At 42.2% G+C, this 144,179-nt stretch overlaps 2 protein-coding genes across 2 annotated transcripts in view; both read right to left on the bottom strand.

The window, feature by feature from the left end:
* Positions 1–7,357, bottom strand: part of MTNR1A (melatonin receptor 1A) — a 21,700-nt gene extending 14,343 nt beyond the window's left edge. The window contains 1 exon segment of the mRNA XM_021078041.1: positions 7,129–7,357. Coding sequence (XP_020933700.1) covers positions 7,129–7,357 — 229 coding nt within the window.
* FAT1 (FAT tumor suppressor homolog 1 (Drosophila)) lies at positions 23,689–138,305 on the bottom strand. Its single transcript, NM_001190170.1, is given in 30 exon segments — positions 23,689–25,108; positions 32,276–32,413; positions 33,729–34,360; positions 35,833–35,943; positions 36,380–36,456; positions 36,459–36,497; positions 36,500–36,531; positions 37,250–37,712; positions 38,351–38,508; positions 41,016–41,041; positions 41,044–41,146; positions 41,292–41,885; positions 41,888–42,092; positions 42,770–42,967; positions 43,779–43,922; positions 46,625–46,762; positions 47,294–47,508; positions 48,909–49,298; positions 50,124–50,357; positions 51,444–51,597; positions 53,768–53,964; positions 54,508–58,575; positions 65,680–65,890; positions 66,015–66,290; positions 70,773–70,912; positions 73,769–73,979; positions 74,293–74,622; positions 76,756–76,817; positions 95,348–95,662; positions 135,038–138,305. Coding segments are annotated over 30 exon segments (13,758 nt in total). The 3' UTR covers positions 23,689–24,479.

The following is a 144,179-nucleotide window of genomic DNA, read 5'->3' as shown; positions in this document are numbered from 1 at the left end:
AAACCAGATGTCATTAAGGTATTTTTCTCCAGTGGATACAGGACAAATGGCACAGGTAGTTTAGGACAAGTGAGGCATGCTTTATTCTTCTTCTTTTTTATTTATTTATTTACTTATTTACTTATTTATTTGCTTTTTAGGGCCACAGTTGTGGCACATGGAAGTTCCCAGGCTAGGGGTTGAATGGGAGCTACAGCTGCCAGCCCATACCACAGCTCACAGCAGCACCAGATCCGAGCCGAATCTGCGATCTACACAGCAGCTCACAGCAATGCCAGATCCTTAACCCAATGAGCGAGGCCAGGGATCCAACCTGCATCCTCATGGATCCTAGTTGGGTTCATTCACCACTGAGCCATGAAGGGAACTCCGAGGCATGCTTTCTCAGGACGCACTTTCCTTGATCTATGATGCCTACTATATACACGTGTCACTATTGCCAATTTCATAGCGTTATAATTTCCAACTTTGTAGTGAGATAATCATGTAAATCAAATGATCCTAGAATCAGAAAGGACTCACAGATTCTGTCCAACCTCATCATTCTACTGATGTGCAAACAGTCCAAGGAGATGACGACTTATCTACAAACTCAGATCCATTCAGTAAAGAAGTCCCAGGGTCCAGGTCCTGGATCCATTCTCTTTACAAGCTCCTTCCATACCTCCCCATACATTGGTCCCCAACACAGGAGCACTCAACTTATAAGCAGCTACTACTCATTTCTGCCCTATCACTGACTCTAAATCCACCCTCTATTATTAGTTCTCGAACCTGAACCCTCTCTTGATTTTTCTGAATTAATAAGAGACACTCCAATACATACCACTCTTTCCCATTCTCACAGGATCCCAAGAGGCTCAGAACTCAGACAAAGCAGGTTGCTTTCAGGGGCCCATGAGTTTCAGATGACCCAGCCATTCAGCCACATTGTTGGTTTGAATGATTTTGTGGGCTACCTAGTGTAAGAGCCAAAATATCTGTAAAATATTCTTTTAAGAAATCCCACAGGAGTTCCCTGGTGGTCTAGTGGTTAGGACTCGGCACTGTCACTGCTGCAGTCCAAGTTCAATTCTGGGCTGGGAACCGAAATCTCATATTAAGCAGCTGCATGCTGCAGCCACACACACACACACACACACACACACACACACACACACACCCACAAGTGACCTTGTAGAATATAACATGCTTATAAGTTCAGGGCTGTCATTTTGCTGATGCACAACAGACACAGTTAGGAAAAAGAGATTCAAGTGTGACCTCTACTAAGCAATGAAATCTAATTATGTTGCTTAAAAAATACCAAAGCCCAAGGAGTAAGAAACAGACAACCGAGGAAAAGAGAAGGCAAAGGAAAGAAAAGAGGGGAAGGAATTTTTAAAAAGCCAGGATAGGAGTTCCCACCATGGCTCAGTGGTAACGCACCTGACTAGGATCCATGGGATGCAGGCTGGATCCCTGGTCTTGCTCAGTGGGTTAAGGATCTGGCGTTGCCATGAGCTGTGATGTAGGTCAACCCCTAGCCTGGGAACTTCCATATCCTGCAGAAGTGGCCCTAAAAAGCAAAAAGAAAAAATTTAAATATTAAAAAATACTAATTCTTAAAATGGGCATTCCTAAGACTTGAAAGCATCTTAAAACTGGCCCTGGTGCATCCGAGGTTAACTCAGATTGAGGCCCGGAGTCTTCCTCCCTCCATCGCTTATGCAGCCCCTCGTAGCAGTGACATGGGATGGAGACGGTCTAACTCGCAATACAGACCTGAGAGAAACGAGCACCAGCATGGAACGACATTGTTCCATCTCCCAGTCTTGGCATCATCTTGAGGAATATTTTTTTTTTTTTTTTTACTATACTGACAGTTTATCACTGTGCACCAGACTGAAAAACAGTAATCAATTCTTTAGCTATCGATCTTTCTAAACTATTGTTTTCCTGTCTCCTTCTTTTTTTTTTTTTTTTTTTTAGGGCTGCACGTGCAGCCTATGGAAGTTCCCGGGCTAGGGGTCGAATTGGAGCTGCTGCAGCTGCTGACCTACACCACAGCCATAGCAACATGGGATCCAAGCCACCTCTGCAACCTACACCACAGCTCATGGCAATGCTGGATCCTTACCCCACTGAGCGAGGCCAGGGATTGAACCCACATCCTCATGGATACAAGTTGGTTTCATTTCTGTTGTGCCACAGTGGGAACTCCCTCCTCCTCTTCTTAAGGAGAACCACCTGGATGTGACTGGATCTTTCCTTGATGGCTCAGATTTATTATCTATGAAATCGAGAATATATCTATTATAAATAGATAATAAATCCATCATTGTGCTGTGTTCTTCTCAGGAGCAGTGAATGTTGGGCTCAGTTATTTGCTTCTGTGCAATGTTCCCACAAAGGCTATGCTTATTTAGTCTTTCTGATCGGCTTTTAATGAATCTCCATCTACCCATGTAGTTTGTCCCATGTACTGGTCCTTTAAATGTATCAGTCTGCCTCCAGATTCACGGCTTGCAATTTATGGGTCCCAGATACTAGCCTCTGAGATTTCTGGAACTCTTAAGACAGAACAGATCAGCTGGTGGTAAGAGCCAGTTATTTTTGCTTATTTACATTTATTGGCTACGTTCTTCAGAGGTTAGATGGCTAGATAACTGAATTTTGAATAGGCAAGATATTATTGCACTCTTGCTTTATTTATTTGTTTAGCAAAAGTTTTAGTTAAGTGTAAGGTGCATATAGAAAAATGCAGGGAGTTCCTGTCGTGGCACAGTGGTAATGAACCCGACTAGTATTCATGAGGATGTGGGTTCAATCCCTGGCCTCGATCAATGTGTTAAGGATCCAGCGCTGCCATGAGCTGTGGTGTAAGCCGCAGACGTGGCTTGGATCCGGCACTGCTGTGGCTGTGGTATAGGCCGGCAGCTGCAGCTCTGATTTAACCTCTAGCCTGGGAACTTCCATATGCCTCGAGTCCGGCCTTAAAAAGCAAACAAACAAACAAAAAAACAAACACCTCCCAATTACGAAAATATGACAGTCCCAAAGCTTCAAAGATTAAAGCTCACCACAGGTCTCCCACTTAGCTATGGGAATGCCATGTTTTATACAATCCCTAACAAACAATTGCTTAGCAATTGAACAAAACACAAAGTAGTATAGAAGGGTACTTTTCCTAGGTTCTTTCCCATAAAGTTTAAGAAGCACAATTGCTCCAGGCATGTAAATATTTTTTTTAAGTGAAAGTTTCTGCAGGACTCAAACTTACCAAGTGCTGCAAATGTTGCTATCAACGAAGTGAGGTGTGCTCTGGGGGAAAGCACTGTCAATTAAATCCTGCTCCAGAACTTAGGGTTGGTGAGTAGAAACACTCTGTGCCCTCAGTTCCTCCTACGTAAAGAGGGTAACAGTGGCACCCCATTATAGGGCTGCCCCAAGGAGTCAGTTTACGTGGCTCTCAAAACTGTATCTGGCTCATAGAAGGATGCTTTTATTACCAAGAGAGAATGAATAGCCTTTTCCTCCCCCTCCCCTTCTTCTTCTCCTTCTTCTTTAAGGATAAAGGAATGAATACATTGGACAGGTCAAAGCAAAAGTCCTATTATAATAAGCTCTAGAAGTTCCCATTGTGGCGCAGTGGCAAACTAATCTGACTAGGACTATGAGGTTGTGGGTTCAATCCCTGGCCTCGCTTATTGGCTTAAGGATCTGGCGTTGCCATGAGCTGTGGTGTAGGCTGCAGACGCGGCTCAGATCTGGCGTTGCTGTGGCTGTGGTGTAGGCCAGTAGCTGCAGCTCCGATTCCGCTCCTAGCCTGGGAAACTCCATATGGCCGCAGGTGTGGCCCTAAAAAGGAAAAAAAAAAAAAAAAGAAAGAAAGAAAGAAAAAAGAAAGCTCTAATCCAAGGAATCAAATCAGTAATGCAATGAGAAAATTGTACGGATTAACACGTCCTAGTTGGAGCCAGCACTCCCAGAACCTAGAGGTACAGGGGACAGTGGTGACTGGTAGGAAATCAAGTCCTGGTAAGAAAGCAGGCTTCTCAGCTTCGCTGCTGGGGATAGGACAGAGAATTCTCACACCATGCTCACCGTGCTGGGTCCTCTCATGCCCTCTTTTTAAAAAATTCAGTTTGGAGTTCCCGTCGGGGCGCAGTGGTTAACAAATCCAACTAGGAACCATGAGGTTGTGGGTTCGATCCCTGGCCTCGCTCAGTGGGTTAAGGATCCAGCGTTGCCATGAGCTATGGTGTGGGTCGCAGACGCAGCTCAGATCTGGAGTTGCTGTGGCTCTGGCAGAGGCCGGCAGCTATAGCTCCGATTGGACCCCTAGCCTGGGAACCTCCATATGCTGCAGGAGCAGCTCAAGAAAAGGCAAAAAGACAAAAAATAAACAAATAAAATTTTTAAATAAATAAATAAAAAGCAGTTTCTTTAAAAAAAAATTCAATTTATTTTAACTGAAAAAAACAAAAACAGTTCATTCATTTCTCCCGCTCCCAACCCCCCACCTCTGGCAACCACTGATCTGTGTTCTGTATTGTAAACTTGGTTTTGTTTTATTTTTGGAGGCGGGAGGGATTCATATATGAGAGATAATACACTATTTGTCTTTCTCTGTCTGACTTATTTCACTAAACATAATTCCCTCGAGGTCTATCCTTGGTGTTGCAAATGGCAAGATTTCATTCTTTTTCGTGGCTGAGTAATATTTCATTGTGCACATACGCAATATCTTCTTTATCCATTAAGCTGGCAGTGGACACTTAGGTTGCTTCCATATCTTGGCTATTATAAACAGTGTTGCAATGAATAGAGCAGTGCAGGTATGTTTTCAAGTTAGTATTTTGCTTTCTTTAGGTAAATACCCAGAAGTGAGGTTGCTAAATCATACAGTAGTTCTAGTTTTGAATTTTTTTTTTTTTTTTGTCTTTTTGTCTTTTGTTGTTGTTGTTGCTATTTCTTGGGCCGCTCCCACGGCATATGGAGGTTCCCAGGCTAGGGGTCCAATCGGAGCTGTAGCCACCGGCCTACGCCAGAGCCACAGCAACTCGGGATCCGAGCCGCGTCTGCAACCTTCACCACAGCTCACGGCAACGCCGGATCGTTAACCCACTGAGCAAGGGCAGGGACCGAACCCGCAACCTCATGGTTCCTAGTCGGATTCGTTAACCACTGCGCCATGACGGGAACTCCCTAGTTTTGAATTTTTTAAGGAAATTCCACACTGTTTTCTATAGTGGCTGCACCAATTTACATTCTTGCCAACAGTGTAAGAGAGTTCCTCCTCTCCTCGCTAAACTTGCTATCTCCAATCTTTTTGATAAAAGTCATTCTGACAGGTGTGTGGTGATAGCTAATTGTGATTTTGATTTGCATTTTCCTGATGACTGATGATGTTGAGCATCTTTTCATGTACCTGTTGACCATCAGCATGTGTCTCCTTTGGAAACGCATCTATTTAAATCTTTTGGTCATTTTTTTGGGAGGGGAGGTAGGCCCAAGGCATATGGAGGTTCCCAGGCTAGGGATCTAATCAGAGCTGCAGCCTCCGGCCTATACCACAGCTCACAGCAACGCCAGATCCTTAACCCACTGAGCAAGGTCAGGGATCAAACCCGCAACCTAATGGTTCCTAGTCAGATTTGTTTCCGCTACGCCACGATGGGAACTCCTGCTCATTTTTTTTTTTTTTTTCCCAGTGGGATTATCTGTGTTTTTGCTATTGAGCTCTATGCATTCTTTATGTATTTTGAATATTAGCCCCTTATCAGATATACAATTTGCGAACACTTTCTCCCATTCCCTAGGAGGCCTTTTCATTTCCTAGATGACTTCCTTTGCTGTGTAGAAGCTTTTTAGCTTGATGTAGTCCCACATGTTAATTTTTGCTCTCGTTGTTCTTTTGCTTTTGGTGTCAGATTAAAAAAATCATCGCCAAGACCAGTGTCCAGAGTTTACTGCCTATGTTTTCCTCTTGGAGCCTCTTCTTGAAGGCAGAATGCCTTTCTGCACCTTCGTGTAAGCCAGTCAATGAAGTGAGTGATTCAGTGGACTAACTCAAGTTCAATTCATACTACCAGGTGTTTATTGACTAATTCTTAAACTATGGACTGTCCCAAGCATTATTTTAAAAAGGGAACCCTCTCAGAAAGGAGCTAAACAAAATTAAAGTGTTGATCAACTACTGGTCAGAAGAAAAATACTGCTTTTGACAAACATGTAAGTACATGGTTCCTTCACCTCCCACCCTCACTTCCAAAAAGTTTGCCTCCAAATAAAGAACTAGGCATCTAATCAGCATTCAGAGGTCTGAACATTCAGTGTCTTGTGGACAGACTGGTCCCCGGACCCCCAACCAGGACAAATCAATTTCAATTCATTGTTTGGAGAAAATAAAAAGCGAGCTCAACTCAAGCACAAAATTAGCTTTAGTAGTAGTATATTTTATGAAAATATACTCTTCACTACAACAATATCTATGTTTAAAATGTAAATTTGTTTACCTCGGAGGAATTAATATTTACTTACCCAAGCAGCTACAGGAGCCTATGGCTCTTTTAAAAGTGCACGCTAAAAACTGAAAACTACTCCTGACAACAAAACTAAAATACCCGCCCTATTATTCTAACACCTTATATATTTTCTCTTATTTTAACAAAGTTGGGGGAAAAAAATCAATGGCACGTAACAAAGCAATCGATGTGTTTGTTGATGTGATTTGAAAGGGCTTCTTGGGGAACTTTCTGCAACCTGTTTCTGGTTCTCTCTCAGTCTAATAAACCTCAGAAATTGAAAACGAAATAGTGGGGTTTTCGCCGAAAATAACGAGAACCTGACTCTGGCAAAGTTTTCTACCTTTTGGAGACTGAAAACTCCTTATTGTGTCATGAAAACACATCCTCGACCGGCAGGTTCAAGGAAATGTAAACCAAAGGGCTTTAATCTCTATTTTTAAAAATGACTCAAAGGACCCGGTGTTTAAGAAAAATAATTGAACTTTTCTTAGGAAAAGCCAGCCCACTGGCAGCTTGCTGGGGCTGCGTGCCGCAAAGGTGGCGGGAAAGGGAGAGGCTTCAGTCGGTGAAAGTTGGAGGCTGCCGGTCCAGGCTGCCAGGTGCCGGGAGCCCCTACCTGCGTTCCTCAGCTTCTTGTTCCGGTACACGGACAGGATGACCAGGAGATTGCCCAGGACGTCCACCACGATGGTGAAGATGAGGATGAGCGCGAGAGCCGAGACCAGCCACGAGGGGCGCGTCCGCGCCCCCTCCCCACCGCCCGGCGCCGGCTGCGAGGCGTTGAGCAGCGCGCTGCAGTTGCCCTTGGAGGTCCCGCCCGGCGCGCCCCACGGCCGCCCAGCCATGCTGCGGGCAGGGCCAGCGCCCCTCGGGTGCCCGGCGAGCCAGCTCCGCCGCCTTTTATGGCTCCTCCCGGCGCCCGCTCCCCGTACCGCGGCAAACTCGGCACCTGCAGCCCCAGCATGGTGACACCTGGCGGCCGCATGGGGCTCTGTTGACGGCGCGGACAGCGCCCCCGTGTGGAGAGCCCGGGGCAGCCGCCCGTTCCCAAAGCGGGCGGGGAGCCGACAGAAGCCTTCGCAGGCAACGTCGCACTTTGGTCCACGGAACATCCCACGGTCCATGAAACAGTCTGTCCTCTCTGGGACATTTCACCAAGCAGGGCCAGACTGCTTGGCTCGAATTCCGCCTCGAATTGAGGCAAATTAGATAACCACCTTGTGCCCCAGTCTCTTTCTCTGTAAAATGGAATCAGATAGTATCTCAGCTATCTCCTAAACGGTATGAGGTGAAAAAAGCCCAGGAACTTTCTGTCAGGTGTTGCACCATTCTTGAAAGAGAAAGTGTTTTCCCCAGCTCCCCTCACAGCCTGCTCACGTACTGCAAAGGCCATCCATTGTGATCATCTTTCCCTAAAAGCTACATTTCTTTTGAGATTTCTTTTTCTTTCTTTCTTTCCTTTTTTTTTTTTTTTTTTTTTTTTTTTGGTCTTTTTGCCTCTTCTAGGGCGCTCCTGCGGCATATGGAGGTTCCCAGGCTAGGGGCTGAATTGGATATTTTGAGATTTCTTGAACACTGTCCTTTAAATGACAAGTTCTTGCCCTCATCTTCTGTGCGAGCTTCTGCCTGCTTCCTCCATGTAAGGAGAATGAGAATGGAGGATGCTATGGGCCTGAAGTGACAGAAGACTCCACTGGGAACACTGATCCAGAGCAACTCATTTTTCTGCCAAATGTCAGGAATTAAATCGATTCAAAGTAGCCACAGCCTTGCTGCTATAGCTATTCAATTCAAGCAAATGTTCTCTAACACATTTCTTCCAGGTACAGTACAGAACCTGAAAGGCTTTAGCCACCAAAGCCATGTGCTCTCCTCGCAGACATGCACAAGGCATATAGTCAACCTGTAGCTTTTAAAAACAAACTTTCCTTGACCATTGGAAGTTGCCCACAAAATCTGCAACCTCAATATGTAACTACCAGCCACCAGGCTCTGGAAGTCACTCCAGAAAAGGTTGAGATGTAGCACAGCAACAGCAGTCTGGGACTTTTCAATAAATCAGCCAAAGATTGGTGCTTATCAAGGAAATAAATCAACCCATCTGTATCCCAGGTTTCCTTTTATATCTTTTCTATATCCAGGACTTAGGGATAAAGTCCTAGATTAAAATCAATTTCCTTTCGCTCGTTAATATATTTGTTCAGGAAAAACTTTACATATCACGTCTCTGTGTTTAAAATAAAGCCCCTAGGAGTTCCCTTGTAGCATAGCTGGTTAAGGACCTGCAGTGTCCCTGCAGCGGCTCCAGTCACGGCTGTGGCTCAGGTTCCATCCCTGGCCTGGGAACTTCCACATGCCACTGCAGCCCAAAATTAATTCGGGAGTTAATTAATTAATTAATTAAAATAAAGTCCTTACCCTCCAAATGACAATGAGTGCTATGGATGTTTTTATGAGATACAGAGGTGAAAGGGAAAAAGTGCACAAGAGAATGAGAGCATTAAGGAAGGATTTTGAAAACTAACAGAAACATTGAATGAGTTTAATAATAGGATTTTTAACTAATAAATCTAATTTGTAAGAGAAGTTTTAGGGTTATAGCAAAATTGAGGGTATGTACAGTAAGCCTAAGGCCAGAGTAGCTATACTGACAGCAGATAAAACAGATTTCAAAGCAAAATATATTGTCAGAGACAAAGAGGGAGAAATCATAAGAATACAAATTCAACAGGGATACATAATAATATACAATGCGTTTGTACCAAATAAAAAAGTTTTCAAATACATAAAGCAAAAATTGACATAGTAAAAGGGAGAAATAGACAATCCCACAGTAATAAATGGAAATTATAACTCCCCTGCCTTAGCAAGGAGAGAAACCTAGACAAACATTCAGCAGACATAGAAGATCTGACCAAAACTGTCAACAACTTTGGCGTTTCAAGTGCCCAGGGACATGTACTAGGAAAGACCATGTTCTAGGCTATAAAAAATACAAATATTAACAACTGAAATCACATAAAAGGCATTCTCTAACTACAATGGAATTAAGTTAGTAATCAGTAAAAATATGGTAGCTAGAAAAACCCAAACCAGGATTTCCTGTTATGGCTCAGCAGTAACAGGAAATCCGACTGCTGTCCGCGAAGACACGGATTTGATCCCTGGCTTTGCTCAGGGGGTTAAAGGATCTGACATTGCCGTGAGCTGTCGTGTAGGTCACAGCTGCAGCTCGGATCCCATGTTACTATGGCTGGGGCAGAGACCAGTGGCTACAGCTCCGATTTGGCCTCTAGCTTGGGAACTTCCATATGCCTCAGATCTGACCCTAAAAAGACAACAAAAGAAAAAGAAAAAAGGAAAAACCCAAATCATTTGGAAAGCAAAAAATACACATCCAAATAATCATTGGGCTAGAAAGTAACCATAACATAAATGTTAATATTTTGATCCCATTTTAATATTGAAGTAATAACGATCATGAAATGATGTGGGGTAAGACCTCCTGTGTGAAATGACCCAGGATCATTTCTGCAGTTATAGTGTCTCAATAGTAAGCAGCTGTTAAAACTTTGAATTATGTGGCTTGGGTCTCCAACCAGTTTGTTTGTTTTTTTAATATATAATTAAAAAATCATACTGAGTATATTTGATTGACAATACTGTGTTAGTTTCAAGGATACAGCAAAGTGATTCAGTTATACATACACATATATCCAGATATATCCATTCTTACTTTTTTTGAAACTCCAATCAAATCCATTGTTTAAATTGTAGAATGCTAATTAATGTTAAGTATTTATATGAAAAATAAAGGTTGCCTTGATATTTCTTCCATAGACTATGAATAATCATTAGGCAATGTAGCAAGGGAAGTGCATGGAGGGTTAGGCAACATTTTTGGGGTTACCCAAGGAGCCCCTTTAATGTGTGTGTGTGTGTGTCTCTGTGTTTGTAGGTGTGAGCCAAGAGTGTGTGGTAGGTCTTGAAAACTTCTCTGCTTCTTGTACCAAATAGACCAAACTTATGGCTCCTAACCAAGATGAATCCACATTATCTTTTTTTCTTCTTTTTTATTTTAGGGCCATACGTTTGGCATATGGAGGTTCCCAGGCTAGGGGTCCAATCAGAGCTACAGCTGCCAGCCTACACCACAGCCACAGCAACACAGGATCCGAGCTGCATCTGTGACCTACACCACAGCTCACAGCAATGCTGGATCCTTAACCCTCTGAGCAAGGCCAGGCATCGAACCTGCATCCTCATGGATACTAGTTGGATTCATTACCACTGAGCCACAACAGGAACTCTCAGAGTCCACCATTATCTTTTATAGGAATTACTGTCACAGCTTATTAACTAATCCCCTTGGCTCTCATCTAACTCCCCTTCAATATATTCGAAAGCCAAAGATTTTTCCTCAGGCATAAATTTAAGTATAACGCTCTCTTGTATTAAAAGCAAATACATACATTCATATATTCTGCCCTCCGATTGCTCCTTGGAATCAAGCCAAATTCCCCAGGTGTGTCCACACCTTCCATAACTTGGTCTTTCCAGCCTTCCCCTTCCTAACCATCCTTTCCCTCTGTCAGGGCACCTGTTCCCACCTCCAATCCCGTGAATTTTCTCTAGTTCCTCAAGCATATTATTACTGACTTCCTCCCGATTTTCCCACATGTTCCTTCTGCAAGAAACACTCCCTCCCAGGCTCTCTTCTGGAATCGCTCTGACCCTGCCGTGAGGTCATCCCAAAGTCTTAGTTATGCCTCCTCCTTTGTGCTTTTATAGTTTTCTGTCCTTTGCCCTAATATTCAGCACATGCCGATGGTACCTCTCTGTTTTTTACTGGAATCCTACCGCAAGACTGGGGCTTCTTTGCAGTTGCATCCCCAGCACTGAATACCTTATCTGGGGTTCAGCAGACATCAACAATTATTTGCTGAATAAAATGAGAAAATTAATGAATTCATTATTGTCTGGTAGCTCTAAGATAACAATTTATATGAAATTATATTTTTCATCATATTTAGAAACTTCTGATTTATCAGAAAAATGTCCTTTGTCAGACTAATGAATTTGTAATGCGTTTGCTACCCTCCAGTCGTGAGACATTTTCTCTATATTTGTTTCTCCAGTCAATAGCAAGGTGGAGAAAATATATTTTTCACTGAAAGAATTTTTACGTTGCATTATTAGGTTAGTTAATAGGGATTTTATATGCTTGCCAGCTGTGGGAAGAATGCTACATTAGGTACTCTGCAAGATGTAAAATAATATAATCCAAGAATTTAAGGCTTTTTTGTTTTGTTTTGTTTTGTTTTTTGTCTTTTTGCCTTTTCTAGGGCCGCTCCCGCAGCATATGGAAGTTCCCAGGCTAGGGATCGAATGGGAGCTATAGCTACCAGCCTACGCCAGAGCCACAGCAGTGCCAGACCCAAGCTGCGTCTGTGACCTACACCAAAGCTCATGGCAACGCCAGATCCTTAACCCACTGAGCAAGGCCAGGGATCGAACCCGCAACCTCATGGTTCCTGGTTGGATTCGTTAACAACTGCGCCATGACGGGAACTCCCCTAAGTTTTATTTAATGTATATATATTTCACTAAATATTTATGTAGTCTAATTACAAGAGCTAAATATACTATAAAATAATATTTTAGTATTCCTTAGTATTAGTCACAAAGTTTCATTTCATGTTAATCCAAGTAAAATATTGCTTACAGAAGAAAATGAGTAGTTCAAAGATTAAATCAAGTTTTTGGTGGATGTGTGTAAAAATATATGACAAAAGTAGTTTCATCATGTGCCTACGATATGCACTGCAGTGGGTGTTAGAAAATACTATACCCCTGATTCTGCTGGAACTCAGGGGAATAAAGGGAAAGGTTCTTGGATAAACACAGACCACCTGGAATTGGAGCTGGTGGGTGAGGGGCTAGTTTGGCCAAAAGGCCCTGAGACTTCCCTTCTGATTCAGAAATGACTCAATAGCTGACCCGCTAGGAAGAGCTAGTTTGGGGAGCTATACTCCATCTATGCCTCTTGGAGGTCTTTGGGAAGCAAGCTGAGAAGACAGAGGGAAAAAAAATGCCAGTGAACTCATGATTGGGTTCCAAAGGATGTATTATTATAATATATCCAGCAGCAAAGATGAAGTGAAAAGCTGCATAAAACTTAAAAAAATTGGGAGTTCCCATCATGGCTCAGCAATAACGAACCCAACTAGTATCCACGGGGACTTGGTTTTGATCCCCGGCCCCACTCAGTGGGTTAAGGCTCCTGCATTGCCATGACCTGTGGTATAGGTCACAGATGTGGCTCAGGCTCAGATCTCGCGTTGCTGTGACTGTGGTTCTGGTTTGACCCCTAGCCTGGGAACTTTCATACGCTGCAGTGCAGCTTTCAAAAGACAAAAACAAGAACTGAAAAAAACTGAGGAAACTTTCCCCACATTATAGGAATATAGGCCGAAGAGATGGGTGTGGTACCATTTCAAAAAGAGGGCAATGTCTTCACCAAATGTGCTGGGAAGGGAAGAGGGAAGAAGAAGATGAAGAAGAAGAAGAAGAGGAAGGGGAAGGGGGAAGAAGAGAAGAAAAAGGAGGAGGAAAAGAAGAAGGAGGAGAAGAAGAAGAAGGAGAAGATGGAGAAGGAGAAAGAGAAGGAGAAAGAGAAGAAGGAGAAAGAGAAGAAGGAGAAAGAGAAGGAGGAGGAGGAGAAGGAGAAGGAGGAGAAGGAGAAGAAGGAGGAGGAGAAGAAGAAGGAGAAGACAGAGAAGGAGAAAGAGAAGAAGGAGAAGGAGGAGGAGGAGAAGAAGGAGGATAAGGAGAAAGAGAAGAAGGAGAAGGAGGAGAAGAAGGTTCCATCAGTGCGGAAGGGTAGAGAGGGATCTATTTTACAAGCAAAGTGGGGAACGGCCTCATTAATTTCTTTATAAATGTCGCCCATGGAAAAAACGACTGAACACAAGACCTAAGTACATTAAGACTCCTCTAATTTTTCCCATCATCTAGGAAGAAAAGGCTACAGTCAAAGACATTAATTTAGGAGTTCCCGTTGTGGCACAGCAGAAATGAATCTGACTAGGAACCATGAGGTTTCGGGTTCCATCCTTGGTCTTGCTCAGTGGGTTAAGGATCTGGCATTGCCATGAGCTGTGGTGTAGGTTGCAGACGCGGCTCAGATCTGGCATTGCTGTGGCTCTGGTGTAAGCTGGCAGCAACCAGCTTCGATTAGACCCCTAGCCTGGGAATGTCCATATGCTGCAGGTGTGGCCCTAAAAAGACAAAACCCCCCAAAAACCAAAGATATCAATTTAAATATTGCCTGCTGTACTTGAACACTGTGATAAAGTGGAGTGCAAATGCACACAAATGCACAAGCAAAAATCCACATGGCCCATAGTCATTGAGAATTTTCTTACTGCTTAAAACAACAGACACTTGTCAGCTTGGTTCTTCCCTATTTTAACGCTGAATACAAGCCCTGAGTTCCTCTCTGGCTAAGATCTCACCATAAATCCCTAGTTGGAGATTTCATAAATAGGAATAAATAGGACTTATTTGATAAATAGGAATCACATTTCTCTTGGGGAGGCTCCACCCACTTGTATGAGGACCCAGGCATGCATTCCATGAGGGATTTCATGACAAATATTTACTAAGCACTTCTGAAAACTTGCAGGAAGTCAGAGCATGAATAACTCAGGAAGTATGATTCTGTAAATAAGAGGTTTCACCGCACACAGAGAGATGAATTTGGCTCTGTGTGTGTGTGTGTACTGGGAAAGAAGGCTCATTAAATGGGGCCCACTACATGCAAATGCTTCAACAGGTTACAAATGATGTCAGTGACACAGGCAGAGCTCCCCAAGTAAACCAGTTCCTTCCCACCTCCTCAGCTGCATGAACACTCCAAGCTGGGCTGCACCAGTCTTGTTTTTTACTCGGTTCATAGTTCCTTTTATGAAGGAACCTGAGCATCCGAGACCCATGAAGGGAGATGCTGTGTTTATTTTTATATCTTTCTCTGCAAATTACTTACAAATAATCCCCGTGCCCCCGTGGCTGTCACTGCTGAGGTTGTCCAGACACACAGGACCGAATCAGAATGGTGCTGCTTTAGTTTCAAGTTAATGTATAGAAAACTCAGGTATAATGCGAAAACCCTTTGATTGTGATTTACTTTCTGTTATTCCAAATAGTAACTATTACTTCAGGATTAATATTTACTAGAGCTTTTTAGGAGTAGGGAGAAAAGAGCTCTAAGCATCACAGTTCAGTTTTTTTTTTTTTTCCACTTTATTTGTTTGTTTTGGTTTTGCTTTTTTTAGGGCCACACCTGTAGCATATGGAAGTTCCCAGGTTAGGGATTGAATTGGAGCTATTGCTGCTGGCCACAGCCACAGCAACACCAGATCCGAGCCATGTCTGACACCTACACCACAGCTCATGGCAAGGCCAGGGATCGAACCCAAATCCTCATGGATTCTAGTTGGGTTGGTTACTGCTGAGCCATGAAGGGAGTTTCTTTTTAAAGTTGTGCTGAAGTATAGTTGATTTTGTAAGGTTGTGATAATTTCTGCTGCACAAAGTGATTCAGTTATACATGTGCACACATCTATTCTCTTTCAGACTCTTCGCCCATAGAGATTACCACAAAATACTGGATAGAATTCCCTGTGCTGAACATCAAATCCCCGTTGGCCAATCTTTCCATATACTTCAGTGTGCATATGCCAATCCCAAACCCCCAGTCCATCCCTCCCCACCTGTCCTCTTTAGTAACCCTAAGTTTTTCAAAGTCACAGTTCAGTTTTTATTAAATGTAGTGCTTCGTAGCACACAACCCTAGACCACCCTAAAGTATTTTTTTCTTTGTCAATAACCATGACTATGTGTAAGCGAGCTTTGCCCACCTTGATATGCAAAGGGTAGAGACTCATAGGTCCAACAGAGAACTACTATACAGCACGGGAAATGATACTCAGTATTTTGTAATCACCTATAAGGAAGGAGTTCCCATCATGGCTCAGCAGTTAACGAACCCCACTAGCATCCATGAGGACATAGGTTCGATCCCTGGCCTCACTCAGTGGGTTAAGGATCAGGCATTGTTATGAGCTGTGGTGTAGGTCCCAGACATGGCTACAATGCCACGTTGCTGTGGCTGTGGTGTAGGCCGGCAGCTGTAGCTCTGATTCGACCCCTAGCCTGGGAACTTCTATACGCCGCGGGTTCAGCCCTAAAAAGACACACACACACACACAAAATTGCACCTATAAGGGAAAAGGATCTGAAAAAGAATATATACATATATATATATATGAATTATTGTGCTGTATACCTGAAACTAACAAGATATTATAAATCAACTATACCTCAATAAAAAAAATTTTATTTCTGCATGCTAGCAGCATGCAGAAATACCTGGGCCAGGGCTTGAACACATGCCACGGTAGTGACAATGCTGGATCCTAAACGTACCCAGTCACTGGGGAAGTGCCCCCCTACCATTTTTTTAAATAATAAAAACAACCTATAATTTGCCACCCAGGAAAAACCCAAATATTTGTTAATGCCACCCACAAAGTAAGTTGAGCTGAGTGAATCCAAGAAAGAAAGAAAGAAAAAATGAATGAAGGTATGAAAGAACAGACCAGAGGCAGAGTGAGGTGGGGCATCGGAGCCTCAGGAGCATTGCTGTGCCCGTGGCGTAGGGTGGCAGCAACAGCTCCATGTGACACTGGTAAGGCCCTAAGACGACAAAAGACAAAAAAAAAAAAAAAATGTAAACAGTACATTTGTAAAACAATAAACTCTTAAAACGCCTATTTGAAAACTAGGATGGGGGAGTTCCCGTCGTGGCTCAGGGGTTGAGGAATCTGACTAGGAACCTGATCCCTGGCATTGCTCAGTGGGTTAAGGATCTGGGGTTGCCAAGAGCTGTGGTGTAGGTTGAAGATGTAGCTCAGATCCCGCGTTGCTGTGGCTCTGGTGTAGGCAGGTGGCTACAGCTCCGATTCAACCCCTAGCCTGGGAACCTCCATATGCCGTGGGAGCGGCCCTAGAAAAGGCAAAAAGACAAAAAACAAACAAACAAACAAACAAACAAAAAGAAAACTAGGATGGGTGTGAGGGGGAGAAACAGTCACAATCACAATAATAAAGCACCTTTTGAACATCTACTTTGTGCCCAAACTGCTGGCCTGAGGGGCTCTGCCCTTCTGCTGTTGGGTTCATTTCCAGGGACGCAATTCCAAAGGAGGTCTGTAGGAGCATGTTTTGCGGCCAGAGTAAGGGCTTTGAACTTCAGTCTTAACACTGACCTTCAGGAAGTTATCTTCTCTCTGCCCGGGGTTTCCTGATCTGAAAAATGAGGATGATAAGGAGGGTAGTTCGATGGACTCAGAGTTACTAAGGGCAGGATGCTTGGAATGGAAAAGCTCTGATTCAGGTTGTTCTCACTGAGTCCACACCACTCCTGTGCAGTAGCCACACCTCCTTTTCAGCTGAGGAAATGGTTTCACAGAAGTTAAGGTGTTGGTTCAACATCAACCCGCCTCAGGGACACAATGCTGAACTCAGGTCTGTGCCTCAGACACCCCTGATGCCGGAAGCTGTGGGAGTTTGACCAGAGCAGCCCTCCTTTACAAAGCACGTGAGAAGGGCTGAACTTTGACCTATGAAATTAACTACATTACATGAAAGACACTAGCGGACATTATATGGAAGAATCACACTTTCCACTGACTTGAGGGTACTTTTAAATTTTGCGATGCTCCCCAGTATGAACAAAAACTGCCCTGTAGAGTATTTATTAGTCTTTGAAACTATCTCAGTCCAATACATCTCTTCTAGTTGGAGAAACTTTTTGCATTTTGAACATACAGTTTAATTAAAGGAATTTGTGTTTTTAATAAGGTTTACAAATAAAATTTTATTTTCTCCATCCTAATTTCAAAACATTTATTTGAAACAGTGCTTATCTTTGGAAAGAAGAGAAAGACACTCATTTAAGGCGAACATTTATTTTTATTTTTTCCTGTTTTAGGGCCACACCTAAGTCCCCAGGCTAGAGGTCGAATCGGAGCTGCAGCTGCCGGCCTACACCACAGCCACAGCAATGACAGCAAGCCAGATTCCAGCTGCATCTGTGATCTATGCCACGCTGCAGCTTGTAGCAAAGCTAGATCCTTAACCCACTGAGTGAGGCCAGGGATCAAGCCCACAACCTCATGAATATTAGTCGGGTTCACAACCTGATGGGCCACAATGGGAACTCTGATATAAATTTAAATCACGAGATAAGAACATCATTTAAAAATGTCTGTTTGTAGGAGTTCCCATTGTGGTGCAGTGGAAACAAATCCAAATAGGAACCGTGAGGTTGTGGGTTTGACCCCTGACCTCTCTCAGTGAGTTAAGGATCTGGCATTGCCATGAGCTGTGGCATAGGTCGCAGACACAGCTTGGATCCTGCTTTGCTATCTATGGCTGTGGCTGGCAGCTGCAGCTCCGATTGGACCCCTAGCCTGGGAACCTTCATATGTGGCCCTAAAAAGCAAAAAAAAAAGTCTGTTTTTGATCCTAATTTTCAGGTGGGTTAACATTTCAAATTTGGCAAAGAACTAGAACTTGTTTCTAAGTCTGAATGGAAGCAACAGTCATTAGACATTGTGAGAATTTCATTTTATCCCTTAGGATAATTGACTATTGGCTCTGATTTCGAATCACCAAACTCACACTCAAAAAAAAAAAAAAAAGTTCCTACTCATCATGTCTTCCTTGCAGACTGTGCACTATAGCTCTTTCCAAGATATATTTGGCCCTGTGACATTTTCATTCAAATGTCACACGTTTTCTTTCTCCTCCATGTCCAGCCTCACCTGAAAATGGAGCGTCTTCTATGGTCATGCTTTCCAACAGCACAATGACAAGTGCACTAATTACCTCAGTGTCACAGAAGCAGAGCTTTTCTTGGGGGAAAAAAAAATTACTTGTTATTCTTTTCAAGTGGCTCATTCTGTTTGCAGTAGAGGCAGTAAACCACTGGTGAGGAAATTAAATTCTGACAAACTGCTCTCGCTCTCAGCTGGTGCACTAATTGAAATCGAACCTCATGCCTTAGATGAAGAGCAATCAGAAAGTTTGCAGAATGAATGCCAGTCTGTGAAAGAGAAAGAACAGCCCACATTGACCTTCAAAAAGTTACCAACCAGACTCAGCAGGCTGGAGAAAGTGGGCATGGGAGCTAAAGGGGCACCCATCCACTGAGAGAAGACTGGGGGTGCTGGGTCGGGTGTTGGGATAGTTTTCCAGGTCTGGTAGCGTATAAACCTCCATATGACATTATTAGGAAGTCTCTGGAGACTGACTGGAAATTAAGACTAATTTTGTGAAGATGATCGGTCTTGTCTAGACTTTTTTATAGAAATAAATTCCCAGGAAGAGAAAAAAGAGGATTATCCAGCATTCCCTAGACCAGGGCTTGCTTGCATCAGTCTGTTGACCCTCCAGCCCTCTGGGCAATTGGAAGGAGCCCGGAGCACAGCATATACAGCTGGAACCTCTGGTTTAGAGCAGCCTAGACCCTCATGCCACTGCGCCATAAAAATATTATCATCTTCATGTGCTGTGACGTGGAAAAGGCAGGGGCAAAGCACTGTCATAGCTACATCATGGCAGAGCATTAGATCAATGGTAAGGACATGTTATAACGCCCATAAAATTTCTAACTTTTTTGTTGTCTTAGGCCTAGACTTTTTTTTTCTTTTTTCTTTTTTTTCTTTCTCAGCTGCACCTGTGGCATGTGGACGTTCCTGGGCCAGGGTGAGATCTAAGCCACAGCTGCAGCAATGCTGGATCCTTAACGCACTGCCCTGGGCCGGGGATCAAATCCGCAACAGCACAGAGACAGATGATTAACCCACTGTGCCACAGTAGGAACTCCTGGAATTTTGAATAGTACATGCAATGCTTCGAAAATAAATAATCCACGTATCTCAAAATCTGTCCTGAAGAGGAAAAAAACAGGATATACAAAGACATTAATATTGGATTAAAAAAGACATGACTGTTGGGATTGCTGTGAAAAATTGAAAGCAACAGTAACAAAATAGATGTTATAAATTCATACATAACATAGTGTGTATCTCTTTAAAAAGGCATTTTCTAACAAAGATCGCTTATGGAGTTCCCATTACGGTGCAGTGGAAAGGAATCCGACTGGTAACAATGAGGTTGAAGGTTTGATTCCTGGCCTCGCTCAGTGGGTTAAGGACCCTGTGTTGCCGTGAGTTGTGGTGTAGGTCGCAGACGAGGCTCGCATCCCATGTTGCTGTGGCTGTGGTGTAGGCCACCAGCTATAGCTCTGATTCGACCCCTCGCCTGGGAACCTCCATATGCCCTGGGTGTGGCCCTAAAAAGCAAAAGAAGAAATCACTTACACTGTATGGTGGGAAATGCAAGGGGCAAAATTGGATACGGGGCACCAAATTTGTACTAAGAAAATAAAATCAGACTCTATATTTGTTTCTGGGTGATAGGATTATAATCTTGTACTTTCTTCAAAAATTTGTACTTTTTAAAGCCAAAAATGAAAATAAATAAAGTAAATAAATGATTTATAGAATGGCAATTCTTAAATGTTGGATTGATTATATTCTAGAAATCTAAAGAAAATGTGTCTGAAGGATCATTTTGTTTCTACACTATATGCCTGTGAGCTATGTTTGGGAACACAATATAGATATTTTTTAATCTTAATTTTAATTTTGCTTTTTTAGGGCTGCCCCTTCATCATATGGTGGTTTCCAGGCTAGGGGGGTGAATCAGAGCTGTAGCTGCTGGCCTACCCCTGAGCCACAGCAACGTCAGATCTGAGCTGCATCTGGGACCTACACCACAGCTCACAACACTGGATCCTCAACCCACTTAGTGAGGCCAGGGATCGAACCTGCGTCCTCATGGATGCTAGTCAGATTTATCTCCGCTGAGCCATGATGGGAACTCCTGTTTTATTTATTTTAGATACTTAAAATTGTTTAATTAAAATATATGAAACACTTGAAATGACTTTCATTTTCTGCAGGCGGATGACAAAATGAAGAGTCCAATTGCCCCTTCCAATGTCATCTGGTGATGATTTGAACAGACATAAACTGTGTAGGAGTTCCTGTTGTGGCTCAGCAGCTTAAGGACCAAGATTGTCTCTATGAGGACACAGGTTTGACCCTTGGCCTTGCTCAGGGGGTTAAGGATCTAGTGTTGCTGTGAGCTGTGGTGTAGGTCACACATGCGGCTCTGATCTGGCGTGGCTGTGGTGTAGGCCAGAGGCTGCAGCTCGGATTCACCCTCTAGCCTGGGAATCTCCATATGCCGCAGGTGCGGCTGTAAAACATAACAAAACAAAACAAGATCTGTATGATATTTTAGAAGGTCAAAGTACTGTAAAAATTAAAAACAACCAAAAAATAAAACTATAAAGCCAATTGTGGCAGGTAGCCTCCCAAGATGGCCCACAAGAGCCCCGCCCTGGGAAGGTCATAGTATAAATCCCCCCTGGAGTGTGGACAAGACTTGTGAATATGATGGGAATTCCAGGACTTCATTACTCACTACTTGACTTTTTATTTTGTTATTTTATTTGTGTGTATTTTAGAGTCATAGGTGCAGCATATGGAAGTTACCAGGCTAGGGGTTAAATTGGAGCTGCAGCTGCCATGTCTATGCCACAGCCACAGCAACTCGGGATCTGAGCTGAGTCTGCGACTTACACCATAGCTCACGGCAACGCCGGAGCCCTGACCCCTGGAACAAGGCCAGGGACTGAACCCACATCCTCATGGATACTAGTTCGTTTCCATTGAGCCACAACAGGAGCTCCATCAGTTGATTTTTAACTAATCAAATGGCAGATTATCATCAGTGGCCCTGAACCAATCGGGTGGGTCCTTAAAAGAGGGACTGGGCCCTTCCTGAGGTCAGAGATGGGAAGCACGAGGGAAGCTGGCTTTGAAGATGTAAGCTTCTAAGTGGTCAGAGGGTCACAGAGCTAGAACCTGAGTCAGAAGCCATCAAGAAAAGTGGGCACAGCCAGTGAGAAAACAGGAACCTCAGCTGTAGAGCAAGCAAGAAAACAGGGGCCCCAGGTCTACGACCCCAACAACCATGTGAGCCTGGATGAGGACCCCAGGCTGTGGATGAGAGACCACAACCCAGCTGAGAACTCGATTTTAGCCCAATGAGATCTGAGCTGAGAACCTGGCCATGCCAGGCTGGGCTTCTGACTTTTGGAACTAGAGATAACCAGTGAGGGTTATTTTAAGCCACTAAGTTTACGGTAATTTGGTAATTCGTGCTGGAGCAATGGAAAGCAGACAGACATAGCAATGTTCTTCCAGACCCTGGAATCAGTGGTTAAGGATCAGTGGTTAACACCGCATTCCAGACTTCCAGTTTAAGATGGCAGAGTGTATTTCCGCCCAATTTCTTCTCTTGAAAATTCCAAACAGGGAAGGGGGACAAATTTAAAAAGTAACCCTATTTCCAATGCAAATTATAAGTTTGTTTTTTTTTTTAAACATGGCTGCATATGGAAGTTCCCAGGCTAGGGGTCGAACTGGAGCTACAACCATCAGTGTACACCACAGCCACAGTAATGCCGGATTCCAGGATTCCAGCCGGATCTGCAGCCTACACCACGGCTCAGGGCAACACCATATCCTTAACTCATTGAGCGAGGCCAGAGGTCGAACCGCATCCCCATGGATCCTAGTCCAGTTCGTAACCACTGAGTCACAATGGGAACTCCTGCAGTGTATTCTATTGATCCGCCACCTCCTCTTGCCCCTGCCCCTACATCACGCAAAATCCAAGAAGACAGAGAACTTTTGTTCATGTAGAATAATACTTGGTAGGTGGCCAAAAACATTTTTCGAGTAAATAACATAGCCAAGTTTTTTTGTTTTTGTTTTAATAAAAGGAAAAGTAAGGCAGTTAAGAAAAAGAAACCTGTAAAGTAAATGGAAATAAACAACAACTACTTAGCTCAGTGTGAATATTTACATTATCCAAACAATGAAAATACTGTGTATGCATTAAGCCCAAAAGTATGCTGTAACAAATGCAGGAGAACAAGAGTGATGGAGGTTTGTTAGGTTACACAATCTTCCATAATTCCTAAAATTAGTGACTCAAGAAAAGGGGAGCTCCCGTCGTGGCTCAGTGGTTAACGAACCCGACTAGGAACCCTGAGGTTGTGGGTTCGATCCCTGGCCTTGCTCAGCAGGTTAAGGATCCAGCATTGCCGTGAGCTGTGATGCAGGTCAAAGACTCAGCTCGGATCTGGTGTTGCTGTGGCTCTGGCGTAGGCCAGTGGCTACAGCTCCGATTGGACCCCTAGCCTGGGAACCTCTATATGTCGTGAGTGCGGCCCTGAAAACACAAAAAGACAAAAAGAAAAGTTTGAAAGGAAAAGTGAGAAAAACAGCTTAAAAGGTGTAAGTAGTTACAGTGTGATGGGTGAGTTTGCTGTTTTTGGCTACACATTTTCTAGCTCCCTTTGATGTTTAAACTATGTATATGTATCATTTAATAGAATTATGAAGGGATTGACTTTAAGGAAAAATGTGTCTGCAAAGTTCTAAGAAGGCTTGACTTTATAATTCATATTGCAGTGGCTAGCACATATTCGGTACTGAACAAATGTTTGTGGGATGGAGAGACGGATTTCAATGTATAAATACATAGAGGAGAACTGCTGGATTTCACATTATGTCCTATAGAAGTATTAAGTGTTCTCTGACAACAGAAAGATAAAATGCTTCATAAAGACTTAGTTTTTGACAGAAATCACTGATGAAAACCTTAGAATCAATTAAGACTGAGAAATAGTAATAAAAATGTGAGAAAAATTTTCTTGAAGTTTCAGTTAGAAAACACAGATTATGTAAGAATGCTGTTTGCCTTTATACCTATAGTTCTGAAAATATCAAGTAGCCATATGTCACCACCTAGTGGCAACATTTGTAAGTACAGCCTGATTTGGGAATTGCAGATTTTACATCTACGCCAAAAGGGCTATAGCCATCCCATCCATCCATCCACCCATCTTTCTTTCTCAACTGACTAACTGAATCCTGAACAGGAGTATAAATACAGAGGAAAAACAGGCGGTGAAGCTATTTTATTAATAATTTATTGTCAGTAAGAAAGACTGGCTAATGGTAGTTTTTCAGTAAAAACCTTTACAAGACCATTGCATCACAAATATACAGACACTATAAAAACTGTGTCATGGTGGTTTTGGTTCTAAACAAGTATGCAGAAGGTCCCCATTACACTTTCCAATAATGAAAAATGTTTATAATTCTAAAGTACAGAATGACATGTCCATGTATCAGAACTGTTCTATGTACAGCTAGAATGATTATACTGAAATGTAGTAATGAAATGCCATAGTTCAGTTGAAAAGGACATGTCGTGAAACCCTGGTTATATTAAAAAATCAGGGTGCTGGGTAACGTTGCTAACACCATCAAAATTCGGTCAAAAACAGATGCACAAAATAGGTTGAAAAATCTAGTTAAAACTATGAAAAAAATCAAATCTGTACATAAAATTTACAAAGAAAAGACAAATTAAAATAATCAAATCTATATAAATACATGAGTCATGCTAACAAGAGAGTAGAGCTGATTTTCGTCTCATTATTTTAACAGACAAATGTAAATACAAAGAGATGCACAGAAGTGGCACAGCCGACATAAATCTCATCCCAGGACAGTAGGTTAGAACACAGGAAATGGCTAACAGGTCAAGAGGCGTGGGGCTCAGTGCAGCCATGCCCATTTCAGCTCACCGGAGAAAGCGCAAAAGCACTGCTGCAAAGAACGATGCAGGAGGAGATCACTGCTAGAATCTCTAGGTTCACGATTAGGCACTTTGGGGGGAGTCTGAGCGTTAGACCTCCGTATGCTGTCGCGAATCGAGCGGAGGGATGGTCACCTCTTCCAAGTGGCCGTCGTCCCCACTCTCATAGTCACTCATCATAACCTCAGACTCCACTTCACAGCACGCTGACACATCGGAGCAGGAAGCCGTGGAGGCGTACGTGGACATGGGCAGGTTCTCTACAGTGGGGGCTTCGAAGGTCCTTTGATACCCCGGAGGGTAGGCGGCGTAGGGTTCCCTTCGAGTACTGTTCTCACCAGGGCCTGCTTTGTGAGGTTCCGACATATCGACGGGATAGAAATTGGGTAGATACTGATTCAAGTTGAACCTCTGCCGGTTTCTCGAAGAAGAACCCAAGCTCCCTGCAGCGGGCATGTCTCTGGGAGGGTGTATGGATTCGAACTGGTCACTGAACTCTGGAGGTAAGGGCGGCAGCTCGTCAGGCGCAGGGAAGTCCTCCGGCGGTGGCGGAAAGTCACTCTCAATGTCGTAACCGCCAGGGTAATAGTCTGTGTCGATGGCGTTTGGGTCTGCTGAGTACAGGGGTGTCTGCTCATCAATAACCTCGTAATTGGGGAACTCTTGTATATCTGGCAGAGGAACACTTGGCATCCAATCCGATGTATCCCAATGATACCCTTTGGTAGAAAAGAAAACAGATTTCAGTGTGTTTTCCTCCCAAGCATCTGCGCCACGGAGAAAGGGCTCAGTGCACGCCACAGACACGGCGCAGAGGCGTGGGCGCGGAGGCATCCCTGAGCACGGAGGGTCACCGCTTTGGAAACCCTAGGTCTCTGCCTTGGAGACATGCCCCCGTCCCGAACCAGCTTTGAGAACCTCTAAGAACTAGGTTCTCCTCTGAAATGGGGACTTACAGTTTTATAGGTACCTAACATTCAAAGAAAGGGACGTTTCACCCGAAGCAGTACGCTAGCATCTCAATTACATGCATTTTTCTTCAAATGATTCCAATCATCCTTTCAGTCTTCCTTCTGTGGTTTAGAACTCACTGCTCTTTATGCAGAAGAGTATTAGTTCAGTCTCAGGACATCAGTAAAGAAGTTTTGTCCTTTGAGAAAGAAGTCTCTATTTAGTAAAAGATTAAATGTCGCTTGATCTGAACTACTTGTCATTTTTTTTAAAAGTACTAATTAATATGAGTCTTTGAAGATAATAAAAGCAATCTTTAGCATGCTAAAATTGAAAAAAATATAAATTTCCCTTATAATGCCATAAGCTTAATATTAAAAATGTACTATTTTTCATTAGCCCTAGGAAAAACAATGAATGTATTATATAGTGACATATCAAAGCATGCCTCCAAATCACGCAAAATGCAAACATTTGAAAAATATAAGTTTTTGATAAACTACATCCATTTCGGTGACAACTATATAAAAGTATAATTTTAATTAATTTTTGGGGGGCCACACCTGCAGCATATGGACGTTCTGAGCCAGGGACTGAATTCCAGCTGCAGCTGCTTCCATGTTGTATCCTTCACCCAGTGTGCTGGGCTGGGGTTTGAACCCACCCCACCTCGGCAGCTACCCGAGTCACCACAGAGACAATGCTGGATCCTTAACCTGCTGCACTACTGCAGGAATTCCAGTATAATTTTATTAAAAAAAAAAAACAAAAAAAAAAACTCCCAATTTGAGGCTAGTCCCCCCACCGCCCACTCAGGATTTTTGAAATCCTTTGGCAGATAGCAAAGGTGAGGCAGTCGGCATTTAGGATGCAGGGCACAAACAGCTGATGCACTAGTCACTGCACAAACATGTGAAGCAAGTCAGTACTGGGTCAGATCTTTGCCAATTTGTTTTAGTGAATATCAATGAACAACTGGCATGCATAAGTCACCTCTTGATTTGCTGAGGTCAGGAGCAGCCAAAGACTCTTTTGGTGCAGAGTAGAGAGAAAAGAAAACATATGTGATTAAACGAGAAGGACGGCTGAAAAGGCAATAAAGATTAAGTACATAACACAATAGAAACTGTTTATAAAGGCCCAGTCAGCCATGTACCATGCCTCTAGGCCATTATCCGTGAACATTCCAAATGGTGAGACGTTTGTGTAGTGCAAATAAAATGGGCCATGGGAGCGGAGGGAAAAGGTGAACTCGGGGCTCCACCAGGAAACTCAGACATGATTTTACTTTCTTTCCCTTGCTTCTGGAGCAAGCTGAGAACACAGAATTTTGAGAGGACTCCTTCAAGTCTATAAGCGCTTATAAAATGTAAATTGATAAGGCATTTAAATGACACCCTCGTTTTACTGAGAAATATGATGCGATCGTTTTTTCTAAGGCGTGGGAACATCGGGTCACGAGGTGACAATCCACGCCCAGGAGCCATGGCTCTGTAAGAGACACAGGCTATAGCTTCATACAGGCATTAGAATCAGAGAAATCCTGAACTCACTTAGATACTTCCAACAGCTGAAAGGAAATCTCTCCAAACCTTGCTCGTCTGGAATATGAATTCCTATTTACACTGTCCACCTTCCCTTGGAGACACCAATTAGCCGCACTGAATCCTTAGCCCACCCAAATCTGGAAGGACGCATGCTCTTTCCCAGGTCTTGTCTCGCACACCGGACCCCAGCAGCATGAAGCCAAGAGGTGACGTGAATGCCAGGACCTTGGGCTGCTTGCTCACCCCGGCTAAGCTTCAGGCGCTTATCTTCGAAATGGGGGTGGTAATCCCTTAGTTGTTATGAGGATTAATCAGGTCAAACACTGACTGTTGGTTCTTAATCATTGCGGAAGTGGGAATCATGGTGACTAAGTGACCTTCTAAGCAAGGGCAATGCTTTCTACACTTTCAGGGATGTTCTTGAAAACCCAGGTGATACAGTAATTTGGAACCAATAAGTCTTGTTTGTTTGTTTCTTAGCATGGGTACAGTGGAAGAGGCCCACTCTCATATACTGTTCTTTTATCATAGTTGATTTACAATGTTCTGTCAATTTCTGCTGTCCAGCAAAGCGACCGAGTTATATACATTATTTTTCTCATATTATCTTCCGTCCTGTTAGAACCAATAAGATCTGACTGATGGTTCTCTTCTGGAAATTTAAATCAAAAAGTGAAAAAACTGCACTGCTTCTAAAGGTGAATAAGCCAGTATTTAGCTACCATGTATCTATGGAATTATTCTAAAAAGTCTGCTAAAAACACGGTAGCTCCTTTTTAAAAGAGGATTGACAATTTCGTTGCTAAACAGGTACTCAATAATTCTTAAACTAGCTGTCAACTTTAAACTCAATTTGTATTTAATTTGACAAAAAATATTTTCAATGAAAGAGAGTGCAATGAAAGAACCATTTCAAATTCTGCTTCTTTAAACTCCTTCCATATTTAAATTATGAAAATCTCATTATGGGAATACTAAAATTCACTAGACAAAATGCAGATCACCTTCCGATTCACCAAGCAAAGACATGGTACTTCTTAGGAAAATAAGTGTTGAGTCTCCCCGGTAACAGTTAACTGGTAAATGCTAAATTCTCACCTGGTGCCCCCCTATCAAATTTGGCTTGAAACCATACTTTCTCTCACCTAAATCTTGAGAATCTGTATGTCCCAGGAAAAAGGATCTTCTAAGCTTTATGTACTCTTAGTGGTCTATGCCATTAGTTCTCAAAGTGTCATCCTTAGACCAGTAATAGCAGAATCATATGGGGGCCTGTCAGAAAGCAAATTCTCAGGGCCCCACCCAGACCCGGTCAATCAGAAAGCTTGGTGCTGGGGTCAAGCAATTAGGCTTTTCACAAGCCCTACCTTGTGTGACCTGACTCACAGTTTGAAAAGTTTGAAAATGCCTGTGCAGCGCGCATGTCATTACTTGAATTTCAGTGCACTAATAAAGGACTGAATTTTTTTTTTTTTTAAGGCCGCATCTGCAGCACATGCAAGTTCCCAGGCTAGGGGTTGAATTGGAGCTGCAGCTGCCGGCCTATACCACAGCCACAGCAATGTGGGATCCATGCCGTGTCTGTGACCTATACCACAGCAACACTGGATCCTTAACCCACTGAGCAAGGCCAGGGATCAAACCCACATCCTCATGGATACTAGTTGAGTTCCTTATTGCTGAGCCACAATGGGGAACTCCCATAAAGGGCTAATTTAATTTAAAATCATTTAAGGCAGGTATTTCTTATAATTTTGCACAGATAAAGCTTCATATTCAACCAAATATAAAAATATACCTTCTATCATGTTCTATGATTTTCCCTGATCATACTCAGGGAAAATCCAAGAGAGAAGAGTCAGGTACAGGTAATTATAAAAGCTGTGTGCTACTTAGTCTTATACCTCTTCACATAAAGATAATTTTTTATATTAAAAATATTTTAGGAGTTCCCGTCGTGGCGCAGTGGTTAACGAATCCGACTAGGAACCATGAGGTTGCGGGTTTGATCCCTGCCCTTGCTCAGCGGGTTGACGATCCGGCGTTGCCGTGAGCTGTGGTACAGGTTGCAGACGCGGCTCGGATCCCGCGTTGCTGTGGCTCTGGCGTAGGCCGGTGACTACAGCTCCGATTGGACCCCTAGCCCAGGAACCTCCATATGCCGTGGGAGTGGCCCAAAGAAATAGCAAAAACAAACAAACAAACAAAAAAATATTTTAGATAGTTAGAATTACTTCTAACTTTTTCATATTGTGCCTTGTCAAGGCAGCTGTCAAGACCCTATGGGTGACTTCTGGCATCTGTGTAAATTCACTGTGAATGGCAGAAAGTAACAAAGACCACAGACACATATAATATACAGATATCAAACTATTTTTGCAACATCTGGACTGTGGATAGATACACCTCCACAAAATGAAAGTACTCAACCTCCCCAGAACCAAAACACAGGGACTTTTCAACAGCACTACAACAGGCAACAGCACACAACTCCAGGGACAGTCATTGTGACCACAAACACAGAGACCACACACGACTATACCTTCATCAGTCACCGTGTCAACGACAGCATTGACAAGGTGTATTACAGTCACTAGGGAAGCTTGTGAAAAGGTATAAAAGGAGTAAATTAGGAAAATCTTCCGTTAGTTAGGAAACAGTGCATTAAACAGGATTTCTTTATATATGATTTCTACCTCAGAGTTTAAAAATGTGAATATATTAACTACATAATAAAATTATGCGTGACCCCACACTCTGTGCCTTACACGTCTCAGAGATTTTTCAAATCAATATTTACTATTCATCAAAGGAACAAAATAACCATATTATACTGTAATTTAGGAAAAAGTCTCTTTCGCTATTAATCTGTTTCACAATTACAATTAGGAGTCAGGTCATGAACAAACAATCCTTACATTATAACATGCCATGAGCAAAAGACTTCTCATTCAGAGCTTTAGGCTATTTGCTAAGGCAATTTTCTGGGTCCACTTTATAAACTCATACATTGTTCCCAGGGAGAAAAAAAAATTAAGAGCTACATAATAAGGTAAAATATGCACTATAAACACAAAAATGGCTTTGTCTCTGTTCTATGGACTCCCACCCCAATTTTCTCATCTTTTTGCAGACAAGTTAACAGCTGGTGAGCTAACATACCAGCAGAGAAATGCAGCCTGTCTGCCTAGCTGTTTCCTGTGTAAATTCCCTTTTCATGTGTATATCAAATTGTTTGAATGCATCCAGGCCAAGATAAATAATTATGTGTGGAAGAGGCAGAAGGACGGCCTCAGAGATGACCACATTCTAATTCTGGGAACCTGGGAGCACATTACCATCTTGGGTGAAAGAGGCTCTGCTGGTGTGACCAAGTTAAAGACCTTGGGATGGGGAGAATTTTTCTCAATTATTGTGCAGGCCCATGCAATCACAAGGATCCTTAAAGGGGGAGAAACTGTCCCCGGCTAAAGCTGGAGGAGAGGTGAATACAGAAGAGCGGCCAGGGAGATGCAGTGTTGATGACTCTGAGAGATGGAGGACTAAGCCATGAGCCAAGGAACAGCCTCTAGAAACTGGAAAAGGTACAGGAAAGGGAGTCTCCCTGGAGTCATCAGAAAGGAGAGAGCCCTGCTGACACCTTAATTTTAGTCTATTGAGACAAGCGTCAGATTTCTAAACTACAAAACTACAATAACCAATTCATCTTGTCTTAGTCCACTAGGTTTGCAGTAATCTACCACAACAACCTTAGGAAACTAAAAAACATAATTTAAATACACTCTTGATACAGATTTTGATTTTATGATTGATAATGATCAAAATTATGATAAAGAATAAAATACAGGCATTCTTGGATAATAAGTTTTTTTTTCCTTGTTGTATTATATGGTGATTATTTTTTTTCTTTTCTTTCTTTTTTTTTTTTTTTAAGGGCCACACCTGCAGCACATGGACGTTCCCAGGCTAGGGGTCGAATCAGAGCTACAGCTGCCAGCCTACACCACAGCCACAGCAATGCAGGATCTGAGCTGCATCTTTGACCTACATCACAGCTCATGGCAATGCAGGGTCCTTAACCCAATGACTGAGGCCAGGGATTGAACTTGTATCCTCATAGATACTAGTCGGGTTGTTTCCACTGTGCCACAATGGGAACTCCTAATTTCATAACTAATTTCACCATGTCTTATTAAAAGTGCTTAGGAGTAGTATTAAGAATGATATTCCAATGGGGAAAAAAAAACCCAGGAAAAAGAATGAAAATAATGACAAATTCTGAAATGTATTTATGAAGAGAATAAGGACCAAGATATAAATTAGTATCTAATTCAGCGACTCTGATGTTTTAGAATTAAACCTTAGGAAAGAACGAATTCTACTCTGTTGTTCGTTTAATAAGCAAAGCCAGGACCATATACTTCAGCACTAAATAATAAACACAGGTATACTCTGCTATCATATATAACATTCTTGAAATAATTCAGGAATGAATGGCACAGACTTATGGCCGTCCTTAGTTTGGAAAAGGGCTTAGCAGTATCTTATGGATGCACTCTTTTGGATTTAGAAACAACCAAAAACTTATTAGAGTTTATTTCCTTCTACCAATACAATATTTGAAATGTTTTCATATGGTATTTTATGAGGAAAAAAAAAAAAGTTACACTAATTCTGACATTCAAATTTTCCACCCCAAACTCCCTTTATGGTGTTTCTGAGTTTTCTCTACTGGTATGTGCTAAGGTGGCGAAGCTGGTTATCCATGCCCTTTACCCTAGGGAAATCAGATCAACAAAACTGGCATTCACGACCCAACTGTCAAACCTTCTTCATTAGAAATATAATCAAACTTACTAGCAATCTCTTAAACTGCTCTCAGTCAGTACGCTCTGATCCAAATGGGAGCTGAGGCCGCAGGGGAGTGGGGGGAAGAGACAAATAAGACCTTGTCATATACCACAGGTGCTGCTCAAGGTGAACATTTCAGACTCTCGTTATCTCAGGGCTGGGGGGCGGGTGCGTCTGTGCACGCACGCGGGGGGCCTGCCCAAGGGAGCTGTCACGGGGTTTTTAAAACATCCACAGAATGTCTCGAAGAGTCACCGTTGTGGAAAAAAGGTCAATGCAAAAGGAACCGACTGGACAGACTCTGTCTTTCAATTAATTATATCTTCTCCCTTATTCCTGACCAGTTGTTACGGTTCAAATACCTCAGCCTTTAGAACATCTTAAATATTTTCCCCAGCGGACGTTCATGCAAGGAGGTCCCCGGCCTTGTCTAACCGAAATGTGGAGACAATCTGAGCCGGGCCGGGGCACCGGTGCGTCTGCACGACCCTGTCACATCACGCGGGCAGGGGGGTGGACGTCGGGCTGTGTGCTCACCGTTGTCATCGCACGATTCGGACTGGAAGGAGCTCAGGGACTGCACCTCGGACAGGCTCTCCCGGGCGCTGCACGGGTGAGAAGGCTTTTCCTCCAGCGGTTTCTTGGAGAGACAGGGATCAAGATCCACTACTTTAGCTAAAAGGAGGAGAGGAGAGACAGAACAGTTTAGCTCCATGAAGGCAGAGGCGCTGCTGCGTTTCCTGCTGTATCCTGACACCAAGCCGGCAGGACCCACAGACTGCCTGGGACTTACTGAATAGAAAAAGTGCAAGGAAAAAAGAGAACCATTTAAAAAACAACCAAAACCCTAAAGATGTCCTTGCAGACTCACGGAACAGAAATGCTCGATAAATCTGCCTGCGGATATCATTGGATGATACGGGGAAATAAAATTTTGTTTGAGGACTTCCCTTGTGGTTCAGTGGATTAGGGATCTGGTGTTGCCCCGCTGTGTCGCGGGACCCTGTTGTGGTTCTGGTTTGATTCCTGGCCCGAGAACTTCCATATGCCACACAAAAAAATAAAGTAAAATAGAATTTTGTTTGAAAATGGTATACACACACACACACACCTTTTCAAAGCATCAAATATATATCAGGCCACTAATATAAATACTATCACAGAATTCCCGCCATGGCACAGTGGGTTAAGCATCCAACTGCAGCAGCTCAGGTCACTGCAGAGGTGCAAGTTTGATCCTCGGCCCAGTGTAGGAAGTTCAAGGATCCAGCATCACCAAAGCTGTAGTTTAGATTCAGTCCCTGGCTTAGGAACTGCCCTATGCCATGTGTGTGGCCTTAAAAACAAATAAACAAACAAAATGGTCACTTCTGGCCATGTTTGAAAAAAGCCCTATCTTGCAAATGTCCTCCCAATATTTTTGTCATTAAAAATCCCCCCATAGGAGTTCCCGTTGTGGCTCAGTGGTTAACGAATCTGACTAGGAACCATGAGGTTGCGGGTTCGATCCCTGGCCTAACTCAGTGGGTTAAGGATCCGGCATTGCCATGAGCTGTGGTGTAGGTTACAGACATGGTTCAGATCCCATGTCGTAGCTACAGCTCCGATGAGACCCCTAGCCTGGGAACCTCCATGTGCCATGGGAGCGGCCCAAGAAATGGCAAAAAGACAAAAAAAATAAAAAAAATAAAAAAAAATAAAAATCCCCCCATATTATAGTGGAGAATCCACATCAACTACAAAAATGAAAAGCTCTTTCCAGATTGAGTGGAACCTGACTAACTTCAATTCCTTCGTTAAGATACCATTGCAGCCACAGTGCTCAGCCAGTGCTGCAGGCTCCGGGCAGAGTTTTCCCATCGCACCCGAGCTACTGGTCACTCACAGAGATTCCCCCACTTTGACACGCACACCGGAAGGTCTGGCAGCCTGCAATGTCACTGCCCGACTCTCAGTGACACTTCATGGAGATGAGAAAAGGCGCTCTTACTGTCGTAGTCGAAGTCCCAATTAGGCTTCTGGATGGAGTCACTGTCCGAAGGAGAGTTGGAAGGCGGCGGGGGAGGCAGGTTGGGGGCCACGCTGCAGACGGCCACGGCCTTCCGGTGCCCGTGCACGGACTCGGGGTTAAAGGTGCTGAATTCGGGGTGCTCGGGGATGGCCGACCCTTCGAAGGAGTTTCGGTCCAGATTGTTTCTAGAGTCACTTGGGATGCTCGGGGTGTAGGAGATGGGACGGACAGGCACCTGGGGTGGTATGTCGGAGTAAATGTTCTTATTGAGCTTGGAATCAAAATATGGTCTCTGCAGGAAAGCGGTGCCGGGTCCCAAGTGTTTGTCCTCAGGCTCGGGCTGGTGTTTCTTCTTCCGACTAATCATCTTGCGGCAGAAGACAAACACCACCACCAGCAGAAATATCCCCGTTATGAAAACGACGATGCCTATTCCCTCGGCCAGGCCGATGTTCCACGGGGTCGAGACATACTGGTTGGGAGCCACGTCCTCACAGTGCCTCCCTCTGTACTCGTGGCTGCAGTTACAGTGATAGGAGCCGTGCGTATTCTCACAAAGCGCCCCGTTGTGGCAGGGGTTGCCGGCACATTCGTCAACGTCACTCTGACACCTGCCAAGAAAGCCCAGATCTGAGGAGAGGCCTTTGCAATAGGAGTCAGAACTGCCAGGTCTGTAACTCTTAGAGATGAAGGCTAATCCCTCTTCGTAAGGTCCACCCAGAACAAAACCGAATACTTAACAGCCAAAAAACAAACAAACAAACAAAAAAAAACAACTAAACAAAAAAACCTTTCATGGAGTAAAATGATCATTTGATCTTAGACTCTTTACACTCTGTACACCTGGGAGGTAAACATTATGTCAAGTCAATGTTTGCCATTTTTCTAAGGACGCAACAGATTACTAAACAAACTCCGAAGCTAAACATCACTTTGTCTTGATTTCTCATGCAGAAATTTAGACTGTGCATGTTGATAAGTGTATTGTAAGAGGCAAGATTAAATTTCTCAGAGAGTGTTCCTGTTTGGGAATATGACAGTTCCATAAAGTGTGTGAAGGGCTAGAAAACCCTCTGTTTTCCATTTTTAAATACTTCTTGCCATGGAGAACCTCCCTGAGCACCTCACCTTCACAGAATCCTTCACATGCAAGCCCCCAAGTCCCACCCCAACCCTCCCCTTTCCCAATAGGTGTTTGGCACCTGTGCAGACATGACACTTTTCCTCCTTTAAAAAAATGTATCCACTCACCATCCCCTATACTCACCTGCACTACAATTTTGGTTACTGAGACATTTTGGTCCAATGTATTGAGCATTAACTAGAATTAGGGAAGCAGACTTTCAAACAAAGACCACGTGACTCCTGGCGAAGTTCAAGACCACGACCACTGCTAGAGCAAACCTCATGCGAATCCCTGTAAGCAGGTCACGCTTACAGCCTGCTGATAAGACTGATACCGTGGTGAAGGCTCTTCTAGATGTACTGCACTGGGCGCTTACAAATAACATGCACTGAGTATGTTTTTAAACTGCACTGGTGACAAGTCTAAGGTGAAATGGCACCTGGAACTAAAAGCCACTTCTCTCAAGGTCACCAACAGGTACCTCAGTGCGTCATTTTCTTCACCTGGAAAATAATCATCGCCTCTCAGGACTACGGAAGGCTCACAAAAAGTGCCAGGGAGTTGAAAAAGGTTTTAGATGCTATGCGAATGGTGAAAAAAAATTGTCATCATCACTCTCAGACAGGTAGCAATCCCATGGCTTCTGAATTCAAAACCACAACAATCTTGCTCAACCTACAAACTTCCTACAAGTACCCACACATTCTTTGTTTATAAATAACAAAGTATAGACCTGTTATATGTCTAAGTATGTATTATTTCAACCACTGTAATATTCTATGCATCTGGTCAATATTTTTTTACTTTGAAAGAAGGAAAAGATATACAAGGAGCCAAAATGAGCTCTGAATACAAGTGTGAAGCAACAGAGTCCAAATAATGAAGTTTTGTTGCATCTGCTAATCACCGTGATACTACAGAGAGATGCAAATACACATCTTCAAAGAAGTGAGTTACCTTTCTCCCCTAAAACCGGAGTCACACTGACACACAGCACCATCCAAACTGTCAAAGCACGTTCCACCATTTTTACACGGTTCATCTTTGCAGTAGGGACTAAGCTGGCACCTGAAGAAGGAGGAAAAAAATAAGCACAAACCTGATACTTCTGTTGCAAATGAATGCAGCAAGTCAGAAAGCAGTAACAAACGAATGTCCACATTGCACACACACGAGTATCTTAAAAAATGTTAATGCGGAGTTCCCGTCTTGGTGCAGTGGTTAATGGATCTGACTAGGAACCGAGAGGTTGCAGGTTCGATCCCTGGCCCTGTTCAGTGGGTTAAGGACCTGGCGTTGCCGTGACGTTGGTGTGGGTCACAGATGCGGCTCAGATCCCGCGTTGCTGTGGCTCTGTGTAGGCCGGTGGCTGTGGCTCCGATTAGACCCCTAGCCTGGGAACCTCCATATGCCACAGGAGCAGCTTAAGAAAAGGCAAAAAGACAAAAAAAAAAAAAAAGTTAATGCTATAATTAACTGTGAAAGTTAAGAAAAATACACATACCTCTGACCAGTATATAAGCCTCTGCACTGACAGATGAAGTCCCCATTGTCCACAATGCAGGTGCCACCATACAGGCAGGGTTGGACGAACATGGATTGACGCTCACTTCACAATAGGGCCTATGTACAGGGCGCTGCATTTGCAGTAATAACCTAAAGCAGCCAAAGGGAACAAGAAGTCCTCTCACTCAATAACTCAAAAGATAAGTCTATGTGTATACTGGTTTTTACTTTTAAGTAAGGTTTAGGGGAAGGTTTGGCACTCCGAGACCTGTAAAGCGTAGTAAAATTCCCATTGCCGCTGGGTAAAAAGTTGTGTGTATCAACAGACCTTTCCAGGGCTGGTGTCACTAAAACACAGAGCACGGGAGCATGGAAGAGACGACTCCTAACTGGCTTTAGTTCATCATAATTACCAGAGATCCAAGGCCTTCTGGAAAAGCACAATCCTAGTACCATTTGGACCGTGCAAGGCTGGAAGGCCCCTCGCTGGGCTGCTGGGAAAAAGGAGGCCTTGAGAAGGACCACATGGAACCAGTTCTAAGCCCCAGGTCAGTGTTGCTCTGGCTGGGCAAAGAGTTAGGGTCAGCTGTGGCCTCCTGCAGCTCCTGGTGCAGAATGAAGCATGTCTGGAAACACGATGTAGTGCGGCTACAGTCCAGTGGGAGAGAAACCATTGCCTCCATCCCGGCGCTGGCATGAATTCTAAGCCCTGCTCTGCCTGAACATCACATATGCTCCTCACATCCCAGGCTGGCTGCAGGCTGACGGAACTGACTGAGTAAAAAGAGGAAAGCGGAAACACACAGGCAACTTCCCTTCCAGGACATACAGGGGTCATATTGTAAAAATGCTCAGGTATGAAGCTCACCTCCAGTAGGAGAGGGATTGCAAACGCCTCCATTCTGGCAAGGGCTACTCGAGCAGTCTTCCGTAGCTGTTAACAAACACCCAGGGGACACGTCCACTGATTCTTCGATGTGTGCATAGCTCCTTGGTTTGTTATTTAAAGGCAGCTCCTGCCCATTCAGATAAATGGAGTCCATGCAACCCCGGAAACCATTGCCAACTTGGGGGCTTCTTCCGTGCCTTGAGCCTTGCTGACGGATGTGGCCACCGAAAAACACATGGTTGTCCAAGTTGAGGGTTTTCAGCGTCCCTGGGGCTGTGCCTGATGCGGTGTGGACTTGGTCTAGAACCAGCCTGGCGTAGTTTCCATTCACTTCGAGGGACACCGCGTGCCACAGTCCGTCATTGACCTGGATGCTCTGAACAGAGACGATGCCGGGGCCACTCCCACAGTCGAATTTGTACTGCAGCCTTCCGCTGTGAATCTACAACAGAAACAAGCACTGTTCGTGGTTCTCTCTCTCACGGTCTTCAAGTTCAGTCTCTGAGCAAGCGTCTACAGGAGGGGAGGGGCCTGTCTGGCGACTGAAGGCAGAAAGCAAGGCCTTGAGTTTCAGTACTGCAGAACATGTGCCTGTCTGCACGTAGGACAAATTCTGAAAATGGGTCACGTGCCAACGGCCTATCCTAAAGGCACTGTGTAGGTGACTAATAATTAATGGTTAAGTGAACAACAACCCAAAATAGCATGGGGTATGATCAAAAGTCCAAAATGAATCATGCTGAAAAAAAAAATAGTGGGCAAGCGAATTTTAAGCATGCGAAAGATCTCTCTACAAACTCTGTGTAATATTAACAAGGTGTAACACCACGTAGCATTTGAATGTAACCATCACAGGTACCTCAGAGTGTGAGAAACAGAAGTAAATGTCTACATGATTGCAGAGCAAAAAGAGCCTTTCATCCCTAAAACTTATGTGTATCAGTGAACCAATTAAATGTAGAAATCAACTGTTTCATTTGGCTTATTTTATTTTTTTTCCAAAACGAACACGATGAACCTAAGAGGTGTTTTCAAAGTCTTCTACAATCTGAGGTACCAACATGGACAGACTGCACTCACCTCCAAGATGCTGTAGTCAGTCCCGCGAGCATACATGACAACCGCGTGCGAGGAGTATGTTCGCAGCCGCATGGTCAGTTTCATCTCCAACTTGTTCTCATTTTCCATTAGACGGTACTTCACAAAACTGTTTCCAGTAAATGTTACGGATGAACTGCCTGAGAGTCACAAGGAGGAAAAAAGAAATCACATCAAGTTTAAGCATACTGGAATTTCCATCGTGGCTCAGTGGTTAACGAATCTAACATCCATGAGGACGCAGGTTCAATCCCTGGCCTTGCTCAGTGGGTTAAGGATATGGCGTTGCCATGAGCTGTGGTGTAGGTCGCAGATGTGGCCTGGATCCTGAGTTGCTGTGGCTGTGGCACAGGCCGGCGGCTACAGCTCCGATTTGACTCCTAGCCTGGGAACCTCCATGTGCCATGGGTGAGGCCTTAAAAAGACAAAAAGACCGGAAAAAAAAAAAAAAAGAAAAAAAAAGTTTAAGCATATTTTTATAAGTGTGTCCCCCACGGCCGCCCCAACTCATCCAAGTTTTGGATCTAAGATTATAACATTATAAAATTCAGTGTAATGGGAAATGTCTACTTGCTTAATGAACAGCACACCATAACTGGCTCTCCATCTGGAGAGAATAAAATAGACTATTATATCACAGAAATGAATTCTAAGATAATGAAGATCTAAGTATAAAATATCCATTATAAAATTATTAGAAAACAATTTAGGAAAAAAAATATGTACATAGCCTCAAGGTGGTTTGTGAAACTTTCTCAAGCAAGACATAAAACAATGCCTAATCTACAAAAATGATGAAAACTATATCAATCCAGAGATGAAAACTTTTTTGTAATGTTATGCAGAGGTGACAAAATGAAAATTAAATCAAAAGATCAATAACATACAGGCAGCAGAATGCAGCTAATGTAATGCTCATAGTACACAAAGAGCTTCACACAAAATAAGAAATCAAATAAGAAATGGACAAAGAATCCAGACAATCAAGCAGATAATATGAATGGTCCAGTGACAGAAGAGGAAGTGGTAACAGGCAATGAAAAAAATGAAAAGACAACTTTCACAAGTTAGAGAAATGCCAATTAAAATAAGCAGCTATCATTTCATGCCCCTTAGGCAGGGAAACTTGTTTCTTAATTTGAAAACCTTCAACCCTGGCAAAAAAAAAAAAAAAAAAAAATGGGGAATGAGACCTTACCATCTGACTAGAAGAAACAGGAATTGGAACAACATTGGGGGAAACTAACATAATAGTATGTTTAAAAATTAAAAATGGGAGTTTCCATCGTGGTGCAGTGGTTAACGAATCCGACTAGGAACCATGAGGTTGCGGGTTCGGTCCCTGCACTTGCTCAGTGGGTTAACAATCCAGCGTTGCCGTGAGCTGTGGTGCAGGTTGCAGATGCGGCTCGGATCCCGTGTTGCTGTGGCTCTGGCATAGGCCAGCGGCTATAGCTCTAATTGGACCCCTAGCCTGGGAACCTCCATATGCCTCGGAAGCGGCCCAAAGAAATAGCAAAAATACAAAAAATAAATAAAATAAATAAACAACCTGCTGTACAGAAATGAAAGCACCAATATGTAAGGATACACGTGTAAGATTCTTCTCTTATAGAATTCCCTTTGTGGTGCAGTGGAAACGAATCCGAATAGGAACCATGAGGTTGTGGGTTCAATCCCTGGCCTCGCTCAGTGGGTTAAGGATGTGGCGTTGCCACAAGGTATGTATGGTGTAGGTCAAAGATGCGGCTCGGATCTGGTGTTGTTGTGGTTGTGGTGTAGGCCAGCAGCTGTAGCTCCAATTAGATCCTTAGCCTGGGAACCTCCATATGCCATGGGTGTGGCCCTAAAAAGCAAAAAAAAAGATTCTTCTTTTAACACCAGAAAACATAACCTGAATCTCCACCTATAGGGACCATGCTGAATAAATGATGGTATAGCCATGCTACAAAATGCCATCTAGCTATTAAAAAGTATTTGGGAGTTCCCGTCGTGGCGCAGTGGTTAACGAATCCGACTAGGAACCATGAGGTTGCGGGTTCGGTCCCTGCCCTTGCTCAGTGGGTTAACGATCCGGCGTTGCCGTGAGCTGTGGTGTAGGTTGCAGACGTGGCTCGGATCCCGCGTTGCTGTGGCTCTGGTGTAGGCCGGTGGCTACAGCTCCGATTCAACCCCTAGCCTGGGAACCTCCATATGCCGTGGGAACGGCCCAAGAAATAGCAACAACAACAACAACAAAAAAGACAAAAAGACAAAAAAAAAAAAAAAAAGTATTTGGACTTGAAAAGATGCTCACAGCATCCTATGAAGCAGAGGAAAGAGGACTAGGTTGGATATAATCCCTTCTCAGCTTCTTTAAAAAGAGAGAGAGAGAAGATGTGAGAGAAAAAGGACAATACATCTGTACGTATGGGACTATGCTTGTATGAGCTCTCATGACAGAGAAGAAAGAACATCCCATTATTAATGAGAGAGTGTGCTGAAGATGAAGGAGAAGTTACTAATTTATTCATTTCAGGGTCTTTCTGACTTGTTATAATAAGCATGCTTTCTAATACTTTTCAACTCCAACAAAGAGGAAAATCAGAAGAAACTCTGAGAGTGAATGTTTTTTAGGTAAGAGCATTCTCAGTCATTGAACTCTCACCTGGGCACTGACCAAACTTGCCGCCAGACAGACGCAGGTGTATTTCTCCTCCAGGGGATCAGAGACGCATTCAGATCCTTCAGGGCACGGACTGTCTTCACACCCATGGTGGACAACGGGGCATTTTCCCTCTTTGTTTAAATTAAAAAAAAAAAGGGGGATGGGGGAGCGCTAATTAATAGGAATTTCAAGAAAACAATGTTTAATGTGTAGCCTCCATTGGCTGTATGTGAAAAGAACCCACCCTGCCTTTTTCCCTATGTGTATGTGTGTTACCTTTGCAGAGACACATGGCGGTTCTTCGGTGGCGTGGAGTGACAAAACTCAGTCTGGCCGTGCTATGCGTGGACATCACGTTCTCGTCCACAGACACCTTCTCGTCACAGAACTTCCAAGGGCAATCCAGGCCTGCGCAGAGCTTCTGGAAAACGTCCAATATCCTCACGCCAATGATCTCCTCGAGGTCAGTCACGGAAGCGTTCATCTTATGCAGCAGCTGTCTGGTTGACACCTGGGAGCTCCCCGCTTTCTCCACGAAAAGCAGGACGTCCAGATGCGGGTGAGGGTCGGCCGGCTGCAAACTAACAATCTGGATGTCGTGCCTCCGCACGCCCAAGACGTTGCGCAGAGCCCGCTGGAAGTTGCGCCAGTAGTCCCCCACGAAGTCTTCTGGCGTGAGGTTGGCAAAGCGGACGGCCACAGTCTGGTTCAGCATCTCCTGCGTCACCTGGCGGACGTGCACCGTGATGTCGGCCGCTGTGGTAAACCTGCCGTCCGTCACGCTGACGTTGAGGAGGTACTGCCCTATATCCAGCTTCTTGTGGGCGATCAGCTTCCCCCCCGTGCTGGAAACAGAGAAGAGGGTGTCCATTGGGGATCGAGGCTGTAGGTTAACGTGTCATACACGTCTTGGTCTGTCGCGTGGATCTTCCCGATGACACCGCCCGCGTACTCCTCTCCGACGGCGGTGATGAAGACCTCCAGCGGCAGAATCGCAGGGGGGTAGACGCTCTCCTCGATGACCCTAATGTCGATATATGTGAGTGATGACAGCGGGGGCTTCCCATTATCCGCCACCTACGAGAAAAGGGGAATCAAATCACCGTTGTCTGTGTCGTGCTTTACAACTTCTTTTTTTAAAAGCATGTCATTTTATTTTTTTCTTTTTCAGGCTACACCTGCGGCATATGGAAGTTCCCAGACGGGGTCCAATCGGAGCTGCAGCTGCCAGACTACACCACGGTCACAACAACACAGATACAACCAGATACAACCTGCGACCTACACCACAGCTCATGGCAACGCCAGAGCTTTAACCCGCTTGAGTCAGGTCAGGGATCGAACCCACGTCCTCGTGGATACAAGTCGAGTCTGTTACCACTGAGCCACAACGGGAACTCCTACAACTTCTTATAATAAACATACATTTACGTTGTTCAAGGGCTAAAACATTACCAGTTGTTAGATACTGAATTCTCCACGTGAGAAGCAGTATAAAGGGACAGGATAAACCTCCTTCTAGCCCTTTCACTAATGTGCTGAAATTTATAAGTAACCAAATGAACTTATCAAGTCCCCACAAAGTGCTATGGGATAAAAATGAAGGTCTGACAAGGAAACAAAAAAAAGGACCATCATCTTCATTCAGTTTTGTCTTCTCATAAAATGTAACCTGTTGACACAGGAGAAGATAATCACGAAAGCAGCTCTTCTCCACGCATCCACAATAAAATCACTAAGAAAGACTTCCGTACCTTGACATGCAGTAAGTAATGATCTTTCACTTTCCTATTTATGGCGGCTGAGGTCAGGAGGGCTCCCTGCTGGTTAACTTCAAAGGTGCCCTCCTCGTTTCCGCTCACGATGCTGAAGAAGAAGGGCGGGCCGTTGTGAGAGGAGTCCCTGTCCGTCACGACCAGCTGCAGCACGCTGGACCCCACGGGCTTATTTTCCTGCACAGGGTAAGAGAACCGCACAACTTTCAACAAAACCCCACGTCACACACGCAAGTGTTCTATAACGTGAGACGTACAGAAAACAAAGACGTACTGATGCTCCATCGGAAAGGAGAAGGGGGAGAGGGGAGAGGTGGTGGTGATGGGAAGGAGAGGAAAGAGAAGGGGGTGGAGAAGGAGGGGGCGGAGGGGAGGGGAGGTGTCGGAGAAGGAAGGTGTGGGGGAGGAAGGGGAGGTGTTTGGACGAGGAGTAGGAGGGAGAAGCAAGGACAAGAGGGGCCAGAAGAAATGCAAGGACCACAGAAGGTAAGATTAAGAACCGAGCTACTCAAGGAGCTCCTGTTGTGGTTCAGGGATAACAAACCCAATTAGCATCCAGGAGGACTCGGGTTTGATGGATCCCTGCCCTTGCTCCGTGTGGGTTAAGGATCCGGTATTGCTATGAGCTGTGGTGTGTGGTCACAGATGCAGCTCGGGTCCTGTGTTGCTGTGGCTGTGACATAGGCTGGGGGCTGCAGCTCCAATCGGAACCCAGGCCTGGGAGCTTCCGTATGCTGCAGGAGGGGTCCTAAAAAAGACACAAAGAAAGAAAGAAAAGGAAAAGCATCAAGCTACTGACAGTAGCTCAAAGCATCTCAGAAACGCTCATCTTTTAGTATGGATGGAGCCCCTAGAATGGGTGTCACTCTTCTCCTTTTCCTCAGAAGTAGTCTTTGGACAGGGAAGATATTTCAAACAAGCAACTGAGGCCAAGGAAAGCGCTTATTTCAACAGGGATGCAGTCAGTGGCCCTCCGGCCCAAGGTCACCTGGATGATGACACTGTGGTTTCCCTTGGAGAAGACGGGAGCGTTGTCGTTGATGTCTGACACGTCAATGTTCACGGTGGTCGTGTTGACTCTGGGTGGGCTGCCGTTGTCAGAGGCCTGCACCGTGAGCGTGTAGCCTGAAACCTTTTCGGGGACAAGACAAAAAGAGTGTGTGTGCATCTGCACAAGGCCAAAGAACAGGGTTCAGGCTGAAGAGTGCTGCTGACCACTGGGAGGGGGGCTGAGGCACAGCGATTCCCTAACCTACCAACAAGCACACCACTGCTAAGCATCTTCAAAAAGCACGTCTGCTCAACAGAAAAAGTTACTGAGAGTGATGAGAACTCCCAGTGCTTCTCAAAAAAGTACTCATTCCATGAAGTATTCTCACTTCGAAAACTTAGAGATCTATTAATAGATATTAAGACAGAAAAGTAATACAAATGATGAGAAAAATGGTAAAGAGATGTCAAAGACTGTTGCTTTGGTAATGCAGAGAGAGCCACCTGAGACTCTGTCAGAAGCAGACAGACACATCAAGCTACCCCCAACCCTTAGGGCGCTCACTCAACACTTAGGACATGCCAGCTCCTCTGCCCATCAGCGTCACACTTGGTTTACAATCAACTATCTAAAATCTCCCAAGACTCTCTCTTCGTGACTTCCTCCAAAAGATGGTAAGTAAGTGAGGTGGCCTTTCTTCCAGAGTGAGCAGTGAAGAGGCTAGGAAGCTGGCTAAACCCCAGAATATCGGTCCTGCAAGATAGTCCAACAAAAAAAGGGCGACTTGGCTTAGCAAACTCTACGTGAACGCCACAGGACCTCTCTGTCCTACCTCCTAATGGATATCAATATATTAGAGGATCTCAGAAGTGTTTCAGTCAAAAATATTCAATCTTGTTCTGCCCAGCAGTACTGCAATACTAAGCGTACTAGTTATGCTTCCCAAAGTCTCTTAGAAAGTCCCTACTCAAGGAGTTTCCGTTGTGGCTCAGAGGAAACGAACCCGACTAGGAACCATGAGGTTGTGGGTTCAATCCCTGGCCTTGCTCAGTGGGTTAAGGATCTGGTTGCCATCAGCTGTGGTGTAGACAGCAGATGCGGCTCAGATCTGGCATTGCTGTGGCTGTGGTGTAGTCTGGCAGCTATAGCTCTCATTCGACCCCTAGCCTGGGAACCTCCGTATGCCGAGGGTCTGGCCCTAAAAAGCAAAAAAAAAAAAAAAAAAAAAAAAGTCCCTACTCAAAAATAATAGGTCAGAAAAGTAATTCAACAATTGAAACTTCAATGAGATATCTCATCACTACCTTCACAAATTCCTCTCATCTTGGATTTACCCACTATCTTCAGAAATTAGTCTTCTATCATCTTTGCCCATTTAATTCCCCAAACCAAGGCTTTTTCACTTCGCCTTCACATTGTTACCTCTGAGGCAGCTCCCCTCCTGGCTGTGTGGGCAGATGAGTACGTGGAAGGAAGGAGGGAAGTTCAGCCTGGCTTGCTTCTTTCTCATTTCCTCACACTGATCTCAACACCTCAGATCACTTCCAAACTCACCTCCAGAGGCATGTGCAGGATCTGTATTTTCCACTTTTAAGTCTCTTGTGTTTGACTAAAATCTCCAAATGCTGGCTGAATAGTTTTACTTGAACACGCCACTTTCTCCTAAAACTCAGCATATGGAAAACTGCATTCAACCATATCTCCCAGTGCTAATAAGCTCATGCCCCTGTGACTTCCCTGCTCTTCTTTAATGATACCCAGTCTCGGCAACACCAGCCAGTTGTCTGCCACCACTGCTCTCTGGGTAGGGCCACATCTAAGCTCTGTGGATCCTATTTTTTCCTCTACAAGTTCCTGCACTTGTCTTTTTTGTTTTGTTTTGTTTTGTTTTTTTGCTTTTTAGGGCTGTACCCACGGCATATGAAGTTCCCAGGCTAGGGGTCAATGAGAGCTATAGCTGCCAGATTATACACCACAGCCACAGCAGCTCAACACCAATCTAAGCTGCGTCTATGACCTATACTACAGCTCACAGCAACGCCGAATCCTTAACCCAGTGAGCGAGGCCAGGGATCAAACCCGCAACCTCACGGTTCCTAGTCAGGTTCGTACCACTGAGTCGCAACAGGAGCTCCTCTGCACTTGTCTTTTCACTCAATTGTCACTGCAATTTCCCAATTCGCATTTGTGGTGCCTCATGATGCTGTCAATGGACCTCCCACCTCGCTGGCCTCTCACTGCTCTGAACAACTCAAACCTGCTGTGTTGCGGGCACTCCCTGTGCCCTGTGCCCCAGCTCACAAACACCACTCACTCCCCCACGCCTGCAGCACCAGCCAGAACCCACCATCCTGGTGTAGTCTGGGACCTGTGATCTGTCCCTAAAACACTTCCTCTGTCTTATCTCCCTCACCGGTTTGCGTGATTATTCCACTCCGCCACAACCACCTAAATACACCCCCATCTTCCTTCTCTATCCTTTACTCCAGTTCCTCACAGGGAATTCTCTTCTCTCAACACTATGGTTTCCCAAATCTCTGCTATCATTTAAAACTCTGCTTCTAGCTCCATGAAGTGTCTCAAAACACTGGTGCCAACAGTAATTTCAACTAGAATATAAACTTTTATTGCCCAAACGTCTTATTAGTATGAAACATCACATATTCTGGAGCTTTGCATACAATTGCCTTTCAAGTTTTTCTATCTGGCTTGTCACTTCCTGAGAACAAGGCTGGTTCTACCCTTTAGACACTTCCCAAAATGTCAGTAGCGGTGAATATAAGGCACTTCCATCTATTGATCTGATAAGTTGTAAACAACTTAAGTCAGATTTTTCTACTTACTGCTTCCCGGTCTAGAAGTCTGGTCACTTTCACTTCTCCCCTTGCAGGGTCGATTGTAAACGGACTTCCCTGGTTGCCGTCTATAATTGAATAGTGGATGTGGCTGTTTGAAGGTCCATCAGCATCATCGGCCATAACCTAAAAAACATCACACTCTTGTTTAGGAGGCCTTTAAGGAAATGACAGAAGTCTAGTAAGCACATCTCTGATGTCAACAGCTAGTTTTTTTTTTTTTTTTTTTTGTCTTCTTGCCATTTCTTGGGCCGCTCCCTCGGCATATGGAGGTTCCCAGGCGAGGGGTCTAATTGGAGCTGTAGCTGCCGGCCTATGCCAGAGCCACAGCAACGCGGGATCCAAGCCGAGTCTGCGACCTACACCACAGCTTACGGCACCGCTGGATCCTTAACCCACTGAGCAAGGGCAGGGATCGAACCCTCAACCTCATGGTTCCTAGTCGGATGCGTTAACCACTGAGCCACGACGGGAATGTCCAACAGCTAGCTGTTTCAAGGCGACTGTTTTATAATAGAGTCAATAATTGAATGGGCTAACAAAAGACACTTCTCTAGCCTCCAATTATTTTCAAGTAAAGCCACTACAAAACCTGGATCGATCTCACTAAAAACTCTTACAGAGACACAGGAGAAAACCGTACGGGAAGGCACGCACCGTAATGACAGACTGTTCGAGGACAGCGTCTTCGCTGATCACTGCCGTGTAGGTGTCTTGGCTGAACACTGGGGTGTTGTCATTGATGTCTGTTACATTAATGTTCACAGTTGCGACATCGCTGAGTGAAGGCGTGCCTCCATCAGTGGCTTCCACAGTCAGGTAATACTCGTGAGAGCTTTCGTAGTCCAGGTTCTCAATGATAAAGATGGCCCCTGAAAAGAAAACCGAAATGACTGCCGGTGCTTTAAAATGCCACCACTTTCTCCTCCTTATAACTGAAGCAGACAACGCTTCTAGACAAATTTAATCTTCATTTATGTACGTTCTCTAACTTCTTGTTTCAACAATTAAAACATAAATGTGCACATCCTTGGAATCTTACTTGTTTTCCTTAATCACATTTGTGACAATGTGATATTTAAATTGCCTTCCTAGTCAGCCCTCCTTACATCCCTGTCTATAAAAAATGATCCCATTTCTTGCAACCTACAACACAGCTTACGGCAACGCCGGATCCTTAACCCACCGAGCAAGGCCAGGGAGCCAACCCGAAACTTCATGGTTCCTAGTTGGATTCGTTAACCACTGAGCCGAGATGGGAACTCCCTATAAAAATGATTCCATTTCTTATCTCTTCTAAATGATAGTTTATTACAGACTTTAATGAAACAGAAAACATAAAAATTCTATTCTTTGGCTTTTTGGTTCTTTTCCTTCGCACACTTTTTCTTTTACATAAATAGGTATCCTTCTTTAAAATCTTCAGAATAACTATTTACATCCTATCATTTTAATGAAATCCCATTCTGATTTAATAATTAACTCCTTTAACATCTTTTCACTTCGTTATAGTCAATCCTAAAGAGCCCTAAAAATAACAATTTGATGATATGTGCTAATAATAACATTTTAAAATAGCATCATCATACATCTACCCTTCATCTGAAATAGTCACAATTCAATATTCGAAGGGAGCAATTATTTTTACAGTGTTCTAAGACTCACAGATATTTTAAACAACAGATTAACAGACTACACAGGTATTTATGCAGCCGGAGTCAACAGCTCAATGACTTTTCACCTTGGTTGCAGTCACTCAGTAAGGAACTCAGTCTGTGGACTTTGTTGTCCACAACTAGTGTAATGAAAAAGTCAATTTAACGAATTATCAGATGCCCCTATTGAAACTAAGATCAAAGAGGTTGAGACCACTGTCGCATCTGAGAAGTTACTTCACATGCGCTCCACGTGGGGCGTAAAAAGGAGCCATTACGCAAAATCTTCTATCTTCCACTCTTTATCTTTACCGATTACCTCATCTTATATCTTGACTAAATTACTAGAGGGTAATGCTTTGATTTTCCATTTGACTTGCTGACAGTTATAATGGATATGCCAGAAATGTATTTTATTACATAGAACTTCTGTTTAAAGTCTTCTAAACCACTTCGAATCCCACTGAAAATTATGATACCAAGAAAACTTGAGATTCCTCTTTTTAGGGTCCCTGTGGATAGTTTAAGACCAGTCACTTGTGAGCAGGTAAAGTGCCAGGTGAATCTAGCCTTTCCCGCAGCAGAAAGGGCTTCCTCTGGTTTGCCTAGAGGGTTACCTGTTTTCGAATCAATGCTGAACTTCCCATGTTCGTTCCCACTTATTATCGAGTAGGTGATTTCTGCATTTGCTTCAATATCCCGACTCGCGGCGTACACCTGAAGGACTTCTGTTCCAATGAGAACGTCCTCGGACACTGTGGCACCATATTCACGGTATTCAAACACGGGTGGGTTGTCATTTATATCCAAAACGGACACAACAACGGTGCCGGTGGCTGTCAACCTCCTTGGCAAACCGTGATCTACGGCTTTCAAACTTAGAGTGTAAACTGCCTGTAGCTCTCTATCCAAAGGCTTTTCTAATTGAATGATTCCAGATACTTCATTAATGGAGAACTGCCCATCAGCAGAGTCAATCAGCGAGTAGGATATCTTCCGATTCAATCCTGTCAAGACATGACATCATGTCGGAACGTTTCAAGAGATGTAAACAAATTAATTTTTTTACAAAAACATGTAAAAGCCATATGAAAAGAGGGAAATGCTAATACATATTATTTAAAGTCTTGACTCTTAAAAATGTAAACTTTTAAGTCAGTAATTCTCTGAATTAAAACAATATAATTTCATAGCTATCCGGCTTTAAAAGACTATGTTACATAGGAAATTATCTAATACCTAGTAGATCTTTAAAAATTAAGCCTATTTATTATTTAGCCTCAGTAATAAAGATTTATTTGAAAAGCAACATTTTTACTATTCATCTAATTCTTCAGTATTAGAATGACTGAATAAGTTATTTTCGTTCATCAAAATGCCATGAATACATATCTTAGAGTCTTATTTTCTCCATAAAAAATTTGAAAAGCCTATAAAACTATATCACAGTATATCATTTGCTTCTGTTATGTCCCATGATATTAAATCTCTTTGTTACTAACGCTTTATTCTCAAAAAACAACACTTCGCTAATTAACTCAATGGGATATAAAGATCAGTTTATCTCATTACTATCCAGAATTTTAGGGGCACCAGAGATACTCTACAGCAGTAAGCACATTTAGCACAATTTTAAGACTTTAAGCAGTCATTAAAAATGAATCCATTATTCTGAAGATTTCATTCCATTTTTAAAATGCTAACACAACAATAAGTCATTCGACATGCACGACGTAGGGTACGTTAAATGGGCTGAATGTGGGACATGTTTTAAAACAGGCCCCTGAGGTCTCAGTGCATCTTTCGACGGCAAAAGCATCACATGCCGATACCTGCATCCGCGTCCGTGGCCTGTACTCTTGTCAACAGTGTGCCGGGCTCTGTGTTTTCAAACACGGTAATGGTGTAAGGATCAGCAGAGAACTCGGGGGCGTTGTCGTTCACATCCTCTAAGGTGAGCACAATGTTGGCCTGACAGAATCTTCCGCCTCCATCGGTGGCCTTGACCAGGAGATTATAAGTTGCTTGCTCCTCACGATCGAGGGGAGCAGATGTTTTTAATTCACCTAAATGTGAATGAAAATAAATGGACGCGCTGGAAACTTAAGACGTGAACTGCAACAGCGCCTTTTCTTTTTTTCCGCTTTTCTCTTACGTTTACAAAATCTGAATAACAGCCTTTCTTTGGAGAACAATTTTATCAGTGACAGAGTCAACAGCTGTGGGAACTATCTGAGTTGGAGGTTTTCAAACCCTGCCAGGTGCCAGCTCTGAGTCAAAAAATATTTCAAGCCAGGGCCTCTTGCATTATAGATAATGTTGAAAAGCAAAACAGCTACCAAATTACCAAATTCGAAATATTTAAAAACTGACTCAAAAGTTAGATTCATATGTTTATAATTTTCTTTTTTTCTTCGCTTTTTAGGGCCATACCCGCAGCATATGGAGCTCCCAGGCTAGAGAATCTAATCAAAGCTACAGCTGTCAGCCACAGCCATAGATAGCAATGCAGGATCCGAGCTATGCCTGTGACCTACACCACAGCTCACAGCAACACCGGATCCTTAACCCACTGAGCGAGGCCAGGGATTGAACCCGAAACCTCATGGTTCCAAGTCGGATTCGTTTCCACTGTGCCACGACGGGAACTCCCTTCGAATGTTTATAATTAATTTGGGAGGGGAGTTTAACTGTTACTTGACCCTCATTTTCACAAATTACAAATTTTAAGAGAAAAATAACCCTAGCGATTTTAAAATAAGAAATATACCATGAATCATTTAAATGAATATGTTAAATTATAAATTTAGGGTCATAAATTGAAGAAAACAAGCTATATATAAAATGGACAAAGCAGAAAGTTTGACATATACTTTAACTTCCGCCTTTTTTTAAAGACGGTGATATAAAAAACTTATACATTTTAAATCCTCAGTTCAAGCAGGTGATATTGTTGCTGATAATTTTTATCTCACCACAAATTTTACACATTGAATTGTTATTTACATTTCTAAAAGGTGCCATTTTTTGTAGCATTAAGAGTAAATCCGATAAGAACAAAATGTAATTTCAAGTTTTCTGTGTGATTAAAAGCTACCCGCATATGTGACCCATTGGAACACAATTAGTTTTGCCCCACACTCCACCTTTACCTGTGTCTGGATTTAGTTTGAATTTTTCTGCACCTGGACCAAATAATGTGTAAGTAATTTCAGCGTTGGAACGGATATCTGCATCTGTAGCGGAGACCTGCATGATCAATTTCCCAGGAAAGGCATCTTCTGGAATCATGTCAGAATATAAAGTCTACGAAGATTTTAAACGACAGTGTTAACATAAAACATTGAAACTTAACATGACCGTCAAGGGAATAAGAGAAATCATTTAGCTGTGGTCACACCACACATGGGAAATGACTAAAATTAAAATCCGAGGAGCTTGCAAAATTATTTTTCTTACCAAACACATTTAAAACAAAGAGGAGGCATGTAACAGTTAACGACTCCATACACTGGAAGAGTCTGGCCTGACATTTAAAACCTATGTAATTCTGAATTCTTTGTCTTTGACCTGGTTTCATATTTAAATTTAAATTCCTTTTTTTTTTTTTTTTTTTTTTTGCTTTTTAGGGCTGCACCCACGGCATATGGAGTTTCCCAGGCTAGGGGTCGAATCGGAGCTGTAGCTGCTGGCCTACGCCACAGCCACAGCGACGCGGGATCCGAGCCGCGTCTGCAACCTACACCACAGCTCATGGCGACGCCAGATCCTCAACCCACTGAATGATGCCAGGGAGCGAACCTGCAACCTCATGGTTCTTAGTCGGATTTGTTTCAGCTGCTCAATTGACGGGAACTCCTAAATTTAAATTCTTATAAGAAAATATACCTAGCACTTTGTATTTACCTAAAAATTGGAGAGAATAAATGCCTGATACATTCTGTCTACTTATTTCCAATACAGGAATTAATTGTTTGCCATCATTCTTAACACACAGCCAAGTAACTGCAGTTGAGAGAAGAGAACCTCGGGCAGTGGGAGAAAACAGATCACCTGAGGCCTAGGGGAAACCAGTGATGCTCAGGCCGGGGCTCTTCCATTACCCTGCTCCACCCTCCTCTCTCTTCAACCCTGACCTGGCTCTCAGACACAGTGCATGGCTGTTTCCAGTTGCAACTATTTAGAAATCCGTGTCATGAACCAAAACATAAGACAAACAGCCAAGACGTTGTTACACTTATTTTCTTAATGTGAGCTTGATTTTAACTGAACTACATTTCTGACCTGTAAAACGGGGTGTCTGGCAATACTGATGATTTATATGATCATTAATTCTATGTCTATTATTCTATTAATTTCTATTAAGTTCTAATTCTATTACTCTACTAAATTCTAAGTCCTAATTCTATTAATTCCAAAGGTAACAGAAGTGTTGAAAAATAAAACACACACTTAGTTTCTACAAGATACACACACATACCACAATCCTCCCTTCCAGAAAACATCCCCTCTTTGCTATCCTCTCAAATGACTCTAATTATCAGACTTATCTTTGGTCTCTCTCCCAATCCCTCCAGGAGTAATTTTATAATCCTGACTGAACGCTTGCTGCGCTGCCACGGCCAAGCGGGACCAAGTGCCAGCAGTTTCCCCTTTGTAGCATCATCTGCCTTTCGTTCCCTGCACCTCGACCCACTTCCTACATCCCCGCTTTCACTTTTCCTCAGCCAACTGGACATGAGACCACCAGATTCAGATTCTCTCTACTCCTGGTTCACACCAGCTCCACCTTTCACATCTGAAAGGCGTTGGGGATTCCCAACTCCCCGCAATGTCCTTTAAGCCTTGACAAGCCAGTGTAGCCTCCTGCCCCGCCGCCTCCCACACCTGCTCTTGGATATCTTATCACCACCTCCCAGGCTGAGCATTTTCTCATCCTGCAGCTCTGGGATCACTCCCGCCCTTTCTGAGCAACCTCAGATGGGGACAGCTCTTCCTTAGGATATAGTTTGTCCTCATACTAAATCATGGGCTCCAGAGGGGCAGAAGCCACACGGAGAATCTCTTAGTTTTCCTAGCAGAAGAGCAAGGGCCCAAAAAACACTCTGTTTAAAGCAACAGAGCTTTGCATCAGGAACTTCCGGCCTATTATTTCTCCATATGTAACCTGGCCCCAAATGATGGGAATACCTTTATGAAAACTTAACAGAGCATGTTTAGCATTAAGTACAACAGCAATCCTACCCATGATTTGTAATATTTTTGAATGAGGTTTTTCAGTGATTTAGCAGTCCCCAAAAGTAGTTCTGAAGCTAATCCAACTCTTGCCCCATTTCACTTTCATCTCGACTTAAAACCGTGAGAGAGAACAATGGAATACATCTGAATTACAGCACAGCACCACATGACAGTCCTACTGAAAAGCTAAGAAATTGGAACTAGTAATATATAATCTTAAAAAAAAAGAATAGCCTACCTTTTCACAAATAGGACTGTTGTCATTTGCATCAAGAACTTTCACTTCAACTATAGCTTTGGATGAGAAGGTCCCATCAGTTGCTGTGATAGTCAGAAGATAATTGTCCCTTTTTTCCCGATCTAGAGGTTTCTTGACATAGACCTTCCATTCATTCTGTATATTTTCAACAGCAAACTGCCCCAAAGGATCTCCTCCTATTAAATCAATGGAAGAAGATGACAGTCAAATTTGTTGAAAAAAGAGGAAGTAAAAAGGGAAATTGTATAAAACACTGTGATTTTAAAGATTTTTTTAAAATAATTAATTTAAATTTGTTATGTTAGCTTGCCCATTTAGTAAAAAAAAAAGAACCCAAAAAACCACACCCTCAAAAAAACAAAAAACAAAGAAAGCAGCACTAAAATGTTATTTAAACATAACACTAAGCCAAATAAAATAGACTATTAGCAACACTTTAGCCTTCACTGAAACTATAGTTTTTTCCCTTTTTAATTATATATTTTTTATACACTCTGTATAAAGTACAACAGAATGAATCACAAAAATCAAAATCAGTCTAATGAAACTATTGGCTTTGCTCAGGCAAAGAACTTGAAATGTAGTTTAATAGATGTTATTTCTACTTACTTTAGATACATACTAAAATCACTGGGAGTTAAATCCCAATTTCTATACATATCTCAGGATTTATACTTCCAATACAATTTAATTTTAAATTAAACCAGTAAATGTGTTACCTGTTATGTAATAGGTAACTTGTCTGTTAATCTCTTCAGAATCAGCATCTGTAGTACTCAGGATGGCAATTACGCCCCCTGGTGGATCATCTTCACTCACAGTCCCTTTATAAATCTCTGCCGTGAACCGTGGTGGGCTATCGTTGACATCGGTGACAGTGACATCCACGATGGCAGTGGAGGAGAGCTGAACCTTTTCCCCGAGATCTGATGCAACCACCTTTATCTGGTATCGGTCTCTCTTTTCATGGTCAAGTTCCTTTAGGGTTGTAATCCAGCCTGTTTCCATGTTAATGGCAAAAGATTCAATGACTTCGACACTTTGTGACTGATCTAGATTATACATCACTTGACCGTTAGTTCCTGAATCCAGGTCAGACGCCCTGATCTGGATGACTCTGCTCCCTGCTGGCAGGTTTTCAACAATAAATGCCTCATAGGGATTGGACTCTAAGACAGGGCTGTTATCGTTTGCATCTTTCACTTGGATACTCACATCTACCGAAGCCACCACCTCGTAGTCATCATGAGAGCACCTGGCAAGTACAGAAAACTGGTACCATTTAGTCGCCTCGTGGTCCAGGCTCTTTTCCAGTTTCAGCCTCCCACTCTGCTTGTCAATCACAAAGAACTCATCCCTGTTGCTCTCGGGCGTATTCCCTTTGACAAGGCTGTAAAGGACGGTCCCGCTGTGTTCTGCTCGGATGAGATCTATTTCTGTACCAATAGGCACGTCTTCCGAAACTGTATAGGTGTAAAATGGTTCTGAAAATCTCGGGAGTCGCAGTTCCGGTGGAAGTACTTTAACATAGACGGGGACGACAGATTCCTTGGGGGGAGACCCGTTATCCACAGCTCTGACAAAGAAAGTGAAGACCTCGTTTTCTAAGCCAACTAAGCTTTCCTTGGTAGTGATGATGCCAGACAGTCTGTTAATTTCCAAATTCTCTTTAACGTTTTCGGAATCTGCTTCGATGGCATAGGTGACATCGGCATTGGATCCCTCATCAGCGTCACTGGCGAGGACTTTGATGACTGACGTCCCTTTGGGAACATTGGAGCCGATGTTTACTTCAAACTTGGTTGCTCGAAACTGCGGCGCGTTATCATTGTCGTCTGTGAGGATGACGTTAATGGTGCAGAAAGCAACTTTTCCACCCGCATCCTTGGCCATGAAACGAATCGGGATTACTTTCTCTGCAGGGGTTTCTCGATCGAGTTTTTCTAAAGTAAAGATCTGTCCTCTCTCATTTGTGTAAAACCTGTCTTTGGCAAAGTCATTTATAATATGGTAGGTCACTTGGCCGTAAATACCCGAATCCCCGTCAGTCGCTTTAACCTCAGTCACCAGGGTGTGCAAGGGAGCGTTCTCGGCGAGCTCCACTTCATATTCGTTCTGGAGAAAAACAGGACTGTGCAAATTGCCTCCAATCACAGTTACACGAACCTGCGCTGAGCTTCTGAAAACCCCATCTGACACGGAAACCTGCAGGGTGTAGGAGGGCTTCAGGGCCTGCCGGCGCAGGTTTGCAAGCGTGATGATCCCCGTCCTGCCGTCAACGACAAAATTCTTATGATCATTGCCAGAGAGAATGGAATATTCCAACTTGTCTATGTCTGAACTGTCTGCATCATAGGCTTTTACACAGGTCACAAAATGCCCGTGGGCAGCGTGCTCACTAATTTTGGCCTCATAGACTGGTTGGTCAAACAGTGGCGAGTGATCATTGAGGTCAGTGACATCCACGGTGACAATCACCTCGCTGCTCAGAGGGGGCATGCCGCCATCCACAGCCCTGACGAAAATCTTGTGCTGCTGGAACTGCTCATAATCCAAAGTCCTGACCAGCGAGATGAGACCCGTGCTGCTGTCTATGTGAAAATGATCATGACTCTTGCTGTGATTCCCAAACATATGGTACGAAATCCCTCTGTTTGGCTCTGAGTCGGAATCTGTTGCTCTGACCTGGACCACGGATGTTCCAATTACAGTGGCCTCGGACAGGGTGGCGGCATAGGACTGCTGGACGAACACGGGAGGGTTGTCATTGATGTCTTCCACTACGATGTCCACAAAGACCTCGGCGTGAGCGCCGGTCAGGGAGTCAGTTGCTCGGATGCTCAGTTTGTACGCCGGGTGGGACTCAAAGTCCAGAGGCGCTATGACGTTGATCACTCCGGTGTTGAAGTTAATAGTGAACTGGCTGAAAGGATCGCCGTCCGTGATGCTGTAGAACACTTTCAGCCCCTCTGGACTGTTGGCTTGTACGTGGACGACAGGGCTGTGCACCTGTATGTTCTCTGGAATCTCGGCGCTGTAGAAAGGCTTTTCAAACACGGGCATGGCTTTATTCATGACGGTGATGGGAACTATGACTTCAGCCGAGAAAGCTGGGCTTCCTCCATCTTTTGCAACCACTGTGATGAGATACTCTTTATTTAAGGTGTCAGGTTCAAATGGCTTTTTCAGCGAAATCTCACCCGAAGATCCAATTTGGAAATGTTCATGGTGTTCCTTGAGGTAGTAATGCACTTCCCCATTCCGGCCGCTGTCTCTGTCAATGGCGGTTACGTAGCGAATGATCTGGCCCACGGCGGTGTCCACCTTGACAACGGCGTAGTAAGGAAGGTTGACAAACACCGGCGCGTTGTCGTTCTGGTCTTCAATGACGACCTTCACGACGACATGGGCCACTGCCGAAGGCTTCCGTTCCTGCGTCACTTCCACCACCACGTCAAAGGTCTCCAGCTGTTCCCGATCAAACGGTATCCCCGTGGTCGAGAGAACTCCGGAAGTGCGGCTGATTTTAAACCTGCGATCCGGGTTGAGGATATGATAAAACAGGGGCTCATTGATTGGATTCCCAATAGCAGTAATGACAGCTAACGTTTTGGCTTCGGTAGAATTCTCTTTCACTGTGGCAGAGTAGAAGTCTTGAGTAAACTTGAGCTGACTTTCTTTGCTTTCTCTCACATTAATTTTCACAGAGGTAAAGCTTGCAAATCTGCCATCAGAAGCTCTGACAGTTAACTCATAGCGGCTCCTTAAGTGAGTTGTGTTCTGTACAGTTACAGTCCCAGTCTTGGGGTCCATTGAGAACTTCTCCCCGATGTTGCCTTCGGTGATGGAATACATTAACTGTGAGAATGCGCTTGAATCAGCATCTGTAGCATTTACTGTGATGACCTTGACTCCTTTGTATGTGGGCAACAAAAGAGATGCTTCATATAAGGATTTGGAGAACACGGGAGGGCAGTCATTAATGTCGATTACGTGAATAGTCACATTGGCTGCATACTCAGCAAACAAACGTGGTATGCCCATGTCGTGCACTTGTACAGTAAAGTGAAAAGTACTCGTTTCTTCATAGTCCAAACTCAGTACTGTATGAATAGCACCAGTGCTAGAATCAATAGCAAAATATTTGTGTATAGATGGTTCAACAATGTGATAGACGAGCAAAGCATTTGATTCTTTATCCGCATCAGTGGCTCGAATAACTAATGGGACATTCCTGTCTGTCAGGACCACGCTGTTAATTGAAGCTGATTCGCTAACGAGCCCTGTGTATTCTGACTGCATAAAAACTGGGGAGTTGTCGTTTTCATCCTGTAGATGCACCAGAACAGTTGTATTTGTAGACAAACCAGCCATGTTAGTTCCTTGTATTGTCAATGTGTAAACGGGCAACGTTTCAAAATCTAAAGCCTTCTGAGTGATGATGCTTCCAGAATGTGGATTAATATCAAAGGCATCAGCTATATTCCCATCTTTTATTTCATAAATCACTGATGACTGACTATGAGCTGTAACCATTCCGACGAAACTCCCAATGCTGATTGTTTCACTAATTTCAAAAGAATATTCTTTTGATGTAAACTTGGGAGAGGCATTGTCAGCGATGGTGACAAAGATTCGCACAGAAGTCATTTCACTCATTGGTGGGTTGCCTTTATCTGTAGCTTTTACCATTAAGTCATATTCCACTTGTTTACTTCGATCTAATTCTTTGGCAGTTTTTATGGAGCCCAGGATGGGATCAATTGTAAAAGAATTTCCAATGTTGCCTGGGAAGAGAGAAAAAAACATGTTAGAGGAAAACAGAGGGACCCATCAATGTTTGAAAGGAACGTGTTCCATTCAACTTGTCTCATTTTTCAATGTGTTTCACTTTTATCCACCTAAAGGCAAACTTTTGTTTTGTCTATAAATTATGATAAGTAAGAAATATCACTCTATACCTGAAGCCAAAACTCACTCTCTGGTTGAACTGGGAATGTACGGTGGAAAGATATGGTTATCCTTCCCATAAAATAGTCAATAATTTCTTTTTTTTTTTTTTTTTTTTTTTGTCTTTTCTAGGGCCACACCTGCGGCATGTGGAGTTTCCCAGGCTAGGGTTCTCACTGGAGCTGTAGCCGCCGGCCTACACGAGAGCCACAGCAACGTGGGATCTGAGCCGTGTCTGCGACCTACACCACAGCTCATGACAACGCCGGATCCTTAACCCACTGAGCAAGGGCAGGGATCAAACCTGCAACCTCATGGTTCCTAGTCAGATTCGTTAACCACTGAGCCATGACGGGAACTCCCAGTTAATAATTTCTAAGAGTCAATATATCACCCTTTGGGATATATTTTTTTATCACTTGCAAATTCTACAGAATCTTATTCACCATGAAAAAGAAGACTTCAATTAAAGTTAATCAACTTCAAGAGTTTGTTCCCTACAAGTTAGGGAATTGATGAATAAGCTTGTGTATGATCTGCCCTACTTTGCAGGTTTTGAAGATTTTAAGAATACTCCCTGAAGTTTTCTCAGATCAATTTAATTTCTAGGCGAGTGGTTCTCAACTCCAGGCAACTTCACCCAGAAAGGGACATTAGACCAGGTCTGGACACATTTTTGGTGACTGCTACTTGTGGGGAGAGCATGCTCCTAACATCCGGTGGGTAGAGACCAGGGATACTGCTCAACATCCTAAAATACACAGGACGGTCCTCACAACCAGGAATCTTTTGGTCCAAAGTGTCAACAGTGCTGAGGCTGAAAACTCTAAGACTGTTCTACTTGCTTCTCTTTGGACCATGTCTAGCTATGCTGTCTACATGTATTTAGCTGTGCATGTATCTCCACAACAAGTCCATTGTTTTGCGCCACTGACTGAAATCTTTCTGACAAAACCAGCAGTTTCCTACAGTTTTGCAATTAGTAAAGCTATCTTTTTAGGGAAGATCAAGGCCATGTGAGGGTCCTCGGATTCTATCCATCTATGAACCCTTCTTCCCTTTCCTGTTTTATAAACAGAGTCCAGACTCATTCATACTTGTCACAGAACTGAACTTATTTTCCCCCAATGAACCATTACACCCCAAACAAAGCTGACGGGCCACTTCACTGCCTTCTCAAACTCAGCGTTCCTCCTGGTTTGCAATCGAGTGTGGTCTTTCATGGACCAGAATCACTCGCTGTGATGTGCCAACCAGGGGCTTAACCATGCACTCCCTCCTCCAACGTCATTACTAGTCAACTTTTCCTCCACCGCCTTTAACACATTTTCCCTTCCTTTAGCCCATTTCCCAAACCTCCAAGATTGTTCCTTCTGAGGCCAGACCCAGTCTGGTTTTCATTAAATCTGCCTGGCTCTGCATCCAGGCTCCAGGGCCAGGCCCTCGCCTGCCACAGAACAGAGGCCCAGAGTGTCTCCACACCACGAAGCTCTGGGCTGAATCCTGGTGCACGAGTCGGGTCAGGCTGCTTCTGCCGGGCCTCTCAGACGCCAATTTCCGGCCTGTCTGCATTTATGAGAGTCAGTGACCCTGGATTCTCTCTCATTGTGTTTTTGTCAGTCATCAGAATCCCAAGGTCCTTTCTCAGCCACCTGTGCATGGCCTCCCATTTCCAAAGCTGTGACTGGTCGGCTGCCTGGACCACCACAAGGGACTGTAAAAACCTCTGGACAACTGCCTTTATCCCCAGCCTTCACTCTCCTATGTCTGTACTAATAAAGTGGCCCACCTACCATATTTTATATTCATTCATCTGTCTGTATTTCTCTTTTATTTTCTACAGTGAAATCTCCAAGCTTTAAAAACAGAGGAGGAATGAATGGCTTTTGTCTGGTGGAGCAGGCTCTTCTGTCGGGCGAGCAGACTTTCATCTCAGGACCTCTGCGTGAACTGGGTCCTCTCTTGGAACAGTCTTCCCCAGCTAGTCTCATTGCTTCCACGCAAACACACACACACACACACACCACTTGTTCATTCATTCATTAAGATGCTGCCCAAATGCCCCTTCCACGACCTCCCCATTCAGCATGTTCCATTACCCTGTGGTGTTTTTTTTTGGGGGGGAGAGGGCTTTTTAGGGTCGCGTTTGCAGCATATGGAAGATCCCAGGCTAGGGGTTGAATTGGAGCTACAGCTGCTGGCCTACACCACAGCTCACGGCAACGCCAGATCCTTAACCCACTGAGCGAGGCCAGGGATCAAAACCTGCATCCTCATGGATACTGGTCAGATTCGTTTCTGCTGAGCCACGATGGGAACTCCTACCCTGTTTTTTCTTTAGAGCATACACTGCAACTTTGTTCTTATCTGTTCTCCCACTAGAAAGTGAGCGCCACTTAAACAGGGCTTGTTTTGTTCATTACTTTATCACCTGTGCCTAGAAAAGTGTCTGACCCATAGGTGACACTTGGCAAATACTGAATGAAACAACTTTCACACATGTATGGAAAAAGAAAAGAAATAAATACCAAAGAGGTTTAATCAGTAGCTGTAAAAATTAATACATTCATTAAGGTACTATATTTTTATTTCTATATAAATATATTCATACTATATTCCGATCATTTCTAACAACCATATGTTAGATTCAGCACTTCATTTAAGGTATTAGCAAAAGGAATGTGTAGTGGCTAACTGGAAATCTCTGATAAAAAGTTTTTATCAGCCATGTGAAATTCAGAAACCTTCTTTTATTATGAGCAGTTATCTTCACTTTGATAAAGACATTGCTGAGCTCGTCACTGATAACAAGAAGGTTAAACAGGAACATAGCTAGTTAATATATGAATCCTACATACACATATGCCATGGCAGAAACCATCAAATTGGCACATGGGAGAGCAACCTCCTATTTATGTGAAAAAAAAACACTGAAGGCTGCTGAGCGGCTAGAAGTTGTCCTTGTCCAATCAGTTCACCAAAGACTGAAATACACATATGGCCTTTGTGAACAAATTACTACGGCAGTGACTGAAGTATTACTAGGTTGAGGCCCTGTCATTCACTTTAGGGGAGATACTGGTGATTTCTAGTCTTAAACTGTTTTCTCTATTTGAACAGGCAGTTATCTGCACAAACGTGCAAATGTGTGCTCATTAGCTATGAGTGTATGACACACAGACCGCCCCCCCAAAGATCAGCGAGCTGTGCAGGCACCTGCTATTTCCCACAATGAACAGTGATTGCCTAACAGTACGGCAACCTCTGTAGAGCCTCGACTGCAATTCTATTTAATCTAAGTCTGGGGAAGAAAACCATTTCTGGTCACTAAGTGTATTTACTGTCTGCTATTTCCAGAGGTTACAACAGTTTTGAAGTTACAATAATCTACTTAAAAAAAACCCAAAAAACAAAAAATAAAAACCCAAACCCACTACAGCCCAGAGTATGGCACTGATGTGTCTCTAAACACATAATTCAATTGTTACTGAAAATGTTCTTTAATGAATTTCTTTTTCCCTAAAGACTCCTGATCAGACCAAACCTTTCCCTCAATAAATTGCTAATTAAACATGTGGTGTTTGGGCCTGGATTTATAACTACTCTATTGAACTTTATTAAATGTAATCTGACACGAATCAGAAGCAAGTGATTATGAATACACTGATGAATGAAGGCTGTGTGACCATTTTTTGTTCCTACTATTCCATCAGATTTAAACACACAATTCTACTGTACTGTAATGGTAGTCATTTCCTATAAAGTAATTGTACAGCATGATTTTGACATTAAAGGAAATAATTGTATTCATTTAGTAAAGTCCAAATTGTATGCCAGGCAAGGCCTTCTGTATTATCTACTCTTTGAGTGGTGCTACAGTTCCATTCTTGGAATACCAAATTACTAATCCCATCAGTCATCACAAGCATTTAAAGAATGCACATGCCTTCAGTGAGGCACCAACAATCATATTTTAAACACCCAGTTGTTGAAAATTATGTGAAAGCTAAGGGAAAGTTTAACATTTTCTCCTACACAAAGCCAGTCAGCCTGTCTAAAAGAAAATTATTTTATTGAAGTGCTCAGGCATGCACAAACGGAATGTACTGTTTTTTTTTTTAACAGTGAAATTTCTGAAGCAGTGGAAAAATCATCCTTATTCAAGGTACCAACCACACTACAATCCATTTTAACACTGCAACCTCAGACAGTATATGAGGTCTTATTTGTGAGTAATGGCCTAAATTTGGTCAGAGAAATAAATGAAACTTCAAATATATTAGGAAATAAAAATAGGATAACCACATAAAACACATTGGTTAAGTATTTGTGAACTGAAGTTTGACACTTGCTGTCAGCCTCTACATGGAGTAAAACATGAGCCACTGATGCTGCCGACCCACAGCACCCCCTGAGCGAAACTCAGGGTGGAGACCAGGCGTGAGGCCCTCTGTGCTCTGGGAAAACTGGAAGCTCAGGTCTTCAGAGAGTTAGATATTTTTGGGAGAAGGTTTTATGAGCCAAATTCTTGCATCTCTTCATACCTAGAAAAACACTAACGTCCATCAATGATGACTGGCATCTGTGACTCGTAGTAACCTTCAGAGACCAGCAGAAAACGTGCCTAAAATGTGCGCGTGGCTGATGCACCTCCCCCTTCACCTTTATGGCCCATATCTGGACATTGCCTCTTTCCTCTTTGCGGCAGTATTTCGGAGCTCTCTGAAATCCTGCCTCCTGGGCTGTAGGGAGTGGGCAAGACAAAAGATGTCATGCATAGTCTTCTGTGAGAACAGCCACTCCCAAGGGGAAGACACAAAAAGGCTGGCCCACAGCTGAGATGCATATCCAAGGAGCGATTCCAGTGAGTGCAGAACTTTACATCTTCCCATAGAAAAGGGTTTTCTGTAAATCTTCTGTAAATCCGGTGATCTGTAAATCCTTTGTTCCTACTACCTTCCCTTTATTGCAAAAAGTTATATATCCTAGCTTCCTCCCCTCCTGGGTGCAGAGAAGGGTTTTTCAGGGCTACCTGAGATGCTATCTAAGGGGCTTACGACCTAATTTCACCCCAAATAAAACTTAACTCTCAACTTCCAGGTTGTATTTTTTAAGTTGACACACTGTTATTTTTTTTGCTTTTTAGGGCTGCACTGGTGGCATATGGAGGTTTCCAGGCTGGGTTTGAATTGGAGCTGCAGCCGCTGGCCTAAGCCACAGCCACAGCAATGCTGGATCCGAGCCGAATCTGTGACCTACACCACAGCTCATGGCAACGCCAGATCTTTAACCCACTGAGCGAGGCCATGCATACTGGTCAGATTCATTTCCACTTAGCCATGGCAGGAACTCAGCGTTTCGTTTTATTTTTGTTTGTTTGTTTTTAAAGAGCTCTCCATTTGCTCAGCTCAGCTTTGGATTATGTTATCCACAGTTTACTATATACCTCTATCAATTCTAATGCTTAGAAAAGATACACAATTTCTAAATATGTTAATGTACGGATTTGTAAAAACAAAAATCAAGCTGAAGGATGATCTCAATATTCTGAAATCATTATAGAGAACGAATGAAAGTACAATCTTTGTACTAACAATGGCACTGAGAAAGATGGAAAAATAGAAGCTGTCTTCTCAAAGTTTAATCACTTACAGTATTTGGCATGAGTCAGGCAAGTTCCAAAGCGAAGTGATTTCTAACTGGATAAATCTCACGCACTAAAGCTGACCCCTGTTTTAACCAGGGGGAGAATTCTTTCGTAAGAATGTACATTTGTGGACCAATGGTAACCCCTACTTATCAAGCACAAGCCTAGCGTGGCACCTGACACAAAAAGATGAAGTCTCCATGGAATGGAGACATGAATGACTGAACAGCAGCATCAAACAGAAACGGAACAGCGGTATTTCACTTCGCCACCACTGCTTCTTGGTGATCGTCCCTCCTGGGATCACCCAGCAAGGCTGGAGGCCTCCTGCCCTCTTGCATGTGGAACTGTCCCAGCCCCCAGTTCCAGCGGGTCTTCTTGCCCTTGCTGTCTCCCACCCTGCTCCAGGAGACCTCTTAGACTTTTCAACATTTCTTCATGTCTTGGTCCCAACCCTGGGACCTACTACAACAACCCAATTCCATTAATGAAACATAAACTGTGTTAGATGCATGGGGGTGAAAGCAGCCTAAGAGTGAAAACTGGAAGGGGAAGGAGAGTCATGACGTTGATGAAATGTGTTGGCACTCTGTTATGGAATCTCCTGCTCAAAGAAAATGTCAAATTATTTGGCCAGCCTTAACTATCCTAGGACTGCTTAGAGTTTATGGAGGAAAATGTGTGATTAAAACCATTTTGGAAATCCTGAATTGGTCAGATTAAGTTTTTTCTACTGCAGGACTTCTCAGAGCTTTGAATTATGCTAATATTATGAATCACTGAGACATTACCCAAATTTAGGACTCTCCATCTTTGCTTTCTAATGAGTTAAAAATTTAAAAAAGTTTTTTTTCCCTCTTTCTCCTAACATGTAAAATGGTAGCTATCAATTTAAGCAATTTTTACAGTGTTCCACAGAAATGTTTCAACATCTAGAACTAATTTTATTTATTTATTTATTTATTTTTGTCTTTTTGCCATTTCTTGGGCCGCTCCCACGGCATATGGAGGTTCCCAGGCTAGGGGTCGAATCAGAGCTGTAGCTGCTGGCCTACGCAGAGCCACAGCAACACGGGATCCAAGCCTCGTCTGCAACCTACACCACAGCTCACAGCAATGCCGGTCCTTAACCCACTGAGCGAGGCCAGGGATCAAACCTGTAACCTCATGGTTCCTAGTCGGATTCGTTAACTACTGTGCCACGACGGGAACTCCTAGAACTAATTTTAGAAGAGAAGAAACATGGTTTCTAATAAGTACAAAGTTATAAACCTATGGAGTGCTCCAAAAATACCTGATTCGATAGAGTACAGCACTTCAGCATTTTTCCCTTTGTCCTTGTCCAGAGCTGTAACCTGCAACACGACTGAGCCAATGGCAGCTGATTCGTAAACCCGCCCTTCATAGGAGGAGCTTGTGAACCAGGGGGCGTGGTCATTGGTGTCGCTGACATTAACAATAATCCTTGCAAAGTTGCGCTTCACAGGGACATCTTGATCTCGTACCTAGAAGAAGCAACATATTAGCAATCTGTTAAGGTTTTCCTTATAATTGATTAAAGATCACTCTCAATCATATGGAACCCTCCAGGAACAGTAGAATGGCAGAAGAATGAGCAGAAAGCTGTACCATGACTGTGAGAACGTGCTGGTGAATGGCTTCATGATCCAGTTTTTCTGATGTATAGAGAGAGCCGGTTGCAGGATCAAGACGAAATTTCTTGAGACTCAGTGGATCGATACTGCTCTGCAGAGTGTAGATTAGCTTGTTTTTCTCATCCTTATCCATAGCACTGATTTGCAAAATTTCTGTTTCTGGCACTGTGTCTTCAGGAATAACAACTTCATATTTTGATGTAGAAAATTGAGGACGATGGTCATTTGTGTCTATTACTTTGATGAATACCTGTAATGACAAAATGAGTCACATTACAATATTCCTAATTATGATGTTTTAGTATTTAAAGCATCAGGGAAAAAAATCAGATGCACACTGAAAAAACAGTAATTTTTGAGCAAAATGAAATACAAACACGAGAAATAAAAGCAAACAAAATCCAAAAAAAAAAAATCCTTAAAATTTTTCATTGATATATTACATATGTAAGATAATTAAGACGTTTCAAAATTCTTGGGAAAAATGTATCATACACACACAAATGTAACACATTCTTTCTGAAATGCAGGCTTAATTTCTTTTAGGTCTCCACAGAAGAGATATTTCTAGATTAATCATGTAAAGAATTTCCTTTGCCAGGATTCAGAGGGAACTGATTTCTTGGATCAGATTTGCATCTGTAACTCGCGAGCTACTGAGGTGAGCATACTACTCGACAGTCTTGTTCTAATCTTTGAGACAGTTCTTGTTCTAATCTTTGAGACTCCAAATCCCCTATTGATAGACATTAAATAGAAAAAGGAAAATCAGACTTGTGCTTTAAAATCCTGATGCTTTCATGATCACAAAACCAGATACAGAGAGTAAATACATTTACTTCCTAAAAACAACTTAAAAACATTGGAGAGAGAGAATGTCAAGTATGTCCGCAGAGAATAAACACCTTAAAGGAGGGAGTTCCTGTCATGGCTCAGTGGTAACCAACCTGACTAGTATCCATGTGGACTTTGAGGACTTCGGTTCCATCCCTGACCTCACTCAGTGGGTTGAGGATCTAGCGTGGCCATGAGCTGCGTGTAGGTCACAGACCATGGCTCAGATTTGGCGTTGTTGTGGCATAGATTGGCAGCTGTAGCTCTGATTCACCCCTGGCCTGGGAACCTCCATGTGCTGCTGGTGAGCCCTAAAAGGACAAAATAAAAAAAAAACCAACCAACCAACCAAAAAAAAAACTTAAAGAAAAAAAAAAAAAAAAAAAAAAAAAAGATGTTTAAAAACTCAGTCCCAAGCTAAACTATTTTTTTTTTTAACTTGGATAGTCAGAAGATTAATTTTCAGACTGAAGAGACATGAGGCATGGTGGGAACCACTACTGACTAGAAAAGATGGTTCACAGCTGTAAACAAGAAATATGAGCTTCACTGGTGCATATGGACCTATTCCCAATGGCACAGGAGGACCAAGTCTCAGGAGCACATGGGCTCAGTGTTAACCACACTGGGTGGGCATATGGACTGGGGGTCTTCCCATGAAAACCCCGGTGTTCTCCTAGAACATGAACACGCCAGCGATGGATCTGTAACATTCAACTATATGAAAACTAAATTGCATCTACCAAACCACAGAAAGGTTTTAGGTAAAAGTCACGGAAACATTTAAAACTATAGATGCCTTCCTTTGAAAGGTCAATGACACCCAGAAGCAATGGTTATCAAGGTAAATTCTATAAATTAAACATTCTATGTTCATTTCCACTATACATTTAAAATTCACTTTGCTCATGGAGTGTTGGGCAGAGACAATTTAATCCTGCTCCCAGATCAATGGATCCCAACTACATGGCAACAGCTGAAGTAAGGACCATCCTTTCTGATAAAGCAATCCAGCTGACACCTACGTCCTGGTGTCACACGCTCATCCCTTGCTAGGTTTACTGAGGGTGTGAGGGAAATGTGGAGAGCCCCTGCCCTCATGAAGCTTTCCACCTCGCCGGGAAAAGTCCCGCACATGCAAAGCCTACTGAAGTGTCATATACTGTTAAGGACGTTTTCAAAAGTCCAGAGGTGATCTGGGCCATTCGGGAAGCTTTTAAGGAGGAAATAGGCTCTGCTTGCATAGGTCTTAGGTCGGCAGATGGATATCTCCTGGGGCAGGAAGAAGAGCTTGGTCAAAGACATGAATGCCAGGGATGGAATGGAACAGGCCATCTCTCAGAGACTGCAGAGAAGAGCCTGGAAGCAGGGGTGACACGGTAAAGGAGCGGGGGGAAGGTGGGGTCCGAGAGCGGAGGCCGACTTCCCAGCAGAGTCTGAGAACTCTATGTTCTGTGTGTCCAAGCCCTCGGATGGGAGCAAATTCCCCTTCCATCCTCCCCCCAGTCAGGCAGACCTTCCTATGAGTGGGCAGCGTGGGATGAATCACAGGGACAGACAATGGAGACAGGAAGGTGCCTGGGAGCCAAGTTGGGGGCTGAGAGCCCAAACCAGGGCTGATGTGCACCAGGGAGCATGTGGGGAGTGCTCATGGGCAGCTGTGGGGGAGAGGGGACAGGCCTGAGGGCTTGAAGGGTGAGCCCCGGTAAGCCCTCAGAAGTGTCCTAGGAAGATCTAGTCTCTACCCACTTTCCAGAGGAGAAATGGAAGCACGAAGGGTTATACCACCTACCCACACACAGGAGTAGGAGGCAGAGCCCTGATTCAACCCAAATAGTCTGTTCCAGAGTGTGCAACACTGATGCTCCAGAGAAATGGAAAGAAAGGAAAGCAAGGCTGTTTCAAAGTAAGGAGAAAAAATGTGGACTGGATTGGTAAGTTACCTGAGATACCAGATAAAGCAAAGTGACCTAAATTAATACTGGTTAGCATCCTGGGCAGAAAACAGCATGACAGGAAAGCAAGCAGAGGAGCTGCTTCCACAGAGAATGGCAGGGCATCCTGCTCCTCCACCCCAACCTCTGGGGCGAGGCACCGAGCTCTGCAACCCTCAGACCTGACTCCTGCTGCTACTGACCTTGCTGCAGCAAAACCGGTTCTGTCGGTTCCTGAGTTTCTCCTACAAACAGTAATCTACCTGCTGTGTCCCTGTGCCTGAGCGGTTCTGATCTCCTCTCTGCAGATGGTACTGGCCGCTCCACTCCCGCTCAGATTCCCATCTCCCGGTCCTCAGCCCCTGGCTGGGAATCAAAACCTGATTTATGGATTGTTCCCTTTGTCCCACACCAGGGCAGTCAGTGGGGCCATGCAACTGCCCTCTGGACACTGGCCACCTCTCCCTGCCAGCAATTCACCGGGAAATTATCAATACCCTCGGAAGACGACTCAAAATAAGTCACTGAAGTATACCTGAAGCACTGAAATTGAAGATACTCTGTGGCCCTGAGAAAAGACGACTGTAATATATGTACTGGGTTTCACAGGAATTTGGGCAATCTACAGCATATTTCACACTAAGCTCTTAACTATCCTAACTAAAATGACAATTACTGGAAGTTATGTGATAAGTGATAAATGCTACAGGTAGAAAGATCGTCTTTAATAAGGAGAACGCTTGGCACAGAGGGTCATTTCTACCATTTACTAACTAGATTTCTGGTTAGTCAATGACTTGAACTGATCTACTACCCTTTAAACCTTTCACAATTACCCTGTTAAATTTATTACAATTCTCGATGCTTTGCTCTCATTTTCATGCTCTAAAGTCTAGCTTCTTCAATAAGAACAGTTCCCAAGACTGAAATGTTAATCCTGGGCTGGCACTTTTACATGACAATCTCAAAATGACCCCAACGCATGACACATCTGTCAATTTTAAATACACTAAAAATCACAAGCATTTGGAGAAAGAAATAAGGTCGCTTTCCCACTGGTTTTAAATGATCTATTCATTTATTAGGTGAAAAGATATCACAGACTATAATTTTTATTCTTCAAGGCAGCTAACTGATTTAGCAGATGATCTGTCTCATTTAAGGTTTAAAAGAATATATTCTAAAGATAGGAAATTAGAATTCAGAAGTATTTTAATCCTCTAACATTTAATTTCTTCCCTTTACTTTTTGGCTACAACAAATTATACAGAAGCCTTTAGCTTCTATCATTCTAATGTAAACTCCAAGAGGGTAGGATTTTATTTCCTACTATTCAGCTTCTAGAACAAAACCTGGCACATTTAACAAAATTCTCAAACAGCCCCTACTGTGAATCAAAGAGAACTGCTAAGGAAGAAGAGAATTTAAATGTAATTTGTAGGGTTTAAATTTAAATTTGAAATGCCAGTAATCTGACCATGTCTTAATCATCAGTTAGGAACACAAAGATGTTAAAGGAATTATTAGAACAACTTTCAGTTATATTACAGAGCCAAGGAGAGGGGAAAAATCCAAAAACCTGCTTAAAAGAAAATTAATCACTTTAACCAGTTGTAATGCAAATGACTTGGAGAATTCATCCTCAATAGGGATACGTTTTATACTAACACAATTCAAAATGAGTATAAAAGTAAAAATTGATGGTATAACAACTTTTTTCCTGAAGTCTTCTTTCATATTTTTCAAAACTGGTTAATTACATGCAAAACCTAAATCAGGATTTGTGGTGAATTTTCATTCTCTAAATAAAAATCCCTGTGTATACGGTATGCATAAACTATCGCTGTAGTAACTTCTGATTTGAGAACCTCAGAGAGCAGAATCAACTGCCATCTGCCCGTGGACCCTGATCAGAACGCTGTGTCAATCCTCCTGGGACAGACACGTCTTCGGCCTCCACCTACCTGAGTCAGTATAGTGGTGGTTCCATCTGTAGCCTCGACTGTGAGATTATAGTTCGATTTCTGTTCTGCATCCAGGGGTTTGGCAATAATGATGGTGCCAGTGCCCTTGTCCACATCAAAGTGACTGTCATAGTTGCCGCCTAGTTTATGACAGGAGAAATAGAGAAGTGAGAACAGGTCACAGGATGAAATCTCTCATTTATTTTGTGGCTTTCTAATAACTGTTAATGGCAGTTTAGAAAAGAAGGCGGGAAGAAAAATGCCTGATACAGTGAATAAAGTGATGCCCAGGAGCTTTCATTTTGAAAGACCAGAAAAGGACCAACTGGAGAGATGGGGTATACTTACTAAGCCATGACTGTGGAGGAAGCTAGTAAGTGAGAGGATACTACTCAATGAAAGGAGGCAAGAAAGTAACTGAGAACAAACAGAAAACATTTATAACACTGCCAGCAAATTAATTTTCATTTCATTTTTTTTCAAGGATTCTGAATACCTCTTTAATGTATATCCTCAGGAGCTACATACCACATCATATAGTACCTCAAGCTGGCCATTTAAAAATTTACTAAAGGCGTTCCAGCTGTGGTGCAAGGGGGTTGGTGGTGCCTCTGCAGCACCAGGATGCAGGTTCGATCCGCAGCCCTGCACAGTGGGTTAAAGGATCTGGTGTTGCCCCAGCTGTGGCATAGACTAAAATTGTGGCTCAGATCTGATGCCTGGCCTGGGAACTCCATATGCCACAGGGCAGCCTCCCCGCCCCCCGACTTTTTTTTTTTTAAAAATGTGGGACAATTTGAGCATATTGCTTGAATAAAAGAACTATTAAAAACAAATGTTAACTCTGAAAAGAGGTGGTAGTTAACATCAGTTAATCCTGACTCTTACAATACAGTAGTTGAAATTTTTCCCATTGCTGTCAAACACAAAGCTTAATGAAGCAAAGTTTCTGTGCTACATTATCCAAACGCATTCCCCATTATATTCCAGATAAAGCTCTCTTTTCAAAGCCACTGAACTTGAGATACTTATAGCAATGAAATGGAATGTAATGAAAATAAAGTCTAAACATCATGATGAAGCTCTATGACTAAAGCCCACCAAAAAGCAAACTTGAGATACTTACGGCAATAAAATGGAATGCAATGAAAATAAAATCTAAACATTATGATGAAGTTCTATGACTAAAGCCCACCAAAAAGCAAAAGAGCACACACACACAAAACAAAGCACACAGTTAAATCTAAAAATAAGGATCTAGGGATGGATGGAAAGTCGGAATGTTTGCAACGGGAATGGGTGACCACATGGTGCTACGGAAAGGTAAAGCAATGAAAGATGGTCACTGGAGAGCAGAAAGTTCGAAAAACCAATGCTTTTCTTTTAGATCTCATAATCTGAGGCAAATTATGTGATCTCAGCAGATACCTTCTGCTGTACAGTTCAGGTCACAAGTCATCTGAAAGATGTAAAACACTTCTTAGCAAGTGTGTCTCCTGGCACAGCCAAAAAGAAGCAAGCATGGAAGGCAAGCACAGAACAAAGAGAGCGATCAATCAGAGCCGTTCCAAAGGCGGTTCACACGTGACGTTTGACGCCGTGTCTGCTCATCTGGAAATGCGACAGGAGTTAACAGAAAGCAAACAAACTGTTCTGACTGCGGTGAACTATGAAAAGAATTTTTTGTTAATTTAAAACTAAACTGTAATGGTTTCGTAGGTGTTGATAACATCAACAATTTCATACAAAGATCAAAGTTTGGAAAGCAGCCCAGCTGTCTAGAGTGAAAGTTCAGGAGGTAAAGCCCGAACCCTCTGTGCCCCGCGGCCCCTGTGGCTTCAACGTGCAGAGACACAGCAACTGGGGGCATGAGGGCTTAGGGGTGAAGAGGGAAAAGGGGCTTTAGGTCCCAACTAGAGACGACTCCAACACATACTTTTGATTTTAAAATACTGTAAAGAAATCAGAATTTAAAATTACAATGTCAAAGTCTACTGTGAAACAGTTTTAAGTATGTTGTATTATATTCTATGTCTAAGCTAAATTAAGTGACAAAGAAAAAAAGAATTAGCTTAGGCATGTAATTTTTTTAATCGCAGGTTGATTTAATCTAGTGAACCTTGCTTACGAATGAAAAGCAACGTAAATCAAACTTAAAAAGCCACAGTTGGAGTCCCCCGGTGATGCAATGGGTTAAGGATCTGGCAGTGTCCTGCTGTGGCAAGGGCTGCTGCGGAGGTGTTCTGATCCCCCCTCCAGAATTCCCGCATGCTGCGGGTGTGGCCAGCCACAGTTGATACAGTTGAATATTCTTAAAACTTTTAATCATATTCCCTATAAAATACTGATATGTGACAATCACACAGTTACTTTAAACATTCAAATCATATTCACTAAAAATAGTTACATGCCATATGTTATGTATCAAGAAGGAAAAACGAAGCTGTGCTTTTGAACTAAACATTTGGATTTTTGTTATTCTCGGATGTGCTTTTAAAAAAACTTTAATAAGGTACATACAGGGCACCTCTTTTAAACAAGTTCAATATATGGTGGATATTGCGGAAAAAATGTGCAAGCAAAATACTACAATTTAATTTTTTTTCTTGCTATTTAGGGCCGCACCTGCGGCACATGGAGGTTCCCAGGCTAGGGGTCAAATCGGAGCTGTAGCCACCGGCCTACGCCACAGCCACAGCAACCTGGGATCCGAGCCATGCCTGCAACCTACACCGCAGCTCAAGGCAAAGCCAGATCCTTAACCCACTGAGCAAGGCCAGGGATCAAACCCATGTCCTCATGGATACCAGTCCGGCTCCTTGCCACTGAGTCACAACGGAAACTCCAAAATACTACAACTTAAAACAAATCCTTTACTTATGTATCTTACTGCCAATTTTAAATTCTGAGATGTGCACGAAAATCAGAAAACCACAGACAGGTTCTCCTCAGTGTAACCTATATAAGAACAAATGAAAACAATCGTGAATGCTTACCAATGATGTCAAACCAAAGAGGGATGCCTGGAGGTTCAACAGTTATTACTCCAATCATGTGAGCAACTGGATCGCTTTCCATTACAGTAAAGGTAAAAAATGATTCTTCGAATGCAATTGGCTCCAGGGACGGTTTGGGCTTGGAGATCCATTCAATATGGAGTCGAGTGGTGGATGACTTTTGGGGCCGACCGTTATCAACTGCCTTAATCTATAAAACATGGGCAGAGGAGATTAAAAACACCAAATGAGGAGCTGCGTCTTCCAGCTGAAGCATGGATTGGTTGGGTCTTAAACTGAACCAACTGTGCTCTATGTTCCACGTGTTCAACGCCTGATGTAAAGAGCAACACTGTCATGCCCTTCTCAACATAAACGACTGGAATGACGGCTAAAAAAGGATCAATGAACTCATACCTCCTACAACACTGTGGGCATTTACTGAATACAGTTAAGAGAGAAGACATGAGACGAGATTAATAGTTGGAGCACACAAGTAATTCGAAGACCAGATCTCCACTTACTGAAAGAATATCATATTCTCCAGCTGCAGAAAACTTCTTGGACAAAACCACTCCAGTTTTTGGCTCAATGAAAAATTTGCCATGCTCATTTCCTTCTTCGATGCTGTAGGAGATTTCTGCATTGGGACCTTCATCTTTGTCTGTAGCTATAACACGATATAAAGGCTCACGTTTGCTGCTTCTTTCTCGTTCAGGTTTTTCTCGCTCAGGGAGCCTGATTTTGTAGAACTTTTGTAGGAACTGAGGTTTGTTGTCATTTTCGTCAAGGATCTTCACAATTACTCTTGCGATGGTTGACTTGGGGGGACTACCATTGTCTGTCACAGTAACCTAGGTTTTTTTTTTAAGAGAACATCAAGAAATGTTTTAAAAATATACTATATACAAAGTGAATAATGATCGGCTTTTGCATAAACCTCTGCAGTTCACACAGCGCCATGACACACACCATCTCCTCTCACTCTGACCACAGCCTGGGAGGGGGCACATGGGGACTCAGGGAGGTGGCAGGAGCCCTTGCTCCCTCCTTACCTGTCACCCCTCTTCCTCCCACACCCTAACTGTAATGTGAATGCCACCAAAAAAACTTAGTATTTTTTAAGCAAAGGAAGAGATACATGAAGATTTTTTTTTTTAATTTTTGTTTTTTAGGGCCACACCTGAAGCATATGGAAGTTCCCAGGCTAGGGGTCGAATCAGAGATACAGCTGCCAGCCTACACCACAGCCAGAGCAATGCCGGATCCAAGCTGCATCTGCGACCTACACCACGGCAAAGCCAGATCCTCAACCCACTGTGCAATGCCAGGGATCAAACCCGCAACCTCATGATTTCTAGTTGGGAGTCATTTCTGCTACGCCACAATGGGAACTCCCCACACGAAGAATTTAAATATTTAAGAGCCCTCTTCTATACACTTAACAATAAAATCTTCACATACTACATTTAAAAACTGTCATTTTTAAGCTTCATCAAGATAAACTAAATCATCCATTTAAAACACACGTTAAGCAGTGTGTCTTTTAATACTAGTAATCACCATTCTCTATTGTTTGGCTTTTTTTTTTTTTTTTAAGAGACATTTTCCACATTTGGTAGGGTGGACTAAACATTTAAATTCAAGACCAACTTATGAAATAAGACTTTCAGTAAAAGAAATGTAAAATAAGTGTCACTCGAAGTAAATTACTCATGTGTTCAGTTTAGGTATAAAAAGGTCTGAGATTCTTGAACACCGGCGAATGTTTCTGTAAGCATAAGAGACAATTTCGCCCTCAAATCAGTGTTCATTTTTACTTCAGTGTGTACATTAAAAGGAACGGCCCTAGTTATTCTCGCCTTACCCACATCCTTCCTAATTAATTACTGAACTACTAAAAACATTAAAGCAGACTGAAGTTTTCTGGGGAACTATGTTCTTTTCGAGGGTTGGTAGGTGTAATTCTGTTGTTTATTATCAAAGTGTGAATGAATGTACCCTGACAGTACTTGTCCGGAGCATTTAAGTAGCTGCTTTAATTAAAAGTACATGATCTACCTTCTCAATTCTCCAAATAAAACCAAAGTATAATTATTATTTTAATTTTCACCTCTCCTAACATTTCCTTTTGATCAGTTTTCATATGACATGGAAAGGAAAAAAAGAAAAATTAAAGAGATGTGCAACCAAGTACTATGCATTTGTAGCATTCAGCATTAAACAGGTCCTAAGTCTGGGTTCCATAACCAGCAGCCAGTAACACAACTTTTAACATGCGATTGGAAAAAATTCTCTTAAGACAGTCAAATCAATGCCAGGACTAGCCCTCAAATATATAACCAGAAAAGGACTGCAGAAAAAACACAGAGGATACGTAAACAATTACAAAATCTTATTTCTCATTGATATTTTAATATTATCTTCAATGTCCTAAGTATCTTACACCTACCCCCCCAGCCTTTGACATTCATTGAAGACGGTTGGTGTGTCGGAGTTCCCGTTGTGGCTCGCGGTTAACCTAGCTCAGTGGGTTAAGGATCTGGCATTGCCACGAGCTGTGGTATAGGTCGCAGACGTGGCTCGGATCCCACATTGCTGTGGCTGTGGTGTAGGCTGGCAGCTGCAGCTCTGATTCGACCCTTAGCCTGGGAACCTCCATATGCTGCAGGTGCGGCCCTAAAAAAGACAAAAGATTACACACAAAAAATTAACAGGTGTGCCATGTGGTTCTAACCAGGTGAGGGGACTGGAGCAGGATGGTGCTCTTGATATTTTGAGATCTGTTTCTTTTCTGGGGAAAGAAAAAGGTGTAATGGAAACCTGAACTATAGTCACAATGTTTTCTTTATTTTCTTTTTTATTATGACCAGAAGCTAATATAAAAATAGCAACGCTATGAATACTAGTTAATGTCAGATTGCCCTTTCCCATAATATTTATGGATATAATAGTTTTTAAATAATTAAAAATAAAACAATGCTCACTTCTAATATGTGTTCGTCTTGCTGCTCTCGGTCTAGTTTCCTTGATGTAGTTGTGATGAGACCTATAAAATGGATAACAGTTCATGAATTTTCACAAATAAATCAATTAAAAAATAATGTAACTGAAACCACCACACATACTGAGTGAAGCAGTCTGAGCAAATGTCCAGTTTATTCTCAAGAGGAAAAAATTATTAATCTAGGTACACTTAATTATTTTATTTACAAACGACATACTTTATACTTTCTTATTGTAATGATTTTTAAACACATTAGATAATGACAGAAGTATTAAGTGGAAAAACTCAAATCAGTTAAATTTGTAAAAATTTGTAGAATAGTTTCAACATACATTTTGTTTGGAGAAGATTTTTAAAAAATGAAATGAAGTTATCCAAGGTTTCAACCTCATCTGTATCTCCTGTGGCTGCTGCAGAGATGATTAAGAATCGACAGAAATATTCTATAACTATATTAAAAAGGACCATGGAAAATATAATGTGACTATGATTTATTACCTTTGAGTCATCAACCCTCAGGAATAAAGAATTATAAAAAGTAATGTGATTTTTCAGGTAACACTACTTAAATTACACTTTATTTCCCCAAAAGGAGAAAATAAACGAGCCTCAAAGAAACCTCATATTCAGTAATTCTTTGATTTTTCTATCAAACTAGAATATCTATAATTTAAATCTTTCTCTCGAGCATAACTTTCAATAATAATAATCTTTTGATAACTGTGGGCCAAACTGCCGACATACACTGGAATCTAGAAGACCATTACAATTGATGAAATATATTCTTGTACTTCACAGCAAATACAAACAAAATCCCTCCAGCCACTAAAACAGCCTCTATGTTGACGACAAAGAGGTGCAAACTGAGCGGCTCTGACATCAGATGTGAAGTTAGAGTAAAAGGCTTTGACGTGGCAAATCACTGCTGGGACTGAGTTTCCTCTTGCCCAGCTTCCTGTGGTTTTCCATAGAGAAATATTTCAAATAACTCACATTTAAAAACAGATTCTGGAATTCCCATCCTGGCTCAGCACAAACGAATCTGACTAGCATCCAGACAAAAAAAATAAAAATAAAAACAGATTTTATCATTCAACTTCTTCTTCTTCTTTTTTTTTTTTTTTTTTGGCTTTTTAGGGCCACCTTCGCAGTATATAGTTCTCAGGCTAGGGGTCAAATCGGAGCTACAGCTGCTGGCCTACACCACAGCCACAGCAACTGGGGCTCTGAGCCCTGTCTGTGACCTACACCACAGATCAGGGCCAGATCTCTGACGCAGTGAGGGAGGCCAGGAGCCAGGGATCAAATCTGCATCCTCATGGATACTAGTGGGATTCCTTTCTGCTGCGCCAAATGGGAACTCCCAGATTTTATCATTCTAACTGATCTTCTCCTATTATCCTAATTTCACAAAACTACCAATTAAAGGCTATTCAAAAAGTTTTCTAAATGTATAAATGAAAGGTTTGTGTTTTCATTCAATCCGAGTCACGAACAATCTCCATCAACATTATCTTCCCCAGAACTCAATGAAGCAACGCTATCTTTTTCATAAGGACAACGAAAGAATATACTGTAAGCTTGAAACGGGGGTTCTTCTCAAACCACACTTAGAAATTAAAAGAAGTTCAAGGAAAATGCTTCACAATGCTTAATGGTGTGAAAATGTTGCTTACTGTGGCACGAGCTTGATTTTCATCAGTTAAAAACCTTCTAAAGTTAATCCTTTTTTCCCCCCATCAAAAGTTTACTACCCTTTCCGAATGTGGTTTTACGTAGTGCAAAAGTGACAGGAAACCACTGTCATTGGTCCCATCTAATTGTCCTCATGTGCCTGGCCACCCAAAACTTGTTAATGGTAGCATCACAAGAGGCCACAGCAAAACAGTATTCTGCTTCTGTAGAATATAATCATTCATTTCGGGATTTCCATCAGCAAATAAATGTCTGTGGCGCATAAATAAAAATCCATTAGCAAGTCCAGTTCCTCACTTCACAGGTTACTTACAGCACACCAGACTGCTAATAAGATGAACTTCCCACCCACAGCACTAATTCAATACAAAGACAAAAAGCAAACCTGACCATCTCCTAGGTTTGGAATTATCTGCATGCTCTCCATACTTAAAATTAATTCTCTCATAACTCAAATGAAATATTAACGTCATGCAAATGCAATGAATCCCAATATTCCCTTTTCATCCATTTTTTTGCTCAGCTACTCTCATCCACTCCTCCACTCTCTCGGCTTAAACGTCATATCTGAGGCCTCCTGTGACAGGCCTAGCCTGGGGTCGTGCTGCTGGGTTTCCCAAGCTCTGTCACTTGCTCTATCACGACATCTCCCCAGACACGACAGTCACTCATCTGCAAGTCTTTTTTGGTAAACTTCAAAGCCCACAAGACTGCCTTTCTTATATATCCTGGTTATCCTGCTATACCTCTATTACCTTAAAGAAACACTTAAATGTGCGAACACACGCATTTCTTAAAACCATAGAAGAGTAGAATTAAAAATACTCTTGGAGTAAGAGAGGTACATAAACTACACTACACTTGGACATGATAAAAATGTACAGCTTATACAGGAGCTCAGAGAAAACCACTTGACATGCATTCACAGGCAAGACGTGTCAGGGCACTGTGACCGGTGACCCAGGTGAGGGTGGCGTCCAGCAGACGTCTAGAGGCACAGGTCTGAAGTGCAGGGAAGTCGCCAAAGGCAGAGACAGACTAGGTTACACCCCAGGTACAGAAGAGAATACAGAGAACAGGAATGGTGGGCCTACCAAAAAATAAAGGACAGGGCAGCCTGATCTCATTCAGGTCAGGGCCTGAGCTCAGCATGTAGGAACCATCGGGAAGCCTAAGAAGCCAGGGCTGGAGGAGAACCAGATACCCCAGAGGCCACAGGCAGAGAAGTTTAAGGAGGATGTACTCCTCCAAGAAAGGCAGGAAGTGGACCTGGGAGGAATTTCCTTCACGAAGAGGAGACAGAGTATAAGTATTGATTGACTCTAACCAAGGGAGATGCAGATCCAGAGGTGAGCTGACCATGGCCTCATGTGCTGTCACAATTTATACGACACTTAAGATATTTCAGGAATTCCGGTTGTGGCTCAGCGGTAACGAATCCAACTAGTATCCACGAGGATGAGGATTCAATTTCTGGCCTCGCTCAGTGGGTTAAGGATCCGACATTGCCGTGTGCTGTGGTGTAGGTCGCAGACGCAGCTGGGATCTGGCACTGTTGTGGCTGTGGGGTAGGCCGGCAGCTACAGCTGGGAACCTTCATATGCCACGGGTGCAGGCCTAAAAAGACCCCCCCCAAAAAAAAGACATTTCACACTGATAAAAAGACCTTTCTGCCTAGATCTGCAACACCTGTTCTGAAAGGAGTCTCATTACAAGCATCAGTTTTCTGGTCCCCAAGGCCATCACCAAGGGGGGGCAGTGCAGTGGGTGGCGTGAGCTGCTGCCAGTCCTCAAGAGAAGGGGAAATGAGTGTTTCTTGTGGAATTTCCATACAAAATGAATCCAGAAGAGAAAACACAATTTCCTAATGAAGGAGGAGCATACCCTTTGGAGATACGCTTCACCCTACATCAGTCAACTGCACTGGGAGCTGCCCCTCACGGAAGTGCTATTCAGACATCCCGCATGCCAGGCACACCAAGGGAGCTGCAGAATTCATTATGCATGTCACACTCATTTTCGCCTCCATCATCTTGCACTTCTCAATCCTACTAATCCTTCCACCTTGCCTGCCTGACAAACACCTATTTTCAAACATGTATCCAAAGTACACCCTTCCTATACACATGGCTTAAGCCTGTAGGTTTTAAATATCTAGTATATACATCCATTTTCTTTCATTTTAAACAGTGGCGCTCATCTGTATTGATTATTACTAAATCCCAGAAGGATCTATACTTCATAGAAACAGTACAGTATGTTAAAAATGGAGCGAAGCCTTCAAGATTATCAAACGGAACAACCTCAGCCAAAGAAAAATTAAGTTGTTTCAATTCACCAATAAGTCCTTATCAAAGCCCAAGATTGGAATTTAGTTTCCCTGGGGCCCAGATGTGAGGTGTTTTTTGGGGGGGGGGTCCCCCTCTCCATCACACCACACTGCCTAAGTCACTGCATTATGGTATTTCCAACCCTTCACAAACTCTGAACCGTGACTTAAGTGAAGTTTAAGAAAAAAGAAAACCAGCAATAGTTAATCATTATTTACTTAACAGCTTCCCCAAAGCAGGCTAGAGAATAAAATGGAGTGGGTAAAAGGAGAAAAAGGCATATGTAAATGTTGCTTCTTTTACCTTTATGTTTTATCCTTCTTTTCGGCGGAGCTCCATTAAATTAAAAATAGAAATGAGAAAAGACAAAACCTTTCCTTGGCCTAAAAAACCACCCATTCTGGAGACCGATCCTATTATACATGTAGGAGGGCTGAGAGAAAATACAGCTTCTCACGGATTCACAACTACGAGTTTACCACATACATGTATGTAAAACCAAGAAACCAAACGTTCCTGTTTTTATGAACATCGCTGAAAACTCCTCACAGCTTTCCTATGCTATTTTAACACAGATATAAGAGAGAATGTTCGATTAACTATAATGCTTTAATGTAAGATTTTACTCTTTGATGTTTCTTATAAATCCATACCAGAAGCCATCTCTAAAATTCTCAAAGTTCAAGAGAGCAAATGGACTTCACAAAGTAGGCAGCACATAAAGATGAACTCCAAGGATTAGTAGGTGAGGATAATGAGACAGTTCACATAGGCAGAACTGTATTTCCGTATTCATCCAACCATTCTGTGCTATCCACTCGGAATGCAGAGATGATTAAGGCAGAGTCTGATTTTCAAGAAACAAGGACAATGTCCAGAAGGCAAAGACTTCATTCAAAATACACTAAGCTAGACAAGAGTGTAGGGTCCACCCAGAGAAAGGTCCTTCAGGAGGGGTCTATATTCCAGGGAAGTTTGACCTTGGTTGGATGTTAGGACACTTGCAGTCTGGTCATCCCTGTTGTTCCAACAGACAACCAAGTCACCGGCCAATATGCGAGTGAAGCCATGCAGGACCAGCCAGCCTCCAGCCAAGTGAGCATCACTGCATCAGAGAGCAGCCAAGCCTGGAATCCTCAACCAAATTATGGTGGCTGCTTTAAGCCACTGAGTTTTGGGATGGCTGGCTCTAAAGCAAAAGCTAACTAATGCATCAGATGAGCTCATCTCTAACTGTTATCTGGCTTACTAAATGCCAACATGTTCTATTATGAGCTTGAAATGTATTATCTTGGCGTTCCCTCTGTGGATCAGCAGAAATGAACCTGACTAGTATCCACAAGGTTGTGGATTCGCTCCCTGGCCTCGCTCAGTGGGTTAAGGATCTGGCGTGGCTGTGGCTGTGGCGTAGGCTGGCAGCTGCAGCTCTGATTTGACCCCTAGCCTGGGAACTTCCATAAGCTGCAGGTGCAGCCCTAAAAAAAGAAAAAGAAAAATTAAAAAAATAAACATATTATCTCACTCAATCCATATGAATATAGGTAGCAATACCTGCACCATAATAAATAAACTAATATTTTTACAGGCTCAGAGATTAAGTTGCTTACTCAATGTTACCCAGCAAAGGGGTGAGATGGGAGGTGGATAAATCCAGAGTCTTACGGCCACATTAAGAATGAGAGACACCAGGGAGGGATAGAAGGCTTTGGTTCTGCAAAAAAGGGTTGAAAAATCATACTACACATGCAACTGGAGAAGGGGAAAAAAAAAAAGAATTTCTGAATAGGATTGAAGTCTAACTGCATTGAGAGAGAAAATAACTTGTAATCTGCAGTAGGGAGTTTTATAAGAACTAACACTGTAAAAGAAAAGGTTCTGGTTCTAAAAAAAAAGCTGGGTGGTCGTATGTTCACCTTGCTGGGCAGGATATTTACTTTGAATCATTTCCCAAATAGTCTGCTTGAAAACAGCAGAGGAAGCAGAATGATCAAGGAAGAAAACAAAGGTCTGCTCACCTAATCTACATCTCCCATTCCTCTGGTAATTCTCCTCTAATGCCTGCAACTCTTTTGGCTGTTTCATCCTTTTGCTTTTTTTTTTTTTTTTTTTATAGTAATGCATGAACTACAGCAACATGTGTTCTAGAGAAGCACTGTGCAACGGAACTTTCTGTGACTGCGTTCACATTCTACAATTTGCACGGTCCGACACAGTAGCCCCCAGCAGGTGCGGTCACCTAGCCCTGGAAATAGTAGCTGGTGAGGCTGAAACGCTGAATGCAAATAATCACGACTCATCTATGGAATTTCCAATTTCAAGTTATAGTTGTCAAAACCCAAAACTTGAACATCTCGGTGGTCAAAAACTGTTTCTGTGGTTAAGAATGGAAGCAGTAATTCAATAGCAAATACATTTATCCAAATCCAAATTCTATAAAAGCATCTGTCTTAACTCCAAACAGTGAAACAAGCAAAAATTTCCAAGATGCTGACATGCTGATCCTGCTCCATAAGGTCCCATTCCTTCCATCCCCTCCCTGTTACTAGTCTCCTTAATGGGCTCATCCGGGGATAAGGAAGCCGGGTTTGCTGTTGTTAGTTTACAGCTTCAGCTAAACACCTAAAAATCAACAGTCTCTGTGTTTAACAATGACTTAAAAAAAAAACCAAAAAAACCCCATCATTTTACCAGTTTACATTTTTCGCTCCTGGTGATCTCTTGTTAAAATTAAAAACTAATGAAATGTATGTTTATAAGCAGTAATGAAGTCATATGGTTTACTAGCTCAAAATCACCCACTTATTCAGCCTGTACTCTGCTACTCAACTTCTTTTTCAGAAAGTCTTCCCCAAATATGTCCCTCTGAGATACACATATAAAAGGCTAATTTAAATCTTAAGCATCTTCAGTGTGGACAGAGTAATTTCTTCAGTAGTTGTGATCTGGAAATTCTATTTTTCCCTTCCTATGTTCAAGCCCTACTTTAGCAGGCCTTGCTCCTAAGACATTCCACTTAGTATGTATGTTACAGGCGTTTTATCGTAATGGTCCTTGGTGTTTGCTTTAATCACCAGCAACACCAAGGACCATTAGAATAAAACATGTGTAACACCCCAGTAAGTACAATGTAAAACGTATTGCTCAAGCAACTTTTAGACAAGCACTACAAACCCCTAAAACACTGTGTGTGTGTGTGCATGTGTATACCTATAGACAATATGTAATATGTGTACACCCCTTCGTGAAAGGTTAAACACCAAATTATGACCTGTAGTTACTTCTGGGAACAGGTGGGCCAAAGCAGAAGGGAAGAGAGGAAGGCACCTTCACTTTTATGTCATATACTTTTATATTAATGAGTATATTATTTAAAGGAAACATTAAAATATTGTAAAAGTCAGCGTGAAAGGACATGGAAATATTTATCAGTAGAAACACTAACCTCAGGCTGTAAAGTCTCAGATGATTTTTTAAAAACTATGCAACATCTGGTCATGTATATAAAAATATAAAAAAACTTAGAAATAAATATTGCAGTGCCAAATCTTTCACAATTTTTAATGTTTTTGAAACAAAATTGAAATGTTTCATATATGCTAAGATGTCCTCTCACTGTAGAAAAACTAAGGTTGCTAGAGCCAAAGGGTGTTTTAAAATCTTCCAGCCTAAATCCTGAACTTAGAAATAATGGTCAAGGAAATATGGTCCAGGAATGTTAAATTATGAAGGTCAGAGTTAGCAGCAGAATTGGAACTAGAGGTTTTACCAAAGAAAGTGTTTAGAATTTAGAAGTCTCCGTGGCTCCAACCTTTTTCAACCAGAGGGGAGCATCAGGATCACGAGAAATGACTGACTGAACCCACTTCCTTGCCACCCCCACAGCAGAGCCACTAAACTAGAATTTTCTGTGAGGCCCCAGCTCATACAATTTCAGGTTTCCAGCTGATCTGGCAATCCCACGCCAACTGTTTTGAGCCAAGAGCTTACAGAAATTGAAAAAAATCCATGCCTTCATATTTTAATAATATTTTCTAAACAGTGAACTTTAAGTCACTGTAACTATCCCCACTGGCCATTTTCTAGAACAAAGTATACTGTCCATTGCTCAAAAACCACCACTTGAGATATAGAAAAATGCAACAGAACTATGGACTTAGGAGAGAGAAACATTACTGAAGAATCATAATTAATGTTGCAGAAATTACTTCAAAGAAATGTCCAGGAGAGCCTGTGTGAAAATTCCAACTGCTCTGAAGTTACTTATTAAAGCCTAAAACATCTCCTGGAATTTTCCTGACAAATCTGCAACGACTGACCAACATCATTAAACCCTGCCAGAACAAAAGTGAAATGTGGTCTTTTCAACATAAAGGAAAATGATCTGAAGGGCTGTATCAGTTTCCATTTAACGACATATTTCCTTTCTTTTTGGAAATGCCTTTTAAATGGCACCTATTGAATGGTGGCATGGCCCCAAAAAGATATGTCCAACCTGAAATCTGTGACTATGACCTTATTTGGAAAAACAGTCTCTGAAGATCTCAAGATGAGCTCACCCTTCATGGGACATTCTTGTCTACAGAATGGTACCCAACTAGCTTTAACAGAGTGAAAATGTACTCAGAACAAGGCTGTTCGCTGCAATTTACAAAGATCACTGCTAAGGTCCTGAAGCCCGGACACATGATGGGCAGACAGAGGACACTACAGGAGAAGAAGGGACAGAAACTAGAACAAGGACAGTATTTTCCTGTTCAAACATCTAAGACTCATTTTCCAACAGGTGAAATGGAAATCGTACGAATTCTGCTAATTTTAAAAATCAGTCACCTGGAAAATAAGTGCTAATGCTAAGCGGCAACCAGACCCTCACAGCATGCTTGCTTCTACCCTGACCCTTCAGAAGTTGAGTCAGGACGGAAAGCCCACAAAACCCAGGCAAGAAGAGCACCCTTGGAAACATAGGCAGTGAGGTTGGGCATTGCTAGCCCCCAACCCCAATCTCAAAATACAGACTGCCATGCAAACCTGCAAGTTTTCCTACAGTTATCCCTCAGCGTCCTTTCCCCATCCCCACTCCGAGCTTTAGACCCTGAGTGCAGGGATCCTCTGCAGTGCTGTGCTGTCTTTATTTAGGTGGTGTTCCAAGACTGCATTTAACCACAGTCTGTCTGGAGCGCTCTCGGCAGCTGCCACCATCTGAACAGCTATTGTTTGTCACTGCAGTCCTGGTGCCGGGAGGATTAGGCTTGGAGCCAAAAGTGGAATTCTATTCATAGACTGTCAAGGCTGGAAGGGCACTCAGAACGCATTTAGTTCAAACTTTCAGGGTCCCATGGAAAACCCAAAAAAAAAAAAAAAAAAAAAAAAAAAAAGGAGATTCAAGTGACCAGCCTAAAGTCACACAGGCAGTGGCTGCATGGGAATTCACACCCTGAAACTGCCAGACTTCTCTTCTGGTTTTAATTTTATCTTACTGGCTGTTTCTTACTGAAAAGTGATGGCCCTGAAACATATGATAATCCTAAGATCAAAAGCCAAATGCAGTTTGAATGGCCTTCAACATTTCTCTAAATGTCAGATATAGCAGAGACAGGGAGGGGAAGACGCCCGACCCATCTTGAAACATGTTGACAAAAAAAGGCTCATCTCACTTAGGCACTTAAATGTAAAAAACACTGGTCTTTAAAAATAATTTTAGCAAATGATATTCAGCCACCTATTTAAAAAAAAAAAAATAGACTATCCCTTGAAAGGATTTATCCTAAGCATTCAAAGTTAACAGATTTGGGCAAAAAAAGCGTTATCATTATTTCAACATGTGCAGCACTGCATGAAATTTGACTTCTTTCAGACATTAAGGATACCATACTTCACTATAAAATAAAAAATAAGCAGGAGGAGTCTATAGATTCTTCTTTGGGAAAAGACTACAAATATAAATTTTTTTAAAAATGAATTCCTGCCATTGTAAAGTGACTGGCCCTGCATTTCCTTCCTGTGCAGCTATCAAATGTTACCGGAAACACTTGGAAGTTGTTTGCAGCTATAGCTATTTCCTATTGCACTTTGTTCAGCCTCCGTTCCAGTCACAATAAAATGCCATTTACTTTGAGGAAAAAATTAGTTGTAATGTGATCCAGGACTATAACATGGATGAGTTCTCAGTCTATCAGTTATTAGAGCATTTTATGACTTTCCCATGCTTAGGGATTACAACATGTGTATGTGTGTGTATATGGTATATTTGTGTGTACATAGATAATTTATATATGTATACATAATTTATATATCACCCATCTATCTGCAACTAAAGAACATTTCTTATATTAAACATAAGATAATCCCTCATTACTCTATCCTACACATAAGCAAATGAATAAAAAAACAAGCAATTGCATAAAATTGTTTTCTACAAAGCCTATGAAGCTGTAATTTAGTTCACTTGAGCATGAACATTTCAACTCAGAAAAAGGGAATGAAAAAAACAAATGGAGGAATGGTAAAGACTTGGTAAATACGCATACAGCCAACTGTGAAAGCTGGAAATTCAAGCTCTGAAATATTTTTAACAGGATATACCAGCACAAAAAATTGTGACACTCTCAAACCTTGGAAATATGTATTTTTTTTTTTTTTTTTTTTGTAATTTAGGGCCATGCCTGCAGCATATGGACGTTCCCAAGCTAGGGGTCAAACTGGACCTACAGCTGCTGGCCTACACCACAGCCACAGCAACTTGGGATCCGAGCTGTGTCTGTGACCTACACCATAGCTTATGACAACGCCAGAACCCTGACCCACTGAGCAAGACCAGGGAATGAACCCCCATCCTCATGGATACTAGTTGGATTTGCTTCATCTATGCCACAACAGGAACTCCGGAAATATTTTATCTTCTAATGAGAAAATGGTTATTTCCCAGAGTAGAAAGGATCGAATAGTCTATCATCAACTTGCTAATAAATCTAAGATTTTTACCCTGGTAACTAATATTCTACTAATTATTCTTTAAAGAAATATTTAAAGAGAAGCAAATATTTAGGAGAAGCAAAACAGAGATCTCATCTGCCTAAAAGTATTTACTGCTTAGAGCAATGGAATAGAAATTTAATTTTTACTTTGGGAATATCAGTCTACCCCTTCAGAAGTAAATCAACAATCTAACCAGCACAAGTAGTAAATACATCGATATATCAGGGGTCAGAAAACCACTGCAAACCTGATTTTGTATGGCTTACAAGCTAATAATGGCATTTACATTCTTAAATGATCAGCAAAAAAAAAAAGAATATATTGTGACAAATGAAAAGAGTGTGAAATTCAAATTTCAATGCCCATAAATACAATTTTATTGGCACATAGCTATGCTCATTCATCTCCATGCAGTCTAAGGCTGGCTTCACTCTACAGTGACAGAGCTGAGTGGCTATGCCAGAGACTGCAAGGCCTGCAAAACCTAAAATATTTCCTACGTGGCTCGTCGCAGTAAAAGTTTAATGATCCTTGCAGTACATGCTTAACAAAACCAAGTTTAAACACCTAGTGTTATTTAAAAGCTTCATGCTTTTTGGTCTGGAGAGAACACCAGAAATAAGAGTAGCCTAAACAGCAACCATCACAGGAGTTCCCTGGTGGCTCAGCGAGTTGAGGATCTGGCATTGCTACTGCTGTGGCTCAAGGTTTTGCTGTGGTGTGGGTTTGATCCCTGGCCCGGGAACTTCCATATGCCATAGGTACAGCCACCATCATGTAATCTTAATGCAACAAACAGAGAAGCTGCCGAAAAACTGGCTCCCAAAGCACATTTATATCCTAAACCCAAAAGCATGTTAACACTGGACTGTGCTCCCACAAGCAGCAATGATGAAACTCATGTCTTTCTGGCTCCCACCCGGGGTGGCCTTTACTTCTCTCTGAAGTCATACAAATTACTTCCCAATGGGGAAGACAGCAGACTCTTGGCATGTGTAGTCACTACCCATCTCAGAGGGTTTCTGATCAAGGTTAAGTATGTGAGGCTGCTTTAATACAATGCAATGCACTACAACTGACATTGTCCTCTGGCTCCTAGGGAAAGTTTTAACCCGGCCCGATTTAAAAGTGAGGTCAAGAGTGGAGAGTGGTACAGGAAAGATCAGAAAAGCGGACAGAAGAGCAGCAAAAGAAGGAAAGCCAAGGCTGGCTGGTTTCTCTTTGTCATTTCCTTCAAGCTCAACTCTCAAAGGCCTGAGACAGCCTGATGGAAATCAGCCCAAAGAGAGGGAACCAGGAGGACTTAAAAGATTTAAACAGTGTGATGCGCTCCAGATGCTATAATGAGAAGAGATTTAGAGTAAAGATCAGCCTCCAAAACACATGAAATTTTAACTTCAGAATTGATAAAGGAAAGGCTAAGAAAACAATAGGCTGAAATAGCCTGAGTAAAGTTTTTAAATCATTTAAAACTTCAAGCACATGGAAATAGATCCAACACTTGTCAAAGAGCCTAAATCTTTTTAAGATGTGTGTGTGACTGGGTCACCTTGCTGTGCAGTAGAAAACTGACAGAATGCTGTAAACCAGCTATAATGGAAAAAATAAAAATCATTATTAGAAAAAAAGATGCACGTGCAGACACACAAAAATCACATTCACTAACATATGCCTAGATTCAAAAAGGATGCCTCCACTTAATACATATTTCTGATGAATTTATTTTTAACCATAAAAATTTTCCTTAGTGTATTTGTTTCCTAACAGGAAGATATACATCAATGAATGAGAAGATACAAATAACAACAACAATAATATTATACTTAATAGACAGAAAAATATCAGTAGGTCAGTGAAATGGGTGGTAAAAGGTACCTGGATATGTATCTATATTCCTATAATAATGCAGCAAATCCATCAATAACTACAATAAAGTAATTTTTTAAGGCATAGCCTCTAATACTAGTAACACTGTTAGAGGAAAACCCTAAGAGGTTATCACTGTGTATAGTATGCAACTGCCTGTGTAGAAAGATGAGAAGAAAAATAATGCATTCTTGCTTGTATCTAAGTGAAGGAAACTGCAAAGAGCAGTTGCCACAAAGTGTTCTAAAACATAGGTTTTATTATTATTCAGTGTACGGTACAAAATTGACAGAACACTGTAAACCAACTATGATGGAAAAAATAAAAATCATTAAAATTAAAAAAAAAAGAATGGTCAGGCCACCAGATTGGGAGACAACTGCCACTGAAAAGAGTTTATTATTTGCAACTCCAGAGAGGAGGGGGACCACACCACACCCACCACACAGGGCCACAGGAGGCTGCACCAGGGATCAAGAGGCCAAAGTTGCCATGCAAAAGCATGGGCCAGAGCCTTCCCTGAGGATGCCACCAAGAGGGCAAGGGGATGTAGCACAAGCAAGTTTAGAATTGGCTAGTATGACTTATTTCAGTGGGCTCTGGTATTCACGACATGCATGAATCTCAAAGTGAATATGCTGAGTGCAAGAACCATTACCCACCCACCCCCCCAAAAAAAGCATATACTCTGTGAGTCTATTTATATAAAATTTAAGGAGACACGAATGAACACAGTGACCAAACACAGATCAGTGGTGGCCTGGGGATGGGGCAGGGAACAGTAGAGGGGAGGGGAGACAGTGGGGGAGTGGACTTGAGGGAGTGATGGGTAGGTTCACTGCTTGATTGTGGTGATGTTTTCACAGTCGGACAGCTGTCAAATCTCATAAAATCACAGGCTTTACTGCGTGATTTACAGTATGTCAATTATACTGCAATAAAACTTGCTAAAAATAAAGAGCAAAAATTGCTTTGTGTCCAAAACTTGGAAAACAGCAACACAGAGATAAATGAAAAAAAAAAAATTCTTCCCTAATGCATGCACATGCCTAGGATGAACACTTGAAAATTATGTGCCAAACCTAAGTCACGTATCAGGCTTTAAAATTTCAAACTGAGGAGTTCCCGTTGTGGCTCAGTGATTAATGAATCTGACCAGCCTCCTTGAGGACAAAGGTCTGATCCCTGGCCTCACTCAGTGGGTTAAGGATCTGGCGTTGCCATGAGCTGTGGTGTAGGTCACAGACGCGGCTTGGATCCCATGTTGCTGTGGCGAAGGCTGGCAGCTGTAGTTCCAATTTGACCCCTAGCCTGGGAACCTCCATATGCCACGGGTGTGGCCCTAAAATGACAAAAAAAAAAAAAAAAAAAAAAAAAAGTTCAAACTGATACTACAGACTGAAAAGACAATTGCTGGGGTGGCTCCGTGTGCTGAGGCTACTTGTGGAGCATGTTGCCCGTGAGGGGACAGTGCCCCATTGTTTGGAGCCCCCCCTTCCTCTCTGTCCTTGACACACTGCAAAGGAAGCTATGACGCATGTGTCTCCAGAGCTGGGCTGCTGGGGCTCCGACAATCTAACATTCTCTGCTCTGTGTCTCTCCCACCTGGAGCAACAGCACAATTTTTCTTAAAAGAAGTAAATTTACCCTAACATAATCAAACAAAAATGTTATTAAGAATTCCTGGGGTCAACAGAAGTGTGTGTATCAGAAAAGGAAAATGGGAGTTTCCATTGTGGCTCAGTAGTAATGAACCCAACTAGTATCCGTGAGGATGTGGGTTTGATCCCTGGCCTTGCACAATGGGTTAAAGATTCAGCATTACCCTGAGCTGAACACACACACACACACACACACACACACACACACACACACAAAGGAGAATGGATCAGATCTCTTTTGCTTCTATCCTGTGTAAAAAGGAAACACCCCACCTTCCACCACCAAATTTAAAAACAATATGACGAGAACCATCTGAGAGGCAGAAAGACAGTTCTGGACATAAAAACTTTGACTAGAACACAAAATACATTTAAAATATTCATTCAAACCTGCCATTGAGAGTTCCAATTCAGACCATCAAACCCAGTCCTAGAAAGATTCTCATTTTTTTCAGTATGTGTCATACTATCACAAAAGAAGACAAAGGTATTTGCCCGGGGCGGGGGGGGGGGGGGGTCTCTTCTCCAAAAGGACTCAGTAAGGACATGTGATTTTAAGTTTATATAAAACATTCCAAGGGACTGCATGCAGACTCTCCAAAATAGGTCATTATTTATAAAAAATAACATAAATATTATCCTTTAACCCTTATTCTGGTACTTAGGCTTTTCCATGCTTTGGTCCCACACACACATCAATTGTTCTGGCCTCATCACTCCTTCAAATTGTCCCATCATGATGAACACCCCTTCTTCCTTCTCCATCTCTCCACTTTATTACCTTCAGAGTCAGCAGAGGAACTTCTCCAATGGGCCCCCCTGCCTTCATTACACTGTCGCATCGGTCTGGGCCCACTTCCTCCAGGGGCATTTAGGAGCATCTGGGCACACCATCTCGTACCACCTGTCTCTCTCTGCTATTTCATGTACTTGGACTACAAACGCTCAGAGCATCTCTTAGCAGGCCAGACACACAGCACTTCTCGGTAAATACTTGCTGTGTAAACAAAGGATGTGAATGACCCTGAATTCAGGCTTTCTCCAGTCCACTGGGGCTGCAAGGATCACCTAGATTTCTCCTTAGCACTAAGGAGCAAGTAGACTCATTTTACTCCATCAGAGCTGTTTATCCAAAGGAGAAGGCACACATGGACCAATCTACTAAGACCTTGAGTATCTCTCAAGGGTTAACAGAGCAACGATCAAGAACACATGCACACGGGAGAGGCTGTGGCGTCCCAGTCCCTGAGGCTGAGCACCTGCACTCTGCATGCACACCCCTTAACAGGCCAGCAAAACCGCTCATCACTCATCACAGAAGGTGAGGACCCGGAAGCCAGTTTTTTCTCCAAGATCCTGGAGGCAAAGCCTCACTATTGCCCACCTCTTCATTTCCAGCCCAGTGATGCTTTTCTCACTCCGCCACTAATTACCAAATAACATGAGTGAGTGTCCCCAGGCTGTGTGATGGGTCATTGCGGCATAGGGGCTTCCCTCTACTAGACTGCCCTGCACCAGCCTGCGCAATCTGACCGACCCCCCAAAATACTGACCTGTTAAAAATCAGTCTGCTTTCAAAGTTTTGAGGAAGACGCATCCTTGGAGGCATTACACTCGGACCCTGAAGAGCATACCTCAACCTTCGGCTAAGCTGGGGGAAAAGAACCATCCAGAGACAGGCCCCGTAAAGAAAGGCGCATTTACTATACGCTTTTGTAACACCTGTGCTAAATAGTTATTTCTTGATCTTCAGAGACTTTAGGTGACTTGTGGACTGATCAGATTTCCCCACTAAATACAGTTTATTACATACTTCGCAACAAATATTCCTGAGTACCAACTAGTTATTCGCCATTATTCTCTGCCTTCAATGCATAAAAAAAATAAAAGCTCTTTGTAATCTTCATGAATGTTCTCCTGCCGTTCTATGAGCAGGATGCACGTGCTGCCCATACGGACTCCTGAAGGCAATGTCTTCTCCCTGAAGATAAGGAGAGTTTAAATGTCTCAGCAGACATCTCTTCCTGAGACTTGTCAGGATAGAGACGTAAAGGGAGTGGCGATGTCACATTCATCACATTTCTACAAGACATAGCACAACAGCAGTGTCATCATTTCAGAGGCCTGAGATAACCAAGGTTTCAAGGCTCCCCACGGTAGCTCTAACTTATATAATTTCTTGAAGTTTCTTTCTTCTTTCTGCTTCTCCTCAAATACACATTACGTCCAGACCTAGGGGATCTGCTCAGACATTTGAAAGGGCATGCATTGCTTGCTTGCCTGTCTCTCCACAGAGGATTTAAATGAATCTAAGAGAGAGAGAAGACATACGAAAAATGCAAACTTTTTTTTTCTTTTTATGGCTGCCCCTGTGGCATATGGAAGTTCCTGGGCCAGGATTCGAATTGGAGCTGCAGCTGTGACCTATGCCACAGCCATAGCAACACGGGATGTGAATCAGATCTGTGACCTACACTGCAACTCATAGCAACGCCGGATCCTTAACCCACTTAGAAAGGCCAGGAATCAAACCTGCGTCCTCACAGAGACAAGTCGGTCCTTAACCCAAACTAAGCCACAATGAGAACGCCAAAAAGGAAAACGTTCTGAAGTCTGATTTACCAAGCACATTTTTAAAGGGGGTGGTTATGTTCTTGAATTACCACCTCGAGGCTTTGGCTTCTAGAGTTCTCTGTTTCTCAAGGTCTGTGGACACTCCCTGCTTCTAGGCAAATAGCTTCTTGACTCTGAAATCCTTCTCTGAAATTCTTATCTATTTACCATCTTTCTTCAGAATTCATAATTAAATTCTATGGAAAAATACGGAACACCAAAAAAATCAGGGTTCAAAAACCAAATGATCTACTTTGTCAGAATTTTTATTGTCCTACAAATAAACTGTCTTCTCAGTGTCATGTGGCAGTTCTTATTTTAACCTTGATCAAGAAATCAAAGTGCAACCCTCCCCCTGTAAAGTTTTCGTTGCATAAATGACAGCTACTTTTTCGCTACACAAATGACAGCTGTGTTGAACCTCTTTTTTGTATGTTAAATAATACAAAAGAGAACCAAGATTTAAGATAAAAAGTAGATGCACTGTCAAATATAAAAGAACAAATATTTGAAGTTTATAAGGATTTTGGAAAATAGGATTTTAGAGTCAAAGAGCTACCTGCTTAGAAACAGGGTGTCAGACATTTGCAGGAGAAAACAATTAGAAGGAAAACTTGAGCTATCATTTTAAAAAGTAACTGCTCCCAAGGTGAAAACTGTTTAATCCTGATCCCTTATTCTCTGCAGAGACAAAGCACTGCTCTACGGAAAAATTCCAGAACAACATAAAAAAAAAAAAACAAAAAAAATACTGGGAACTATGAAATAAACCCTTCTGATATTCTTCACAGAAAGTAGAGTTTGGAAAATTCAAATACTTAGCAGCAGCAGAATTTGCAGTACGTTTAAAATATAATCACTCATTTAGGAGCTATTATTGAAATTATGATATGTGCTTTTTAACATGCAAATGAAACTCTACTAATGAGCAAAATAGTTTTATAAGAGCAAACTTAAAGGAAAAAACAAAATTAGGGTTAAATTTTCATCAGGAAATAAAGGGTTGTTTTGAATAACTCAAAAGAAATACTATTTACAGAATTCCCGTTGTGGCGCAGTAGAAACGAATCCGACTATGAACCATGAGGTTGCAGGTTCGATCCCTGGCCTCACTCAGTGGGTTGAGGATCTGGCGTTGCCATGAGCTGTGGTGAAGGTCGCAGATGCCACTCGGATCTGGCCTTGCTGTGGCTGTGGCGTAGGCTGGCAGCAACAGCTCCAACTAGATCCCTAGCCTGGAAACCTCCATATGCCGTGGGTGCAGCCTTAAAAAGACAAAAAAAAAAAAAAAAAAAAAAAGAAAAGAAAAGAAAAAGAAACACTATTTACCAAAAACTAAGGAAAAGTGGCAAATTAAAAAACTTTAAATTCTTAAATTTTTCCACGTCAAGATAAGCATGAGTATTTCATATATCATAGTATTAACACATACCTGTTTTGGGACTTATTGAAAAAAATCCTTGTGGATTTCCACTTGTAATTTTGTATGTCAGCTTGTCATCAGAGCTAGAATCTGGATCAAACGCCTCGATCTGAACCACAGATACATCCTTGGGAGAGTTTTCCATTATTTCTGGATAATAAACAGGCTCTGACGTCTGTGGCGCATTGTCATTCACATCTTCCACCTCTATGTAGACCTCGACAAACGAGGATAGGGGTACAACACCCTGGTCGGATGCATAGATGGTCAGCCAGTAATGGGAGGTGGACTCTCGGTCCAGTCTGTCTGAGGTCTCTATGACACCTAAGGGAGGAGAAAGAACACGAAGCAGCACGTCAACAACAATAAACTATCACACCAGAAAGTGTCAACCTGCCTGACAACTCTGATCAAAAGCTTCTGTGTCACTTACAGCTGTGTGATCTTAAGCAAACTGTTCAACTGCTCTGTGCCTCGCTTTCCTTTCCTATACAATGGAATAAGGACAGTATGTTCTTAGGTTGGTTAAATGAACTAATACAAGAGTTAAGAACTAATACAAGAACTAAGAATTAAAAACTAATACAAGAACTAAGAACTCTAATCGCTGTATGTGTATTAGTTCATTTAATAATATCAGCTATGAAAGTATATCATCTGGCTCAGGAGTTATGAGCACAAGCAGTATCTAGGAGGACACGGGTTAGATCCTGGGCCTTGCTCAGTGGGCTAAGGATCTGGCGCTGCTATGGCTGTGGCGTAGCTGCAGCTCTGATTCAACCCCTAGCCTGGGAACCTCCATATGCTGTGGGTGTGGCCCTAAAAAAGCCCCCCCCCCAAAAAAAAGTGTATGATAATATCGGCTATAAAAGTATCTGACATTATTAGTACAAGGTACCAGGCACTATGTGGGGCAATTTACAACTATTGTCTCATTTAAGTCTCAAAACCATCCAAAGAGATGAATGGGTAAATAAGGTCTCTTGTGTCCTGAAAACCTTCAGTTAACTTTTAATAACCATAAGCAAACAGCAAGACAACCAGGATACCAGGATGCTAAAAATATAAAATTTCCCACCACATTATAAGCTCCACAGGGGCAGACACCACAACTTTCTCAAATAGCAGTTTACCCAGCATCTTACCCCAAACCCAACAGTTATTTATTAAATGAACAGATATCCCACTTGGGGTTGGGATAGAAAAGTCCTCAATTGGGACCCAAATTAGGACACATTTCTAATTAAGTCAACTAGTAAAAGACAGAATTATTACATAATTACACAGAAGAGGGTAAGAATGTAACATTTTGGCCCAGCCACTGAAACCGTTCAAAGCTTTACTTAATATCAGGGTTAACGTATTCTCAAAATGATTAACAGTGGAACTATCCATTTCTCTTGGGCAAATTCCACCTTTTTATTCAATGGTGTAATCTTGTCCTTTGCTTTCCTTTGCCTTTTTACTACATTTTTTTCCCTTGTGCATTAATCATTCTGAATTAATGCTACTTTTAGGGTTCAACATGGTCCAGGATGAACCCTGGAAATCCTACAACTCTAAAATCACTAGTTTTCCTTTTAATGTAAATTACTATGGGGAAAATAACAAATATCAATTTAATCTGTGCTCAGAAATGAAAGAGTATTTATCTCAACCAAAGACACATCTGTATTTCTTCCTTTTTGATCATTACGTAAATTTAAATATTTGGTTATTTGAGGTTAGTATTAAAAACCCTCATTCATTTCGAATGTTAGAGAACCATATCTAACACTCCCCCTAAAAGGTTTAGGACTTAAGCAAACCTAAAAATTAAAATGTGAAATGGGGAGTTCCCGTCGTGGCTCAGTGGTTAACGAATCCAACTAGGAACCATGAGGTTGCAGATTCGATCCCTGGCCTCACTCAGTGGGTTAAGGATCTGGCATTGTCATGAGCTGCGGTGCAGGTCGCAGATGTGGCTCGGATCTGTCGTTGCTGTGGCTATGGCGTAGGCCAGCAGCTGTAGGTCCGATTGGACCCCTAGCCTGGGAACCTCCATATGCCGTGAGTGTGGCCCCAGAAAAGACAAAAAGACAAAAATAAACAAATAAATAATAAAAATAAAATGTGAAATGGATTACCATAAAATGAATATGTACTACTATTCAGAAGCATTAATAACTACTGCTTCATTAATTCTTAACATATCCTCAAAATGGATCTCCTCCTAGAAATAGGGAACAAAACCTCAGAACTCCTTAAAAAAAAAACAGGGGGGGAGTTCCTGTTGCAGCGCAGGGGAAACAAATCCAACTAGTATCCATGAGGATGAGGGTTCGATCCTTGGCCTCGCTCAGTGGGTCGGGGACATGGCACTGCCGTGAGCGGTATGTGCTGTACGTTGCAGGTGTGGCTGGGATCTTGTGTTGCTGTGGCTGTGGTGTAGGCCAGCAGCCACAGCTCCAATTCAACCCTTAGCCTGGAAACGTCCATATGCCTCAGGTGCATGTTTTTCCTCTTCTCTGGTCAAGTCAAGGCATGCTCTGTTCTCTAAATTAGTAAAATTATATCCAATTTTAGACTGAAAGACAAGTACCCTTAGTTAATCAAGGGAAAATAATCTTTTTCAGTTTTTCTTTTGCATCACTCCCAGCAACTGATACAAAGGGCAGCAGGGAATAACAGAACGTTCTCTACAAGGATTACATATGAACAAACAAATGTACACATGCTCCTCTTGTTTCTGCCACGTCATTAAAATGTAACATAATTCATTTGGCAGGTAAAGTATTATTAGACAATTTCAAGATAGGTACATGGGACTCGTAGTCACCTCTTTTGAGTTCTAACCCTCAAATAGTTCATGTAGCTACCTAATTTTTTTTTTTTTTTTTTTTTATCTTTTTAGGTCTGCTCCCACAGCATATGGATGTTCCCAGGCTAGAGGTCTAATCAGAGCTTTAGCTGCTGGCCTTGCCAGAGCCACAGCAATGCCAGATCCTTAACCCAGTGAGGCCAGGGATTGAACCCACAACCTCATGGTTCCTAGTCGTTTCCACTGTGCCCACAAAGGGAACTTCAGCTGCCTAATTTTTAAAGTTATGTTCCTCTCGATGTAATCTGTAGGAATTTAATAACCGCAATAATTACAGACACAGATTCCGTCAGTCTTTACTACATGCCAGGCACTATGAAACTGTCTTTCATGCCATGCATTACTTTACTTACTCCTTATACACAACCTGTCCACATATGTGGTGTTATTATCCCCATTACATGAATGAAAAACTCCAAGAGTCATGAGGAACTTTCTCAGAATCATAGTAAATGGCAGAGATGGAGTTCAAACACCTAGAGTCTCTGGCTTCTGTGCCAGCAAAAGTCCATCAGTCTTCCTACTAGTACGACCCAAGTGCACTCAACAAAATGTAACATGAAAACTCTGAAAAAACATGTCAAGCCTCGTGTTTGGTCCTTTTTTTTTTTTTGTCAGAAGGAGGGTATTTAGTGTTCATTCACATAGAATAGCTTTTTTTAGTCTCAGGGTTGAAAAGGAAATAGAAAATGCAAATACATTATGAGATTGAAATAATAGACAAAAACAGCTCTTTATTTTCTGTTAAGTTCCACTTTGAGTCTAGTCTACAAAGGTCTGGACTATAGTGTACAGTGATGGGATAGGTGCTTCTGGGGGGAACTGCCCCTCTCTGCCAATCGACCTGGCATTGGAGGGGACACTACACCCTTCTGTGCATGACCTCTGAGCTGCAGGTGGGAGGGAAAGTTCCTGAGCCCCAGGTAATCTCCAGATACTGCTGAGGGTTCCAAGAGACACACCAAAGTAGCTCAACTCAAACAAGGAAGAAGCTAGAACCATATTAATTAGTAAATATCCACAGGTGAGATGCTCAGATAATAATTCTTCATGAATTCTTGGCTTGTATATTTTTACATATATTTCATGCAGTGATTGCTGAGATATTCGTGTTCAAATGAACTTTCATAATTACATCCTTCTAAACGAAAGAACAAAGTTACTTGAAACAGTTTGTAGATAACTATGAAATAAAGTGAATTTTTACCTGCCAAAGGGAAAGGAATAACCTCTTCTAACCAAATGTTCAAATAATAATAAGAGTACATTTACAGTATTTATAACAATTTAATAATACAAGGATTTAATGCAGTCAAAGGTCTCACTAGGCACTCTACACGTTTCAGTCATTTAAAGAACACAGGAGTCATGTGATTTTCATCCCAGCTTCACAAATGAGGGGACAGAAACTTAGAGAAAGTAAGCGAATTGCCCGAGGCTTAGAGTGGTTAGGAAGCACAGTCCTGGTCAGTCAATAGTTAAGTGGTGGACTCGAGATCTGAATCAGACGACCATCACTGTCGTCATTAGCCACAGAGCATGCTCACGCTCCACAGCAACAAGGATGCTGGATACCAGGGAGGGTGGGGGAGGCTGCCAGGATGAGAGGCTAAGAGCAGTTTTCAACTGCTCAGATCAGGCTCCTCTTCCCCACACTCAAAGGACAGTAAAGAAGAGAAGATTCCAGAGGGCGCTGCTTGGTCAGAGGTTCAGGGTTTAATGCCTGAGCACTATTTTAACTGTAGATTCTAATTCTAAGCACTATTCTAAAAGCCTTAAGTAAGTGGGAAACGTCCATACTTAGGCAAAGGTATCTTGTGTTCTGCTTTTTAATGTCTGCTCGGTCACAGGATTCATCCCTTCAAGGCAGAAACTTTTTGCAACAGGCAAGCACGACCCTGAGCTTCCATCTTTAATCTAGGAAGAAATGACCACAGGCCTGGGAACTGCCAAAAACAATCTAGATAATCTGGGAAGAAAGACCAGAAGGAGAGCTAAGCCTCAGCTGTTTCAATATCAAGAATTATAGACTGGTGACCCTTTAGGAATCCTCACGCGCAGCTCACCTGTTTTTAAAGAAAAGTTGAAATGACCTGCCCCACTTGAGGCAGAGTTTAGAATTCAGAGTAAGGCATCTCCTTAACCAGGGGCTCATCAGAATCCCAATCATTCTTTACAGGGGTCCTGGTTTCTGAGACCACCAACACACCAACTACCAAGAAGTCCGTCCAGAAGCCGTGTTATTTTCAGTCCTTAAGCCTACACTTGGTCACCTTTCTTTTCCCAGTTCTTCCTAAAGCCACAACTAACTTGCACAGTTGATTTCTTCTGTAACTTGAATTATCAATTCATTTTAATGAAGCCAATTTTCAAAATTCCACGAAGACTTCTTTCTAATGAGGATCTTTTCTTTTTCTTTTTTTTTTTTTTTTTTTTTTTTTTTTTTGTCTTTTTGTCCTTTTGCCTTTTCTGGGGCCACTCCCACAGCATATGGAGATTCCCAGGCTAGGGGTCGAATCGGAGCTGTAGCCACTGGCCTACGCCACAGCCACAGCAACGCAGGATCCAAGCCATGCCTTGCGACCTACACCACAGCTCACGGCAATGCCGAATCCTCAACCCACTGAGCAAGGGCAGGGATCGAACCCGCAACCTCATGGTTCCTAGTCGGATTCGTTAACCACTGAGCCACGACGGGAACTCCATCTAATGAGGATCTTTAACACAGGTAAACAACTAAAGACTCATAGGCATCTCTGGAAATGAATCAACCTACTGTGCTCATTCTCAAAACTCCAACCCACTCCTGCTTCTCTCAATCCATGATCCTCCACCAACCAACTTCCAATAACTCCTAGTTTTCTGCACACTGGGTTATAAAGTTGCTTTTGCTGAAACAATTCTCTGGACCCAACAAAAACTAAACATTAAACTCTGGTTTCAAAGACATTTCTCTTTACCACATATCCACAATAAAACTGCCCCTTCCTTGGCACAAATATACATCCACACACTAAGTTCCTGTGTTTCCCTTTCCTCCAAATACGTCCCCTTCTCTCGGCTCCCTTTCTCTGCCATCTCTGCTCCTTCTGTGAGAGCAACGGTAGCATGCAACTGGAGGATCTGTAAGCCCAGGCTGTGCGGGAGAAAGAAGCGGTAGGGAGCCCAGGGCTCCCTCCAGCCAGACAAGAATATCAATGCTGCAGGAGAAAAAAATCGGTGAGATGGCTAACATGGAAATGACAGCTTTCCTGTTGAGAGACGACGACAGTGCACTAGCAGGAGACAAGGTAAGGCTGCTGCTGCATGATTCTACAATGTATATTTTGAGCAAGAATACCAGTTTGCACAAGCTCGTTACATATGAAGCAGCACCCAGCAATATTTTAAGAAATCATTCCTTCGATTTAATGAAACATGACAAAAGCAATACATGCTTAGCCTTCTGATCTCAAGAATACAATGAAGACATTTTCAGTAAAGGTGTTAATAAAGCAGCAATATTTGAAAGAAGCCGGAAATCTGGAGCTATTAAATAATATTTATCATTCCAAACATACTCTCTAGGATTTCAAAACTACCACCAGATGTCACTATGGAAACTGATTTTAAATGTGTGTACAAGTGGAAAAACTGGACTGAAAGGAAAAAAATAATACAATATAACTGTAAAAAAGAGTTTGACCCATGTGGCTGAAAATACAGCTCAAAGCAGAATTTCTTTCTAGAAGGATTCATTAGCGTCCATATATTTAATTGAGCAGGTACTGATGGGGTCTTCCTATAAAACCTGATGATTCAAAGGATACAGTATTAGTTGCTCAAGTAAATCGTCCAAAAGTAAATAAAGGTTTCCAAGAATAACTAATTTCTACTACTCATCACTGATGGCTAATGGTGTGTCAACTAGAACACCGGCTTTGGGGAGGAACAGCCAGCAGCCAGCCCCTCCATCTGACAATGGGTGGGTGGCAGGCTGGGGAGGGGGGATGCTTTCAATACAGTAATGTTTTAAGGCAAAAATAAAGTTAAAGGCAGCCATTGTATGGCCCCAAATAATTTAACTGACTCAAATTTCCATGGCCACAGAGCATCTTTCTTCCTTGAATTTTCCTATTTTCTTTGTCTAATAGGTCTTGGCCCCCTATCAAGTCCTAGTGCCAAAGTTTCCAACAAAACCTTGCTATTCCAGATTCTTCAGCTACTCCAACTCAAAAATACGTATAATTGGCAACAATCTGGCAACATAAATTTGTAAACCCTACCTTCCCTTCTGATGCGCAACGTCACAAACATTTAGAACCAAGCTTAAGGCAGCAACTGTATGAACAGCTTCTTCAGTCATTCACAGGGAAAAGTGAAACGTGGAATATAATTTTTGATGATATTTTCCCTGCAGGCAACAAGGTACTGACTGTTCTTTTCTCTAATTCCATAGTCTCATCAGAAACAGAATAATGCTTTGGGAACCAGGTGTTTTCCCAAATATAAAAAACACCACTGGCTTAAAAAGAACAGAGAATTCCTCTAACACACTGGAAATGACAGCATCTACATTTCTGTACTTAATCATAAATGGTTACTTGATTTTTTTCTCCACTTATTATGGAAAAATCAGAAGTCCCATTATTGTCATATTAAATAATAATCTGCTCTAATACAATTCTTTCTTAAAATTAAATTTTAAAAGAAAACTATAAGCTCCTTTCTAAAAACTAAGCCCTTTGACGAGGGAATGGATTTGCTGTCTTGTTTTGTTCAGGGCCTGGTAAAAAGGTGCTTATTAAGCATGTGTGGAAAGCAGACGGTCATCAAAAAACAAGGCAAGGGTTGGTAGATGCAAGCTATTACATGCAGAACGGATAAGCAAGGAGGTCCTCCTGTACACTACAGGGCACTGTATCTGATCACTCGGGATAGACCATGACGGAAGATGGTATAAGAACAAGAACACGTATGACTGGGTCACTACGCTGCAGCAGCAACTGCCACAACACTATAAATCAACTGTATTTTAATTAAAAAACAAAAACAAAAAAGCAAAGTAAGTGTGACACACACAGTTCAGAGGGAGCCTAAGGACACATGACAGCTAAAGACAATGTGAGATCCTGGATGGGATGCTGGACCCGAAAAAAGCACATTAGGTAAAAACCAAAGAAACTGAGCAAACTATGGCTTCAGTTAATAAGAACATATCAATACTGGTTCATTAATTATAACAAATAGACATACTAATATAAGACAATATGGGGGAGTTCCCGTCGTGGCGCAGTGGTTAACGAATCCGACTAGGAACCATGAGGTCGCGGGTTCGGTCCCTGCCCCTGCTCAGTGGGTTAACGATCCGGCGTTGCCGTGAGCTGTGGTGTAGGTTGCAGACGCGGCTCGGATCCCGCGTTGCTGTGGCTCTGGCGTAGGCCGGTGGCTACAGCTCCGATTCGACCCCTAGCCTGGGAACCTCCATATGCCGCGGGAGCGGCCCAAGAAATAGCAACAACAGCAACAACAACAACAACAGACAAAAAAAAAAAAAAAGACAAAAAAAAAGACAATATGGGAAACTGTGTGAGGCGGGGAGGGGGGTACATGGGAACTCTATACTATCTGCTCAATTGTTTCGTAAATCTAATTTTTTGCAAAGGCTGTCCATCAGAGTTCCTAATATGTAGTTCCTAATGTACTAATTTGTTTCCTTCTTTAATGAAAAAAAAATTTGAATTTTTTTTATCTCAATTTCATTAAAGATGAGATTTATACTAATAATGCTGCTAGGATAATACCTTGAGAGATCCTAGTGCGTCCATTAAAAACACCTTGTATGCTGGGCTAAAGATCCAATTATATATGTTTACATTTTAACTTATAAATTTATTGTAAATGTAAGCAAGATTTTTTTATTTTGTTTTGCCTTCATAATATTAGTGCACAAAGAAAAGTGATTGAGTTTCTTGATGCAAAAAGTGTGATTTCTAAAATTTAATCACTTTTTTTTAAGTCAGGGAATTGGGTATTTTATTTTCCAAAAACTTTTTGTGAGGATGTAAAAACAGTTCTGTTCTTTTTTTTTTTTTTTTTAATTATAGTTGACTTACAATATTTCTTCAGTTTCTGTTGTACAGCAAAGTGACCCAGTCATACATGAATGTACGTTCTTTTTTCTTTTTAATATACAATCTCCCATCATGTACCAACCCAAAAGACTGGACATAGTTCCCCGTGCTGTTCGTCAGGACCCCATAACCACTCTTTAAAATGACCTGTAACCATCTGACATAACCACGGTATCTAACAGAAGGTAAGATGCAGTATAAAGGAAATCAAAACCCTTCCATTCTTCTAGAAACGTAAGTACAGTGGATCATAATGTAAATACATTATATATGCAATGTTCCTGCCTGCTTCTGCATTAGTTGGCAAAACTGTGCAGTTACTGCTGACTGAAATGCAGGAACAAATGAGGTAAGAATCTGTTAAACTGAAGTTATTTCAGATGCTAAAATGGCTATTCAGTCCACTTAGGGAATGACACAGAAAAAAATGCTTTTAGTAGTCAAAAATTTTATACTTCCTTTCACCTTAAGTACACAAGATATTATCATTCACTTTACTGGTGACGGTAATCATAAAACATACGGAAATTATATAGAGTCATGTTTACTGGTTTATATTGCAGAGAAAAATTCTTTTAAATTTTTTTAAAAGAGAGAATACTTTTAAAGAGAGAAGGACACCTACATAATTAAATTTTAAATGCTTGAGACCACGCAAATAAGGGAAGTATCCCATGCTTTTGAGATATATATATATATATATTTTTTTTTTTTTTTGGTCTTTTTAGGACCACGCCCATGGCATATGGAGGTTCCCAGGCTAGGGGTCAAGTTGGAGCTACAGCCACTGGCCTACACCACAGTCACAGCAACTCGGGATCTGAGCCATGTCTGCAACCTACAGCACAGCTCAGGGCAACGCCAGATCCTTAACCCGCTGAGCGAAGCCAAGGATCGAACCCGCGTCCTCGCAGATACTAGTCAGGTTCGTTAACCACTAAGCCACCACCAGCACGCTGATAATTTTTTAAAAGGCTAAAATAAGTCAACTCAGAAGCATCCCCCATCGGCCAAACTGCTAGGCAGTACACGGGCACCTGACCCAGTTCAACACAGACCTCTCATAGCCAACGCAGAGTTAAGTCATGCTGTCACACCATCCCTCCAGTTTAAAGACATGGTACTGACTGTTACCTTCACCCTGTCTTTCAAAAGCAATAACCTGCCATGAGTGCTATTTTGTGAGAAGCCATTTAACAACTGGGAACACAGCAAACTCACATGAAATGGTGATGATAATGGTGACAATATTACCAAACAGCAAATTCACATACAGAGCTCATGAGACATCAGATACTATGTTAAGTGTGTCTCAAATCATTTAGTCTTTATAGAAGCCCTTAAGGAGTAGGTAATATGATCACCCCTATTTCAGATGAGGAAACAATGTCAATGACCTGCCCAAAGTCACAGTTCGTTACTGGTGGAAGTGGGACTCAATCCCAGAGACTGGCTCTAGGGAGTCATGCTATAACATGGATGAGTTTTTGGCTATGTCCTCTGATTGGAGGAAAGCCCATGAGCAACTGGACAGGGCCTGCCGTTTCCAGGGAAAGCCCTGGTTCCAACAGAATGTAAAAATGGAGGGACCAGATGGAAGAAAATGGTTTTGGTGTTTTCCCAACATTTGGGGATCTGGGTAATGGATCTGATGCTGCAAAAAACCTTGCTGTTCTGTGCCATTAAAACATTAAGCACATTCCACAGCATCAGGATAAAAAGAGGACTTGGTAATTTACAATGGTACATAGGACACAGCTTTCAAAAACAATGTCTACTAATTAAAAGGAAAAATGTCAACACCATACAAACTGAGCAAAAACATAAATCTTTATAAAAGTGAATAAAAGTATAGCCTTGGTTTTGTTTAGTTTTGTTTTAAAATTAAAAACTACATAAATGCATACATAATTACATGCTCAGGAGAAAATAAAAAGGTCTAGAAAGAACAAATTGATGGAAAGACAGTAAAGAAAATCCAGCCAATGAACTAAAATGTTTTTTAACTGTAAATTTCTACAACCGTGAATTTGAAGTCATGTTTTAACTGCAGACAATAAAAAGTCAAACAAGATAAAGCCTAAGGACCAACTGCCCTTTCAAGGTTTTTTGCTAGTATAACCCTGTTTTATTTTCCCTCTATATCTTAGATGTACTTTCATCTCTGTTTTACCTCATATGAGTCAATGGATAATAACGGATGTCATGACAGCTTCAACAATTTAATATTCAAAAGTATTTATATATGAAACAATTTACAAAGTTTTAAATCTAGGAAATTCTATAACTACACTGTGTGGTTAGGTCATAAGTTAATAATTAAAGGGAATGCTCCTTACATAGTAACTGCCAATCTGTTTTCTCATTACTTAGACCGTCTATTTAAATCACTTTAATTAAAATGCGTATCTATCCACTCTTTCAATTAAAATTGTTTCGACAACTTAAAATCAGCTGAGGAAGCTTTTTGACTTGCAAACTTACAAAAACACATGAACTAAGTTCATAATCAGATTTTAAGCATCGTGTTTCAAGTCCAGGGATTTCTTTGGCTTTGCAAGAGTCATTCCCATGGCAATCTCTGCTAAACCATGTTTTCATGTTTTGTGGAGAAATGATTCCAAGTTCTGGTTTCCGTGTCGGAATCATTAATTCTGCTAATGAGGGCTTTCATGGATAAGCTCTCTTAAAGAGGATCATCCTTGGGTATCAAAAGTATCATTCAAACACAGGGAGTTCCAATTGTGGCTCAGCAGTAATGAACCCGACTAGTATACATGAGGACGCAGGTTCGATCCCTGGCCTCGCTCAGCGGGTTAAGGATCTGGCACTGCTGAGAGCTATGATGGTCAAAGAGCTATATGGTCAAAGATGCAGCTTGGATCTGGGTGTTGCTGAGGCTGAAGTATAGGCCAGCAGCTGTAGTTCGATAGGACCCCTAGCCTGGGAAGTTCCATATGCCACAGCTGCAGCCCTAAAAATCAAAAAAAAAAAGTATCATTTGAACACATATTAATTGGATAAAAATACATACACCAGACAGCCACTGGAGGCATTAAAATCCAAAGGATACATTTAACATACCAATGGCAATGCTTCTGGCAGTTTGTTTTCTCTTTTAACAACTATACAATTTCAATATAGATGACTCGTCCCACCTTGTATTTACTGGATGCACATTTAGTATACACTTTATATACCCCGTATTGTTGAATCCTCACAATTATACTGTATATTCAGTGGCCTCTCCTCGTTGTCTATATGTGCATGCAGATGTTGAGAGCTGAGAATTCCCTAGTCTAAGGTCATTTAGTCATCAGCATCACAGTCGTAGATTAATCAATGAACGCCCTTACCATTCAGCCATCTAAGTACTTATATTTACTAACTTGCTGAAGCCTCAAAAGTTAAGCAAGTTGCCCTAAGTTATCCAACTGGTTGCAAAGAAGCAAGATTCCAAAACCTGGCTGCCTAGCTCCACAGCCCAAATGCATAACCACCAGGCTGCTCTCCTCTGCCTTTCCTATTCTGATGGGGTGGCAGAGCTGTGATGCAAGACGCACATCTGACTCTCAAGCCGTGGTTCTTTCCTTATAAGACTGGGAAGGTGATCTTCATAATCTATCACTACTGATGGAAAAAAACCACATCCATGAAAGTTTACCAGCATTTGCCCATGGAAGAATAACGTGAATTAAGTATAAATGGGCCAAAGAGATTCCTAGACAAAGTTCAAGAATCCCCTAAGTTTAGAATAAACAAGGAAAAGGATATAAAAATGAATCCAGCACTGTTCCATATTCAGGAAGTTAGTGTATTTATATCATCTTGCTATGTAACAATGTAGACTAAATTTATATTAAATGAAGCATAATAGCTATAAGGCATTACAGAACACTGGATATCACTATGAGAATATCATAAATGACTTGTCAAGGTGCTATTATTATTTTAAAATACTGAATGGTAGATCCAGAGTTCCAAATCTTAAAAGCCAGTTGTAAAAGTTTTGTGTCAGATGAAAACTGATGACACATGGTTCCAACCATTTGCCAGGCTTGGTACAAAGTGCTAAAGAAACCAAGAAAAGTAAAACAAAGTATTATGGGAAAGATGGTTAAATTGTTATTTATTTCCTCAAACTACCTGTTTGAGAAAGGCAACACTGTTCTTTAATAACTAGTTATTTTAATACTTATTTCCTATTATTTTATCTCTTGTAAGTCTCTCTCACACAAATGTCAAATAAGTCCCTTTTTAGGTTATGAGTCCCTGGCTGAATTTTAGGATGCAACCTGTAATTATGCGGTTTTTAAAAATAAATTATAGGGTCTTCCCATCATGGCTCAGTGGTTAACGAACCTGACCAGTATCCATGAGGACGTGAGTTCAATTCCTGGCCTTGCTCAGTGGGTTAAGGATCCAGTTGCTGTGAGCTGTGGTGTAGGTCGCATATGTGGCTCGGATCCTGTGTTGCTGTGGCTGTGGTATAAGCCAGCAGCTACAGCTCTGATTTGACCCCATGCCTGGGAACTTCCATATGCCTTGGGTGAGGATCTTAAAAAAAAGCAAAAAAAAAAAAGTTATTTTGTGAGAAAAGACAGGGATAAGATGTGTGTAGACACTAAAAATGGTGGGTTATGGGCATGAGTAAATTTTTTTCTTCTCTGTGTTATTTTCTACAAGAAACACATATGTGTTGCATAAAATATTTCTTTAAGCCCACATATATAAGGGATTAATCCAAAGTGTATCAACAGAACGTAAGAAATTTCAAAAATGCAACAGCAACCTTTACAAGTGAAGAGTGACTTCAAGGTTTCCGTAAGCTGGGGAACAACTGCCCGAACACTTGCAGTGTGAAGTGTGCTCTAGCAGGAAGACCAGGCCCCCTCCACCGATTCACATGTCAGCTGAAACGAGGAAGCCTCATGCCAAACCCTGCAAAGCACTCCCTTGCTAAAGAAGGAATGGAATGAGATTCCTCTGCTACAGTCAAGTACTACACTGATCACTGTATAAACACAGCTCTTGCCAAGAGACAGTTGTCTCCAGAGTCCTAGAAGGAACCAGGCTGGGAGAAAAGCAAGTTTTCCTTTTTTGAAGGTATGTTTAGGCCTCTAGAAAACGGATTCTAAATACAGAAAACTCTATTTATTTTTCTTAAAATAAAACTTAAGACCCACATGCAATTCAGCTCTGCAAAAAGGAAGATATGTTTTACATGAACTGAACACCTGTTGAAGAAAAGAAAAAGCCCGGTATAAATCCCCTCCTATCTGTTCCAAAGCGGCATTTTTTTCTTTACTTTTGACCATATGAATGAAGCAACCCGGTTTCTCTATTAAACTGTCTTTAACATAAAGTAGTTTTTATATTTAAAAAATTCAAATTAGTTTACAAACTGAAAAGGTGTCACTTAGAGGCAATATTCAGCTACTTTAAATATCTGGATAATTTGCAGCCAAACCCCAGTTAACTAAAAGAACTCAGAAACTCAGGCGAAGCTAACATAGTTATGAACTGACCCAATGACACTAGTAATTTAAGATAAACTTCAGGAATACCATGTTTTACGCTAGCAAGCTCTTCAAGTCAAACACTTATAAATAGTGATCTAATTGCATTGCAAAGATCTGATTAAACCTTTCTAAGAATCTTCGTTAGGGCAAAACATCAACTTGTACATACATACAATCCCCTCTAACTCCATCTGTTTTGTAAATTCAAATTTTCTTAAATGAGGAGTTCTCTTCATGGTGCCGCAGAAACGAATCCAACTGAGAACCATGAGGTTGTGGGTTCGATCCCTGGCCTCGCTCAGTGGGCTAAGGACCCAGCATTACCATGAGCTGTGGTGTAGGTTGTAGACTCGGCTCAGATCTAGCAGTGCTGTGGCTCTGGCGTAGGCCAGCAGCAACACTCCAATTAGACCCCTAGCCTAGGAACCTCCATGTGCCATGGGTTCGGCCCTAAAAAGACAAAAGACAAAAATAAATAAATAAACAAATAAATACATAAATAAATTTTCTTAAATGAAGAAATGAGTGATCAACCTGAATGTACCAGAAGATTCCTAATCTATTTTTAAAAATCACAAAAAGACAGGGCACGGCTGTCTTTATTAGTGGCTTCTACAACTGAAGGGGACTCAACAAACTTAAGACTATCCAGTATATTATAGTCACCAATGGAACCATCACAATCAAGATCTCTCATTGGGAGTTCCCGTCGTGGCGCAGTGGTTACTGAATCCTACTAGGAGCCATGAGGTTGCGGGTTCGGTCCCTGCCCTTGCTCAGTGGGTTGACGATCCGGTGTTGCCGTGAGCTGTGGTGTAGGTTGTAGACGCGGCTCGGATCCCGAGTTGCTGTGGCTCTGGTGTAGGCCGGTGGCTACAGCTCCGATTCAACCCCTAGCCTGGGAACCTCGATATGCCGCGGGAGCAGCCCAAGAAATAGCAAAAAGACAAATCTCTCACTGGCATTATATTATCTGCACTATGCTAAGCAAACAGGAAACACATTCAATGAAGCACTTTGAAATGAGGAGCCAATGCTAATCCATCATCTTAGAGATGATGGAGGAGTTCCCTGGTGACCTGGCGGTGAAGGACTTGGTGTTGTCACTGCTGGGGCTCGGGTTTGACCCTTGGTCCAGGAATTTCTGCATACCATGGCCAACAAAAAGATGAGGGAAGCGTAATTCTTACTTGCACAGTAAGAGGCTATCCAAGGGTAGACTGGTGGGTCTCAGATAGCTGTCATGGGACTACATTAAAAAAACTAAAGCAGAGAACTGAATTCGGGAAAAAGGAGTTGTACAGAATAAATAACCACAGCAGTTCTTACATTATCCTTGTTCTCAATTCCCTCTGAGGCCACAGTTGCTCTTCAAAAAAGTAGTAACACACACTTCATTAAAAAGTGAAAATATCTGGGGAGTTCCCATCGTGGCTCAGTGGTTACTGAATCCTACTAGGAACCATGAGGTTGCGGGTTCCATTCCTGGCCTCGCTCAGTGGGTTAAGGATCCAGTGCTGTCGGGGAGCTGTGGTATAGGTTGCAGACGAGGCTCGGATCCCGCGTTGCTGTGGCTCTGGAGAAGGCTGGCGGCTACAGCTCCGATTCGACCCCTAGCCTGGGAACCTCCATATGACTCGGATGCAGCCCAAGAAAAGGCAAAAAAAAAAAAAAAAAAAAAAAAGACGTGAACTATCTTATTCTCTAAGTCTCCTAACCATGGTAAAATGAAGTGATAACAGAAGCTACAGAGAATGAAAAGAAATGTAGAGACATCCTATAGCCACAGATATTAGAAAAGTGTGTATAATCAAATTAATCATTAGAAGAGAGATGCAAAAGTGCACAGTGCACTAGTTGTAATTAACTGGTAAAACAGTTACTGAAATGTCTCAGAGAGAATATAAAAATATAAACAAAAATAAAACCTTCTTGATTAAAGGTATAACTGCTGAAAGTACAAAACACTAAAAACATATCTTCCTTAATAGTTAAGTAAATGGCAACTCAATAAAATGGAAGTACTTCACATTTCATTTTGAAATTATCTGTATGTTCCAAAATACTTTTTTTCATAAAACTAAATACAAACTCAAAATGCAAAGGGGAAGCAAAAGCATGATCCTTAACCATAACTGGCATTTCTAAAGAAGCTCAAGTATTTCTAGCTTGTGACAGGATATCAGATAAGTTCAACGGAAAGAGGCCTGATGTTCTGTTATCAAGTCTGATTGTGATTTTTTTTAAAATTCATTTTAAAAACGATACAATCCTAAACTCCTGGGAAAATCGCCTCTTCATCCAGCTATTTATGAAAGAGGTGGTGAAAGCAATCATATTTTCTCTATTTTACTTCTGGGTTGGTTTGCTGTAACAGGCTATTTGCTAAAAATCTGAAAAAAAAAAAAAAAAAAAAAAAAAGGAGTTCCTGTCATGGATCAGCAGTAAGGAACCTGGCTAGTATCCAGGAGGATGCAGGTTCGATCCCTGGCCTTGCTCAGTGGGTTAAGGATCCAGCGTTGCTGTGAGCTGTGGTGTAGGTCGCAGACACTGCTCAGATCCTGCATTGCTGTGGCTCTGGCGTAGGCTGGCGGCTATAGATACGATTAGACCCCCAGTCTGAGAACCTCCCTATGCCTCGGGTGTGGCCCTAAAAGACAGGGGGGGAAAAAAAAGGAAAATTCTTAAAGACATATGATACCTTAATTCCTAACCTCTGTATTCCATAAGGATGCTACTATTACTCCAGAGAGAAAAAGAGAGCTAATAGAAACCACATTATTGTCAAGAAGTGTTTGAAGCAGAACTATTAGACACTTAAAGACCAGGTGACTAAACCACTGAGTGCTGTGAATGGAATGCTGCAGAGAAAAAGGAATCTAGACAACTGTAGCCACATTTTCCATAGAGACACATAAGTAAGTTGTTTCAGTTGACACTACAAAAAAATACGTTAAATGAGCAAAGCATGCCTCCAGATCGCTAAAGTGGTCACTGGGGTCTGTTATAAACTCTCCTCCAAATCCCAATAAATTACAGAGCTGCTTTTAGAAGACACTTATAACGTCTCATTTCAAATATGACATGATAATCAAAACTAGGAAAAATCAAATTAGAAATCTCTGGTATATAACAAGTGCTGGAGGGGCTGTGGAGAAAAGAGAACCCTCCTGTACTGTTGGTGGGAATGTAAACTGGTACAGCCACTATGGAGAACAGTTTGGAGATACCTTAGAAATCTATACATAGAACTTCCATATGACCCCGCAATCCCACTCTTGGGCATATATCCAGACAAAACTCTACTTAAAAGACACATGCATCCGCATGTTCATTGCAGCACTATTCACAACAGCCAGGACATGGAAACAACCCAAATGTCCATCGACAGAGGATTGGATTAGGAAGAGGTGGTATATATACACAATGGAATACTACTCAGCCATAAAAAAGAATGACATAATGCCATTTGCAGCAACATGGATGGAACTAGAGAATCTCATACTGAGTGAAATGAGCCAGAAAGACAAAGACAAATACCATATGATATCACTTATAACTGAAATCTAATATCCAGCACAAATGAACATCTCCTCAGAAAAGAAAATCATGGACTTGGAGAAGAGACTTGTACCTGCCTGATGGGAGGGGGAGGGAGTGGGAGGGATCGGGAGCTTGGGCTTATCAGACACAACTTAGAATAGATTTACAAGGAGATCCTGCTGAGTAGCATTGAGAACTTTGTCTAGATACTCATGTTGCAACAGAACAAAGGGTGGGGGAAAAAAATGTAATTGTATACATGTAGGGATAACTTGATCCCCTTGCTGTACAGTGGGAAAAAAAAAAAAAAAAAAAACCTCTGGTATAAACAAAGAATCTTATGGCCCATCTCTGCCCCAGATACTATTTCCTTCCCCATTTATATTCATCAGATTTTGATCAAGTTTCATCACACTTCCCAAAGTCATTACAGATGTACAGGTTAAAACGAACCACATTCCACCAAAGTCATTCCTAGAATACACCATGATTACTAAAAAAATTTGAAAACTAAACTGTATACCTATATTAGAGTTAATCCCTTTGTCACCAAAAGTGCCAAGCATTAGTAATTAGTATCATAAGGAGAAAAGGAGCCTTAGCTAAGACTTGGAAGGGAAACCTAGGTCCCCACCCAAATCCAGGAGGACGAATCACACAGCGCCCCAAGGTTCTTTTCGAAACATCACTAATGCACCTTCTAAACTGCTAAAACTTGAGAAATGTCTGTATTTCAAGACTTTTTGTGATGTATAAGCATAAAGAAAAAGTTCTTTGAGATAAAAAAACTTGCTTCTGAGAGAAAAAGAACTTGCTTTCAATGACTTTTAAAAAAGGAGTTAAAACTGCAATCTTATTTCAAGGGTTTATATCCAAGAGAAAGTCTATTACCAGAGAAGAAAATTGGTTTGGCAAACCATCAAAGCTGAAAGGAGCATTTTCCTTCCTTCTCTCCTTGTCACCAGTGATCACCAGCTAGCACAGAGGTCCCCAAAGAGCTAGGAAAGTTAAATGGGGACAAAAAAAAAGCTAGGATGGGGACAAAAATTCACAGGGGGACTTGCGGTCAAGTAAGGCAGTAAGCAGGAAAGAAGGAACATCAGTGCAAACTGGGAGGGCGGGAGATCCTCTCCTCTGGGAAGGCCTTCCCTGGGCTCACTGGCCCTGAGCCCTGCCGCCCCCAGTCACCTCCTCCAGGTGACCAGGCCCCTGCTCTCTCACCCTCCGCATTGCAGACATCCAGCCACACAGGCTTGTTTGGATTTCAGGGCGGCTACCCCCTCTGATGGGAAGTTGTCTTCAAATGGCTGGCTCTCCGTTCCTGCTTACATCACCTCTTCAGAGGTCCTACCTGAACCACTCCACCTAGAGAAGATGGTCTACACCCAGCAGAAAACCACCTGACACTGCCCTGTTTGCTTCCCTCCCAGCACCGCTAAGCTGCAAGGATATGTGTTTATCTTCTTATGCACTTGTTTATTAGCTGTCTCCTCTCTCCAGAGAGCTCCACAAAGCCCACGGCGCTCATCTGTAGGATGCAGAATCCACAGCACCTGGACCAGGTTCTGGACGGTAGGAGCTGTCAATAAACAGTAATAAGAGAGGAAGAGAGGGAGGGAAGGAGGAAGGAAAGAAGGAAGGCAGGAACTCTTCCTGAAGGCCTTTTGTCCTCCTCGGAAATCCTGCCTGAGTGAAATTCTCCCAAAGATTCACCTTCAAAGGCCACAGGTGATTTCTCCAAAGCCCTCATCCCTCAGGGACCCACGCAGCATTTGAGACCAGGATGCACTTTCCGTCCCCTCCCCTTCCCACGTTTCCATTTCCCTACAACCTCCAATCTTTCTAGGATGCTCTAAGCAACTGGTCTTTCTCCCTAAGGTCACAGACCCATGAAGGATCAGCAAGGCTTACTGTGCAGTTTGCATTTCTCTCTATGCCTCTTTTGGAATTATTCATTCTTCTGGTGATGAAAGATCCCCCTGAAAATCTGAAAACGGTTAAATTCCCACAGGGACTTCCAAAACCTTCACAGAAAATTTAAAAAAAAAAAAAAAAAAAAAAAAATCACAAGCTATGGCACATAAAATTTAACAAAATGGAGTTTTCTAGTTTTTAAGAGTCCCAGCACAGTGTTATTACTTCTTCATTAATTCCACTGAGCCAAAACATAGGTAATTATGTGACTCATTTATGCAAATAAGTGAATATGCAAATTATTAGTTTAGACAGAACTTTAGATAGATGCTTACCTACTTAAGAAAATAAGCTAAATTTCTGATGTTTATCATGTTTAAGAACGAATTAAATTTAAAAGAAATTCTTAAATAAACAAAAAAACTTCTTTATCCCACAGGAGCCTCACCTATCGACTCAGGTCATTATGAACTAAGTATATTTGACGATAACAGACTAGATTATCTTCCTTTTCAAAAAACAAACTTTTGGAAGGCTTTTTAAATGACACAATTTTTTAAAAAGATGTCGAATGAACCTCCCCTGCTGATAGACTATATTCAAACCCAGATTGAGGTTCCATTGCACAGGGCTTCTGTGCTTGACACCATGAAATGAGTGCTTTAGAAAGGCCAGGACTGCGGTTGTAAGGGAGAAAAAGTACTTTTGAAAATTTCCTGTTGGCTCCCATACAAGACTCACTAGCTACTGCAAACCCTGCTTCCCACCTCGAACAGTCTGTCTGCCTTCCACACCTGAATATCTGAGGAACAGAACGTGGAACTGACACCTGGGCCATTTTCAACAGGATGAAATCAGTAAGAAACTTCTTTAGGAAACTTCAAATAATTACCAAGCATTTTCCAAAGCACTCAACATTCTTCCACAAGTGAATGGGCCATATGTTAACCATTAACTTGGGGGGGGGGGGGAGTGTAACTGGAAAAAGGAAAAAAAAAATCTCAGGTCTCTTTTCCCCACCGGTATTCATGGCAACACAGTGAAACATTTTTTGACAAATAATTTGTTTAAGGTAATAAACAAAAATGCAACAAATTAAACCAAAAGGGTAACTAACCTCTGGATAGGGTTCCATGTTTAAATAAAAGAGGTGTGGTTTTCATTTACTTTTCTGACTTCAGTTCTGACTAACTGAAAACCGTCAGCCTCTTATTATTTTTGGCAACTTCTTTTATGTCCAAAGTCATGAATTTCAGGAATTCGGCAGGCAAGCCCCCTTTGGGCGTGAAATACTGTATCTAAGGATGAAAGTCAACCAGTGCCCTAATCCCTTGAGCAAGAAAGGTAAAGTATAGAGCAGAGTCTCAAAGCCAGAAATGAGAGAAGTCACCAAGAAGCACATTCCTGTCTTATCTGGCTCCACTTTGATTCACCTCACCTTACTTTCATCACCGGAAGGGCAGTCCAAGGGCATTACCCCAGATCAAACAAAGCATTCCAAACAGGCAGAGGCATACCCAGGAACTCTTCTCACAGGGAAAGGAGGAACAAGCCTGACATTTCATGAATGAATAAGCTGTAATGAAGCATTTCAGTCTGCATCCTTAAATAAAATTGCAGAGCGATGCTAGACTACGGAACTGCAGTCAGACAGAGCATTAAATGACCACCATAAGTGGGTGTTAACCGGGAAGCCACATGCTCCCTGTTTTTCAGTAAGAACACGGGATATAGGCAGGTCTACCATTTCCTACTTCAAAGGAAAAATCTTCACTGAAGATTTTCTTAAAATCACAGCAGATTTTGCAACCAGCAAATAGTGTCCCGGGATTGCTTTAGTGCCTCTAGCTATTTCTTAGGTAAAGATTACTATACCTTCAGCATTTTTTTTTTAACTCAGTCAGTTTTTCTTTTGAACATAATTCAGAGGTTCTTTTCTTTAACTTTTTGAGGCATTTAGCCAGCAACTTTCAAGCCAGTAACATGGAGCCTGTATTAGGCTTTCTACACACAGGATTCTGTGATTTTAACAGAATTCTGCTTCTCATAAAGCCAACACACATTTGATTACTTAAAAGGCAGTGAAGACTTTTTGTTGACTTCTGCCACTGACTTTATTTCCTTCAAATGAGGCAAGAAGCATTATTCTAGCTAATAAAAAAAGGAAAACACTGGCAGACCTGAATTCTCTGCTCCATTCCGTAGGTTGCTCGGTAACTTATCCAAGTCTTGCTTCTGTATTTGTAGGTGAGAGTCCATTTCAGAGCACCCAGGTTGTGGGAATTTGCTATCAGGGAATTACTTCCTTTACACAGCCTGATTATAATGTTACCCCCAAAACTACTCAAATCAATCCATCTACCTCAGATTCCCTACTCTAAACTCTGACTCTCTGACAACCCCTAAAGCTAGAATTCAAATATGTATGGGAAGTAGGCATTGGGAAATAAAGCCCTGAAGAGCTGTAATCAACCAACTGCTCCATTAAAACAGACAACCACTGTCTGGTTTAGAAAAAATAATGGAATTTTTACTTCCAGGTGATTAAAGATTCATCTATTCAATACTGTCGCCTTTAGAATGCGTTCCCCATGGCGCAGAAGGCAGAAAGTTTGTGCACCATGATTATTTGTGAATTTTCTTCTTCACCCAAATTCTGGGGAAAAAAAAAAAAAACCATGTAGAGATGTTTTCCCTGCATACTTCTTTCTGTCTTCACCATTTTGTTTGTAAATTAGACTCTAAAATGTACCATTTAAGAGTTACTACAATTGTAAGTATGCAATAGGAAGCTAACAAAAAATAAAATATTTGTGGATTTATTTCCAAATAAGTGTTCTTTTTTCCAAGAGCTCAACAAAATCACCTCAGCATACTTAAATCAGTGTATTAACCCTCAGAACATCCAGGCCTAATCTGTTTATTATTATTTTTTTTTGTCTTTTTGCCATTTCTTGGGCCACTCCCTCGGCACTTGGAGGTTCCCAGGCTAGGGGTCGAATTGGAGCTATAGCTGCCGGCCTAGGCCAGAGCCACAGCAACGCGGGATCTGAGCTGCGTCTGCAACCCGAACCAGAGCTCACGGAAACGCCAGATCCTTAACCAACTGAGCAAGGCCAGGGATCGAACCCGAAACCCCATGGTTCCTAGTGGGATCATTAACCACTGCGCCAAGACGGGGAACTCCCAGTCCTAATCTGTTTAAATGTAGCACTCTGCCTCAATTATAAATCTAATACTAATATTAATTCTTAGATCTATTGCCGAAAGTCATTATCTTATAAGTTTATCACTTTGGGTTTGGTTTTTGTTTTTTTTTTTAAACCAGTCTTCAGACAATTCTCTTTCAATAGAAAGCTGTATCCTTTATCTGCTCCAAAATCTCCCTGGCACATAATTTGAGTTAATAGCTGTCAAGGAATTCCTTATTGCCTGATAACAGATCTTGGATAATCTGTTCCCAAATCATCCCATGAATAAGATAATTTGTTTAAATTCAATCACTAAGCTGCTGAACATATCTAATGGAGGAACATGGGATAGTGAATTCATTTACAAGGACTGCTTAGGGAAGGAAAGAACTTGTACTCTTGATTTTAATAATAAAACCACATTTTTTTCTTTGAAAAGCCTCACTGCAGCTAACAGTAGAAATTCATACTAAACACAAGCTTCTATAGAGTAAGCAGCATCTACCAAATGAAATAAAAAGTAAACTCCCCTTTTAGAGTTATTTTTTTCTTAGGACCTTTATCTAGCACACAGGAGACACACACATAAGCATGAAGATACCATTGGGGATGAAGATCTAAAAAATGCAAAATTAAATCAAAGAGTATAGATTCAAAAAGTTGGTTTATAAATACTAGAATTTTCAAACACATAACCAGAGGTACAGCCACAAAATTACCAATCACCATTTCAATTAGGACAGTTCCCTGAATGAAGTTAAGTTTTTTTCACTAACAACACTGGCACCTTTTGGGGTTTTGTTTGTAAATCCAGAGAGTCAGTGGCAGCAATAACGCAAAGATGAAATCTTAAAGTGTTGATGAGGCTTTTCTTTCTGGATAAAACTGAGGCAGTTTGTTTTGTATCAAAAAGCTTTTGAATTTTCTTTTTATTTCCTTTGACCTTGTAATTCCACTTCCTGGAATTTATGCCAGGGCAACAGAGAAACAGCACAGGTACAAGAAAATAATTTAAGTGTTCAAAAACTGGATATTGTTACATGCATTAGAGTTTACCTCTGTGATAGCATGCCATATTACCAAGAATCATGTTCTCTAAGAATATTTAAAAATCACAAAAGACCCTGCATATATATATTAAAGGAAGGCAACAAAGCAATGTGTACAGTGTTAAGTTTACTTTTTAAGACATCTAATACCTGGAGTTATACAGGGGTGGGTGGGTGTGTGTGTGTGTGTGTGTGTACACAAGTTTGGAAAAAAATTTCACTGGTGCTCTATTCTAGGCAGGAGAACTTGAAGAAGTTTTTTTCTTTCTTTCTTTCTTTCTGCTTTATAATAGTCTACATTTTCTGAGACCTCTACAATGGTTATATATCGCTTTCTTACTGGAAAACGAAGCTCATTTTTCAAATGCAAGTAGAGACCTGCCAATTTTGCCCCAATGCTCTGGAGAGTCAACTCTTCAAAGAAAAGAATCAACATTATATCATCATTTCCAAACTCCCCTTCCAAGACCTTTAGGGGGACTTCTAAAGCTAAGAGAATCCCCAAGCAGGAAATACATTTGCAACTGAACGGATGCACCCCCAGAGGTGGGGTAAGATGCACCCTCAGTGGCTTGGGCAACAATTTCCTTTTATTATTCCTTCCCTCCCCAGTGCTTTTCAATCCCAGGAGAAGCTTGAAGAAGTTAATAGGTCCTTAATAAGGACTCTGCTGCCTGAACTGATTCCCGTTCATAAGGTAATGCGGAGACCCCCATGTGGCCCTTTCACACAGGCTTTAGCAAATTCCCCCACAGTGAGGTGGCCCCAGGGCAACTCCATTTCCCCCACAGACCAGGCTGTGACCTAATCAATAGGGCTTCGAATGAGACAATCCCCGCATTCTACGGTCTTGAAGGGGGGCAGGAGGAGAGTTCAAGCTTTATTGAGGAATGCTATTTACCTGTCACATTGATGGTTCCCCCCAGCAGGGGTTCAGAAAAAATCTCCAGCTGCTTCAGCAGATTCCCGGCCAGCAGCCAGCACAAAATAAACATATTTACTTAGGCTTCATTCACAACTTTTGATGTGAAAACTGCTGAAGCCCCAAAGGAAACAGGTAGATCTGGCAGGGAGACAGTGGCAGTCTGTATGGCACAGAGGTTTGAACGGTAGGTGTCCATTCAAATGCCAGGAATAGTGTCATTACTAGAATATGACAGGGAAAAAAGAAAAAATCACCCCAGTAAGCACATCCCGAAATTTACACAGGAAATTCCAAAATCTGAAAATGTGACCTTTTTAACTCTGAAAAGAATGAAAACTCTTTCGAACTTGGAAGAGAATTAGAACCAAAGGAACACAAGTTTACAGAGGGGTTCCTTTTCATCACTACCCTTAAGTCCAAAAAGAAGTATAAACAATATAGGTTTTGAGTTACAAATGCCAATGATTTCACAAGCCTAAGGAACTTGGTGCTTAATTACTACAGGTTTTGCTTCGCTTAGAAATGGCAGGCCTGGTCTCATCCTTTGGAAAATCACGCTGTAAAATATTGTCTTACAACATCGTATACCTTCACATAAAGAAAACGTATAGCTCATAGGTCAAATCAAATTGGAATGATGTTACCAGTCCTAATTATGTCCTCAAAAGGCAATGCGAATAGGATTAGTTTAATGAGATATTTATCTTGAAAAAAAAAAAAGAGGACACTTGATTCACCCGGAATTTTACAAAAGCTATCACTAGACAATTTTAAATTGAAAACAAAGTTCTAATTTGAAATTAAGTGCTAGGTTGTTTTCCTACATCCATTTACACAAAGCGAGAGAGAGCCCAAGTCAAATAACTGCAAAATGAGTTTCCATCTGGCGTTGACACTAGCTTAACATCACAAGAATTGCTTCACTGTAGCATTTTCACATGCCAGGATCTAGGCCATCAGCATCTCTGGCAGGAAATTTTCTGCAAATCCAGCATAATAACATCAGTGAATGCCATCACAAGTATCCGCTCCCACACAACATGAAACTCAACCCACAGAACTATTTCACTCTTCCCACCACCACCCTTTCCACCAAGGGTGTCCCAACCAGTCACAGAGGAACAGACAGGCGGCCATCACCTCACTGGTGCCTGAGCCGTTCTCTGCGTGGACACACATTCTTAAAGCAGCTGAACTCCACACAAACCTCTCCACCTGCACTGCTGTCATGGGCACTGGATGTGGGGTGAGTCCAAAAGGGGATATGCCGCTCTAAGTGCAAAATGCACATCAAGTAAAGACTTCATGTGAATAAACGTAAGAGTTCTCATTAACACTTTTGATGTTGATTACATGCTGAAATATATGTTGCATTAAATAAAGTATATTATTAAAGTTAACTTCACGTATTCAATTTGGAAGGGGGCAACTGTAAAATCACATTTGTGGACAGTCACACAGAGTAATATTGCCTTAATGTGAACTAACCTTTCATTGATGGTTTGCGAAAAAATAAACACTCGCAGAATTTATGCAAATGTGCAAATATAAATCGCGACTATAGGCTCACTTTTTTCATATAGGCACTTGCACTGGAATAAAATGCTTCAACAGTAAGAGTATTTCTAGTAAGGGGTTTTGAAGTCTACTCTGGGACATGAATTGTTTTGCTGTGTTCTGTTTTGGTTACGCAGATTGTACCATGATTTCCTTCACAGTATTTAAAATCAGCCCAAAGATAATGAAAGTTTCAATTCAGCTTTGGATTTGTCTGCATTTACGCCACTAAATCTTCCAGGCTCCTTCATCAAATCTAACTTAACCTAGACATCATCTCTGCATCTCTTATAACGCTCCACTCTTCTCAGGCACCAAATGAGCCTCCTTGGAAAAATCTCTACCCATATACACAGAGACTAACTCCCACAAAGGTTTTCTGCCCTTGCTTTAATCATCCTAAGGAGTTACTCATAAATTAAAAAAACAAAGCTAACTGGATTAGCTACTGCTAAACTGTCTGTTCATAGGGGTGAAAGGTTTAGAATCAGATGCCATAAGTAAGTAAGAAAGGTAGATAAATGAGTTAATTTCTTTAATTGAGATGCACTTTTAATGAAACTATTTTTAGTTTTTCCATGCATTACTCCCCTTAAAATAGCCTGGACATTGAATTTCTCCTTAATTCAACCAGCCTTTAAAAAGAAGGGTTTGCTGTAAGTAAACAGCACCCCATTAACACAAATAACCAAGAGATTGATGTTACACAACAAACTGCCTTTTAAAACAGTGTATCTGGTCATTCCCGCTGTGGTGTAATGGATTAAGATCCAGCACTGTCCTGTGATGACATGCCCAGGAACTTTCACATGCTGTGGGTGCATTCCCGCCAACCCCCGACCCCCCCAAAAGAGGACATCTACACATGCTCAATTTATTGCAGGAAACAGTTTCAAAAATACTCTAGGACTCTAGAAGTAATTACTTCTTTTAAGTGTCAGGAAATTTATCAATAATGATGCTAGCAAATAAAAACAGACTTTACTAGTCTTTCCAGAGTTCAAATTTTTGCCAAGTAACATACAATATAAATGGATATTCATCTTTTGTACTTAAAACAGCAGGAAGATTTTTCAATCTGGAGGATGACAACAGGTAATATTACTATTTATAGCCTAAGAAAACAACAATCCCTAAGGCAGGTATATTAACCCAGGAAGCCACAGAAGTCAGGATTTCTAATTTTAGATGTTCGTAACTCAATCTGACAAATCAATCTGCTTCTAGAGAAGGCAAAATATACACAAAAGAAAACGGAACTGCTACTGACATTTTACTGTGGCTTTCGTTCTCTTTGTTTTTAGCTATTTCAGAGGTACGGGAAAGAAGGCTGTTTAAGAGCAAGATCCGTTTTAACCGCATTAAAAGAAGAGGCCCACCTATAGCATGTAACACCTTTCTAAGCCAATGAGAATTTTCTCTTATATTCTCCCAGTAGAACACATTTTAAAAATCTTTCCCAATAATGGTTACTTAGATATGTGTTTTCTTTTATTATTTGGTAATGATGTATTTCAAATTTACATTTTACTCATCCACCAGGTGTTCGCCGTGTGTCTACTATGTGCCAGGCACAGTTCTAAGGCACCAGCAATACAGGCAGGTACAGCATAAAGTCCCCGCCCTCATACATCTCCTACAATGGGAAGTAAAATGACAAAGGCAGCTTTTTAAAAATAGACTAATTCATAATACACATTCTATGTAAAACACATTATTTAAAAAATCATGGACCTTAAGTTATAAAACTATATAAAATTGTAAAATTATAAATTTTAAATATAATTATAAATGATAAAACTCTATATACTACAAATACAGATGTGATCCTTAGTCTGACTTCTCTCTAAAACCAACAACACTGAGCTAATTAAAACCAAACATGGGTATTGTTCATGTTAATTCTTTCTGAATCAGTTTTCATCTTCCACATGAGGTCATCACTCTATTAAGAAAATATACTTCTTTAAGAAAAGCTATTTAGGAGTTCCTGTTGTGGCTCAGTGGTTAATGAACCCATCTAGGATCCATGAGGACTCGGGTTCCATCCCTGGCCTCGCTCAGTGGGTTAAGGATCTGGCGTTGCTGTGAGCTGGGGGTGTAGGTCGCAGACGTGGCTCACATCCCATGTTGCTATGGCTGTGGCACAGGCTGGCAGCTGTAGCTCCAATTTGACCCCTGGCCTGGGAACCTACATATGCCACAGGTTCGGACCTAAAAAAACAAACAAAAAATTATTTAGACCCATCCTTTAAAAGTAATGGATTTCCACTGTGATATCTCAACAGGTGGACTAACTTGGTTTTCACATGGCAAACTCATCTTTTTTTCAATTTAAAAATGTAAAGACCTTTAGCTGAGGAACAAATCAAAGGGAGAACAATGCTGTGTGACAAACATTTTTGGGTTTATCGAAAGATGATCATCACTGGACAAGTATTTACTAACAGCTGTGTGCCAAGCACTATGACAAGATAAATAAAGATGTTTGAGACAGCTTGATGTCAAGGAGCTTTAAGAGTAAACAGGCAAGTAAAACAGTTAATAAAGAGCTAAAAGCAAATGGATCTTAGAGCATCTTTTAACTAAGAATTTATGGTCAAACTGCTTTAAAATATTTTAAATGTTAATTCAAATGTAAAGTCCTTCTCCAAAAGAGCTATTTTTAACTAATAAAATTATTTCATGGAAGAGTCCAAAAGCACTGTTTACAAAATCTGACAAAACACACTGACTTGAAGTGATACAAATACCAAGAACTGTAAATCACAGATCAGAAAATGTTGCCACATGCACCTTAATTTCATGTAACTCAATCTGACAAATGAAGTTGCTTCCAGAGAAGGCAAAACATAAACAATATATAAACTTTCCCTTTAAGTTATTTAATATTCCTTTTATACTATATAGTGACCTTAAAAACAGGCATTATTCATCAAATTGTTTCTTTGGTATGTACTGAACAGGGGATTATTTAAAAAACTAACAGTTATTAAATCCAAGATGTCCTGCTTTTTAAGGCTACTTAATAAGTACCCACTCTGTCAACAAAGATAAAAGTTCAATATTAGAAATCTGAGTTTTCTGACATTATTTTACCTTAACAAATAAAGAGATACGAGTAACTGAGTGATGGAGGATATTCTCTGTCAACTGACAATACTAAAGATCAAATTCTGGCCCAGAGGGCTGCTTGACTTAAAGATAGCTACATTGTTTATTATTTTATTATAATCATTTGTCTTGCACACCTTAACGGGGAGACAGGGCTACCTGAAGATAGAGGTTTGCAAAGAACTACAGATTATTATTTCACGTGGAAATAGCTGTGAATGACAGATTATTATTTCACGTGGAAATAGCCGTGAATGACAGATTCTCGTAAATCATTTTACACACATGTACAAATATATAGAAAAGTGATTTCTATTCATCCACTGTAAAAGTTTACCTACTTCCTTTATAAAGGAGAATTAAAACCCACTGTATAGGCACATCTTAGACTAAGTGCCCTGCAATGTAGAAATAAATACTTGCAGGCTGTGGAGCATGATACAAATGCTCGTTACTGCCAACCACTGCCACCATCATCATCACTCTCATTATCGTCAGTCTCTTCGCCATCTGGTTGTCCTTTATGAGAACTTGTGAGGACTGGAACCTCTAGAACAGAGGGACTTAAAGCCAGGGATCTAAAGACACGGAGGGTCTACGAATAGTTAGCATTTCAGGAGCCCCTGGTGTTTGAACCAAACTGCTGAATCTCTGAAGCAAGAATACACAGCTTTCAAAAGTTTTTGTGGTTCTGAAAACATTAAGAACCACCTTTTGGAAGACTGGATACAGGATATCCAGCAGAAGAAGAGACTCACACAATTTTCTTGTCTCCTGTTCTTATATGTTACAATCAGTCTGTCTGTGGAACAAAGGCTTTGCACTGGCCTTAGGACAGGGCACAAAAATGAGTAAGACTATGTGCTCTGTCCTGGAGACCCGGGAGCCACAGGAAAAGACCAATACACAATACCCTGAGTCAGACACACCGAGCAAGTGGAACAAAGAAGCAAAGACTGACTACCTGGGGCTCAGGAAAGGCTCCTCAGAAGAGGCTGCTTCCTAAGACCAACCTAACAAATACCTATGGAGTGCCTAGTATGTGAACACAGCAGTAAAAGATTTAGAACCTACCCACACAAGAAGCTGACAACTTAAGAGAAAAGGACTGCAAATAAACAATTACACTAGAGTGATACTTACAGTAACGTGAAGGGGGAGGACCAGTATATACCAGAAAAGAATTAGCTCTATATGAAAGAGAGAGCTCGTCAAGAGCGATTAGGCAGAGTTAGGGAAAACAAGAACCCATCAAAGGATCGGTTTGTTGCCCAAAGGCAAGGAGACAGGAAACAATACCCAGGGTGGGGGTGAGATGGTGAGGGTGCTTGGGGTAGGGACCTGCTCCATTTGGCTAAAGCACGGGGATGAAATGGGGGCTGGTGAGGGGAGCACAGGAGCACACTGGAGGAGGGAGGCAAGTTTACTAGGGCATCGCAGGCTGTGCTGAAGAGTGTGGACTTCATGTAATAGGAGACACCTGAAAAGGTTTTAAGGCGGATTCCATGAGAAATGGACCCCCCCCATCAAGCACCATCTCTGTGTTACCAGAATGCCCTCGATGTGCCACACCTTAAACCACAAGAATTTCTACGATACCACTTTAAGTAAAATGTGTATTTGCATATGCAGATAAACATTTCAAAATTCAGTGAACAGAGTACACCACGGCCTAATTCTACTCATGAATTACTGCGATGATCTAAGGGGACAAAAGAAAAAATAGGGGCTAGTAAAACAGGGCTAGCACACAGCAAGCATTCAATAAACGTTACCTCTAATTATAAACCAATGGTGATAGAAATGAGGAAAAGCAGAGCACAATGTGGTTAAACCAGCACAAATTAGAAAGAAATTTTAAGAAACTACAGACATAGCTGAGTAACTTTTATAGAAAGGAAGGGAGGGAGGGAAGGAGGAAGGAAGAAAGGGAAAAAATCAACTATGCTAAAAACTAAAAACTAGCGAGACCACATTTGGAAGACGTTCCCCAGCATAAAATAAACGGGCCCCTCTAAAGAATCACTTTCAACAGGTCAGTTTACTCAGCTAATTGGAGGCCTATCGCGGAAACAGGTTCAATATGATAGCAGATATTCTGAAGGGATGCTTCAATTGCCAAAGCGAGTTAATTGATAAGACTGGCCCTTGAAGTATATATGTGAATAGTTTCCTAGACTTTTATCACTGCTGTTGAACTGGATAACTGCCAATTCAACAAGTACAGTCATGAGCCCTTGACGAACAATCTTTCCAAGTCCATTTATTCCCAGTGACAGAGACAGGAAAGACGGCGTTTCGTGGCATTAGTTCCTGTATGGTGCGCATGCGATATTTACAACCAACATGGTTTAGTTTTCAAAAAGCTAAGGGCCATTAAGGTAGCCGCAAAGACAAGCTGTACACAAAAGCCAAACCAATAGATAATAAAAACAAACTCAGGAGTTCCCGTCGTGGCGCAGTGGTTAACGAATCCGACTAGGAACCATGAGGTTGCGGGTTCGGTCCCTGCCCTTGCTCAGTGGGTTAAGGATCCGGCGTTGCCGTGAGCTGTGGTGTAGGTTGCAGACGCGGCTCAGATCCCGTGTTGCTGTGGCTCTGGCATAGGCTGGTAGCTACAGCTCCAATTAGACCCCTAGCCTGGGAACCTCCATATGCCGTGGGAGCGGCCCAAAGAAATAGCAAAAAGACAAAAAAAAAAAAAACAAAAAAAAAACTCAGCCTTATGAACTAAAATAATCCCCAAAGTCAAAACAACAGCAACCAATTGGTTAAGGAAAAAAATCCAACATGGACAAAACTAAAGTTTTAAGAGCTACTTATTTTCACAATTGGGCAAGTCAAGGCCATATGGAAAGAGCAGACTAGACAGTAAAGGGGCAGTAAATCTCCACACACATAGGCCACTCATCAAATTACAAATACTCAACTCTGCAACACTCAGAACATGAACAGGGGGTCCTGGCAGAAGGGCTGAGAATGAGAGTATGTTCATTAGGGCTTTCGTACCACAAACCATAGGGCATCAGGGGCAATGGCTGAGGCCAAGGCATGGGGGGAGGAAAAGGCAAGTCAACAATGACTACAAAGAACTCCATTCAAAGAGGAAGAGCAGGTTATGCAAACTTCAGCTACCCTGTGGGTTAGACTGATGGTAAAAGGTTAGCCAGGAGTTCCCACTGGGGCTCAGTGGAAAAGAACCCGACCAGTATCCAGGGATCGAACCCATGGATCTATACCAGGGATCGAACCCATGAGGAGGTAGGTTCGATCCCTGGCCTCGCTCAGTGGATTAAGGATCCGGCATTGCTGTGAGCTGTGGTGTTAAGTCACAGAAGCGGCTCCCATTCTGCGTTGCTGTGGCTGTGGTGTAGGCCGGCAGCTGCAGCTCCAATTTAACCCCTGGCTTGGGAATCTCCATATGCCATGGGGGGGGCTAAAAAGACAAAATAAGTAAATAAATAAAAGGTTAGCCAGGACCCTAATAATCATCTAAACCAATGTTTCCATGAAAAAAGGCTCCAAACAACATCCAGTACAGTTCAGACAGGCAGCATTTGTATGCACAAGAAGGTCATACTTCACGACCGCCAACTCAGGTGACACACCTGCTCATCTCAGCCAGATAGGGAAGCTCACCTTCTGTACTCAACATGATTCACCCACTACTAATCACTTCAGGGGAATAATTTTTAAACTGTTTAATGCCACTATTTTGTAAGGCTAAAATCCTGTTCTACTAAATGTGCCAAAGAGCAGTCCATCATTCTGAGGAAAAAAAAAAAAAAAGGAGGAAGAAGATTCTCAGAGTCAATACTCCTTCAAGACCAAGCCTCAAGTCTAGACTTGAAGTGTGCAGCCCAGCTCAGCCCAGTTCAGTGGAGAATCCCACTCCACTCGCAGGTTTTAAGTGGGCTCCTTGGAGTTCCCCTCATGGCTCAGTGGTTAACGAATCCAACCAGGAACCATGAGGTTGAGGGTTCAATCCCTGGCCCGGCTCAGTGAGTTAAGGATCCAGCATTGCCGTGAGCTGTGGTGTGGGTCGCAGACGAGGCTCAGATCCCAAGCTGCTGTGGCTGTGGTATAGGCCGGTGGCTACAGCTCCGGTTAGACTCCTAGCCTGGGAACCTCCATATGCCTCGGATGCGGCCCTAGAAAAAGACAAAAAAAAATAAAAATAAATAAAATAAAAAATAAAAATAAAAAATTAAGTGGGCTCCCTTTGAGCATCTCAAGACCATCCTTGAGTAAGAGTTGGTCCAGTGCAATGCTTGCATGACCAATCTCCCTGGTTCTGCCACTTAGTACTCAAGTGGTCTCAGGGGAGTTATTTAACCTGTAAATGTTTCCTCATTGGTAACACAGGGATAACAGTAACTATGTGGCAGTTATGAGGATTAAGGAAATTAAAACACAGAGTGCTTAGAAAGGTACCTGGTGGAGTTCCCGTCGTGGCTCAGTGGTTAACGAATCCAACTAGGAACCATGAGGTTGTGGGTTCAATCTCCGGCCGTGCTCAGTGGGTAAAGGATCCGGCGTTGCCGTGAGCTGTGGTGTAGGTCGCAGAAGCGGCTGGATCCCACGTTGCTATGGCTGTGGCTTAAGCCAGCGGCTACAGCCCCGATCAGATCCCTAGCCTGGGAACCTCCATATGCCGTGGGAAGCGGCTCAAGAAATAGCAAAAAGACAAAAAAAAAAAAAAAAAAAAAGAAAAGAAAAGAAAGGTACCTGGTTATGACACTCAATGAGTATCTGTGGTTTATCACGGCAGTGATGCCCACCATCACTATTGTCATTATCACTGAAACCACGCAGCCAGAGAGCTTACCACCCCTCCCCTCCAGGCCCTGGCCCTCCCACATCACTGAGGAGTCCATCAGGGCCCCGCACAGCTTCCCCAATGCCCTTCACAGTCGTACCACCTGGAATCACAGTTCACGGGGCTTTAGATCCCGATCCCGCCCTCAACATATTCACTCCGTACAAATGTCAACTTGTAAAATATCACACAAATAACCAAAGAAATGGTGATCCTCCATTTTCTCCTAAAACAGAAAATCCCTTAGGATTTCTAATAAGATCCTTTTTTCATCTTAAAATCTTCCTGCTTCAAAGGAAGATCCTTTCCCCAGTAGAAATTACGACCAAGCCCTCCCTGCCTTGGACTCAGATTCACACGCACGCACGCACACACACGCGCTCACACACTCTCAAGGGACAGATTTTTACTCCCAAACACAGTGACAGCACATTATCATAACATAATTTCTGCCCGAATCTGATTCTCAGTCTCACTGTGGCTAGGAAATCAGTTTCTTTTCTCCACAATTTTCTTAGGAGGAAAACAAAAAGAAGGAACAGGACAGCAGCTGGGGACACTTAAAGGGAGAGATGGCAACACAAAAGCCCTTTTTTCACCTGCAGATTTCTTCAAAACCCAGCCCACCCCCCAACAGGCCTCCCTCCCACCAGCATCTATTCAAGTTTCTGCTGCCAGGAATTCTAGACCCAGGCCCAATAGAGGGAACTGGTGCCCCCACATCAGACCACACTTGTAACGGCCGCCCGGCTCTCAGCCACTCCTACAGACTTTTTGGTCATGATACCTTGGCCCATAAATAACCTTCCTCTTAACTTACTCTACTTTCTGTCATGAGAGAAGTAGCCCTAGGATAAAGCACAGATCCCTGGCTGTGTGCAGAATATCCTACTTGAAGTTGGGAAAAAGTTTTCTGAACTCGAGTGAATGATTCAAATAATAATTTAAATTTGCAGAGCTCTCCCCAACCAGAATCCGCAGAAACATGTTCCCTCTCCCTGGGATTCCAACCTGGTCCCACTACACAAAGGCGTTTCTCCTGTGTCCCCTAAGGCAGGCCAGGAGCCGGTCCCCAACCCAAGGATGGTGCAGTCACGCTCCTCTGTAATGGCACTGTAGCCAGGTCCTCTTAAGAAAAATGCAGCCCTTATTCTTCCCTCCCATATTTCGTGAACAGTGATTTATCTTGTTGCAACAGCTGTACTTTCATATTAATTCATTCCAAGTCTTTTCATCGAAATGTAAATTTCAATCCTGAAACCACAGTTGGGATTCTAAGAGTACCTCGGCACTAATAAGTGCAGAAATTTCCTCTTATCTTAGTGAAAAACATGGTCTCCCCAAATATATAGAATCACAAGGGGGAAAACATTCTTTTTTTTATTGGACTGCATTACACTACCAGCCAAATGGAATCAACACACACTAATAGACATCCCATTACAATAAAGCGTGGCTGGAACAGAACTCAACCAAACACTGCTTTAACACGAGGTCCTACTAACAATAAAAAATAAACAAATAAATAAATAAAAATTAAAAAAAAAAACCCTTTGGCCAATCATCTTGCCAGTTTTAAAAACCAGCCAAAAACTGTTACCATTTTATTGGTGCTCAGGCAAGAATTAAGTTGGACGGGTCCTCGTCAGTAAAGAACACTAAGCTGAATTTATTCCACAAATTGCCAGGAGGGAGGCCCAAGATTCTACTCTGCTCAACTTGGAAGCTTATAACAAAATCACCAGGAACCTGCTGGACATGAGAATGGGGTGAATGCTGAGAAGTATAAAGTCAGGCAAGTCAAAGCCTAACTGTGAAATCACACCTGCCTCAGAGATATTTACTCCCCTGGCATGTCTGTTAAACTTGCTCTGCACGCCCTACTGTAGACTTGAACTTAATTAGAGCCCTGGAGACGGGCTCTCTAACAAGACCCACTTTCCAAATACTGTTTGGCCTAACACTCGACCCTTCCAAGCCTCAAAAGGACAAACAATCATGTGCGCCTGGATTTGTCGGAACAGTTCACTAACACCCAGAAGCCTCTCCAGGAAAAGCATATGACACAGTGAGAGATTATCAGATGAGTCAAATGACTGTCACCCCCACACTGCAAGTATGTGTTACTCCCTGCAAAGCCAATTAGCAAAATATGTACAAAATCCGGCACTGACAGGACTGTTCATTCGTCTACATTATTTAGGTGGGCCATAGAATTTCTCTTTCTAAAAAAAACCAACTTTTCAGGGGATGTTTCAAATTTAAGCAGATTTTTTTAAAGAAAAGGGAGGCTCTCAAAAGTAGTAAGAACTACTTTGCAATAGCTGAATATGTCCTCTGTTCTTGGAGGAGTATACAAGTGACACACAGAATGCTGAAACAGGTAAAACCCCACAAAAACCTGGTTATATGATTCAACCAATGTGATAAGAGTTTACAGTCAAGTCAAAGGCAAGAAGCAGAGACAATTAAGTGAGGTGGTTTATAGCCTCCACAGCAGTTGTGCACAGACCCATAGCCCCATATTAAGTGCATCATTAGAGGAGAAAGTGAGCGCTCAGCAGAAAAGGGCAAGGAGCAGAGACTGTAGTTCTAGAAAGGTGCTCATGAACCTGCCCTGGGCCAGGCCAACTCCAATTCACACTGGAGTTTTATTGCTGTGTCCTATGGGGTTCCCACTGGTGTTCCTGAACTGCCCCTACTTTTCTTCATCTGTCTGATAGGCACCTCTCCACACATCTAACCTGCCCTAAAAATCAGTTAGGCAAACCCAAATGAAAAATCAGCATATCTCATTTTAGTATTTCTATCATACAAAACACACTGACCTTTTTTTCTTTTCTTTTATAGTCATACATGCAGCACATGGAAGTTCCCAGGCTAGGGGTCCAATCGGAGCTGAAGCCACTGGTCTACACCACAGCCACAGCAACACCAGATCCGAGCCCCATCTATGGCCTACACCATAGCTCTTGGCAATATAGGACCCTTAACTCACTGAGCGAGGCCAGGGAACAAACCTGCATCCTCAGGGACACTAGTTGGGTTCTTAACCTGCCAAGCCAACAACAGGAGCTCCAAACATACTGACTTTTCGTGGAGGAATTCAACACTATGATACTGAGTGTCTTGCCAAGGGTTCGCTCTAAAATAACCTGGGCTGATACTTCTACTGCCGAAAAGAAAATATCTTGCAATGTTTATCAGGCCAATGGGTACATATTATACCACCTTTATTCAATTTCAAAAACCATACAAACAAATCTGCTATACGCTACATATATTCCTCTGTAAAGAAAGGACTACAGAATAGATGACCTAGAAATGTCCAATTGTTCTCTCACCCTTAAATCTCAATCTTTATACCAATGCCTAATAGTTTATTATACACGTTCCAACCCCACTGCCCATAATCCCAACTCATTCGCTGGCCTCTCACCAAGTCACCGCTGGTAAAGTCTGGCAGTCCCATCCAGCTTGAAAACTACCACAGAGTATTTCAGAACACTGCCTTGCTGAGCAGGTTGGGTGCCCTCCCACCCCACACCTTGGTAGTAAGAATATCCCAGTCTCTTACATTTATAGAAGAAAAATACTAGTTTCTGAATGGGTATTTAAAAAGCAACTTCTCACTTGAAAGAAAAAAACCCAGTGCTCATATAACTTCAGACATCAAAGAAATGTAAATTAAGACTTTATTTTTATTTTCTGTCTGAAGCACAACAGTTCTCTTTACAGGCTTTCAAAACCTACCTTGGAAAAGAAAGGAAAAAAAAAATAAGGAACAACTGTCCTTATGAAATTCACAAAAACACTTCCTACTTTCAGCTTCAATTACTAAATTCTGGGTATTTTTCTATCTTGCCACTGTACCTAAAAACTAATTCCTATCAGAGAAGATGACAAGAAAGAAAGATCCATTCCACCACTTCAGATGAGTGATTACTAAATAGCTGCTGGCAATGCTATTTTCTCTTGAATTAAACTAGTATAGGTATTTTAGGAGTTCCCATTGTGGCTCAGCTGTAATGAACCAGACTAGTATCCATGAGGGCAGCAGTTCAACCCCTGGCCTCGCTCAGTGGGTTAAAGGATCCTACGTTGCCGTGAGCTGTAGTGTAGGTCACAGACAAGGCTCAGATTGGTCACTGCTGTGGCTGTGGCACAGGCTGGGAGCTGCAGCTCAGATTCGACCCCTAGCCTGGGAACTTCCATATGCCACATGTGTGACCCTATAAAAGCAAAAAAAAAAAAAAAAAAATTCTGTGAAAAGCGGTTAAATTAGAGATATCTACAAAGGGTGAAACAATAAATACATACTTTAGCATAAACTGGCTATCTTGGATGTTCTTGTTTTAGGACCTTATTCTCAGGGGGAGAAATAACACAGCACTGCTACCGTTTCCAAAAGACATTAACAGACTCTGACACATATTACTTCATATTATCCCTTCATAAATCTTACAGTAATTTTGAATGTTCCCAACTTAGAGTTTTAAGAAGATAACCAATGTGTCCAAGACCACCCAATTAACAACTGGATGCAAAGCCAAGTGGCTTTAATTCAACATTCCATAGCCTACTCCTGCCTTTCAAACAAAACCAGAAGGTACTAAGTAAAGCAGATCACATCACGACGTTTTAGAACAGGGTCTTCTGTGCCTTGAATAACTGCAGATATGAAATAATGTCTGAATGGCATGCTAGGGAGAGCCAGTGGTCTTCTAAATCAGCAACTGTGTATTAGTGTGAAAAACTTCGGAAGGGCCTCTCAAAGTTACAACAAAACCACAATGATGCTTCTGATAATACAGACTACAGGCTTGGAGATAAGATCGGCATCAGGGGTAATGATTTCATTTTTTTTTTTTTTTTTTTAAGTTCATTCTGTGTTAACTCATTCAGGGTCCTCTGGCTCTATCCTCACGGCCTACCACACAAAGATGTGCAACAGGACAAAAAGCATACACACGGCCATCTATCCTGAGCCCAGACAGAGGCCAATGGGGAACGCTGAAGGAGCGAGCACAGTACCTATTTATTTTAGAAAACGAGAGGACACAGCAAACTAGAGTCATAAGAACACCCTTACCTGTTTCTTCATCTATTTTGAAAACACCAACACCGGAACCATCTCGAATGGAATAGTGGATCTCCCCATCTCTTCCTGTGTCCTCATCATGAGCTGATACCTTCATCACCGATGAACCAATCGGGACATTTTCTTTCACGGCACCCTTCTCCACAAAGCTGGGAAACACGGGTGGGTGTAAGTTCTCATTCACATCGATGACCTCGACTTCAACGTAGCAAGTGGAAGACAGAGAAATGGGCTTGCCTTTGTCTTTGGCCCTCACAGTGAGATTATATACTTGCTTCTTCTCAAAGTCCAACTGCTGTACGATTCTAACTGCTCCACTGAGCTTATCCACCTCAAAGTTTCCTTCTCCAGCGTCCAGAAGACTATACCTCACTTGACTAGACTGACCTAAATCAGGGTCATAAGCCTCTAACCACATGATTATGGTTCCTTCTGGAAGGTCCTCACGAACTTTCACACGGTAATTAGGGGGAATGAACTTGGGTGGGTTGTCATTAACATCCTCTAATGATACTTTCAGAAGCACTGTGGAAAGCAGCTGGGGTTCTTCTCGGGCTTGGTCCCTGGCTTCAATCTTTAAGTAATGCACGTGCTGCTCTTCTCGATCCAAGGAGTTCACAATTTTAACCACTCCCGTCATGCTGTCGATTGAAAATTTATCTGTGTCTGTAAGAATAGAGTACATCACATGTCCATTTGGCCCCAGGTCTTTATCTGTGGCTTCAACCTGGATGATTTCACTATTTATCTCTTTGTCTTCACTCACTTCAACAAAATAGCTCTCCTGTAAAAACTCAGGTGGATTATCATTGGCGTCCAGAACTCTGATCTCCAGAAGACGCCAGGCAGCCTTCTGGGGTAGACCAAGGTCAGACACTGTAATATTCAGGGTGTATCTGTCTGTGGTTTCACGGTCAAGTGGAGATAAAATTTTGAGCACTCCAGTCTCCATATCAATAATGAAGCAGCTATCCTCATTTCCTCCGGAAATAGCATAGACCAGTTTCCCGTTGAAGCCAGTGTCAAGGTCAGTAGCATTCATGAAAATTACGCTGGAACCCACAGGACGGTTTTCCTTTACCTCAATACCAGCTGGAAGAGTACTTCGAAACTGTGGTGCATGAGCATTGACAGAGTGCGAATCAAAGAAAACATCCTCGGCCTCTCCCTGACTGTGTAATTTATTTGCCTGCAGGAGTTTCTCCGCCAGCATTTTGGCCACACCAGTCTCTTCACATTGCAGGTTTACGGGCTTGCGAAGGGCAGCCACAGTTATGTTGATGTACAACGGTGTGGCAAAATTCTCTCCATCTGTGGCTGTAATTCTCAGACTGTGAAAGGACACCTTTGCCCCGAAGCCATCCATGAGCGACTGCTTTAATGACAGCACCCCAGAGGTGGGGTTTAAGCTAAACAAATCCAGCTCGTTTCCAGCTTCAATCTGATAGCGCACCAACTGGAGTTCATCGGCGTCGATAGCAGAAACGGTGGTTATTTGTTCCCCCACGCCTAGATCCCTGGGAATTGTTCCTTCACAATTTATCTTCTCAAACAAGGGTGTGTTGTCGTTCAAGTTATTGAGAGTAACGGTGGCAAGGATCTCGACCTCCCGGCGGTACGGCAAGCCCCAGTCCGACGCCCGAATCCTTAGAGTGTAAACCCGAGGCATGAGCTCATAGTCCAAGTTTTCCGAAGTACTCACGGCACCGCTGAAGTGGTCAATCACAAATGGCACATGATTTACGTTTGCAATACTGTAGGTCACATACCCATTCTCTCCCTCGTCAGGGTCTACGGCACTCACACTCATGACCGTAGTGCCAATGGGCACATTCTCGTCAAAAGATGCTCTGTAGGCTGTCTGCGTAAATTCAGGGGGGTGGCTGTTGGCACTTAACACCTTAACCAAGACTCTGGTTGAGGCCTTTCTGTCACTTGTTGTCACTTCGAGTTCAAAATGGGACGCCTGCTGTCGTTTAATTGGTTCTAAAATGGAAATGAGACCCGTGTTGGGATTTATACTGAATTTAGCTTTGCCAGGCGTACTTTTAAAGACATACCTCAGGTGAGAATAGCTCGGTGTGGCTTTTACCATGACCACGGGTGTGCTGGAAGGCGCGAATTCGCTGATTTCTGCTCTGTAAACCTCCTTTTCAAACCTGACTGGCCCAGCTTTGAACTGTGGCGAAGCCACATGAATGACTTTCACCGAAGAGAACTGGGGAGGAGTTCCTTTATCTTTGGCCTGGAGCGTCAGGTTGTAGCCGAAAGGATGACTGTCCCAATCAATGCCGCCGACGGCCTTGAGTTTATATTCTTTGCTCCCTGGAGAGGCCCTCACTGTTCTGAACTGCTGAAGGAGGTCTCCTGCCACAATGCTTAAGGAAGCGATTTCCCCGTTGGCACCCTGATCACAGTCCTCCACGGTGACGATGGCGTACGTCGGGTCCTTGTCCAGTTCCGAGGGGGATAACGTCACTGCTGTTATCACAGGGGGGCACGCGTTGGCCTGCTCTATGTGAACTGTGAGCTTGGCCATGCTGCTGATACCACTGCTCCCGTACAACTTCATGCCACGGTCCACAGCCAGAATTTCCAGCTCATAGAGCTTGGCCTCGGTGTAGTCAAGTCTACCGGTTAAAACGACGGCACCACTGGTGGGATGGATAGCAAACATGTCTGTTCGGTCTTTAAAACTGTAGTAAAATTCTCCATTGGTGCCTATGTCTGCATCTGTGGCACTGACTCTTGCAATACTGGTCCTTATGGCTGTGTTTTCAGGTAAAGAAACGCTGTACGAGGTGGGGGAGAACAATGGTCTCAGGTCATTTGTATCCAGCACTTGCACCCTGACCTTTGTTCGGGCTTCAGCATTCGTAGTTTTTTCAACTGCTTTGACTATCAATGTGTAATGGTCTTTCACTTCTCTGTTAAGAATAGCTGTATTTCCTCCTTTGGTCCTTATTCTCAGAAAGCAAAAGTCTCCAAGAATGTACTCCTCCGCTTTGAAGAGGTTTTCGTTGTCTCCTGAGACAATTTTGTACCGTAACTCCCACAGTGGATTTGTAATGTAAATACCCATCTTTACAGGGTGCCCAACATAGGTTTTTGCTGCAGAGTTTTCGTGTACCGTGACGTTGTACTGGAAATGTGTAAACTGTATAGGACTGTGGTCAAGGGTTTGGCTTCCATCACTGTCTCTGAAATGTTGGAGGAGGAGGAGGAGCAGAAGCAGACGCGAGGCCAAATGCCTCCCCATCGCTTACTTCGAGGGAACCTGAAACAGAAGAAAACAAGGATCAGCACTTCAGGTTTTCTTTTCTTTTCTTTTTTTTTTTTTTCTATTTTCTAACGTAAGTATCAACTCTCTAACATTTCTAGAATTACTAAGTTTAAGAACGATCTTTTTATCTACTCAAAGAATCATGACGAGCATCAGATGGAAGTCTGCCAGCGGGAACAACCAAATTGTATTCTTATATTTCCATCTTCAAGGTCAATATAAGAAACTGTTCAAAAGGCAGATGATCAATGTCGTTTACATTTACTTGTATACAATACACTTAAGTGCTAAAAATTCACAAACTTAATGCTACCAGAGTATCTTGAGCATAGAAAGCTCCAGACAACTAATCTAGAACAACCAAAAAACTCTCCACAATGGTTTCATATGACCTCCCATGATAGCTTGTAATTGCATTTCAAAATTTATCCTGAAGTTATATTATTTCTTTAGAAGAATGATTAAGTTCACTGCCTACAAAATATAAGGGTTTACTGTTTTATTTAGCATTATATAACTATTTAAAGGTATTAAAATAATTACATCATCACGTTTGATACTCAGGTTTTTGTTTTGTTTTGTTTTTGAGGGCCACACCTGCGGCATAGGCAAGTTCCCTGGCTATTCCCTGGCTAGGGATCTAACTGGAACTGCAGTTGCCGGCCACAGCCACACAGGATGAGAGCCGCGTCTGCGACCTACACGGCAGCTCACAGCAATGCCAGATCCTTAACCCGCTGAGTGAGGGCAGGGATGGGACCCGCATCCTCATGGATACTAGGCAGGTTCATAACCCACTGAGCCACAATGGGAACTCCCAGATACTGAGGTCATTTCTGAATCACCAACCTGAGCCCAAAAAAAGTTCGCTGACAAAGGGAAAAAGCAACAAGCTGATGATGTTGAATAGAACTTGGTCTCGTAAACCGGTGAAGCAAATCCAACAACATCACTGCTGTGTCACTACTGCTGCCAACAAACCAGTGCTCAGTGTCTGCTGTCTTTGGGGCACTTAACAACCTGTCATCCAAACACAAGACTGACAGACACACACACACACATACACACACACAGCTAAATCATCTAAGAGAGCACAGCCAGGTGGCAGGTACTGCAGGGAGGTCTGAGAGTGAAACAGGAGCAAAGTGGACATTTGGGACAGGGGTGCTTTGAACCAGCATGAAGGCAGACAGTCCACTGGGCAGAGGCCTGGCAGGAAAATAGGACAATTACTTTCTGACCAACTCTTCCCCTAAATGCCAACAAATTCACCTTATAAATCAACAGAGCTTCACAAACATTCCAGTGCAGTTGGTAGGGGACAGCACTGGCAGAGAACCTCCCAAATGAATATTTGAGAAATGAGAAACAGCAGACTGGAAGGCTGGTCTAACAGCCAGGCTGAAATTAGCATGGCAACTTTAATTTACAGAATCTTAACTCAGCGACTGCCAACTTGGGCCCATTAGTCATTTTATTAGGGGAAAAAAAGAAAAGACCTGATATGCTGAAAGCAATTAGAAGCTTAATTGATACTGAATCATGTTCAAGTCCAGCTCCCTAACTTGTTCTTTGGTGATCCTGCCTTCTCCCCAGCAGATAAAGTCAGGAAATCAGACAGATTTTTGGCCTCTAGAATCACAAGTGATATGTAAACAAAATAAGACTATTTTTTTTCCCCAAAACGATCTCTTAATTTGGTCAATGGTTCTAATGCCATTTTCTGAGTAAGGATCCAGGAATTTTATCAAAAGAAGTGAAAACTTCAATTTATGATTCAATTCAATCTACAGGTATAGAGAGCTTGCTGGTGGACACTGTGCTGGGTACATGGAATTAGAGATTATTCTAAAAGGCAAAGATCTTGAACTTCAGGCATTTACAAACCAGGGATAAGCTATAAAGAAAATGCTTAAAGAACAATTAATAAGATGATGTTGAAAAAGTACTGTCTTTTGTTTTAGGAAACATAACGTTACTATTATCCACTTTACAAAGGATTAAACCAGTGTAGGCAATTCAAATATTTTTGCTTAATTCTGCATATTAAATACTATGCAGTCATTAAAAAGAATGAGGGCACTCTAATGTTGATGTGTAAAGGTGTCCAGATACATTAACTGGAAAAACTAAACCAATCCCATTTATATTTGTAAAAAAGAGAGGGGAGATAAATTACATATACACTTCAAGGATGTGCTTAAAAATGAACTGAAAAATTCTGGACAGATAAGCAAACCGTTAACAGTGGTAACCTCTGGAGAATAGGCAGCTGGGCAAAAATGTACATTTTCACTTTTCTCAAATGCACAAATTCTTTAGCATATATATAGGCTGTTTCCTTGGTTCAGGTCCTTCATCATTTGATGCATTCCACCGCTATTTAATGAGTGCCTAGGACGTGTCAGGAGCAGTTCTACATGCTGGGGATGCAAAAGTGAACCAAACTACCAAAAAATCCTCATGTAAGATACACTCCTGGTGGGAGACAAGCAAACAAGGAAACAAAGTGTCTTATCAGATGCTGATGATTAAGGTTAAGGAGAAAAATAAAGCAGAAAGAAATAGAGATGAAAATTAAAAACAGTCAGAAACCCACAGGGAAAGAGAGACGCCAGAAAAAGACCAGGGTTTCTCAACATCTGCACTATTGACATTTGGGACAGATCATTCTTGGCCAGGGGTTGGGGGGCGGGACGCAGGAGATGGGGGGGCAGCTGACCCAGGCATTCTTTAGTATTATTATTGGTCTCCACTCAACCAAAAGCCTGTAGCCTCTCCTTCCCGAAACCCCAACTAAAAATGTCTCCAGACAGTGCCAAATGGCGCCAGAGCTCAAAATCATCCCTGGTAGAGAAGCACTAGTCAGAAAAGGCACAAAGAGGCAGGTTTTTGGCACAGTGGGTGGGGGAAGAACAGTAAAGGAGGTTCTTTTTTTAACAAGCTTTTTCCTTTAGAATACTTTTAGATTTCCAGAAACGTTATAAGGACAGTTCCCCTATTGTTAATATCTCACCTTATTATGGTACATTTGTCACAGCTCATAAACTAATATACACTGTTACTCACTATCTAAATCCCAGGGTCCCAGCCAAGACGACCACATTACATTTCAGTCATCACATCTCCTTAGACTATCGGGGCTGTAAGTTTCTCTGATTTCTCTTATTTTTAAGGACCCAGATGGTTTTGAGAAGCTCTGGTCAGGTATTTTGTAGAATGTCCTTCCACTGGAATCCATCTGATGTTTTTTGTGTGATTAGTCCGGGGCTATGTATTGAGGGGAGGAAGAAGACAGGGGTAAAATGGCTTTTTTTTTTTTTTTTTTTCTTTTAGAGCCACACCCTCAGCATATGGAAGTTCCCAGGCTAGGGGTCAAACTGGAGCTGTAGCTGCTGGCCTATGCCACAGCCACAAAGGATCCAAGCCACATCTGTGACCTACACCACAGCTCAAGGCAACGCCAGATCCTTAACCCACTGAGCAAAGCCAGGGATGGAACCTGCATCCTCATGGATACTAGTCGGGTTCGTTAACTGCTGAGCCACACCAGGAACTCCTAAAGTGCCGTTTTCATCTCGTCACATCAATGCTGATGCTGACCTCTTTCACTGGGTTGAAGCAGTGCCTGTGAGGTTTCTTCACACTGGGTTACCCCCCCTTTCCCTTCTGCAACCTTGGGAAGGAAGTCACTATGAGCAGCCCACACTCAGGGGTGGAGGGTTATGATACACAGACCATGGAGAATTCTTCTGCAAGGGCAACTGGTCTATTCTCTTCCTTTTTTGTCTTTATTGCATTGTCTCTTCAGGTCAGTATGGCCTCGTGGATGAAGGGTGATTTTTAGGATTTCGGATTTTACTACAACTAAAATGAGAACAGGGGAGTGACATGCTCTAACCTCAAGTAAAGGGTGGCTCTGGTGCCGGGGTGGAGAAGAGAAGGGAGGGTGGCCTGGGGCAAAAGAGACTGGGCAGAAAACACTACAACAGCAGAGGTGAGACAGGGTGGTGGCTTGGCCTAAAAGGGCCATGGGGGTGGGGAGGAGGGTGACAAACTGGATCTACTTCAGGACCAGCTGATGAAGTGAGGAGCGGAGGTGGAAGGAGAGAAAGAGCGAGTTATAAAAGAAGAGTCCTGGGACTGTGTGCTGAGCAAGGATGGAGCTGTCAGATTCTGAGAGGGAAGACTGAGCAGAGGGAGGAACAGATTTGAGGGGGTAGGTTCTCTGGGAGTTCAGCTCCGGACATGTTAAGGTGGAAATGGCCACTGTTACCCAAGTAACAACTTCAAGGGGGCACTTAGAGGTGCGGGAGAGGTCTACCCTAGAGATGTAAATTTGAGAGTTTGTCAGGATATGGAAGATGCTATATTTAAAACCACAAAACTGGGAGTTCCCACTGTGACTTAATGTTGATGACCACGACTAGTATCCACAAGGATGCAGGTTCCATCCCCGACCCTGCTCAGTGGGTTAAGGTGCCAGGAATCTGGCACCATGACCTGTGGTCTAGGTTTCAGATTCGGCTCAGATCCTGTGTTGCTGTGGCTGTGGTGTAGCTGTTGCTCCAATTCAAACCCCTAGCCTGGGAACTTCCATATGTTGCACGTGTGGGATAAAAAAGAAAAAACGAAACAAACAAAAAAAACTGAATGAAATCACCCAGGGAAAGAGCACAGAGAAAAAAGAAAACCAGGGACAGAGCCCTGTGCACCCCAGGATCTAGAAGACAGAAGAGGGGAGGAACCTGCAAGGGAGAAAGAGCAGCTACTCAAGTAGAAGCAAGAAACAGTGGTACAACCATGACAAGTAAATTAATCTTCCTGAACGGCTGAAGCCTAACATAAGAACTTGAAAATGGGAGCTCCCCTTGTGGCTCAGCAGTAAGGAACCCAACTAGCATCCATGAGGATGTGGGTTCAAACCCTGGCCTCGCTCAGTGGGTTAAGGATCTGCTCACTGAATTAAGGATCCAGTATGGTTGTGGCTGTGGTGTAGGCCAGCAGCTGCAGCTCCAATTCGACCCCCAGCCTGGGAACATCCATATTGCTGCAGGTGCAGCCCTAAAAGGAAAAAAAAAAAAAAAAAGAACTTGACTTATAAGTGGATCAGCGATGAGATCTGCTGTATAGCATAAGGAACTATTATCTAGTCACTTGTGATAGAACATGATGGAAAATAATGTGAGAAAAAGAATGTGTATACACACACACACACACACGTGTGACTGGGTCACTTGGCTATACAGCAGAAACTGACAGGACACTGTAAATCAACTAGTCTCTCAGGGGGAACTGCGGCTCCACCACCCACTTGCAGCTGGATTCCAGAACACCGGGCTCATCCCCCACCACTCACTCACCACGGTTCTTCTCATAGGACACATCACAGCTGGAATAAAATCTATGGACCACATTCATAACCAAGACCTCTTGAAGCACTGAATTTACTCTGCAAGCTACCAGAATGCCACTGTAATTAGAATAAATTAGTAAATTCAATTCTCTTGGTCAGACAAAAAAAAAAAATCCACTGTTAGGAGATACTGTTAACCTTACAGTAATTTAACCAAGAACTGTAAACTCAGGTTTCACCTTAAAATGCCATGGTCAAAAAAATTATGGCTGCTAGTCTATGCAAAACAAACAATAAAGCCGAACACACACACACACACACACACACAAAGGAAAAAAACCTAAAAAGATACTAATACCATTTCATCTAAAAAGCACATTATTACCTAGTTCTCATACTTATGAAAATTAAATTCCCAAAACCATTTTAGCCAAAGGCTCCACTTTGATATTTAAAAGATGATCACACTACTTGAACTCACAGTAATTCAGGAT

Source organism: Sus scrofa, chromosome 17 (genome assembly GCF_000003025.6).
Source record: "Sus scrofa isolate TJ Tabasco breed Duroc chromosome 17, Sscrofa11.1, whole genome shotgun sequence".
NCBI lineage: Eukaryota > Metazoa > Chordata > Mammalia > Artiodactyla > Suidae > Sus > Sus scrofa.
The sequence above is the reverse complement of the archived record's forward strand: the minus strand, read 5'-3'. Positions and strand labels throughout refer to the sequence as shown.